Source organism: Salvia miltiorrhiza, chromosome 4 (assembly GCF_028751815.1).
Source record: "Salvia miltiorrhiza cultivar Shanhuang (shh) chromosome 4, IMPLAD_Smil_shh, whole genome shotgun sequence".
Classification (NCBI taxonomy): Eukaryota; Viridiplantae; Streptophyta; class Magnoliopsida; order Lamiales; family Lamiaceae; genus Salvia; species Salvia miltiorrhiza.
Window position 1 is genome coordinate 43,365,563 of NC_080390.1, and position 142,777 is coordinate 43,508,339.

The 142,777-nt window shown below is 37.7% G+C and overlaps 8 protein-coding genes, 1 long non-coding RNA gene and 1 other non-coding gene across 12 annotated transcripts; 4 read left to right on the forward strand and 6 right to left on the reverse strand.

Annotated features, from left to right (window-relative positions):
* Positions 1-2,910: 2,910 nt before the first annotated feature.
* On the reverse strand, positions 2,911-4,264 carry LOC131021859 (uncharacterized). Its single transcript, XR_009101082.1, has 2 exons — positions 4,147-4,264; positions 2,911-3,291 (listed from the first exon to the last, which is right to left on the reverse strand). It is a non-coding gene; the product is annotated as an uncharacterized LOC131021859 (long non-coding RNA).
* Positions 4,265-28,962: 24,698 nt separating this feature from the next.
* LOC131021860 (uncharacterized) lies at positions 28,963-31,680 on the forward strand. Its single transcript, XM_057951181.1, has 2 exons — positions 28,963-30,629; positions 31,314-31,680. Exons 1-2 carry the CDS (start codon positions 30,143-30,145, stop codon positions 31,361-31,363), a joined length of 537 nt encoding a protein of 178 aa, XP_057807164.1. The 5' UTR covers positions 28,963-30,142; the 3' UTR covers positions 31,364-31,680.
* Positions 31,681-37,855: 6,175 nt separating this feature from the next.
* On the forward strand, positions 37,856-41,260 carry LOC131021861 (kinase-interacting protein 1-like). The gene is made up of 2 exons (XM_057951182.1): positions 37,856-38,156; positions 38,227-41,260. The coding sequence occupies exons 1-2, from the start codon at positions 38,063-38,065 to the stop codon at positions 41,079-41,081; spliced, it is 2,949 nt and encodes a 982-aa protein (XP_057807165.1). The 5' UTR covers positions 37,856-38,062; the 3' UTR covers positions 41,082-41,260.
* Positions 41,261-45,969: 4,709 nt separating this feature from the next.
* Positions 45,970-46,108, reverse strand: LOC131024002 (small nucleolar RNA Z247). The gene has a single exon (XR_009101599.1). It is a non-coding gene; the product is annotated as a small nucleolar RNA Z247 (small nucleolar RNA).
* Positions 46,109-60,426: 14,318 nt separating this feature from the next.
* Positions 60,427-62,329, reverse strand: LOC131021862 (nicotinamidase 1). Its single transcript, XM_057951183.1, has 4 exons — positions 61,790-62,329; positions 61,276-61,459; positions 60,886-61,205; positions 60,427-60,624 (listed from the first exon to the last, which is right to left on the reverse strand). The coding sequence occupies exons 1-4, from the start codon at positions 61,937-61,939 to the stop codon at positions 60,544-60,546; spliced, it is 735 nt and encodes a 244-aa protein (XP_057807166.1). The 5' UTR covers positions 61,940-62,329; the 3' UTR covers positions 60,427-60,543.
* A 739-nt stretch (positions 62,330-63,068) lies between these two features.
* On the reverse strand, positions 63,069-68,289 carry LOC131021863 (protein ecdysoneless homolog). The gene is made up of 5 exons (XM_057951184.1): positions 66,969-68,289; positions 66,194-66,532; positions 64,620-64,753; positions 63,871-64,034; positions 63,069-63,594 (listed from the first exon to the last, which is right to left on the reverse strand). Exons 1-5 carry the CDS (start codon positions 68,081-68,083, stop codon positions 63,418-63,420), a joined length of 1,929 nt encoding a protein of 642 aa, XP_057807167.1. The 5' UTR covers positions 68,084-68,289; the 3' UTR covers positions 63,069-63,417.
* Positions 68,290-75,591: 7,302 nt separating this feature from the next.
* On the forward strand, positions 75,592-81,378 carry LOC131021864 (nucleobase-ascorbate transporter 11). The gene is made up of 10 exons (XM_057951186.1): positions 75,592-76,629; positions 77,686-77,783; positions 77,862-78,032; positions 78,587-78,687; positions 79,046-79,181; positions 79,324-79,374; positions 79,501-79,788; positions 80,127-80,361; positions 80,608-80,888; positions 80,970-81,378. The coding sequence occupies exons 1-10, from the start codon at positions 75,978-75,980 to the stop codon at positions 81,192-81,194; spliced, it is 2,238 nt and encodes a 745-aa protein (XP_057807169.1). The 5' UTR covers positions 75,592-75,977; the 3' UTR covers positions 81,195-81,378.
* A 42,160-nt stretch (positions 81,379-123,538) lies between these two features.
* On the forward strand, positions 123,539-128,815 carry LOC131021866 (AP2-like ethylene-responsive transcription factor AIL6). Of its 3 annotated transcripts, XM_057951188.1 has the most exons (10): positions 123,539-123,869; positions 123,968-124,170; positions 124,565-125,003; positions 125,075-125,157; positions 126,132-126,140; positions 126,234-126,322; positions 126,593-126,666; positions 126,744-126,794; positions 126,885-126,961; positions 127,037-128,815. In XM_057951188.1, exons 2-10 carry the CDS (start codon positions 124,035-124,037, stop codon positions 127,432-127,434), a joined length of 1,356 nt encoding a protein of 451 aa, XP_057807171.1. In that variant the 5' UTR covers positions 123,539-123,869; positions 123,968-124,034; the 3' UTR covers positions 127,435-128,815. The 3 variants fall into 3 exon arrangements, with proteins under 3 accessions (XP_057807171.1, XP_057807172.1, XP_057807173.1); XM_057951189.1 differs by lacking the exon at positions 126,132-126,140; XM_057951190.1 differs by lacking the exon at positions 126,132-126,140 and having other exon boundaries at positions 124,021-124,170.
* On the reverse strand, positions 127,957-133,001 carry LOC131021865 (receptor-like cytosolic serine/threonine-protein kinase RBK1). Its single transcript, XM_057951187.1, has 8 exons — positions 132,674-133,001; positions 132,141-132,596; positions 130,845-131,105; positions 130,604-130,758; positions 130,455-130,534; positions 130,232-130,370; positions 129,996-130,145; positions 127,957-129,919 (listed from the first exon to the last, which is right to left on the reverse strand). Exons 1-8 carry the CDS (start codon positions 132,678-132,680, stop codon positions 129,761-129,763), a joined length of 1,407 nt encoding a protein of 468 aa, XP_057807170.1. The 5' UTR covers positions 132,681-133,001; the 3' UTR covers positions 127,957-129,760.
* LOC131023478 (uncharacterized) lies at positions 128,060-128,695 on the reverse strand. Its single transcript, XM_057953021.1, has one exon. It carries the CDS (start codon positions 128,693-128,695, stop codon positions 128,060-128,062), a length of 636 nt encoding a protein of 211 aa, XP_057809004.1.
* Positions 133,002-142,777: the final 9,776 nt, after the last annotated feature.

The following is a 142,777-nucleotide window of genomic DNA, read 5'->3' on the forward strand; positions in this document are numbered from 1 at the left end:
ATCCGTTGGAGGAGGTCTATCTTTAGTTTTATGCCGTTGTGACCCAGATTCAAATCTGAGCTTAGATCCTCAATCTTCATCCTCTCTAAACTAAAAGTAGGTAGCATCCTTTCTTCAGTAGGTGGGGGTGCGGTAGTAAACCAGCACGAAAAAGGAAACTCCGCACTCTGAAGGACGAATCTGCAGATCATCGTATTAAATGCAGTTGTACTTAGAGTCAGCTGCTTACTTTCCATATGGTTTCTTTTGAAACGTATGAAACATCCTTAAACTGAGAATCAGTTTGGGACAGAGAATATGTTCGAGGTTTCAACTGATATTTTACTTCAGTATCAGTCAAATAAGTGTGGTACACTGAATCTCATTCCTTCTTGAATGTGATAGATATCATTTAATCCAAAAAAGTAACTCTTTTTTTGCTTCTCCCACCAACCCCCCAAAAATTAATGACATACCTACAACATTTTTTGGGACGTTGGAAATGTTCCCTGAACGGAGGAAAACAATTCACGATTGTTAGAAAAAGTTTCTATATTTTATTATAGAAGATTGAAATGATTATAAAATTTACTAGATAATCATTTTATTATAAAGTACCGAGCACAAATTAACAAGAACATGATAAAATATCATATACAACACAACGACTTAACATGAACATAATAATAATTGCATTTCGATCAATGATTCAACAATAATAACATTTCTCTTCATTGCACCCATTTTTGAAGGTCAATATAATTTAGGGCTAATTATCAATTTCCCCCCAACGTTGACACCTCTATCGCCTTTAACACCCTAACGTCAGGGTTGGTGCTGTTTACTACCTCAACATGTCAAAACTGAAATAAATCGCCCCCCCGCGTTTTAATGACCGTCCAAAGCACAGCTCTAACGGGATTAAGCACCGTTAAAACGCAGGGGGCGATTAGCTTCAGTTTTGACATGTTGAGGTAGTAAACAGTATCAACCCTGACGTTATGGTGTTCAAGGCGATAGAGGTGTCAACGTTGGAGGGAAAGTGGTACTTAACCCTGTAATTTATTCACACTAAAAGTGGATATGAGATAAATGTTTTTATTAAAGTAGGTATTTTATGATATACATGTATTAAAAAAAGTGGATAGAACATTGACATATAGAAAACTTTATAGAATTATGTTTCAGAAAAAAAATCCTATATGTATACATATTGACTATAAATACCTACATAAATTAAAATATATACCTATTTAGGACATTTAGACCTCTAATGAAAATATAATTAAAATTAATTAAAAAAGAAAAAAAAAGATTTAAGCATATTTGCAGATTCATCTCTCTTTTTTCTTTTTCTCTCTTTCCCCTAAATCCGCCGTCTCCCCTTCCTCCTCTCCGTCGTGCCATCACCTTGTCGCAGTAGTGCCGTCACGCCTCGCCGCCACTCTGCCTCTCTTAGAAGAGCGTCGGCGACCCCTTACCCTAGACACACACACACACACACACACACACATATATATATATATATATGGTCGCATTTTATGGAGACCACAAACTGTTGCACGTTCATCAAATTATATTGAATTTGTTAGAAATTTCGTTGAACGTTCAACAAATTATATTGAATATTTGGGGGTTCTGGGGTTCGACCATGTATACGTTCAACATAAAAAATCGTTGAACATTGCGTGAACAAATGTTGACCGTTAAATTAGATAAGATCAATGGCTGAGATTTTGTCTCTGTTCTTTGAATATTTAGTTGTCTCCATTGAACTTCTCCCAATATATATATATATATATATATATATATATATATATAGGGGAGGGCTATTCAAAAAACTCCTCTTAGACTTTAAAATAGAAACTAATCCTAAGCATCTATATAATATCTTGGATGGCTCAGATTTAATGATTAGGGGCGATTACATTTTAATCAGTTATGCATATAATTCATTTAACTTTATCGCATAAGGGCATATTTGGTGTTTGATTTTTTATCTCTCTCTTCTGTGATATGGATATCCCGCAATCATAGCAAATCTCTTAGGAAAATGAATCAAGATTATTTACTTGGAAAATGAGAAAATAATTCTTGAGAAAATCCTTTCAGATTATTGGGAAATGAATCATGCGTTGACTGGACGAGTAACTGGGATTTATCATGAATTATTTAGGGTGGATAAATTTTATAAGTTATTCATACGATTTATTGATACATCACATGTGTACAAACTATATAGGTGTAATGTATGTGTTTGTATGATTTATTAAGTTGGTGTAATGAAGAATTGAGATGTATGAATTATTAAGTTTATATGAATATGTCGTAAGCATGCAATGGAATACTTTAGTTCATACTTAATATACTAATAATTCACTCTCACCATACAATGGAATACTCTAGTTCATACTTAATAATCATATATATGTGGCTGATAATTCGTACATATATTTTGAGATTAATTTTTATATGTTAGAATGAATCTGGCCGAATTATATATGTAATAGTGGTGTTCTAATCTTTGTTTTAGTATCCAACTTTATTGCTTCAATTTTTATGTTCTTGGGCTAAAGCTTGCTTATGTCTATTAGTGCATCGAATTTAAGGTATTATGGTATACCATAAATATGAAATGTTAATGTGCCTTTACATTTACTTTATTTAAGGTATTTTTAATGTTTAATAAAAATTGTTATTGAATATATGCATAAACTGTTATTATTTATATTATCTTGAATAGAAACAAACTTTATTATTGTGGGGTTATTGTAAAAATTGTTCTATGTGATTCAATGAAAAAAAAAATTGTTATTATTTCTCTCTTTATAGTATCCAAATTTGGTATTCACTATGCTTTATGGTTTTGTGAATTATATTTTTTAGTATTAAATATATATTGTTGAAAGCGTTATTTTTTGGGTCTAATGCTTGTTTATGACATGTTTAATGTGTCTTTACATTTAATTTGTTTATTGCACTCATGTACAGGTGTTTCCCGTAAGAGAAAAGTCAATGAATCGACCAAGCAGAATGTTGGTGTGGTGACTGGTGGAGGTGAAGACGTTCCGGCAGCTGCTCCAAAAAAAACAAGGCATGAAAAGAGAAAGGAAGCCCTTGTCAACTACAAGCAGCTTGTGGTGAAGCCTGCGGAAGCCTACGCATCGTTGTTCACAAGAACAACATCTTGTGCTCTTTTTAAGGCTATAGGTCACAAATTGAATACTTGACCTACGTATGGCTTGACAGTATCATCACAAATTGGAATATGTAACTGGTGAATGTCATTCCCTGCTCCATTTTGAATACCGTCTGTCGTGGACAAATTAACGGAGTGAACGAAAGCACAATTTGAAGCACAATTTATGATGAATAAGAAGAAGTGAATTTCACTTATAAAATATAAGATATACAAGCAGTAGCTTCTAAATGGCCAGATATGATTCGTCTGCATATTCAATATGTGGTTTACTTAACATCATTTAACATGAATTATTGCTGTACATATATGGCAAATAATGTATCTTTTAATTAGCCACATAGTTCATATTATGTGAATCCACTGAATTTTTACTGATTCATGCTAGTTCATGAATGATTCATTCGATTCGAAAATGATGAATTATAAATGAATGCATGATGAATTATACGTATTAGATGCATGTGTCTTCATAATTCGTACGAAATCAACATTCTAACAATATATTACTTCATGAAATACACACTGCAATTAAATTCTATTATACATTTCGAAAGAGTGAAACATTCCGACATATAATAGTTCATACTATTTCGACAAACTAATATTGATATGGCTTAATTTATACTGGTTCATGCTAGTTCAGGGATGAGACATATCAGTAATTGTTCTTCCCCATAATTCGTACCAATTCACCATGATACCAATACATTATCTCATGAAATACACATTGCAATTCAATTCTATTATACATTTCGAAAAACTCAATCATAAACACATCAAAATAACAAAAGAAGAACAATTTTCATAGACATGAAATTTATGAGGGAAAAATTTAATCGACAATAATCGTTAATAAACGTTTTCAATGGGATTGGAAAAACACGTGGAATAGATAATAGATTAGAGAGAATTGTATATAGATTAAGAATAAAATCTGACATATGAAGAAAAAAATCATCACATACCGTTGTCTTCCATAATATTTCTGGGATATTGAGAAGGTTTGACGTGAAGAAAATCAGTTTCTTTTGTTTTACGGGTGATTTAGGTTTAGAAAGAGAAAATAGATGTTTAGAGAGAATAAGATACACTTAATTGTAATCCCACTAATTAAGGGAAAGATATTTATAAAAAGAGTAAAATTACTTCTCTACCTAATAATTCATTTATGCGAAAATTACCTGCATAAATTGTGGAGAAGATCCATCCGTTAATCTATTGAAATCTAATGGCATATAATAGATCCTATTTTAAAGTCTAATCATGGTTTTTATTTTAGCCATATATATATATATATATATAGGGTCAAGTTAAATAGAGAATTATTATATATTTCATTTTGAACAAATCTATACATTTTACGAACAGATCAATATAACTAACGAACAGACGTATTTGGTAAAAAAAAGAGAAAAACTCACCACCAGCAGGATTCGAACCTGGGGCAAATTGTTGTTCATGCGGTACATTGATTTGTTCATCAAATTTATACATCTGTTCGATTTTGTTTCGCGAATTCTCAATTCTCTAAATATTTAGCATTATCTGTTTAAAATTTCTCTCTCTCTCTCTCTCTCTCTCTCTCTCTCTCTCTCACTCTCTGTTCATCAAAAATATTTAGTCGGTAGCAACTGCGCCTCACTTTGCGCAGAGGGAAATGATACATGCGGCATTGGTTATTGCCCAGATAATGGAGTTTGGCGGTGCTTGGTAATGGTTGTTGTCGGGCGCCCATTACTGGAGGTAATTAATTTTCAACTTCTCTTCATGTATCCAAATGTGCTTTCAGAAATTATAAACATAAAAAGTATTACTCCCTCCGTCCCTCCCATGAATCTTGATGCATATTCCTTTTTGGACCGTCCCTCAAATCTTGATGCATTTCTAAATATAGTAATAATTAGCTAAAAATATAAGGGTTCTTAATTATCTATTTTATCACTTTATTATCTACACATTTTTCTACTTTATCACTTTTCTACTTTATTACCTACACACTTCTACTTTATTACTTACACACTTAAAACATTAATCTATAACTCCTTAATTCTCGTGCCGAAAACAAATGTATTTAGATTCGTGGGACGAATGGAGTATTAAAGTACACATGCGGGACAATCCTACAAAAAAATTCACAAACAAATGTATCAAGATTGGTGGTGGTGATGATGGTGGTGGTGGATCGCTGGTGGTGACCTGGTGGTTGTCGACCAACAGTGGCATATAGCGGCGGCGCCGCTTGCTGCCTGTCGGTGGGCTGTGAATGTCAATCGACGATGGACGTCGGCAGCCAGCAAGTGGTGGTAGAACTTCTATTTTTTATTTTCATATTTTAATAATTTTTATAATTTTAAAAAAATAAATGACACATAAAGATAAAAATATCTTAAAATATATAATCTATACGTTTTAAATATGAGTATTTTTAATTTTTATCTTTTAGAAATAATATATACACTCTCCACCCCACGAATCTTGAGTCATTTCCTTATATGACAAATAAATTTTTCTTTATTCACCTTTTCACCTACCACAATTAACATACTAAATAGTACTCCCTCCATTTTTTTTAAGTGTCCCATGAAAAAAAAGTACATATATCAAGGAAGTTGGAGTATTACTTTGTGCTCATATTTATTATTTTCAAAGTGTAATAAATTTATTCTCAAATTTTGAAATAGGACACTAAAAAAGGGGTAAAGTAGGAACTTTGTCATTTTTTATTTTCAAATTTTGAAATAGAACACTTAAAAAGGAACAATAAATTTATCTTAATAAGACACTTAAAAAAACGGAGGGAGTATTTTCTTAATTTTCGTGTCGAAAAAAATTGCCTCAAAATTCGCGGGGCGGAGGGAGTAATAATTTTCCCAGAATAAAATCAGCCCACGCCAATTTATAGCAGTAAAGTCGATCGATAAGATCAAAAGACATTAAGTTCGATCTAGTTTTAGTTCCACCTAAAATCGTTAATAAACTTAAGGGTCAAAATTTAAAATACCCACCTTCATAACTTATCTATCAAAAATACCCACTTTCACAAAACACATATCAACCATATCCAACTCATAATTAATGACAAAACTACCCTTCAACAAATCCTCTACATATTCATCCAAAACAATTCCATATTCAAATTAGAAATAGTCTAAAAAGACCTTATCAGGCCCAACATGCTTCAGTAACACTTCGAAATAAATCTTAAATTTAAACCAACATTATACCTTTGTCGACTGGTCTTCTTCAGGAGTCAGTCTTGTTGCGTTTTACGGCTCGTCTGCCTCCCCGGCACGCACCAACCACACTCTCGCAAGAGATGGTTGCAACCCTTCTCCTTCACTAAGTGCCGACTCAATACTTTGTTGGAAAAAATAAAGAAAATATTTTTACTCAACCGGAATAGTTGGACAAAAACTAAGCGTTTATAGAGGAATTATATAAAAATTAATTTATTTCATAAAATACTCCCCAAGGGAGGAGACTAACTTGTTTTAGCTACTCATAGTAGCTAATACTTGTGTACATAAAAATTAAAAGGAACTAAAACTAAAACGAAAAACTTTGAAAACTAAAAAAAATTACAAAGATAATTTTTTCTAGAGAGAGGAAGTGGTGTGTGAAAATGTGTTCTGATTTTTCGATGCCTTCTTCTCTCCAGAGCTTGGGTTTATATAGAGGTTTGGACCCCTCTATTATTGCTCGGTAGTTGGCCTTGGATTCCTTCCTCGTGGCCAGCTTGCTTGGATGGTGATAACCACCTTCTTTTGTCGGCCATTATTGCCGACACTAGTTAGTGCCTTCACATGGATGGAGTTGAACCTTCCTTTATCTTTTTGTGATAATGGTTGGTGAGGTCCAGCAACTTTTCCACCATCCTTTGTCTTCTTCTGATGAGTGGAGTTCCTGTAGAATTACCCACTTTGGTTAGTGGGTAGTTGGCCTGCATTATTATCCGCCCACTTTCGTCGTTTTTCTTTTAGTGGGTGGTCCTCCTGTCTTGAGTCACATGACTCCCTTTTCTTTGTCGGGCCCCTTACTTTTTTGGCACCCGTGGTGCTCGTCCACGTGGAGTCTTGTGCTCCTCGTACTCGTCTGACCGGAATTTCTTCTTGTTAGGCTTTGGGAAGAAGCCTTTGCCGAACTCCGGTTCTTTCTGCGTTGGAGATGTGATCTGTCCAATGGCCTAAATGAGCCATGTTACAGAATTTGTGATGGGTTTCTTTGCTTCCCGCCACCTTGTTTCGCCAGAGTGTCTGCCTCTTTTCTTCAAAGGCCTTCTCTGCGAAGCTTGTAGTTTTTCCTGTCATAAAATTTAACAGGAAAGATCCAAGTCCTGCATTATGAGAGAACTTGAACTGGTACTTTACTTTGTCCATCTCTGTGAGACAGACCTATAGTCCCCATGCACGTCTCGTGGAGATTTGATCCTCCGTGAATGTTGTGACAATGGAAACTTCATGATTGGGTGCCTTAATTCGGTTTAAGGCCTCCGTGTCGGGTCTCCGAAGCTTAATAAAATGAAAAGCTTCATGATTCCCGTTTCCTGCTGGTTCTGGAGCTGCGCTGAGGAAGTATAGCTCCAGGACATCTCCCCGGTTAAGGGACTGGTTGTTCGCCCAAGCATCATAGACTGTCTCTTGGATCCACCTGGGTAGACCCTTGATTTCGCTAAATGTTGGCGAAGTAGTATAAACTGAGGCTAATGCCCCGAATTCATACCACTCTTTGACCTCCTGAGGATTGGCTCCGGTGGTCATCCATATGCGAGGATATTTTCCCGCAACATCAACCCGGCAATAACTCGGATTGAGTCCTTTTCTGGTATTGAGTTTTTCCCATCTGGACTGGTACATCTGCCAAACAGGAGAAATATCAATAACATTAGTATCAATCTTAGATTTGCCCGTCAGTGGCCTAAGACTGATCTCTCCCTCTTTTACCCTAGAGGTTGAGGGTTGACATGTTGGTTCGGGCGGTGAAGCCTTAGCAACATCTTTTTCTCGAGGATCCGGTTTTAACACCTTAGCCTCAGAACTTGTGCTAGGGGTATTGGAATCCCCTACTACAGGTAATCCGGCCTGTACGGTAATGCCTGCTTCGATCATGGGTGCCATGATCCCGCGCAGGAGCGGCTTGTGGGTTGCATCATTAAGATTTAACATCTTTTTGATACATTCTCGTATGCGGTTGGTTACTTTGGATTCATCATCCGTTTGTATCCTTCCCGCTTGTTTGGCATGGAGTAAACACTCTTGTCATTCTTGTTGTAGCATCTCCAGGTTGTCCAGGAGCTGCCTCTGGTACTCCATGATAGAGTCAACCTCAGTTGGCTCCATCTCTTGTTAGGAAATCTGCAAGAACATTTTGATCAGATTTCAAGATGACAATATCATAATCATAATATTGGCATTCTGCTTGCCATCTAAGCAATATAGCCTTTTCAAGTTTAGATTCTATCTTTTTTGTTAAGAAAGCTTTAACATTCGTGTTATCTACTTTCAAAACGAATTTCTTAGCAAGTAAGAAGAGCGGCCATTTTTTGAACGCCTTTCTGACTGCATAAAATTCTTTCTCGTTTATGTGCCATCGCACAGCCTCGTTGTCGGAGAAGAGTCCGCTGCAGTATCTACAAGGTTCTTCTCCAAATGGGGTGATCTTTGTGAGCACAGCTGCCCACCAGGAATCACTCGCGTCGGTGTAGAGGACCAAGTCATCCTCGTCTTGTGGTATTGAAAGTTTCGGGAGATTTTTACAAATCTCTTTCAACTTCTTCATACCCTCCCGATGTTCCTCATTCCATATGAATGGAACATCTTTCTTCAGTAGTGGACTGAAAACCTTTCTGTGTTCTGCAAGGTTTTTGATAAACATCCCTGCAAAATTGACCACTCCGAGAAAGCTTTGGAGCTGTTTTTTCTCCTTGAGATCCTCCGGAAATCCTTGGACTTTTTCCACAATATGATCTTGTAGAATTATCCCAGATTCATCGATCTCAATCCCCAGAAACTCCATTTTCTGGGTGGCTATGACTGCCTTCTTTTCAGACAGCACTAGTCCTTCTTGTTGACAAACATCCGCAAAGATCTCCAGATGTCTGACATGTTCATGAATGTTCTTTGATGCAATAAGAATGTCATCAATATAAACAAACATAAACGAAGAATAATCTTTGAAGAGATTATCCATCTTCCTTTGGAATATCTGAGGCGCGTTGGCTAACCCCATTGGCATGACATTCCAGACATAATGTCCTTGTGGAGTTGAGAAGGCTGTGAACTTCTTACTCCCTTCATTCATGCGAATCTGGTAGAAACCTGATTTGCAGTCGAACTTTGAGAATACCCTTGCACTTCTGATGCAGTTGATAAGGTGTTCTCTACTCGGGATGAAATATCCGTCAAACTCAAGAATATCATTAATCCCTTTGTAATTAATGACCAATCTTGGTTTTCCTCGCTTGATCTCCCCATGATTTCTTACCAGAAATCCAGGACTGCTGTAAGGCGACTTCCCTGGTTCGATCAGCTTCAAATCAAGGTGTTCCTTGATTATACTCCTCATATCCTGTTGATCTTGAGTGTTCATCAGGATAGGTCTGAACCTAACAAACTCATGCTCCTTTCCAGTTTTAACTTTCAAGGTAGCTTTGAGCTGGTTCTTGTCCCACCATGCCAAAGGATTCTCGTGGTAACATTTCTGAATCCTCATTTTGACGTCGGCAATGGACACCTGTTCTTCTTCCTTGATATCTTGGTGTGATATCAGGGAGACTTTGAGGATTTGAATTTCTTCCTCGGAGAGATCTGGGAATCCCTCAGTTCTGCATTTGAGCAAAACTTCTTCGAATCTCCGTTGATCCTTCATTTGTGGTCGTCGGAGTCTGCCATCATCACCACGCTTGCTGCGGAATTTGATTGGCATTGAGCGATGAAAAGCTCCATTGAGCCTTTGCACAATGATCTTGTGATCACAATTGGTTGTGAACACTAGCCTCCTGGCTTCATTGTCTTGTATATACCGCTTGAAGCTTTGCAGAAAATTATTTCCGAATAATATATCTGCTCCGGTATCATGGAAATAAATTGGTGGAGTCTTGACCTTGTACCAAGGTGTCTGTCCTGCTCTGCCGATCAATATTTCCGTTTGTTTTACTCCTTTTGATAGAAGTAAAATCTTTTTGGAGAAATCTCTTCCTGCAATTCGAGGTAGATCTTCTTCCACTTCTGCTGGAAAGACTCCTCGTTTTGCTGTACAGATTCCTGCTCCCGAATCCACGTAAGCAGCAAAATATTCTGCTTTGTATTTCTCGTATAACATCCCTACAGAGATGTATATCGAGAATGGACTTGTCATTGGATCATCACTCTTTGGCGTCCAATTGTAATCTTCATTCCTCCTGATTTCCATGACCATGGTTTATACTTATCAAGGAAATCTCGTCCTAAGATCAGGACGTCTGCTTCTTGTCCGGCTTGGCCTTCTGTCTGAATTTCAAAACCTCCAACCTCCAGAGTTCCGATGTATCGGTTGTCTCCTGGATTTGCCAAATAATACAACGAACTACAAGGAAACTTGTTCTCCCTGTTTGTTGTATCGAATCTTGTGGAAACTTGTCTCCATCCTTCGGGACATTTGAGCTTGATTCTCATGTCCGAAACTGGTGTTTCCTGGGTCGCCCTTCTCTCATACGAATGAGAGAAACTTCTTGATATAGGCCCTGAAGTTAGCCTATTCCCTTGGAATGATAGCCTTGGTGCTCCCAATCTAAGACTCTGGGTATGGCTAAGCACCTGCTTGTCTCCAATGTCGATGTCGATTTCTCCGATTTGAGGAATCTCCACTCGGTTTGGATTGACTGCCTTGGCTACCTCCTTGAATATTTCTGGAATTTCAATAAATTCTTTTCCCAGAAATAACTCCGTATGATGGGAATTTGATAAGGCATACGAGACTTGATAAGTCAGTGAGTATGGCCTATTTCCTCCCGTCATAAGTTCCTTCTTCTTGTAGTCCTGATAGAGAGTCAGGGCTCGACTGAAGGATGAATCCTGCAGATTATAAGCGATCTGTGGGTAGAATTCGGTTATAATCCTCTTGGCATAGAGATTGCCCGAGAATGCTCCAAGACCTGATGCTCTAGCATCTCTGATCCTTTTGTCGCAAAGTGCGACGTCAATTGGTTGGTCTGTCCCTGGGGAGAGGGACGATTTGATTACCAACTGAATTGCTCCAATATGAATCCATTTCATCGTGTTTGCGACTTCTGGCTTCATTTTCTTAAGATCCTGCATAATATCTTCGCCTGGAACTAGCTGGATCTCTACCTGATTACTTGTAATCTCAATTGGAAGCGTCATTTCTCGGTTTGTGACACCAAAATAGACATGATGCTTCCTCTTGGATGGAATCAAGCTATTTAAAACTCGATTCAATCTTCCATTGGAAAACCCTTGGTATGTCTGTACCTCTCCAGTTTCCCTATTGAGTTTCTTCACGAGCTTCTTCACCACTTCTTCCTGTGGAATCAGAAAATGGCTAGTGAATCCATTCTGATCCTCCTTCTGGATGTGGTGGACCTCGTGTTCTTCTTTAGTCTGACTCGTCTCCGGTTGATCCATCGGTCATCTCCGAATCCTTAGAACTAAAGACTTCTTCCTGCTCATATATGCTCTCATCAGAGGATATATCTTCAAACTGATACACGGGTATCAGATTCTGGTAAAAGATAGCATCTTCGATATCCTGCGTGGATTCGAATCTTTTTATCCCTTTCTTCTCGTTGTCGGGGCAATTAGTAGATATATGCCCCTTTGCACCGCACGACCAGCAGTTGCAATCCTTGAAACTTTCATTTGCTTTGGCCTGAGTACGCCTGAAAGTTTTTCTCGCCGGGATTCTCTTTTGATTTGAGAATCAGTTTCTTGATGGTCCGCTCCGTTGGCCTGATTTGTAGGAGCGCGCCTTTTGTCTGGTCCACATAGTTCTTGGTTTCCAAGAACTTCTTCTGGACTTTCTTTCATAGGGTTGGTACCTATGTTTCTTTCGGCTCTTCCTTTGATATAGCAGTTCAGCACCAATCTCTGTTGGAAGATCAATGTTGTCGCACATCAATGGAGATTTCTTATTGAGTCTCCTCAATCTCTTGAGATTCCTCTGGTCCGCTGCCTTCTGGCACCATTCGGACAGTTTCTTGTGGACATAAGACATCCTCCTTGAAGCGCTGTCAAGTGGATATCCCCCTGGTGAAACATACTCATTGATGAGCATTTCCCTCCATGGACTTGGAAACTTCGGAAAAAAGAGATCCATGGCCTTCTGATCATCAACAACCCCCATATGTACATATAGGGTGTACAGGCGCAGAAATTCATCGAGAGCTTTTGGCTCTAGCACCATCAATCTTAGATTGTAAAGTGCCTGTTGATATTTCTTGCGCTTCTCCTCTGCGGATCCTTCGAAAAAACCCATTCCCAAGAAATGAATTTTAATCTGTTTAGTAGTCTCCTTAATGATTTCATAAATTGACGTGCTACTAAACATCTCTTCCCTTGCTGAGACTTCGATTTTATCCCAGTATTGTTTTGCCATGCCCGCCAAGCTTGCTTCGAAGATTCTGGAAAATTCTTTTTTGTCGTAATCTATTGTGGCAATCACGACATTCAATGATGAAGCCCATTCGTCGATGAGACCCTCCCATTATTTGAAACTGGCTTCGTCGAGGTTAAGAATCAATCCATATGGATGGATTGGTTCTAGTGTGACATTTCCTACAGGAGTATCCTGCATCCGAGGCCTCCGTCTTTTGGTCCGTTGGAACTGGCTAGTATCTTCTTGAGCCGGTCCCTTCTTTGACGGTTCTCCTTCTTGAGGCTCGGTTTTGGGCACCTCATCTCCTTGGTTCATCTTTAGATCAACCATTTTGAGGTTAGCAAAAGATTCTGCTAACTCCTGTAGATCTTCTAATCCGATTCTGTCAAGGCTATTCATGATATTTGCCTTTCATGATTCGGATTATGTCCTTCGGCTGCAACTCCTTGGGTGCTACATCGAATAGAGGTAGATACGTTGGGTCTTTGGACCATTGATTCCGAATTTTGCCGGAACATGGTTTTCGCCTTTCGATCTCCTCCACTCTTTTCTGGATATCACGCAAGAGGGTTAGTATTTCCTCTTGTTTGAGTGATATTTTGCTCATCTCCATCGGTAGCTCATACAGCTTGTTGCCGTAATACTCCACCGTCTTTTGAATCTCCCGTAGGTTGACATTCTCGGAAGAGTCTGGCTCGATCTTGTGGTAGCTTGGATAAGCTACTCCCGCCTTGTTTTTTGGTTCCATCAATCGTGTGACTGATGGGCCTCGTCTCTGTGTCGTTCTATCGCCGTTCTGGTTGCGGCGAATCTCATGAGGTTCTCATGATAGAATTGAATACTCGCGATAATCTCGCGAATAAGCTCGATATCTCCTCCTCGTCGTAGGTTGGTAACGAGGGCTCGATTGTTCCATGTTAGATCGCCTAATAGGCGACTGGTTTCTTCCTCCAAATGTTGGAGAGAATTCCTGTATCGTACACATCTCGGACACTCGTCCGGATCCATAAATTTTCAGTGGAGTCTCCTCCCACATAGGTTAATTATAAAATAAATTAAAAATTACATAATTCCTCTATAAAAACCCGCTCTGATACCATTTTGAGAAGCGCGGGATCAATTTGAACAAGGATCAATTAAACTGGTTTTTGCTTAAAAGTACGTGGCATTGTCTCACAGTCCAGACCCAGATTACAGAGTAACCTATCGGGCACGAGGAAAGTTTCCAGCCGATATACCATTTAAGCCCAATTTTAATTTAAGAGAGGTTTAAGTATAAGGGTAGGAATGGTATTTCACTATGAAGTGAGTATTTTTCATAGATGTTTTATATAGGTGGGTAGATTTGATAGATGTATTATAAAAGTGGGTATTAAAAACCATTTGCCCTAAACTTAATATCAATCAACTAAGTAAACGAAGAGATGTAAATAATTTGGTTGAATAAGTATCAGTTTTCTCCATCTGCATCACATCAATCCAATTAACTTTTAATAACTGCTCATGATTGTTCGATAATTAAATTAATGGCCACCTAGATATTTCCGATCCAATGCCCATTCAGCCACTCTTATCGTGCCACATATATATACCCAATTATTAATATGAGTAGTCCCATCCCCTCCAACTATGGAACACAAAAAATTAAATAAAAGTAGCACTTATCATTACAAGCCACCTGTATTTTTTTAAGCCATGTGAAATAAACGACTATATATTGATTTAATTAGGCATGTCCTTTCAATGACATTGCAGACACGCGTTTGTATATACTAGCATAAAAAAAATACTGTAACTATAGGGGCGTCTAAATGGAGCGGATCGGGTACCTTACCCGAACCCGACCCTGATTTTCCAAGATTTCCTCTACCCGACATTCAACCTGACAGCTATGTTGAATACCCTAATACCCGACGTGGGTATTAGCTAGGGTACTCGCATACCTGCATTATAGTGTAATTTTTAATTTTTTTTTCTTTTCGTTTAATTCTGTACCCAACCCATTTGGTTGAGTGTGTCCAACTTGATCATGTTCCATCCAATCCCAATTGTTATATGACAAGTTAAAATCTATTAAGTTGATTAACATAATAGATTTAAAATGATGATGTCAATAAAAGAATAATATATAGACTTAAATTAATCGACCTGCCTATTATTTTCACTAGTTGGTTTCGAAAATTTTGCTACCACTAATTAAATTGTCTAGTATTAACATAATTTGATATTTGATAGAACTATCATAAAATTTGTTTCATTTTTTGATGTGACAATATAATTACACATGCGCACACACATATCGGTATATATTTATTAAGGGTAAATGTCACTTTATGTCCCATCGTTTGGTCGAATTATCGATTATGTCCCAACTTTTCAATAATATCTAATCGCTACCCAACCTAACAACATTTTTTTAATTGTGTCCCCTAAAAAATTTTCGGCGCCCTGAAGTTGACGTGGCACGCCGGAAACTGTGACGTGGAAATATTAAAACAGTTGGATTTGCCAGCTATAATTATGTGGCACTAAAACAATACTAATGAGTGTGAAGAAAAAAACCCAAATCAACACTAAAAAGTTCTAAAGTTTGGGAAAAGTGAAGAACTCTTCGTTGGGCAAGGGCACCTATGCTGGCCGCCGCTCCAAGCTCGTCGCCATTCACCCGCGATCTTCGCCGCCACAAAATACACATTCGACGCAGTGGCCTCTCCTCTCAGGTATTCCTCCGCCGCCACGAAATACCTTTCCTCTGTTCCAATCGTGCGATGATTTCGAACCCTAACGTCAATTTGATGTTCTCAGAGGACAGGGAGATCGACGGCGGCGGCGGAGAGAGGCGGCGAGAGGGAAGAAAGCATGGGGCAGGGGAAGCGGCGAGAGGCAGCACCGCAGGAGTGGAGGTCAGCGACGAGGCGGAGGAAGGGGATGAGGTGACCCATTCTGGCGCAGGGGAAGAGGGCTACATGGTAGCAGAAGACGTCATGGAGATTGGGGACGGAGAAGGGAGTTAGGGATGTCGCAAAATCGTATACCCACCAAAATTCTATCAAGATTTTCTCTTGCTCCATTCTCTATTCATGATTTACTTCAACTATTACACAATAGATAATTTTTGAAACAGAAATCGAAGAATGAAGAGAAATCGAAATATAAGGATTTATAAACAAAATTCTTTGTGTTGATAAGTATTGGGGAGAAGGTGGCCGACTGTTCTCGTCGTCGGAAACACTACGATGGCGGGGAATGCGGAATTCCGCTGGAGATGGTAGACGACCTGTGGTGTTTCGTGGAGAGTGAGGAAATAAGGTGAGGAGAAGAAAGGAGTCGACAGTAGGCTTGAGATGGTAGACGGCCTTTGGTGTTTCTGCGGCGTTGACGGTAGGCTTGACGGTGATGGTGGTGGTGGCGGCAGCGTCGCAGGAGTGGAGGTCGGCGGCGAGGCGGAGAAGGAGATGATGTGATTCTTTTGGCGCAAGGAAAGAGGATGAGGTGATATGGATTATATTAAGTTTTTTTATTAAAATATAATGAATTTGACAATTCCAAGTGGATTAATAAGTCCACGTAATCAAACTCCGGCATTCCACGTCAACTTCCGTGCGTCGAAAATTTTTTACGGGACACAATTAAAAAAATATTGATAGGTTGGGTATCAATTAGATATTATCGAAAAATTGGGACATAATCGATAATTCGGCCAAACGATGGGACATAAAGTGATATTTACCCATTTATTAATAAAAAATAAAAGTAAATTTTGTTACTTACAAAAATTAATATACACTCAAATGTTACCAAACTTAATTAAAAAAATTGAAATATCTTTTATACTTGTATCAATAATCCACCTATGAAAATAATTAAAATATCCAAATTTAATCTAAGAACCAAAGACAACCAACCATGAACCATCAAACATTCAAACCATAAAAATAGAAAGCAAGCTCAAGTGATTAACCATCGAGTCTTGAAGTTTAACAATGCTCAAACATAAAACATGAAAACAAGCTCATGTGCATCAATGTTCAATTCATGATAATAAGTAAAATAGAAATCTCAAATAGTGATGATCAACTCGCAATCGCTCCACTCTCACTTTGAGTCGTCTGTGTTGTCCTTGTCTTTTCCTCTCGCTTGCTAATTAACACTATGGACAAATAAAAAAAGAAAAAAAAAATAAGTTACTTTAACAAACAATAGTGATTTAGTTAATAACAAAATGTATCACAATGTGTACTTACCCATTTGAAATTCCCTTTCCAGCGCTTTGATAGACACACCTTCCTCATCTTTTTTGTTAATTGAACTAGTCTTCAACCAATCCTCAGCACAAATTAACGCTTCAACCATATTGGATGCTAATGAGCTCCTACACGGGGAGAGAACGCGACCTCCTGTGCTAAATGTTGACTCGAAAGAAACACTAGACGTGGGTATAGCCAATATATCCCTAGTCATCTCAGACAGAATGGGATACCGTGGACTATTCTTCGACCACCACTTCAAAATATCAAACTTATCACAAACATCATTTGACAATTTCAATTGCTTCTGAGTGAGATAGAGTGTAAGCTTGTTTGCATCAGATTCCTCAGGCTCTTCATCACTATCCTTGGCTAAACAAGTAAGAGCACCTCGAAAATCCCTATGCCCTTGAGATGGAGTAACAGCGGAGGTAGTAGGTGCTCGAGGTGGAGGCAAATTCACCTTATACAATCCCATATAGAACTCAAACATCTCATGCATTGAGGCAGTAACCTCACTAGTCAAAGTGGTCCCTCGTTCAACTCTATAAACTGATTTGAAGCATTTCTCCACATGCTTCATCTTTTGTCTTGGATCCAATGCGGCAGCGATGTAAAGAATTTGGTTCATTATTGGGTTCAGAGCTTCTTCCTCAAGTCAATACTTGTCAATCTTAAGCCTCATTCTAACTGCCATGGAACTTACCTCGTACTTTCTTGGAGGATCACCTTCTTCGACCCACTCAACAGTAAATCCTTTCCAGTGCGTAGATTTTGGTTGACCTTCCATTTTCTCTGGCTCCTGCACTGTTTCTTTTTATTTTGTTTTCCTCTTCTTCTTCCTGCTGTGAGTTCTTATTTGTTCCACTTGTGTTTCTGTCTGTAGAGCTTCATCTTGAATTTGAACCTCTTCTAACATGTCCACGTCAATATCTTCATTTTCTTCTTCCCCGTCTATCACAACTCTATTACTAGCTTGTTGTGTTTCTTGCGAAAAAGCCATCTACAAATAGTCAAATATTAAAGTTACTCCAATGCTTTGAAGACCAAGCTGACAAATTAGTCAATCAATTTATTTTCATCATAAGTACTTTGTAAATTGTAGTGTCAAAAACTGTATATATTTGTCCAGCCAAAACCATCAAATTTCAAAGAACCACACAAATACACAATCTGCTAAGAAATTTTCTTTTAAGATATTCTTTTCAAAGAAATTTGCAATATCATCGCAGCCAAAAAAAGAAGAAAAGTGAACTAAAAGCTTAAACAATGATAAACTCAAATATTCAAAGTATGCTTTTCAAATAACCACACAACAAATACACAACTACACAATCTGCCAAGTACTCGAATCATCCAATTCACAGCAACAAGTAGGGATGTCAATCGAACCGACCCACTCGGTTTCGGTTTATTTTCGGTTCGGGCTAGTCGATTTTTTTATTTTTCGGGTTAAAATTTTTCGACCGTAACCCTAACCCACTCGATTTCAGGCTAGCCCGTTCGAGTCCGCAAATTTTCGATTTTTTTATATGTTTAATTTTTTTATAGATAATCATATTCTTGTAATAAAAATATGTCGTATTTTTTAAATCAAGACATTTCGCGTTGTTTTAGATTAAAAAAAAATTAGTGTTATTTTAACGTAAGTTTACTTAATATCTAACTTTAACTTCGTTTTCGATAAAAAATATACTAGATTTAACATAAATAACTATTTTTCTTTGACTTTTATATCATAGATGTTTGTTATTAAGTGTTGGAAAAATCAAAACATATTCTACAAGTATCAAAATGTTATTATCGAATTAAAAAATAAAATATTAAAGTTTAAAAATCAATTATTAAGAAATTGTTCGGTTAATCGGGCTAACACACTCGATTTTCGAGCCAATCTTATCAGGCTCGGGTATTTTCGGTTCGGGCCATTCGAGCTAAATTTTTTTCAGGCTAAAAATTTTCAGCCCTAACCCTCATTTTTTATCGATCTATTCAGATCGACCCGTCGATTTCGGGCTCTTTTAACATCCCTAGCAACAACAGATATCATCCCAATAACTCAAAGTCTCAATCTCAAATACATTGCACTATTCGCATAAGTCAAAACTGTAGAGCAATATATAAAAGAATCATCTCAATAATAACAAATAAAAGATTCCCTGAAAGAAAAAAAACAATAAAAAAGTCTGGAAAAATAAAAAATTTACCTCGATAAAGATTAAATTATCTTTAATACTTACTACTTTTTCCCACAACTCCATATTTCTAATAACAGACTTTAAATAATATTTTTTACTCATTGAAATTTTGAGTGAATAAATATACTAATATCATTTACTCAAAAAGTAGATCGATCATGTTTCATTTAATTCTATAAATTAAACATTTTCATTTGTAAAAAATTGGTCAAAATTGATCAAACTCATAACCAATTTTAAAAAAAGTGGCCGATTTCTTGCAATGGCGAGATCGCCCATGACGAGCTCCAGTGCGACTCAGTCGACCGATGTAACACCCCAATTTTCATAAACTTTTCAATATAAAATCTTTGAAAACTAATAGATAAAAATAAAATTTCTTGAATTATAAAAGTTTAAACCAATTTAAAATCAACTTGTCAAAACTAAAGTAGTAACATGAAATAAAATGATAAACTAAAAAGTAACATGTTTCAACTTAAATTTCTATAGAAATACTAAATCTCTAGTCATTCTCGACTTCCATGGCCACCTCAACTCCAGAACTGCAAAACTGAGAAGATACGGGGTGAGCATATTGAAAATATACTCAGTGAGAAACCATGCAAATATTCACATAAGTTTAAACATGCAAAATAATTCACATTGTCATACACATATACTGATAATTTGATGGGCGAACTGAAAGCCCCTGAACATGTATTTCAACATGGCTAAATTTCTGAACATGTATTTCTACATGGCTGAACATGTATTTCAACATGGCTGATTTTCTGAACATGTATTTCTACATGGCTGAACATGTATAATCAAACATGAAATAAGAACATATAAAAACATACATGAATATAACCACAAGCATATAATCCCTCACCTTAAAGTCAAGACTAAAAATCAAATCCGGAACGAGGTTTCTAGTTGCACCGCACCTAATTAAAATCGCAGCTGAACAGACCAGTCAGCTTCAAGCCTTCGTTTGAAGCCTCAAACGTCCTCAAATCGTATTTTGCCCAGAAATACGACTTCTTCGTCTTCGAGAGAGCTTTCCGTGGCCGACTGTTTCGCTTGAATCGGAGTTCTGTGGAGGAAGTTATGGCCGTTCTCCCGAAACTGCCAGAACTTGATTTCCTGCGAAAATCTGACTCCAGCTCAGATCTTCTGCCTACACGTTTCTGGCCCTCCCTGCTCTCTCTCAAACCCTAATTAATTAGTGTGTCCGTCTCTTTTAGGGTTTGAAAATAGATCCCATATTTATACTAGTCTTTAAAGAGTTCTAGTTCTAATAGGAAACAAAATAATAATAATAATAATAATAATAATAATAATAATAATAATAATAATAATAATAATAATAATAATAATAATAATAATAATCTTAATAAAATTAATGGTGCATATCTATATGTATCATGTAATTATTTTAAAAAATAAGCTATACAAGAAAATACTATTAATTAAACTTATAAAATAAATCTAAATTATCGGGGTGTTACAACCGAAGCAGAAATGCTCCGAATTATGTGAAAACTAACCCCGGCCACTTTTCTTTTTCTTTCGTGTGTTGTGTATTTCTTGAAAATATGATGTAGAATAGATGAGAGATATAGGATATTTACAATTAGTTGGAGATGGATATGAGAGACTCGAGTTTGATTTCGGCGGGGAGGCCGCAGACTTGGCTAAGTTGGATAGAGAGGAAGAAGGAGGTTGTGGGGTGGGGTGGATTTTGTATTTATTTTTTATTTCTTTTTCAATTTTGTATTAATTATAAATTTATTGTTTTTAGTTTCACATCAATTCTAATGTTGCCACGTAAGCTTTCAATCAGGGCAATTTTAATTTTGTGAAAAAATAAGACAATTTATAAGTTTATGTATTTGATTTAAAAATATTAATTCTTGTGCAAAATCAAAAATTATCAAAAAATCATGTTTTATAAGTAATTGTTATTATTAATAAAAGAAAATAGAACTAACTAAGCGTCATTTTACTATAACTAGCATTTGCACTTGTGCAATGCACGAAAAATATTTTTATATTTTATTATATAGTATAAAATTGATTATCATTTGATTATTATATAAAAATTCTAAATATAATTAAAAATACTATAATTTAAGATAAATATATTTTAGTTTAATATAAAAATAATAAAGAATAATTCATATTAATAAAAAATGATATTGTGAAAAAAGAAAACAATATAAGTTAAAAGATAATTGAACAAAATAGATTTATTCAAGAAAAAGAGGAGAGAGGAGAGAGAATTTTCTTAAGTTTTAATCTTTAAATAAATATAATTTTTATATTTTAAATCCAATATTTACATAACATATATCAAATTAAAGCTCTTGATCTTTAATTTTATATGCATATAAAATATTTTATAATAAGTCGAATTTCACAATTTTAAAAAAGAAATAAAAATAGAAAAATAAGAAGTTAAAGAAAAAAAAGTGTATAGCTTATAAATAAACCTTCAATTTCATTTGGGTTGGAATTAAATCTACCCACATTCATAAAACATCTTACAAAACTACCCACTTTGAAAGTCAAAGACCGAAAAGTACACTTGATGGTGATGGCTTGCTTGGTTTTTTGTAAAAGTTCGTACACTTTTCTTACACAAGTACAATTGTGTAAGAAAATGTGTAAGATAGGTAGTTAAAAATGCACAAAATCAGATAAATGTGCAATTATTGTAAGATGATTGACGTATAATGCCCTAAGTTTGAAAATAATGAAGGTAAGTTTGTGTATAATAAAACAGTAATACGAGGATGTAAAAAATTGTACTTTAAGTATATTTGGAAACAAAAAAAAATTCTGAACCTAATGCATACATTACCCGCCAGTAAAAAATAGCCGCTCGCAAAAAATTCTGAACCTAATGCATACATTACCCGCCAGTAATAGAGGTGTCCCTGATCTGAGCGTACAACTTTTGCCTCAGCCCCTTGCTTCATATTCCAGAAGCCAACAGCAAGGACCAATTCTTCTTTACTGTTGTAAAAAGAGTTCTTCCCCAAATCAGCAACTCTGGACAGGTCACTCTCGCGAGCAACGAGCGAAGTCGTGGCGTCCACTGGAATCAACGGAACTATCCAATTAGATAGATCACCGGTCGAGTCCGTCGGATTTCCGTGACGGGTTCTACTTTGTCGGATCCAACCTGCTCGCTCGGTCGCCGTGAACTCTATCAGATCATCGTCTAATAAATCCTCAGAGGCGGCAGAATCTGTGCCCGACTCGTTTGTTGGATCGTATTCTTCGTCTTCTTCATCAGAATCGTCATCAGGTTCTTCGGCTTCGTCTTCAGGTTGTACGGCTCCATCCGTCCGCACCTGGTTGAATCTCCCGCATATTTCATTCAGATTCCATGCGGATTCGTCCAACGGTTGCCCATCCCATGAAAAGTATTGTGTTGGAGGCGCGCTCTCGCGACCATGATACGACGTCTTATACTGACTAGATTGTGCTTCATCATCTCCGTATCCCGAAGCCTGGGCAAAATCAAAAGTAGGGATGTACGCTTCTTCGGCCGGGTCGTTGTTGTGCTCAACGTACACCATGGGATATTCGGCAATTTCCAACAAGCGTTGCACATCATCGTCGTCAGTCAAGCCACATTTCGTCTCCCTTCCAAATCGATTGGTCGCCAAATAATACAATTGATAGTTCGGGCTCAACGAATGCGTTGTCATTACATTGTTGATGCTGTATATCAGGCTCGCAACTGTTTCATTTAAGAGGGGAAGGACCTCCGTAGCCCCGCCAACATAGTATATACCATCGACGACTCCGTTGTATCTCACATATATGTATCTCACGAATTCCATCTATAAAACCACATAAAATATAGTATTAAAATATGCTTAAAAAGTTCAAAATATCACAATAAGCACGAAAAATGAAGTAGCCGCCATAATATTGTTAGCCGTCACCAGTAGCCGCTGACCTTGTGGGGTCGGCGGCTATTGGCGTCGTCTAATGAAATTCTGGCGGATACTTCATTTTTTTTGTTCAAAACATTCAATTATATTAGAAACAGGTTTAATATTTCCCTAACATGCTTTTAAATTTCAGATAATAAAGAAATTCATTAAAATAACGTAAAACATGCTCTCAACGTTAAAACCAACATACGATTAAACATGCAAACTATAATTTATACAAACAATACAGGAGAATCACCTTTTCGGGCTGAAATTCAACACAAATTGCCTGCTCTCGCACAAAACCACTCAAATCTTTAGGGTATATATTCTTAAATTTCTTTTCTGAAATTCAGGGTGAGTATTTCAATTTGTGTTTTGGTCATTCACAAATGCAGCCTTATAAGGACTAAACTTGATTCCTTAGAAAAAGTTCACGTGAAGTGTAGTGTTCATTCAATACGGCTTCAATCTATTATTGCATGTCGCATCACGCATGCATAAAATTAGCATAAATGCCCCACTACAACTAAAATTTTTGCAGAGTCACATTCTCAGTGTGTACTTTTAATTTTTTACTAAAAAATTAACAAAAAAAAACAACAAATACAAAAGAGGAATGCGTATGTTATATTGAAACATTCATAACAAGCCGAAAAATTAAAAATTATACATATTTTGACACAAAATAATATTTTCTGCCTAACAGACCCAGTATCCGCCAGAAAATCGTACAACGGAGCCAGTAGCCGCCCTATCTTTTTTGTTAGCGGCTACTGATGGCGAAAATAATTTTATGGTGGATACTTTACTTTTTGGCTATAGAATATTATTTCATTTCCGAATATATGAATTTCCAAATAATTGGTATATAATTTCTTATTATTTTATGTGCAAGTCTATTATTTTATGTGCAATCAAATCATGCATAAAGTGAGTGTTATTACCCCCACTATAATCCAAATTTTGGCAGATTCACTATCTCTCATATTTCTCATCCATGTGTACTTCTTGTACTGTAAATATTTCACTATCTCTCATATTTCCCCTTGTAAAATTAAATAAAAATCTAAAAATAACGGTACATATGTAACAATAAAAATTCACGAAGGATAAAAATTCACAATCATGTTAATTATGAACAATTTTTTTTTTGAAGCGAATAACACAAGTACCCGCCAGTAATTCGTATCCGCTGAATAGTAGCCGCCGGTCACAAACGTGAGCGGCTACTGCGGCCGGCTACGAATTACTGGCGGGTACATGGTTCATTGGTTTCAAAAAAAAAATTTGCTTAATAATTGACATAATCGTGATTTTTTTGGCCTTCGTATTAATGTTTGTAACACACAAACGTCCCCTAATTTATTCAAAATTTTCAAATCTATTTAATCTTATAATGCATGAAAGTGACGTGAGTTCACATTTTCTCACATTTTGTACCAATTTTAACTGTTTTCTTACACAACTCTTACACAATTTCCATCATCATCAACTTTTACACAAAAAACCAAGCAAGCCATCACCATCAAGTACACTTTTCGGTCTTTGACTTTCAATGTGGGTAGTTTTGTAAGATGTTTTATCAATGTGGGTAGATTCCCCTATTAACACATTTTATTATAACTACAAAATTGCCACTCAATTTTGAAATTGATTTGAAATCAATTTGAAATTGAAAACTCCATTTTTAATATAATAATAATAATAATAATAATAATAATAATAATAATGAATTAACACTGCTACCATACCATATCAATTAATCTTGATAGCTCAATTATTTTTCTCATTACGTCCCGATAAGTTCATTATCACACATTCATTTAAAATATTTGGTTTTTTCTTTCTTTTTTCTATAATAATAAAAAGAGAGGTTAAAATCCTATGCTAAATTGAGACAGATGAGTATGAGAGGATTTAAAAATTCCCGATATTTCTCCAAATATACATGTTTAAGAATTTTGGGAAAAGACATAAAATCAAATAATTACATATAAAACATCATGTCACAATTTAAAGTACATGAACCAAGCTAGGTGGGTAGCTGGTTTTGACAAGTTATCTTAATATAAATAATGCATTAGCAAATCATAAATAATTAATTAATCTAACAACTATTCTCTGTTATTCTAAAAAACAACTAGTCTCTGTTAGTACTTTCCTCATCAGCCGTTGCATTGGAAACTTTTAATTTGTGTTGGATAATAAACGTGCAAATGTTCAATGAATCAAAGTGGAGGTAGAAAAGTTGAAAAAGATAATCAATTACTCAAACTGCAAGTTGAAAGGTGTAACATAATCGTCAAAGTCTGTGGTCCCATGCAAGTAATTCCCGCTTTACTTTTCCATTTTTTCTTTTCGCTTCCATTTTGGAATGTGTTAGATTTGCAAAATCAACCTTTCAGTTTTTGCCTCGCGCAACATGACTATGGTTATTACAACATGACTATAAGAATTGTTTACAAAAATTTGTTACATTAAATTGTTAAATTTGTGTTATTTTTGTCTCATTTCCCTTTCTTAGATAATTTTTATTGAATTTGAGTCAATCATCGAGTTAAAGTAAAATGAGAAAGTATTAATAATGAAATTAGTTTATTTTTTTTAAAGATGAAACAAAACGCATAGAAGTAGGTTTTTTATATGCTTTTAATGTACTTTGAATTATTAGAATTGCGAACAACTATTTATTATATTAAGTGATTGATTCTAATTCTAAGCCCATTAAAATTCTACTTTGATATCAAAATGAACTATACGAAATGCTAAAAAAATTGACTTGGGGCTCCCGCCCCGAACCCCCGTGTAGATATTTTCAGACGTTGTACTTCAATAAATTATGTACCCTTCTAATGACAAATCTTGAATCCGCCAATGCGCATAATAGATTGAAAATTCGAGCCACCTAAAGAACTAGAGTATGAATCCAAATATATTGAATTGCTTAATTACCATCGTTTATTCGATGGTATGGAATATTACATAAAAGGGTTAGAGAATTGAGATCCAATGAGAATAGTCATTTTTGTGAAAAATGAGAATAATGAACAAATCAATATAAATCTACAAATAATTAGTTGTTTGTAAATGTGTTAAAATTTTCGCTCCTTAATATTCGAACTTATGTGAAATTTTCTTTCATCTAGGCACATATCAGCTATAAAATTTGAATATCTAACGTTTCAGATTCATTTCCTTTCTCACCATATTTGGTCATTTTTACTATATCATTTCTCTGACATAATACATATGATTGAGATGTCTAATTGTACATTATAAAACATAGATATTAAATTGGTTAGATGTGTTATACTATCTATAATCCACGATATATATATATATATATACACACACACACGCACACACATATATATATTTATTTATTAATAAATTAATATAAAGTAGAATTATGTTGTGTACTATGTCTCCCATCTTGGAGATGCATGATATATATTAAAATCCTACAAATTTATATAATATGTATTGAATTATGAGTTTTATATATATTTTAAAGTATTAGGATATCATAAATATACTATACACAGTCTTATCATCCGGATCAAATAAGAACAAATAAGCCTTTAATGTTAAATGCACAACTAATATGTTTTAATATGAATTAGTTTCAAAAAATATGTTTTAATATGAATTGGTGTGAGATTTCTTATGTTATATCGATCTAAACTTTACAATAATGTGTATCAATATAATTGAACACAATATTCAATTAATCTTTAGTAGATGTATATTTTTGGACCATACATACACTTTTGTCGTGTCATGTGAGGATATTTCCTATGCAATTGGGTCATTTTTTGTATTCAAATTTGACCAACAAACTGAGTTTATTCCATTAAAGTACAAGTTAAAAGCAACTTGCAAATATCTACTTGTCCTATATACTGCACAAGTCAACAATAGTAGATGATAACTGCAATTTGCATTGTACTTGTGTGGGTTTCTTTTTTCTACTTAATTTCCTTGATATATATTTGTGTTTTGCAACTCTTGGTGAGGACTAAATTGTCATATATTGCAGTTTGCAACACTTTTTGTCTTTTATTACTTCATTATAGTTTGTCGGAAAGGCTATAAATTCATATTAATTTTTTTGACACCTCGGGGAAGGGGGAGCAGTAGGCTTTGAACCCTAAATCTCACTATTCATAGACAGGAATTCACATTTATTGATGTCCCATTGAGGACATAAATCTATATTAATTAGGAATTACGAATTGCAAAAATATGATACTTGACATGATGAATTCACCTTAAAAGGTGATGAATTAAAAAAAATGCCCCCTATGAGTTTTAAACTCAATACAATGAATATATATAACAAAGTAATAAAATTATTGTAAATCTTCATGATTTAAGAGTTAAGAATGGTTTATAATTTATATTTTAAATTGAGCTTTCATTTATACAATCCCTATATATGTGTGTATTTATGTATATACATGCGTATGCATAAATTGAATTAATTGATACCAATAAGAAGTTTTTAACTTAAAAGATTAGATATTTGCTTAATTTGTAAGTTTACTGCAAAGTAACTTCAAACATTTTTGACAATTTTTATCCAAACCTTTCTAGACTTGATTGTCAGTAGCTTCCGATAGAAGCGCTTAATTGATGAAATATATTGCGTGTGAGAAAGTTTATATTCCAATTGCCAGCATTTATGCATAATAGTAGTTTTAGTGTTAACTTGGCAATGAGGTCGAGCTCAAGTGGTAAAATTGAGGACACTCAAAGACTCTACTTTGTGAGAGGTCTTGGGTTCAATCTGTCCGTTGCTTATTTGATTATATTTTGATATCTCATATAATTCTAAAAATAAAAAGTTTTAGTGTTAACCACTGGTTTGATAAATATATTTTTCTATAACATATCAATATCATATTTGACTCCGTCCGCCAAAAGTGGACCATTTTAGCTGGACACAGGATTTAATAAAATTGATGATAATTTTTGATGTAGTGGAGAAAAGGTCCCACCACTTTATGAGATGTGTGATTGAGATTGAATTTGCGGTGGTTTTTTTTGTAAATAAAGAGTGTTTGTAAGGATAAAAGATTAAAGTGGATGGTGGACCCATTTCTATAAAAGGAAAGTGGTATACTCTTTGCGAACGCCCGATATAGTAAAAGTGGTCCACTTTTGGCGGACGGAGTGAGTATTAAAATATTATTTAATATATAATTCATTATTTGGTAGAATGTATTAAAATTATATATAAGCTGTTATTATTATGTTTGTATTACGTATATCACATGGGAGGAAGTATAAAAAATCATACAATATTTTCAAATTTTTATTTATAAATGATTATATATTTTGTACCAAACAAGATATTAGAATACAATGAATATATTTTACACCCTAATCACACATCTATACCAAAAGTGCCCATAAAAATACACAAATTGTTTATTTAGAAATTTAAAAACTCGTTAAAAATAATTAATTGAAGTTGGACAAAGTTTCATGAAATTATTTAACTTCGTCGCATGTCACTGAAGAAAATGGCAAGCCCGTATCTTCACTTGGATAAATTAATTTACTTTTTACTGTATTTCAACTTATGTATTATGTTATTTATTCTACACATATACATTTGTATATATATTTATGATATATTTTACTGTCCGATAAATATAAAATACTTATATTACATATAAAAAAAAGACTCGATCTATAGATCCTCTCTTATCCATAGATATGTCAAATGTGATTTGTTGCTTTTGTACGATCCATACTTGTTTTCATTTTCTTGCTTTTGGAATTTAAACACCCAAATGAAAGTCATTTTTCGTGTTGTTTGGGTTATAGCTTGTCAATATACGCAATTTCTGTACTATATTCTTGTATTGCAACACCTGCATGCCTATTCATCACTAAGAATATATGCTCCTCTTTTAACTTTCTTTTTTCTTTTTTTCTTCTTTTGTGGATAAAAAGTTCAAATGAAAAGGAGAGGTACTTGATTAATTGAGTATCGGAACCAAGAGCAACTACTTTAAATTTCTGAATGCTAATCGAAAATCGAAGAAAGCAAACCAACTGATTGAATTTGTATGAAGTTGAAATATTTGGGGCTTAATTGTAATTTAGTGCAAATAGTAGGACAAACACACTCACACGTTTGCATCGGCGGGCACAACACCTAATCTACAATAACATTACATAAATTCACATTTCTAAAGCTATGTGTTGATGCGTGTAAGATTATATCATAGACAGAGGGAGTCTAACGAAAATGGAATTCTTTGAGAGATAGTTAAATCTTCGAACCCTTGGGGATTTCCAGCTTTGTCTTCATCTTCTACAATCATTATCCCTGTTATTAAGCTCGCTTTTGTGTTTTGTTTTGTTTTTTTTTTTTCGTGGGATTTCTCGTTTGTTTCTTCAATCCCGGCTACAATTTGGGCTTTTCAGCTTTGTCACCGTTCGATTTTCTTCTGATATTTCAAAAAGCTGCAGTCTTTACGGGTTGGTAATGAGGCGGACAAAAGGGCCTTTTTGAATACGGTTGCCTTTGATCATTTTCTTGGATTTCACGAACAAAAATTATACATTTTTCAAAATTTGAGCATTCTTGTGTAGGACTCGCTGAACTGTTGAAATTGAAGTCTTGGTGATGTATATATACGTGTCTGCGTATTTGAATCTAAGCTGGAAGTCGCATATTGGCATGTTTTGAGCTCAGATTGTATTTAAACATTCTTTAAAACTCTTCAAAAATTGTGTAATGTCTTTGAGCAGACATTATTAATCAAATCATTTGATGCTGCTTTAGCATTTAATATCCGAAGTTTTGATTTTCCTTCTGGGTCGTAGATTGGATTGATTGGAACAAAGTTCTACATCGAATATCTATTATTTGTCTGAAACTGCTATTTTTATTGAGCCTGAATTCTTTCTATTTCAAATTCATTGATTCTGTCCATCTCCAAGTACATTACCTCTGGACCTTACATTGTCGAAATGGCCATTTCTTTCACTAGATTTCCATGGTTGTGGTTGGGTGGGAAAGATAAAGAGCAAGTCTCAAATGGTTCATTGATTAATTCAATAAATTCTTTGGGGGAATGGGGCTTAGGGCTGAGAGGAGAGGCTGAAAACTTGAAGTTCTACTCGATGAAGAAGGGTGATGGAGGGATGAGGAATAGAAAATTGAAGAGGAAATGGAAGAGTAGGGAAGAGAGGAGCAGAAGGATTGATAAAGAGTATGATATGGTGCTGGTGCCATCAGATGGGGTTGGTTTATCAGGATCCGAATCTGATGACTCCGATTGGTCCATCGGGTGGATGGAGCCCCACGCCCCCGATTTCATCCAGAGTGATGACGAGGGAGACGGCAGCTTTGCTGTGCTGGTCCCTTGCTATAGGCATGATTGCCAGAGATTGGAGGAGAAGGAGCCTGATCTCAGTATTCAGTTCTTGGGCGCCGTTAAGGATGGTTACTCTGCTGGTATTACTTCTTAATGCGTAGTTCAATTTCCTAGCAATTGTTGTTTCAAATGTCACAGTTTTTAATTTGTATGACTTGAAGTCACAGTGTTTGGCTTGTGAATTCACATTCAACAAGAGCTTATTTGGTTGTATGTTTGGTGCATTTGGAATGATCATGTGCTCTGTTCTGCTCTAGGCATCCATTATTACTTTGATCATATTTTTAGGCTTTTATGCTGTTTGATTATATGGAAATTATGACAGCTGAAATTATGTTCTGTATCGACTGTCTTCAGCCTTATTCACAAGAAAAACCAATGAATCTCATGCTTAGGAATACCCATAAATGGCTCTAAAAAAAGAGCTCTGGAAAAAGGAATACCCCAAAATGGACATTACTATATGTTATGGGGAAAACAAGTCTTTCCATCTTTGAAATGCATGAATTAAAAGCATAGAATGATATCAAACTCCAATTTATTTTGCTTTCTTTCTTGAAATGCAGTTCCAATTATGTGCACCTCTAGAATTTATCTAATATTTTGCCTTTTTCATATATCACCATACCTTGACATGGCATGGTCATATTCATATTCTTAAACTCGATCATACAAAATCTGATCGAGAAATTTCACATCTTCTCTTTGATGAAATGTGCTGAACCGTCTCTACTATTGTTAATTCGTCTTCCTTTTTATGGCAGGCGGTAGGGAGTACATGGAACAGTGGCTTTCCTCTCTCCAAAATTCTTGAGCTGCCCATTTGCTCAGTTGTGCTAATCACTTCCAAATTTTGCCATCGTTGAATAGAATCATCGATTTCTACATTCTGGAAATCTGAGGAGATGTTGGTGCAGAAACCTAGCTGAACACCGCTTCGTGTTATTCTCTTCAGGTTAACTGCAGCATGGCTGATTGATATATTGACATATAATATTGCTGATTTGTAATGTAAATATCACCATTGTAAATATGCTAAAAGATGTTCAGACTTACTTTCTACCCTCTTCTTCTGTAAATAAATTCTGTACATATTTGTTTGGTTGTCTGAAATTGCTCTGTTTGATATCATCATGATTTCCCGGAATTCTTGTAAGCTTTTTCTCCTTTACTTATTTATCAATCAGAAAAAGATACTCCCTCCGTCCACAATTTAATGCCCTGTTTGGCTTTAAAAAATTGTCCACAAATTAATGCCCTGTTTTGCTTTTTATACCCTTTTACTCTCCTACTTTTTCTATATTTACTACCCTTTGCCACTAATGGACCCACCTTCAAACACCTTTTTCACTTTTATATTCTATATTTACTACACTTTATCACTTTAGTCAACTACCTTTATCACTTTAGTCAACTACCCTTATATTTCACCACAACATCTTTTTCAGCTTTCTTAGTCTCCGTGTCCACACCCAAATAGGGCATTAAATTGTGGACGGAGGGAGTATATTGAAACAGAGTGTTAGCTAACTGCATGCTCTGTTTGAAGAACTGCAGTTTTGGACAAGAGGTTCCCCACTTGAATGATTGGTGGATTCTTATTTTTTTATTTTTTTATTGTCAGCCTTAAATTGAGATGCAGATCATGTGACCTTTGCAATTTCTGGATAGGAATTCCCAAGTGATTAAGAAAAGTGATTTCTGGTGATGTTAGGAGTTAGGGCATGGATGTTCAACTAGTAGTCCTAAAGAAAAAGACCCCACTGCCTGATTTTTTGTTTGGCATCCAAAGGCTCAAAATGCATTTCTATTTGTGGCTGTTGCTCTTTATCCTCATTGCTTTCCTCTAACCACATCATTATTATAATGATTAATTTTCAAATAAAGCATAAACTCTCACCTATTTTGTTTAGCACGATTTCGTAACGTTGCAATTAATATGTTGCAAAATTACCTTGAAGATTTTTCTGTAAAAAAAAAAATTACCTTCAAGATAATGAGGTGGGATATATTTTATGCTAGACTTGGTGAATTGTAGTGACACGAGCGTAGTATATATAAGTGTATGAGGTGGGGCCAACGAAGCCTAATTCAAGTGATAAAATTAAGGCACCTAAAGATTCTTCTTTGTGAGAGGTCTTGGGTTCAATTCCATCTGCGTGCGATGTAGTTTTCTCACATTTATGTGGTGTAGTGGTTCCGTCTTTTGTAATTCTAATTCAAAAGAAAAAATAGTGTATTAGGCGGGTGCATTCCATCGGACTCTAGCATTTTATGTGTACTTTCAGTGCATGCCCTTATAAAAGAGTATGAATGGTTGAATCATGCGTTTAAAATGTTTGATTTGCAGATACCTTTATATCGTGTATGCATGTTTACTAACAAATGGAAGATGATAGATGCTTGTTACGTATATGATATATCCATAAGAGATAAGACCATAACTTATGATAATGTGTAAGAAATCACTTATTTATCACATTAATTGGCTGAAACTAAGTGTATGGCGCAGGTGTGGGCGGGTCACATGCCAAATAATTCAAAGTAATTATTATTATGATGAAAAGTAATACTCCCTCCGTTTCAGTAGAATAGTCTTATTTTTTTCAGCACGAAATTTAACAAATTTATTTTCTGAATATAAAAATGTGTAAAGATATGTGAGTCACATTGTTTGTAGTGTAAAACTATTATTAAAAATAAAAATATGACTATTCTAGTGGGACGTCACGAAAACAAAAATAGGACTATTATAGCGAGACGGAGGAAGTAATCGATATGAAGAAAGATAATATTTTTATATTATATTTTTTGAGTACACATATGCACTCTACGGCTGAGCCCTGGCTACGGTCGCGGCTTCGCCAAAGTTGTCCCCCTCTCCTGGAGAATCGATTTCATTCATAAGATCGATACTACAGTAGACCAATTCCAAAGCATTTGGTCGGTGGGTAATGGTCGTAGCTAGTTTCCTCCTAAAAGAAGAAACTATACTTTACTATTGGAGAATGACTTCTTTAATGAATAATAAATGTAGATTCTTCTTGCTCTACAAAAATTGTATGGCCATTTCCTATCAAAGATCCTGCAATAAGCACAAAAAGAATAGAGATATGTCCGTGTTAATGTCCTTGTCATACCACTAATGATGATGAATTGGTGATAATCAATACTAATTCATTTCAAACATTGAATCAGTTGTCCCCTTTGCCCTGCTCTCTTTGAGTCTACTGACCATATTCTGATCTCGTGCGCTTACTCGAACCAGGTTTGGAAGGCCATCTATAAATGGCTGAATTTCAGCTATATTCCCCAGTCATCTATCTTGGATCACTTCTGTCAATTTGTTGAGAAAGGAGGGAATAAGGTTGGAAAAGCAATTTGCACCATGATTTGGCAATGTGCTTATTGGAAGATTTGGAAATTCAGAAATGCCAAAGTGTTCAAAGATGAAAGCCCTAATAGTTCTAGAACGGTGGATGAAATCATTTTCTGCACGTGGAGATGGTTAAAAGCCAAGAATCCAAATCATTTTTATTACTCTTCCTTTGAGTGGATGATGGATCCTGTTAGCTGCTTTCCGACAAAAATTGCTTGAGTCTTGTTCGTTTGTTGGGTGAAGTTTTCGGGTTGGTGATTCATTTCAAACTAATTCATTTCAAACATTGAATCAGTTGTCCCCTTTGCCCTGCTCTCTTTGAGTCTACTGACCATATTCTGATCTCGTGCGCTTACTCGAACCAGGTTTGGAAGGCCATCTATAAATGGCTGAATTTCAGCTATATTCCCCAGTCATCTATCTTGGATCACTTCTGTCAATTTGTTGAGAAAGGAGGGAATAAGGTTGGAAAAGCAATTTGCACCATGATTTGGCAATGTGCTTATTGGAAGATTTGGAAATTCAGAAATGCCAAAGTGTTCAAAGATGAAAGCCCTAATAGTTCTAGAACGGTGGATGAAATCATTTTCTGCACGTGGAGATGGTTAAAAGCCAAGAATCCAAATCATTTTTATTACTCTTCCTTTGAGTGGATGATGGATCCTGTTAGCTGCTTTCCGACAAAAATTGCTTGAGTCTTGTTCGTTTGTTGGGTGAAGTTTTCGGGTTGGTGATTCTTTGTTTTTATTTTTATTTTTATTTTTTTTTCTTGCGTTTTGAGATTGGTGTGTTGTTTAGTGACTGTATCTGTACTCTACTTTTTGGGGATGAGTACCGCTGGTACTCTTCCACATTTGTGTTTATTAATGAATTTATTTACTTTTCAAAAAAAAAAACATTGAATCTGTAGGTGGACCCTATTTTCCACTATCATAATTATATAATACGATTAGTATTCAAAGTTTTCCGTGGATTCTCTCTTAATGTGAAATTTTGTGAGATTTTATTTTTTATTTTTTCTAAAGCTCTCTATTTAATCACTTTAACATTAATTTATTATTTATTTTTAAAAATAATTCTCTCTCTCAACATAGAAATCTCGAATTTAAACGTAGAAATTTTCCATAATTTTTAAATTTCTTTTTCTCTTTTATTTTTTATTCTTATTTTTATCTTTCTTTTTTCCTAAACACATGCACTTTGATTCATGATAAAATATTCAACATACATATAAAATTAAAGATTGTGACAAGAGCTTTAATTTAATACTATATAATATGTAATTAACAAATTTAAAATAAAAAAGATATACTACAAGTTAGAAGTTTCATAATATTTTTTTTTCTCACCTCTCTCTTATTTTACACAATATAGTGCATTTGAAAATATTCATATATACATGTAATTATTTGATTTATGTATTTATATTATCTTAGGACTTGGTGAACGCAAAAATCAGAATAAATATCCAAATAATATATGGTTTGATATTATAGTTTAAAAAGCGAATACCCGCTGCGAGTATTCGGATACCCGCAGCATGTAGGCGGGACGGGTGAGGATGGGGGTTTCGGATGATTTCGTCCCACGAGTACCCGCATTTTGCGGATAGGGTATCCGCGAGTACCCGAATTTACACCCCTATTGACGACAAAATGTTATCAACATTCAACACACTAGAGTCAAACACAATATTACTAGAGTCAATATTGACTCTGCACACCATCAAATTATAACATCAAATTATAATGCTTGAGAAATGTTATTAATAATAAATTATGTATTTTTTTAGGAATATGGTATAATTCATTATGTAATCTTGTAATTAAAAAAAAAAAAAACCAACAAAATGATGGCGTAATATGCGTACATACATATAACGTGACTGACCAAATTAAGCATCATAAAAAAAAAAAAAGTTTATATGTGTGGGCTCTTAACTTTTAATGAATTTTGACCCTAAAAATACGACGCCGCGGGAATATGAAGATAAAAATACGAGGCCGCGGGAATCCATTTTAGTTTAAAAGTAGAGTTTTCATAATACACACATCCCCCCCTCCCCGCGATCATACACTGATGATGACAATTTCAATTAATGATCACCAATAATTTCATTAGTTATTACTCCCTCCGTCCACGAAATGAGTACCCATATTTCCTTTTTCGTCCGTCCACGAAATGAGTACCCATTTCCCTTTTTGGCAAGTGTACCCCACACATCTCTTTAATTAATACACTCAAAAAGTAGGACCCTCAAACTATTCACACTACACTCCATACATTTCTTAAAACCCGTGCCGTCCACAAATGGGTACTCATTTCGTGGACGGAGGGAGTAGTTAACATCATCATCATCATCATCATCATCATCATCATTATTATTATTAAAAGTGCCTTATGCACAACATGTTGATTGTCTATTTTACCCTTATTATATACTCTCTTCGTCCACCAATTCATGTCCTACTCATTTTTAGTAATTATTTATATGTTTTTTAATTGGTGGGTCCCAATAAACATTACACGTTTTCTCTACTCAACTAATAAACAATACATTTTAAAGGTCTCTTTTTCCACTCAACTAATAAGCCGTGTTTCCTCCCCTAGGTCATGAATTAGTGGACGGAGGAGTATTTGTTTTAATATTATTTTAGATATTATATATTATATATTTCATAAGAATATATTAATTCATTAGATATTACACTAAATCTATGTGATATATATCTATAGATATGATAAGACTTATAAATAAATATATACATCCAATAAATTATATTTAGTAGAAGTGTGTAAATTATAGTAGTGTTATATATTTAGAAAAATATATTAATTTCTTAGATATTAAAATACTACAAAAATATATTAATTAATTATATTTCCTTATCCAAAATCTATTTGATATATAAAAGTCTTTAAAATCTTGAAAAAGATAAATATCCTATAAAATCTATTTACTTAGCTAGATAAATTAAAATAACAATAACTCAATATTATATAAATAAATAGGGTACGGATCACATATTCATTAAATTGTATATAAATGTTATCATACATTGAAATGCATGTGTTTGAAAATTATAAATTAATAACTTTGGGATCTGTGAATTTTATGCAAAAATTAACGATATGTTAATATATTGATAGATTAATGTTTATTAATTCATCAATAAATTAATAACTTTTTAATTTATTAATTTATAATGTGTAAAGACAAATGAGATATAATATTTAAATTAAATAAATTCATGTATTTATTAATTCATTATGGCTGATATTAATTACTAGAGATCCTAATGATGATTAAGCTGAAGATGATTCAATAATAAGTTCATATTTTAACAAGTTACCATAGTATTTTAAATTTTAATATTTTAAAATAGATTTACTTATTTTAAAAGGGTTTACTATAGTTGTAGAATTAAATTAATAGACCAAATTATTAATTGAAAATTTAAATATAATATATATTACTCCCTCTGTCCCACGAATCTTGAGTATTTCTTTTTTGATCGTCCCACGAATCTTGAATCATTTTTATGTATAGTAAAAATTAAGCAAAAAATAAGGAATGCTTAATTAAAATTAAGTTAATTAATTAATTCGCCTTAATTTATATATTTTTCTTTTATAAAATAAAATAACATTGATTATGCGTACAACTTTCTGCTAGTACTATGAAAAGAATGTTATGCGACGACAGTGTATGTTTTGAATCGATTCAAAGGTCTTATATGTAAGACCATCCATATATATGGATAATTAATTAGGGGTTTCTGTAGCTTATTATGTGACAATAAAATAAAATATAATTATTGAGAAACACATTAAAAAGAAGAAAATGTAATAGGAGATGATAAAACTTGATTATTAATTGTTTGACGTATAATAGTTTGTTGGAGGGCAGGACGGTGATTTTGGAGCGAGAAGACCTCGTAAACCAAGAATAGCGCATCGTTGTGTGTTTGTTGCAAGAGAAAATATAGAATCTGAGTTGTTGTTCAAACTCTCACACTCCTATCATCTATTACAATCTCAAGTGTGTAAGAGAGAGAGAGAGAGAGAGTGAAGCACCACAAGAATAACAGTATGAGTATGCAAAAGATTTAGAAGAAGAAGAAGAGGAGGAGGATGTTGCAGAGAGCGGCGAGCAACGCCTGTTCGTGGTGGTGGGCCAGCCACATCCGCACCAAGCAATCTAAATGGCTGGAACAGAGCATGCAGGGTACACTCATTCATTCAATATGCTACTATAATTCATTTAAAATGACATGACATGATGATAACGTTAACAGACATGGAGGAGAAGGTGCACAGCATGCTGAAGCTGATCGAGGAGGAGGGCGATTCCTTCGCGAAGCGGGCGGAGATGTACTACAAGCGGCGGCCGGAGCTGATCGAGGCGGTGGAGGACTCGTACCGAGCATTCAAGGCGCTGGCCGACCGATACGACATGCTGTCGAAAGAGCTCCAGAACGCCAACAACACCATCGCAACGGTGTTCCCGGAGCAGGTCCAGCTGGCCATGGAGGCGGAGGACGAGTGCCCCACTCCCACTCCCAAACCCCTCAAAAACGTCCCCGCCAAATCCACCAACGTCCCCAAAGTCCCCAAGGCCTCCATGGACACCCTCAAGGGCTTCCTCAACAACGCCTCCAAACAGTTCCAACCCAAGAAGACTTTCTCCAAGACATCCTCCAAGTCCAAGCAGCCTCGCCCCAAGCCCCTCCCCAGATCCGGCATGTCCAAGGAGGAAGCTCTCCTCGAGATCGACAAGGTCAACAAGGAGATCCTCGCCCTCCAGACCGTCAAGGAGTTCTGCAAGAGCTCCTACGAGAACGGCCTCGCCAAATTCTACGAGATCGACAACCAGATCATGGAGATGCAGGACAAGGTCTCCAAACTGCAGGACGAGTACGAGGTGGAGGCCGTCATCGAGGATGGCGAAGCCCGCACTCTCATGGCCGAGGCCGCCTTGAAGTCATGCAAGGACACACTCGCCACGCTGCAGGAGAAGCAGGACAACTCCACCAAGGACGCCCAAGACGAGTTCAAGAAGATCGAGGAGGCGCGCCACCACCTCCACTCCCTCAAGCAAGACTGTGGGGTCCAACACCTTGCTCATGAGGAAGATGAGCCTTCCAAACCCAAAGACGAAGAAGACATCACCTCCGGTTTCATACAAGAGCTCAACGACATGGAGACCTTGACCTCCGACAAGACCATGGACCTCAACTCCTCGGTGGCGCTCACAGTCACGCAGCTGGCCGAGAAGATCGACGTGCTGGTCAACAAGGTGGTGAACCTGGAGACGGCCGTGTCGTCGCAGACTGTCCTCATCAACACCATGAGGACAGAGTCGGACGAGCTCCGCGCGCAGATCAAGAAGCTGGAGGGCGACAAGGAGAAGCTCATGGGGGACACGCGCAGCCTCAGCATGAGGATCAAAGAATTGGAGGACAAACTCAGCAGGCTCGAGGAGCTCAACAACAACGTCGAAGCTCACAACAACAAGCTTGAGGCCAACTTCGCGCACTGCCGCTGCAGCCTCGATCATCTCTCCGAGAAACTCACCACCGTGAGGCCCGACGACGAAGCTGAGGAATCCGACTCCTCGCACAGCATGCACGCCAAGTCCAAGAAGAAGAAGGAGAAGAAGGAGAAGAAAGAAAAGAAGGACAAGGAGAAGAAGGAGAAGAAGGAAAAGAAGGATAAGACGACAGATGAAAAAGAGGTTCCCCCGATTTCAGGTGAGGAGGAGGCCGGAGAGCAGGAAGAGGTCAAGGATCAAAAAGAAGAGCTGCCAAGTCCACGCGACATTAAGGTGGTCGCAGAAGATAAAAAACAGGAGGACGCCGGTGGTGAGGATGGTGGCAAGGAGAATCTGGAGGTGGAGCAGCAGGCATCTGTGGCGAAGCAGTACGAAGTGTACAAGCCAGTGCGGAGATCAGTGACATTTGCAGGTGAGTTAACAAAGGCACGTGCCGACGAGGATGCCAAGGCTCAAGAAGCTAAAGAGAGCGAGCTCAGCTGGCAGCAGATGCTGTTGAACGGGGCGGAGGATCGAGACAAGATCCTGCTCAGAGAATACACCACCATTCTCAGGAACTACAAGGATGTCAAGAGGAAGCTCAGTGATACGGAGAAGAAGGACAGAGACATCCAATTCGACATCACCATGCAGATGAGGGAACTCAAACAAGCCATCATGAAGAGGGATCAAGAGATTCAACATCTCCGTCAGGAGCTCAGCCTTCTGCAAGGAAATAAGGATGGCGCCAAGAAAGAAGCGCCGTCAAACTCTAGTTCAGCAGAGCCCGAATCTGCAGACGAGGAGGCTGCAGGTAAAGTTGAATCAGCAGAGCAGAGTGGGAAACCGGAATCGGGAACTGAAGACTCGGAGGTGGAAGAGAAGGAAGACGACATCAAGTTGATGTTCAAGGTGAAAGCATCGGCAGTCTCAGCGGTGGAGGAGAGGCTGCGCATGGAGATAGACGCGATACTAGACGAGAACTTGGATTTCTGGTTGAGATTCAGCACGGCGTTCCACCAAGTGCAGAAATTCAAGAGCGAAGCACAGGACCTGCTGGAGGAGATAGCGAAGCTGAGGGAGAAGAAGAAGCAGGAAGGGTGCATGACAGCGCAGCTGAAATCAGAGGTGAGGCCGATATACAAGCACCTGAGGGAGATCCAGACGGAGCTGACGATGTGGCTGGAGCAGCGCGTGTGCCTGAAAGACGAGCTAAAGGGGAGGTTCACGTCGCTGTGCAGCATACAGGAGGAGATCACGACGGCACTCAAGGAAGGGGTGGAGGAGGAGGAGATCAGATTCAGCAGCCATCAAGCAGCAAAGCTGCAAGGTGAGATTCTCAGCATGAAGCAGGAAAACAACAAGGTCAGAGAAGAGCTGCAGACGTGCCTGGATCATGTCAGCGTGCTGCAGCTGGATATAGAGAAGACCCTAAGACAGTTGAATCAAGAGTTCAGCATCTGTACGGATCAGCCGCAGCTGCAGCACGCCATAAGCAGGTCCAAGATTCCTCTGCGCTCCTTCATCTTTGGAACCAAAGTCAAGAAGCAGAAGTCACTCTTCAACTTCATGCATGCTAATAGAAAAATGCATGGTGTCAGAGCTTTACCACCCCTCTGATCACTACCACTCCATCTTCTTTCTCTTCACCTTTTATTTTTATTTTCATTAGTTGCTATTTAGATATAGATCATTTTTTCTTTTCTTTTCTCTTGGTTTCTTAATTACAGTTGTAGACTATCACATTTTCATAACTTATTAGTTACTACTCTTTTTCCATATTGTGCTGATTTCAGCTGGTTTATTCATCTTTTAGTTCCAAGCATTCCGATACCTTGCAAAAGATTTACATTTCATATATTATCTCTGTTCGTGAATGTAAACTGAAACAGCCTAATTCAGGATCCTTCTGAAAGAAAATAGGCTAGAGCAAGAAAAGAGACAAGACATTGCAGCTGCAAACATTTTGTATTATCTGAAAACTTGAGAAAACACAAAACAAGAATCAGTTGCTTTTATAGCAACCTATCGAGAGTTCTAGACTAACTAGTCAAACCCTAAACAGCTAGCCTAGATGTACATACTGAGAAATATAAATGTAAACTAAAGTACTCTCAAATACAACCAAAATACCATAACAGATGTGTACTCTCACGAGTGAACCATAACTGGTATATTAAGAGCAGATATTCTTTGCTTCAAGTTGCTATCAGTCCTTCTTGGCATACACCTTGGCATACACGTAGGATTGCAGTATTGAGGTGGAATATCTTTGAGTAAGGCGACATGAGCTTCATGAGTGAAGCCATGTTTATTCTCTCTAACATCCGCCCTCAATTCGAGCGAGCTTAAGGAACTAACCCCCAACAAGTTCTTCAAGCGAGAGAAGGATTGCAAACTGAGAGGCTTAGTTAAAATGTCCGCGCGTTGATCTTGAGAAGGGACGTGCCTCAAATCAATTTCACCAGCAGCTACTTTATCTCTCACGAAATGAATGCCAATCTCTATATGCTTTGTTCTTGCATGCATAACTGGATTGGAAGCTAGAGAAATAGTACTCATATTATCTATCCAAATGACAGGAGGTTTGATAGTAACAGACAACTCACGGAGAAGAGATGTTAACCAAGATATCTCTGCTGTAACATGAGCAAGGCTTCTGTATTCTGCTTCAGTGCTCGATCTTGAAATGACAGACTGCTTCTTTGAACTCCAAGAAATGAGACTCTTGCCCAAGTAAACACAATAACCAGTAATAGACTTGCGATCATCAATATCAGCTGCGCAATCTGAATCACAGAAACCAACAATGTCACAAGAAGATCTCTGCAAATGAAGGCCATGATCTTTAGTACCAGCCAAATATCTAAGAATTCTCTTGACAGCTTTCCAATGATTATCAAGAGGAGATGCCATATATTGGCTAACTTTATTCACACTGAAGGCAATTTCTGGCCTTGTGATTGTAGCATATTGTAAAGCACCAACAGTGCTTCTATACAATTTACCATCCACATTGCTGATTCCATCCCCCTTGGAAAGTTGGCAAGAGGAAATCATGGGAGTAGGACAACCTTTGGCCTCTTGCATCTGTACCTTTTTAAGAAGATCAGTAATATACCCAGCTTGACTAAGATGTAGACCCTGAGCAGTTCTAGTAATCTCAATACCAAGAAAGTGATGAACATCACCAAGATCTTTAAGTGAGAAATGAGTATTTAGCTGAGAGATGACCTGTTGAATAGCAGTAGGATTGGAACCAGTTATAAGCATATCATCCACATAGATGAGCAGATAAATAATGGAATTTCCTTGAGTTCTGTAGAACAAAGATGTGTCTGCCCGAGATTGAGAGAAGCCAAGATTTAGAAGAACAGATCTAATGGTAAGAAACCAAGATCGAGAAGCCTGCTTTAAGCCATAAATGGCCTTCTGTAACTTGCAAACAACAGGAACAGAACCATTGGAAGGGGGCTCAAAACCAGGAGGTGGTTTCATGTAAATTTCTTCTTGAAGATCACCATTAAGAAAGGCATTGTCAACATCCATATGCTTAATAGGCCAACTGAAATTAGCAGCCAAGGAAAGAATGAGTCTGATCGTAGCTGGTTTGACAACTGGACTGAAGGTTTCAGTGAAGTCAAAACCAGGCTCTTGTGAGAAACCCTGAGCAACAAGTCGTGCTTTATAGCTGGAAATTGATCTATCTGCATTTCTTTTAATCTTGAAGACCCACTTACAACCAATAGCATGCTTACCAGGTGGTAGAGGGCAAAAAATCCAGGTGCCTTTCTTAATCAAGGCAAAAATTTCCAAATTCATAGCCTGCATCCAAGTGTGGACTTTCATTGCTTCAGCATGGGTTTTCGGTTCAACATATAAGTAATCACATGTGGTGTCAGTGAGAAAAGCTCGAGATTTGGGTTTAAAAACTCCAGCTTTAGCTCGAGTAACCATTGAATGGGTGGGAACAGGGGGAGTAGGAGGTGGAGAGTTAGAAGAAGAAGAAGAAGAATTAGTGTTTGAATGGGAAGCAGCAGGGCTATGTGGATCAGGAATAGGAGAAGAATTGTGTGGTGTGGGGGCAGAATTATTGGAGATAGAATCAGAAGAGGAAGAATTAGTGAATGAGTGGGATGGTGAGCTATCAGATGATGAAGTGGATGAGGTAGGATCATTAGGAAGTGGGAAAACAGGATAAGGTGGAAGAGTGGGAAAAAATGAAGGTGCAGTAGAAGGAACAGAAGTGGAAGAAGGAGTATGTTGATGTGGAAAAAAAGGATTCATTAAACAAGACATCCCTACTAATGACCACCTTACCAGATGAGAGAAGAACCTTATAACCTTTATGCTTACTGCTGTAACCCAAAAAAGTACCAGGAGAAGATCTATATTGTAACTTGTGGGTATTAGAGGGTCTTAAATATGGGTAGCAGAGACAGCCAAACACCTTAAGAATGGAATAGTCAGGTTTAGAGTTGAACATCTTTTCATATGGAGTAAGGTAGTTCAGAATTTTTGCAAGGGTCCTGTTAATGAGAAAAACAGCAGATGTGAAAGCATCATCCCAAAATTTGGGAGGTAGAGAAGCTTGAGCTAAGAGGGAAAGCCCCATTTCAACAATATGTCTATGCTTTCTCTCAGCAAGACCATTTTGTTGAGGGGTGTAAGGGCAGGAGACACGATGTAAAATTCCAGAATTTTGGAGAAAAGGAGTTAAAGCCTGGTATTCACCCCCCAGTCAGTTTGCAACAGCTTAATTTTATGAGAGAATTGATTTTCAACCATGGTCTTAAAGGATTGGAAAACTTGATTTACATCTGATTTATGTTTTAACAAGTAAATCCATGTAAATCGACTGTAATGATCAATGAAAGACACATAGTATTGAAAACCATTAGAGGATGGGATAGGTGAGGGCCCCCAGAGATCACTATGAATTAGTGATAATGGAGTTTAATGAACAGTTTGTGAATGAGAATAAGGTAATCTATGTATTTTAGAAATAGAACAAGAGTGACAAAAACTTGGATTTGGCATTGATTGAAAAGAGATGTTACAACTGGATAAAGCCTTTTTGACTATGTCAAAGGCACAGTGGCCTAATCTCCTATGCCAAACATCAAGAGAAACATCTAAAGAGCTAAAGCTAGTAACTGAAGAAGAGTAAACAGCAGGAACTCGGCTGCTATTCTGAGTGAATCCAGGATGAGCAGCTTTGCCTTTGACAAAAGAGGGTGCACAGGGAGACTTATGAAGATGAAACTGGTATAATCCATCTTTAAGAGTGCCCTTGAGTAGAGTTGCTTGTGTTTCCTGATCCTTAACAAGACAAAAAAGAGGATGAAATTCAAAAAACACTTTATTATCTAAGGTAAACTGAGACCACTTTTATCAATGACCGGTTGCTGAGGGTCATCACTACAAGACAAAATAAGTAAATTAAAAAAAATGTTAAAATTTAAATCGGTCAACAACCGATTGTATATTTAATTGCAGACCAACTTGGAATAACCTCTACTCTTGAGCTGCCATGTGGCACAAATATCATGATTTAACTAATGATTGTTTTCTTAATTTTCTAAACCATTTTATATTAGTATAATATTAGTAAATATATTTTAAATTGTATATGTGGAAGAGAGAGAAATGAATTTTTTATTAAAAAGTTGGGTTGGTATAGGTTGAAAGAGGTCATTGATAAAAGATAAAGGTTGTTGAATTATAGATTGTGTATGTGGAAGAGAGAGAAATGATTTTTTTATTAAAAAGTTGGGTTGGTGTAGGTTGTTAATAAAGATAGTCTGAGAAACGCTTAGGAGGTTTTTCTTTATTTGAGGTACATGTAGAAGGTTCTTTAGGAAGAAGTGTTTTGGATGTAAGGAAGAAGAAAGCACAGAATCACCAACTTGTGAAATACTAACAAGAGAACCATTACCCATTTGCAATTTCTTACCTCCTTGATAGTCAGAAACAGAGTGGAAAGCATTATAATCATGTGAAACATGATTTGTTGCGCCTGAATCTGGATACCAAGCCGAAGAGCTGGCGTTGTCATACCACTAATCAGAGGTAGTGGATGAAGGAGGTAGATGCGCTATGTTTAAGCCAGGCTGATGGGAAGGAAAACCATGTTGCTGTGGAAAGCTAGACTGAAAGTTGCCTTGTCCAGTAGAAGTAGGAGGTCGTGTGGTGTTGTTTCTTGGTGCACCAGGAACAAAATTGGACTCATACCTGTGCCAGCACCTATCAGCAGTGTGTCCTGGTATACCACACACTTGGCAGATGGGTTTGTTGTTGTTGAATCTGCCACCTCCTCGTCCACCTCGACCATTTCCTCTGCCTCTCCCACCAAAACCTCCTCTTGAAGGTACATTTCCTTGATAGCTTTTACCTCTTCCAGTTTGATGAGTGGTGGAGTTGCTTTGATGTTGTCCTTGCACAAAGTTAGCAGAAGGCTGTGATCCTTCGGCATTTAAAGTTTGAGTCTTAGCAGACTCAATTCGGCTTTCAAAGCTCAGCAACAGTGAACTCACATCTCCAAGAGTCCATGCTTCTGGTTTAGAGGTGATTGTAACCATAACTGAGTCATACTCAGAGCCAAGACCAGCAAGAGTATGCATGATTTGATCATCTTCTGTGACCCTATAGCCTGCTGATCCAAGCAAGTCGCAGCAAGTCTTGACTTTATTGAGGTAATCTCTCATGTTGAGAGCATCCTTCTTGAGAGTCTGCAGCTGGAGCTTGTATTGCATGACCTTTGCTTTAGATTGGTTGGAGTAGTTTTGTAGAAGAGCTTCCCAAATTTCTTTACTGGTGTTGAGCCCAACCACCAATATCATGGTGCTTTCTGTAAGAGAAGACTGGATCCATGCAGAGAGAAGTTGATCTTGGGGGATCCAGTTGATGTATTCTGGATTGGGGCGCTCTCTATCTTCTCTGATCACAGTTGATGATGGTGGATCTTGGATGAAGTATTTCTCCAGTCCAAGTCCCCTAACATTTGCCATAATTTGCTGCTTCCAAATGAGAAAATTATTCTCATTGAGTTTGATGGATATTTGATTACTTTGAGGAATAATGGGAGTCAAGACTGCAACTTGATCTGCCATGATAGAGAAGTAACGAAGAAAAGAGAAAACAAAAAAAGACCTAGTATAGAGACAGGTCCTAGTGAACCTGCTCTGATACCATGAAAGAAAATAGGCTAGAGCAAGAAAAGAGACAAGACATTGCAGCTGCAAACATTTTGTATTATCTGAAAACTTGAGAAAACACAAAACAAGAATCAGTTGCTTTTATAGCAACCTATCGAGAGTTCTAGACTAACTAGTCAAACCCTAAACAGCTAGCCTAGATGTACATACTGAGAAATATAAATGTAAACTAAAGTACTCTCAAATACAACCAAAATACCATAACAGATGTGTACTCTCACGAGTGAACCATAACTGGTATATTAAGAGCAGATATTCTTTGCTTCAAGTTGCTATCAGTCCTTCTTGGCATACACCTTGGCATACACGTAGGATTGCAGTATTGAGGTGGAATATCTTTGAGTAAGGCGACATGAGCTTCATGAGTGAAGCCATGTTTATTCTCTCTAACACCTTCCGGGACATATTATATAAATATTATATATTTATAAGAATATATTAATAAATTAGATGTTACACTAAATTTATTTTGAATGATTTATTATATTACTTTTTAATTCCTACGACTTTAAAGCTATAAATTGTAAGTTTTTCAGCATGTGTAAGGATTTTGTGTTTGTTGTTGAGTAGAATTTCTTTTGAATGCAGAGTTTATTTTACTCACCTTGATTCTTCAATTTTTTTATTTTTTTTTTCCTTTTTCTTTTTGGTAGGGATATTACTTCTCTACCTAGCTATAGTGGATTTAGTCGTGCACGCACAGTTTCGTTGTTTCTTTATCATAATTTAAGTAAAATTTGCTTTCTATTTATATATTTTCATTCAATTCAGTCTTCACAACCAAATTCTAAGCACAATATTGTAGATTTTGTGTGGATTTCTTGAGTTTTTGTCTTTAGTATTAAGTACAAATAATTCAAATTAAGTTTAAATACTTATTTGCATATACTTTTATTGGGTGGGGTTAATGTAGAAACCCCCTTTAAGATGAAAACTAGGAACCTAATCTAAACCATTGATTTTAAAAAAATAGATGGCTGAGATTAAACTACAGATGCATAATTTAATTACTAATTTAAATGTAATTGAAATTCAAAGGTTAAAAATGTAATACAATAATTAAATCACTCTCACGATCTCTCATTCCCAATTCATTCTCACATTTGAACTTTTATCTAGGGTTTAAACTTGAGGAGTCGCCTATGCACCTAAAATCCACCGACTTGGGAGAATTGGACGCCGATCGAAGTTTCCCGTGGCAGAATCGAGTTTGGTGAAAAAGCCGACTAGGGAAAATTGGACGCCGATCGAATTTTCTGGTGTTAGAATCGAACTGTGCAAGACGAAGGCGGTTGAAGGAAAATTGGGCGCCGATCTGTGCACGTTGGCGGCGGAGGCGATTGACGTCGAACTGTGCAAGACGAAGGCGTTTCCAGCGATGGAGAGATACTTAGGCGTCGGTCTGTTGAAGGCGGCGACGGAGGCGGAGCGATTTACTTAAGGGGTTGTTCCCCGGCGATTCTAACAAGGCGGAGCGATTTGCTTAAGGGGTCTGTTGAAGGTAGCGGCAGAGGCAGAGTGATTTGTACAAGGCGACGGAGATATTTACTGAAGTCGATTTTAATTTCGACGATTCAAAACAGGTAATTACTTAATCTGCATAGATGTTGGTTTTGGTTGCACAGATGCATTATTATTCGGTGTTGTCCTTGGGTGGAATTGATTTAGTTATTGATTTTGGTTTTGGTTGCACAGATGCATGATGCATCTATAATTTGGAAATTCGATGAATAATCAGTGTTGTTCTTGGGTGGAATTGATTTAGTTATTGATTTTGATTCTAACTTGCATAGATGTTGGTTTTGGTTGCACAGATGCATGATGCATCTATAATTTGGAAATTCGATGAATTATTCGGTGTTGTCCTTGTGTGGAATTGAACTAGGTTTAACGTTTTGGACTGTTATACAAACCCGTTGGGTAGGAAAAGCAAGCTCGGTAATAATGGAAGCATTGCCAACGACAAGCTTGGATCTTCAGTGATAGTTAAATTGTGTAAAAATGTCAAGGACTTGGATGAGTTATTTTCATTGGTTCTTCACATATGCATAGATGCATACATGCATACATGCTCAAAATGTTGAGAATTTGTATCACAAATCTTGAAATGTTGGGAATATGAAGTGTTTCGTATGCCAAGTGTTTGATGAAAGTCCTGTGATTATATTTTATGTATAAGATTGTAATTTAATCTATCCAAACTTATTCCTATATAAAATATAAATTTTCGCCCTTTTTAAAGATCTTAAACTCTACCTCTAAGTGGATAAGGTTTTGATGGAACTAGTAATCCTCATACTGCACGAACACCATCTATTTTAATAATTAAAAATAAAATCAATATATTAAGTGATACAAAGTTTGGAATATTGCATAGATGCACACTTGCATAAATTTGATTTATTGGTTACTATTTGCACAGATTCAATGTTTTGTATAATTGCATAGATGATTTTTTTAATTGCATTCATAATTGTCTTATGTTGCATTGTTTCACATTTAAATGCATAGTTATGATTCCCTAATTTTTTTAGCATACAAAGTTGATAATGTTTTTGTTGTTGCACAGTTAAATATGCCTCGTGTGAAGAAAACATCTGTTAAAATCCAGAAAGGCATTTGATTAGGCTTCGTACAAGATACTGTGCAACTATGATAGAATGGAGTAACTACGTCAAGAATGATGTAATGAGGGGTGCATCTGAATATTATCAAAATTTCTTATCCGTACCAGATGAGAAGATGGAAAAGATATTTGGATGACTTTTGGTTTGAATAGTACACTGTGTGGGAACAAATTTTATTTTCTAATATGATTACGTATGACGAGTTATTCTTAAACTGTTTTATTATCATTTACATCAATTTTGGCATTATTTTATAAAGGACAACTGATCTTACGTCTTTTTTTTCTAATATGTGGTACATTGTTGGTTTCAATTGCATAAAATACATATTTCTTCAGTGCACAATAAAATGTTATAGTTGCACAACAGAACATGTTGGTGTGCATATGAATTATAATTATTATTGTTGCATAGATGCGCAGTAAATATACTTATTTCTTATTTGTTGTGTCAATGAATATACAATAGTAGAATATGTGCATTATTTTTTTAGCTAGTACACCATTTAAATATAAAAATTTACAAAAGGTATTTCGTACGAATAATGATCAAATTCTATTATCTAATCTGTGCATTATCATCATATATCCGTGCTATATACATTAATTCATGTGCATTATCATATGTGCATTATCATCTTTTTCAACAAAAATAAACAATCCTCTTTCATTAAAAAGAATAATCTTTTTCAATTATGACTCTTTTATTAAAAAAAAAGCAAAGATTAAAAATGAAACAATGAAACACACGACTGACTAAACATTTAGGATTAATTAAGTAAATAGTAAAAGACAAATATAACCTTTGACTAATTAAAAACTAAAAAAAAACGGCTATCTACAACTATTGGAACCATTTTATGCTCATATTTTTCCAAATTAATTCTAACCACTAGATCTTCAATTTTAAAGGCTAAGATGTGGTTCTTAATTCTCATTTTAAAAGAGGTTTTTATTAGAACATCTTCCTACTTTTATTTATTTAGATATAAATTATGAACAAGAGCGATGTATTGCACAAATTAAGTTCATCCCGCCCGCGTGCAAACAATTTTTCCACCTTTGTATGGTGTAGAGGTCCTACTTGCGTGCGAGTTGCTTTTTTTATTATTATTATAGTATAATAGATATATTTTGTAATTAAGAGAAAATTAATATTTTTTTAAAAAAAGCATGAATGCACGAGCTTCCACGTCTTTCATAGGCAGGGAGAGCGCGCTTTTTGTAGGGTTTACATAGCCCTAGATAAAGTAAGATAAATAAATAATCATATCTTATTTAAGCGTTTGATAGCAATATTGATTAACAAGAAGGCCCGCATTAAGCGAGAGGCCCGCTCTTATATCACTGTTCCACTGAGAAATTTAATATGTCCTCCCCCTGGTATTATTTATCTAAGTTTAATTTATCACTCTTTATCTCAATTTATATATCAAACACACCCTAGTTGCTCGTTTGATTTAGCCATTTAGATGTGTATATAGTTTGTGTAAATTGAAAACCTAGATTAGGATGCCCATGTCTTATATAAATATTGTATGTTATAGGACACGACATATTATCAGAATATAAAAATATTTTTATTAATATGCTTATGTTTATATATTACAACTAATCAAATATGCACACAAAGAAGAAATCTATAAAAACGAAAGAAACATAAATGTAATGTAAGTGATTTGAATTGTAAGCAGTACATTCTTTTAAGATACAAATATATTTAATACATTGTAGTGACAGAATAGGATTAAAGAGCATAATCAAACAGAAAACGTAAAAAGACACAGATTTACGTGGTTCACTAATTTGGCTACATCCACGAGCAGAGAGGAGAACAGATTTTATTATGCGGCTAGTGTTACAGATTACAGATCTCAACTATATATAGTTCTGAGATAAAACACTCAAATTGGGCATAAAGCCCAGAACTGCATACTGTTCGCTATTATTTTCACCACGCCGCAAGTATACGGTGTAGTTGCAACATAGGGAAGCAAGGTCGTATTCCACAAGGATTAGTAGTCAAATTCTAGTGATTACCTTAAGTCATTATGCTAGAGCTATTTAGACTAAACAAGGAGGTGAGTGGTTTGATTAACTAACAAATTCAAAGACAAAATAAGAACAATCAAATAAAGTGGATTAATTAAGTGATGAAGGTGGTTTAGGGATTAGGCAACGATGGATTAGCAATGGACTTCAATTAGCTCAATATTAGTCTTGATATTCCTATTTATCTAGAGTGATCTCCCCACTAGTTCTAGCCCCCTCCCGGACGACTAAAACTGTAGATTACGGGTCATAGTTGCCGTCCCCGGTCAACTTCTAACCTATAACTCCCAAGAGCACAAATGATCGGTAAACTCTCACCCAACTCTCAACCTCCCGGTTTATTGAGTCAATATGTTTCAAGCTCCTAATCTATTATGATTATCCTCTCCCGATTCAAATCACAAATTAGAAATGCATAGAAAGTGGCCAACAATCCATACAAGAATTAAAGCTAGGGCTTGAAAAGATAATAACAAGGAAATAATCAATACATATATTAAGCATAATAATCAATCCATCACGTCATCCATGAGCCTAATCCCCAAACCAATGGGGGATTTTATCCAAACATGTTCACAAACAACAAACCAAAATCAAAGAAATACATAAATGAAAGAGAGAGTAAGAAGTGACAAATCCTATTAATGAGCTTTCTTCAATCTTCTCTCCTCTTCAATGCCTTCAATCTTGGTAAAAGATGTGGTAATGGAGGCTAGGGTTTGGTGTGAATGAATTGGGGAAGATGGAAATGGGTGAGTATGAGGTTGGGGATGATGAATAATGTGAGGAAAAGGGGGAGAAAGGGGTTTAAGGGGTGAAAAACCCGACTGGGGCCCACTTGGGGAGGCTCCGCCCTTTTCCCGCGGTCCTGGCCCGCGCCCGCGGCCGGCAAACGTGGGGGAGAGTCAGGGGACCCGCGGTCCCACCCCGCGGCCGCGGGTGGTGACCGCGGGTGTCTCCTGAGTCGGGGGCAGCTGAACCGCGGTCCCACCCCGCGGCCGCGGGTGGTGACCGCGGGCTACTGGGCGTATTGCGCAGGCCGCTCGTTTTGCTCCGTTCTCCCTCGTCCGGACTCGGATTTGGTCGCCGTTTGCGCTCACGGATTCCTCTCGAGACGTACTTCAATATCATATCTTCAAAATCCTCCAATTAATCCTTTATTTTTCCTGAAATTACTCCAAAACTACACAAAGATATCAAATCTTCATAAAACTAAATATTCAGGCACAAACAAGCATTCACAAGCAAAACATGAAGGGAAATGACAACAAAACATGTGGAATTGAGGTACGAAAACCATGTTTGTCAACCCCCCAAACTTAAAGTGTTGTTTGTCCCCAAACGACGAAGAGAAGAGAAATAAAAGTAAACAAACATGTAAGCATGAATTGGTGTCATTTCAAGGGCTTCAACAATTTTAAAAATCTTTCAAAAGTGTATCACAAGCAGAAATGCATTCCAAGAAGTCACAAGTGATAGTGAGTTCAATATTATAGCATCGAAGCTTGAATCCTCACAAGGTGGATGTTTCAATGACGCACTCAACTCTCAAGTGTTTAGAATGGACGTGTTTGCACTCAAATTGAAACAAGTATGCAATCTACCATAAGCTTGCCATTTATCCTAACTCTCTATACTTCAATGTGTTATAAATAAAGATCAACAAGGGCTTTTCTTTAGGTTGCAATGAGAGCTCTTTGGTGAGGTGAGGTGTTTATAGGCAAAGTGACTCATATCCCATACAATTTCCAAATTGAATAAGTCATATTCACCATTGTTCTTTTCTAATCAATCAACCAATATCCCCACATTTCTTCTTTTTCACCCTATGAATACTTATCAAGACCATGATTCAAAAGGCAAATCAATCCCCTTTATACTTCTTTTATTCAACATTTCTTTTTGCTTTTCTTTTTCTTTTCTTTTCTTTTGGAGCTCATAGGGGACTAGTGATTTTCACTCAATCAAAGTTAGACAAGTAATTTCAATCATTTCTCATACATTTTCATCAAAGTAACCACTAACAATCTAAGTTCTACCCATCATTGGTTAATTCAAAGAAAGGCTATAAGGCACAAAGATGGTAAACTAGGATCGCATGAGAATTTGGACACAATTTAAGTCAAGTGGCTAACAAGGATGGCCTTAAATCACTTCAATATTAACAACACATCTACTTTTATTTTCAAGAGAGGACTCATGGCAAGTTCTAGAGATCAACACACATGCTCAAATGATTTACACTCAAGAACAAAATGAGATTGTAAATGTATGACAATCAAAGGCTCAATTCTCACAAGCTCATTTTGTTTTTCAAGTTCTTGGAGGTACAACATTTAGCTCACTTGTCACAAGTTCAAACTTTTCATGCATAATCCACAAGTGATACACACAATTTTTCCAAAAACAAAATTCATATCATAAGCCCAACACACATTTCATCCAACTCATGTTTTTCAACAATCAAGCTCAAACTCAAGAGACATGGAAAAGCTCAAGAAAATAGACAAAATCTCATTATTCAAAAACTAAACTAACTAAATAAATAAACAACGGAATAAATGAGATAAGTAACCCATCTTCACCCTCCCCCCAAACTTATTTCACACAAAGGAGAAATAAGTCTGGATGAAGGAGAAAATGGTCACTTGTCTCGTACTCACAAGCGAGGTGGAGGCTTAGGCGGTGGCCATTTCTCATCAAATTTGCAAGCTCCATCCGCCGCGATCCAAAAATATGGTGGCTTTGCAATTCTTGAGACATCCCGGGCGTCATGGTAATCTCGTTCACCATCTAGAGTATCACCACACTCAAACAATTCCTTATTAGGCAAATCAAAATAAAAATCAAAAGATGAACATAAATAAAAGTGAAAGAAGCAAGCCTTCGTAGAATCGCCCGTGTCGAGGTAAGGATCGACAAAATTTATGACTTTGCATTCTTTGAAGCTTGTGCAGTCTTCATCTTTTTGGAATTGTAGAGGTTGCATTGGAAAAGTTGGGCTCTCGACTTCAAGGGATTTGGAGAATTGATCCTCATCTTCTTCAACTTCTTGAGGCTCTTCACTTAGCATTGGCATTGGTTCCTCATACAAGGTTCCATTTTGTAGGCTAATGGCCATGCACACATCATCAATTCGCTTTTGATTTTCCATAGTGGTAGCCAAAGACTTTCTTTGCTCTTCTAGCATAACATCCGAGTTTGCTATACTTTTTTCTATCCAAGCTTGTGTAGCTATGAAGCATTGTAGAAGATCGTCTCTAACATTCGGTTTCTCCTCTTGATAGTACCGATTTCCCCCTTGAAAGCTTTCTTTAGTGAAATAAGAATTTTCATAATTCCAACTATTGAAATGGTCCTCATACTCCAATGGTGATTGCCACTCCATGGCATTGCACCCCATGTCATAATACTCGCCATAAGAAGGTGTGGGTTGGAAGGCTTCTTGAATAAATGGTTGCCTACAATTTCTTTTTGCTTCTAAAACTCGCAACTTAAGTTGCATCATCGCCAATTGTAGTTCGAGTTGCTCAACCAACTCATTCCTTCCATCATCCATTTAATATTTTTGGTGTTGTGTAACAATTTTCTTTTTCATCACCCTACCAACCAACAAAACAACGAGTCAAAACAAACATCTTAAGATAGAAAACAAAAATAAATCAAGTAAAATGTCTAAAGTAGTTAAGCACAATGATTCAAAATATCACAAACAATCAAACTAAACTAATCCCCGGCAACGGCGCCAAAAACTTGTTCGCTATTATTTTCACCACGCCGCAAGTATACGGTGTAGTTGCAACATAGGGAAGCAAGGTCGTATTCCACAAGGATTAGTAGTCAAATTCTAGTGATTACCTTAAGTCATTATGCTAGAGCTATTTAGACTAAACAAGGAGGTGAGTGGTTTGATTAACTAACAAATTCAAAGACAAAATAAGAACAATCAAATAAAGTGGATTAATTAAGTGATGAAGGTGGTTTAGGGATTAGGCAACGATGGATTAGCAATGGACTTCAATTAGCTCAATATTAGTCTTGATATTCCTATTTATCTAGAGTGATCTCCCCACTAGTTCTAGCCCCCTCCCGGACGACTAAAACTGTAGATTACGGGTCATAGTTGCCGTCCCCGGTCAACTTCTAACCTATAACTCCCAAGAGCACAAATGATCGGTAAACTCTCACCCAACTCTCAACCTCCCGGTTTATTGAGTCAATATGTTTCAAGCTCCTAATCTATTATGATTATCCTCTCCCGATTCAAATCACAAATTAGAAATGCATAGAAAGTGGCCAACAATCCATACAAGAATTAAAGCTAGGGCTTGAAAAGATAATAACAAGGAAATAATCAATACATATATTAAGCATAATAATCAATCCATCACGTCATCCATGAGCCTAATCCCCAAACCAATGGGGGATTTTATCCAAACATGTTCACAAACAACAAACCAAAATCAAAGAAATACATAAATGAAAGAGAGAGTAAGAAGTGACAAATCCTATTAATGAGCTTTCTTCAATCTTCTCTCCTCTTCAATGCCTTCAATCTTGGTAAAAGATGTGGTAATGGAGGCTAGGGTTTGGTGTGAATGAATTGGGGAAGATGGAAATGGGTGAGTATGAGGTTGGGGATGATGAATAATGTGAGGAAAAGGGGGAGAAAGGGGTTTAAGGGGTGAAAAAACCCGACTGGGGCCCACTTGGGGAGGCTCCGCCCTTTTCCCGCGGTCCTGGCCCGCGCCCGCGGCCGGCAAACGTGGGGGAGAGTCAGGGGACCCGCGGTCCCACCCCGCGGCCGCGGGTGGTGACCGCGGGTGTCTCCTGAGTCGGGGGCAGCTGACCCGCGGTCCCACCCCGCGGCCGCGGGTGGTGACCGCGGGCTACTGGGCGTATTGCGCAAGCCGCTCGTTTTGCTCCGTTCTCCCTCGTCCGGACTCGGATTTGATCGCCGTTTGCGTTCACGGATTCCTCTCGAGACGTACTTCAATATCATATCTTCAAAATCCTCCAATTAATCCTTTATTTTTCCTGAAATTACTCCAAAACTACACAAAGATATCAAATCTTCATAAAACTAAATATTCAGGCACAAACAAGCATTCACAAGCAAAACATGAAGGGAAATGACAACAAAACATGTGGAATTGAGGTACGAAAACCATGTTTGTCACATACCGTTGGGAGATTCAAGACATAACAACATACATTATGATAAAAGGCTAATTGCCGCTAAATCCATGTACTTTTTCAAAATTCGGCTTTTTCCCATGACAAAAAAAATCTGAACTAGAATCCATGAATTGAAAAATCGATTGGAAATTTTCCCCGCGTCCGATTTTTCCCCCAAATTTAATCCGAGCTGGCAGTCGGAGATCCAGCGTGTCTCCGCCGTCCGTTAAATGAAACGACGTCGTTTGACATTTAATTAAAACGGCGTCATTTTCATTGTGGTTGTTGACAAATTAACCCAAAATCAAGGGTTCTCTGCATTTCATGTCTTTGAAGAGGATTTAGGGTTCTTCGAATTACATGGACGAAAACTTCAGAACAAGCTCAAATTCAGGAGCAAATCAATGGAATGTACAGTGTGGCCATGGGGACGAAGGAGAGGGGTGAGTCAGTGACGGCCCTGCTGTTGTCGGCTGGAACTGGGAAAGAATGAGGGATCGGTGATGGTGGTCTTCACCACTGCTCGCTGAAAGTTGCAGGAGGGAAGGATTGGGTTGGAGATTTAGGGTTCGGGCGGCAGCGGTTGGATTAGAGAGGAGAGAGAGGCGGCAGAGTTTTCGTTTGTGAGGAGTAATTTTTCTAAGAGAGAGGTGGCTAGAGCTCAAAGCGGCGGCGGCCATGGCTGCTGTTGCAATCGCCGGGGATCAAGAGAAAGCGGTGCATGGGTGTCGTCTATTTGTGATGAGCGAAAGAGAGGAGAAAGGTCGAGAGCGGTGCACGGGTGTCGCCCTTCGCCAAGAAGGAGGGTCACAACAGCGAATTCTAAGGCCAAAAGCCGAGAGAAAGAAATTGATTTTGTGGGTGTGTTGAGCGAATTTTGTGGGTAACCGAGAGAGAAATGCTTAGGTGGAAAAAAAAACTTATCTTATGTGACGCCCTGTCACTCTTTAAACTTAACACTTGGATTGAATTGCGCCACATAGGATCTGACTCATTTCGCCGATGGCCGGAAATCGGACGCGGGGGAAATTTCCAATCGATTTTCCAATTCATGGATTCTAGTTCAGATTTTTTTTATCATGGGAAAAAGCCAAATTTTGAAAAAGTATATGGATTTAGCGGCAATTAACCCTATGATAAATTATGATTTTTTATTTTTTTATATATATATATTTAGATTTATTGCTACGTGAATAAAAAAAATGTCTAATTACATTCATTGTGGTGCTAGAAGATTTGAATATAAACATATTTTACTTTTTGTTCGTTTGTTTTGATAATGAAAAAATTAAATTTATATGTTCTGAAGTGTCTCGTGAGTTGTATGAATTGTTTATCATCTCAATCAAAAGAAGCTATTAATTTTCGAAGGAATATTCGTACATACAATAACATATTCTCATTTACTTTTTTGATGTGAAATTGGATAAAGAACTCTCATCTGCAAGATAAAGAATCTATTCTACAAATGCAAGAGCATCTTCGAGTGTGATGATGGTGGAGGTGATGGGATAACTGTTGGAATATAAGTATATATAATGGAGAATTTATTTAATTGGTAGGAGGAAATTTGGAGAAATTAGTTGTGGACGTGTGTGTGCTTCGGAATTTGAGTGGGAGGATTGTAGTTTACTAACACAATCTTTCTTCAATTCACTTCCTTTCTAACTTTCTTTCTTTTTCTCTCTCATTACATTCCAATCATGGTTACATATTTATAGTGGTGAGTAGATGATTCCTACATTCTCTAGAATATTCTCAACTATTATTTTTCTAATACTTCTCTAGAATTCTCTATACATACTAGAATTCTCTAGTTCTAGCTAGTTCTCTCCATCCTAACTTTTTCTCAACTATTCTAGATTATTCCTCTTTCTCTAATACATTCTCAACCATTCTATATTTTTCTTCATTCTCAACTATTCTAGATATTTCTACAAATTTCTTCTAATTTCTTTTTTCCTTTCTTTTCTTCTAATTCTAGAATATTCTTTACAAATATCTATTCAAATCAAGTTTATATTCCAACAATAACAACAAGTTTAGAGGTTGGACTAGTATCGATTACCACCTACACATACTCTATGCACGCAGTGAGGGTGATGACGGAACCAGAGGAGGAGCAAAAGTTTATTTCCATTAATGATATAAGGGAGATTTTGGAGGTAGCTAGGGAGGATGTCTTGGTGGGGTGTTTCACATGTATCACACGGCTAATAAAGCTGCTCATAGTTTAGCGCAGTTTGCTCGTAATATCGAGTCACCTATTCGGTAGTTTCATGACTTCTGGTTTGGCTGAAGGAGATTGTAAGACATGATATTCAATAATTAATACTCCCTCCGTCTCGGTTTTTGGTATCCAGTTGAGAACGGCACGGGTTTTAATAAAGTGATTGATGTGTTGTGAGTGGAATAAGGGTCCCACATTTTATGTAAGAGTTAAAATAATTAAAGTAGAGTAAGGGCTCCACCTACTTTTACCAAAAATAGAAATGGATATCAAAATGTGGGACGGCCAAAAAAGGAAAGTTGGATACTAAAAGCTGGGACGGAGTTGGGACGGAGGGAGTACAAGTTGATGCCTTCCCTTTCAAAAATAAAAATAAAAATATCCCTATTCCTCTATCATGTGGATAAATATATCACTCACTTTTCCAACCATAACGACCAAAACATGGTTAGCTCCGAATATCTATACTAATAATAATAAAAAAAAAGAGTTTAAGGCATCTTAAGGTACAACTTGTGGATATTATATATTTTATTTTAAAATTATTTTACATATTATATATTTATAAGAATATATTAATTCATTAGATATTACACTAAATCTATGTGATATATTTCTATAGCTATTGATAAGGCTTATAAATAAATATATCCATCTAATAAAAGTAATGAATTAATAGATTTTTAAAAATAATAAATTATCAAATAAAATAATATTAAGTACTATAAAAAGAGAAAACACAAGATCATAAATTGAACAAAGAGAAGCAAGCGAAGGACTTCAGAAGCCTAGAAGGATTTCGAATTGCTTCATTATATATATACTAGCAAAAAGAACGTACGTTGTACGTGTAATTAAAATTATTTTAATTGATAATCTATTATTTTAAAAAAACTATTACTTCATTACTTTTATTAGATAATTAACCGGATGGATATATTTATTTATAAGCCTTATCAAACAATAGCTATATATATAAAATATTCTTTATAGATTTGGGTAACAAATAAATGTATATCAAAATAGATTTATATTTTATAAATACAATAATAAATATATAACAGGAGTAAAATAGGCAATCCACAAGTTGTGCCTTAGACTGTTTTAGGCTTTTTTCTATTAGTATAGATATATAGGAGAGAGATGGAACTTTCCTTTTTCCGGGACCTCAAAAAACCGCCAAATAGATCATTTTGCTAGCCTTCTTCGGCCTGTTTCTGATGAGTTTGAAGCAAACGAGTGAGCTCTAACTAGATAACATATACATGTGTGTGTGCGTATATGTTGATTGCTAGAGAGAGATAGAGCTATGTGTTATGATCACCTTTTTCTGTATTTAAAGCAAATTGTGAGTCCTACCTGGATACTTAACTCTCTCTCTCTCTCTGGTGTTTGAATTAAGTTGAGCATAATGAATTCAAGATTAGGAATGGCTAACACTATGGGTTGGGGAATGAATGAATATTCATAATTAGTAGGAATGGTGATTCATACGATAAAATTATACTTAAGCAAATGAATGGAATGAAGGTAGAAATGACCATTTCACCATAGCATTGTTGTTTGACACAGAAACTGCATTACCCGTAGAAGTAGAGCTGTGAGCAGCCTTTTGTCTTGGTTTACTCATTATTCATTAATTACTTTGAAAACTAGAAGTGGTTTGAGAAAGGATAATCACAACTTGATTGGTTTAATACCATGAGAAACAAGGGTAAGTTTAATAGTTTGAGAAGATAAGCTGCAAAATACAGTTGAGAAGCAATATCAACTATGTGGCTATACACCAAACACAACTTCCGAAATCACCTTGGCTCCTCTGCCTTTGGCCATGTAAAGCCCAACATGATGCATTAGCTCCTGTTAACACATACCATAACCAAAATTTAAAAGCTTCACCAAAGTCCATCCCCTCCCACAAACATTATTGAAACTCATTTTCCCATCTCAATTTCTTTATCTTTGTGAGCCCAACACCAATCAGTATTTCACTCCCAAAGAATGTCTTGAAATACAAGTTTAAGACTGGGTTCAATAATCTGGAGGTCTAAGCATGTCCTCATTGTGTTCAACTACTTTTATGCATCAATGACAAAATAATCAATGGATAGAAAGCCTAACCTGTGGATGAGGTAGAGCACCTTTGATATTTCTGGCAACGTTCACTGGAAGATCGAAAGTAGCACAACCACGAGAATACACAACTACGTCCTCCAAAGGAGAAAGCAGTCCGCGGTTTCTAGCAGACAGGGCCGAGCACACAAAATCAAGGACACATACGTCTGTGCAAATCCCCACAACCAATATAACTTTGATCCCATGTGATTTCACCCAATCCACAAACACATTCGACCCATCCTTTTCCAATGAACCAATGAATCCATCAATACAGTCCTTGCATCGAATTGTCACATTTGGTTCATTTTCCAGCCACTGTAACGCTGCACAAGAAATGAAGCATGAGAGAGTGGCATTGAAATTGCAGGAGATAAATGAATAGTTATATATTACAAGGAACCAGTTTGGACTCATCCGTTCCAGAAATGCAGTGAGGGGGATAAGGAGGCTCTGGGACATCGGGATGATGAGAATCAAGAAACGCGTAAATAGGCCACTTCTTCTCACAGAACTCTCTAGCAAGCTTCACCGCTTCATCAACCATTCCACCAATCTGTGTATCAGGCGCTCGAGGTGCCTATTTCCAAATTCATCTTCTCATGAATCTTGATATCATCTACAACTCATATGAATCTAAACTAGCTCCTAACATGAGCCATGAATCCTTAGATTAGACCCCACTTGCACTTACTCATCAAAACCAATACTTTTCTGCTATAGGGCCAATACTAGATCAACATATAACCAATAGAGATTGCAACTTTGAAATTCAAATAACTCAAACAACTGCAGAGCTCAAAGGAGAAAGTGGAGAATAATTAAAATTTTAACGGATAAACTAGAAATCATCCTACATATCATCAAAGACATATGAACGTGATAGTTAAGAAGAAGGGTTATGACTCACGAGATTTCCGGAACCAACAGTGCAGAAGCCATTAACGATGTCGACAAGCACCAATCCGGTCTTGGCATCACCGGAGAGAAGAAGATTTTCCTGCTCAAGCGGTAGCTCATTTTTCAAGATTTGTATTGCCTGAGGAGAAACCATGGCCATTCACTTCTTGATTTTGCTTCGTCAAGATGGGAACGATTTACAGATCAGCGGAAATCGGTCAAGAAATGCAACAGAAAGATCCCATTAAAAGTCTTGAATTTGTATTGGTAGTGCTGATTTTTTTTATTTTTTTCCCCAAGTAAGGTCGTTAGTGCTGATTAGTTTACTATAACACGCTTAACTTAAAAAAGAAACATTTATCAGCCTCTCGCCCTATACTACAAGTCCGGGACTTGACAAATTTTGTCGATTATAATTTTATTTTCTTTTGTGTGCATTCACATATAACTCCCGACATCCTCCAGTCTTGTTTTTACAACAGTTTGGAGAGTTTTCCACATATATAATACTGCAGCTAGATTCCAAGAACCCTTTTGGATATCGTTTCTAATTGGGGGTACTTGGAAGATACTCTCAAAACTTTTGAAGATTGTGGCCCCATGTGATGTGTTATTTTCTTGTGCTAGATTCTCATTTTTTTTCCTTTCTTTGTCATGTCATGTAAACATAAATTAATCGGTTAGTGGGATTTAGTGGCTAATCAAATTATGCCTCTGACTTCATGGTAAACCCAATCAATAATATAAAAATCACAACTTGTGTAGTAGGGTTTGGCGTTGGCTGGATTATATTTTGGAAAAAAATAATCTTGGAATCTTGACCACAACATCACATTCATGTATAACATGACATGAAGACAAAATCAAATTCTCAATTTTTTAGCTTTATTTAGCTCACAAGATGTTTTACAATTTTTGAGTAGATCTCTTAGTTTTTTGATGTTGTTCGGCCCCTCATCTCCAACTTTGTTTAAGAAGACATTTTTTGTTTTGTATAACTAAGCCCTCACCTTTTTGGGGCTTTAGAAGCCAAAAGCACTTTGTGTGTACAAGTATAAAGGGCTTCAACGTCCAGGAACTTGGAGAAATCTTTTATTTAAACGAACAACACAAATAGATCCTTAATAAGTTTCCACCGTATCATGTCATCCATATGATAAATGTGCGACGTGCTAATAAAAATGAAACAACATTTTACAATTAAAAAGAAACTGCACATACTCAAAACTTTTGGGTCGTACTCGCTCTGCTTTGAACTAATAAAGGCCAGAATTAATAGCAGCAAGAAATGGAAAATCTACTCGATCGATTCCTGATCAGAAATGCTAGTCCTGCTATGTTTCTCAACATATCATAGTAGTCTTAATGCAAGAAATATGAACAAGATCGACAAGTTCATCCGTGATTTTTTTGGCGCCTTAACACCACTAGATAACAGTGGCACTTGCATAAAAATGTACTCCTTATAAGATGTGGAACAGTTTATGCCTATGGCAGACTCTCTGTCTGTCAACAACGATCTGAAAGTAGCTGTCATGAAATAAATTGGCTGGACATGAACGCATACATATAAGCTGATAAGCAACTAACAGCATCCATCAGTAGATCTTGATGCAACTGAAGTAAGGCAGCAGAAAATCATTTGCCTTTGCTAACATCATCAGGCAACTTTAAACCCATAAGTCCTAGAAGATTGGAGGCAGGCCCCGACAGTCCTTCCTGAGAAGAATAGGAGTCGAGGAAATTCTTTACCAGATTGAAATCTACATCCACCGGAGTAAACTCTTCCATCTCATCATCCACATTGGACGTTCCCTACGTAGGTACATTTACGTCAGGGAAAAAATATAATGAAATAAGAATAAAGAAATCTAAAGTATTGAAACGAGATTATAAAAATTGGTTTGTGCTTCATTATGTACACTATTGAATTCTTCCACAAATTCAAACAAGTTTGGTCGTAAGTGCAACTTTGGATATATCCAACAAAAAAAACAAGTTCTGGTGACTAGCAAAAGTGGCAAGAGTTGCAAAGAACAAAGTATCCAAGTTAACTGTCAAATCAATCTGATCAAGTAAAATATTGCAAACCTCATATTTCTTCTTAGTGGACTCTTCCCCTGCATGAACAAAGGTTTTATCAAGTGTAGTAGCCTTCAATTCCTTGTTTAGGGCATCTGAATAGGAGTGTATGAACTCATCATCTCCATCTTGATCAATATCATCTGCATGCTCACTCCCATCTTCATAGTCATCTGTAAGATCATGTGATGCACATCATATTCAGACGCACAGGCACATATAAAAAATGAATAAAGCCCAACTCTTTAGCTACGTGTTCTTATTTAGAGGAGACAAGCAATACAACTCCCTCCCAGGCAACTCGAAGCTATGACCAAATGTCAAAGATGCAAGTTGCTCTCATCACAGTAGCATGATTATAAAATGCTAAGAAACAATACTCAGATAGACGCATTTCTCTTAACCATTTTCAAAGATTTGTTCCTCACTCAGGGGCAACTTTCAAATAGAATCATAGGATAACATAGTTCAGCAGCAGAATAAACATAGGTGGAAATAAATGACCCCGTCTCCTCCAAGGGAAACAGTCTACTATGCATTTCTCTTAATCATTTTCAAAGTTTTGTCCTCACTCAGGGGCAACTTTCAAATAGAATCATAGGATAACTTAGTTCAGCAACAGAATAAACATAGGAGGAATAAATGACCCCGTCTCCTCCAAGGGGAACAGTCTATAGCAGATAATTTCCAGAACCAACACAGCTTACAACTGCGACAACCATTAAAAAATAAAATAGAATCAAATACTTGGAAGATACCAAAATCAAGATCTGATGATGATCCTTCTTCGAGATCAATATCACTGTCATTTTTGTCAGAACCCCGGTGTCCCATTACTGATTCCATGTCTTTCATAAACTGATCCACATCAAAATCCACATCTTTCAAGTTCCTGAAAAAAGAAAGTAGAAATCTGTATATAATTCGAGGGATAAATTGTTACTTAAGCTAATAATACTGAACCCAGAAGATAGCTAATGAGCCAGAATACTTAAATACTGTCATATGATACGAGTCATATTGGAATTTATATACTTCAAACTAATTAACTATCCACATTAAATCAGACAACATTAAGGGTAATATTTCTGGTGCTCATAAGGACACTTACGAAAGAAGAAAAGGTTATAATTAAAAAATAGCCTGACTTTAACCCCATGTTCACTTTTTAGCCTGAATTTACAAATATTACAAAAATAGCATGTACTTATCTTCGTTGTTTTGTTTATAATTATAGCCCTAGTCAAAATTTCAACCAAGGCTGACGTGTCTCGCCGGAAGCTGATTTGGCAGTTAAAAAGAATACATTAGAGTGTGGGCGCCGCCAGAGGCGAGAAGGACTCATGTGGCGGCGTCTACTCCGACTTTCCCTGCGGCAAAGACTGCGCGCATGGAAAACACCTGCGAGTACACCCACAGCGACTTTGAGCCATGGCTCCACCTCACTCCTTCTCGCCCGCAGTCTGATATTTTTTTTTTTTTTCCAAATCAGCTTCTGACAAGACACGTCAGGCTATATTTGTAGTGTTTGTAACTTGAGGTTAAAAAGTGAACATGGGGTCAAAGTTCGGACTATTTTTTAAAAATAACCCAAGAAGATATATTAATATTGAAGAAAGGGATAAGCAAGTATTTCTTGTGGCAACAATTAGTAATTACCTTTACTGTATGAACTTATAAAAAAAATCGTTATATAATCTTAGGAATCTTCTAATAACATCACTAGAGATTGTTTGTTAGTCCTACAAGAATATGGACCATACAAACTTATTTCTAGTAGTATTAGCTGAAGCCACTAGCCAATAGTTTGTTCCCATTCAACACAACAATTAGCCAAAATGAGAAATCGAAGATTGCAGTAGCTTCTGTTCCAGCATAGTTGGTTCACCTCCACTTAAATGCACAGAAGACCAGCCATTCGTGCTCCAATATTTGGAGTTCAGTTTGCTGGAACTCATGGGCAAATCATGGAGGGCCACCGAGAAAATTATGCACACTCAAAAAATCAACAGTTGCGTGATTATAAGCTAATACCGAGTCAATAATTATGCCAAATAACATAACTGGAGAATCAGGCAAAAGATGAAGACTGAACTATTAACATATGATGAAAACCTAATATTTTCTTGCATGTATCAGTCAGTCCATCAGTTCATCTATGTTAATTTATATTTTTTTGTTTTGATCCCTAAAGACCAAAAGGCACCCATTATCACACTGTTTCAACATACTAACAAAGTGAACATGTTCTCTAGTGTTCAAGTAAGATGAGAAATACAAAATTACATTCACAAATTACAAATATGAATTGCAAGAGGAGGAGAGGAAGCACCTGTCTTCCGGAAGCTCAGCTCCCTTGTAGCTTGACATCTTCTCAATAAATGACTGCATGGATTTAGCGATTCCCCCAAGATCATACTCATCAACAGCTTTGCCAGATGCTGACCCTTGCTCTTCCTGCTCTTTTGACTTATGTTTCTTTTTTTGTTTTGAATTGAAAAGGTCCATCTCCTTTTGCCTTTCCTGAAGAGCTGCATTCAGTTCATCTTCCCCTCCATAAAGCCATGAATCATCATCAGATGGAGGAAGATCCAGACTCTTGAAATCATCAGCTGAATGTGGAAGTGCAAGAATTTCATCTATGCGTTTCACAGGTGCACTCAATACCTCACTGCATCAACAGCAGCGTATCAGCAGAAGGACCACCTTTTCACTTCTAATATTTAAAGGAGAAAACAAATATAGTAACTAATAAGCAGGGAAAAAAGAGACCGGGACGGCGCATGTGTTCAACACAGGAAAACCAATTCCAAAATGTAATCTACAGAATGGACATTGACAAAATATCAAGCACCAGAAAGGCACCACATACTTTAAAATAACAGCATGCTCATTATCAATAAAACAAGACATATACAAACCTATATAATATGTACAGGTTCCAGAATTTCAAATGAATTACAAATGGATATACGTGCCAAAACTATATAAGAGGCAGTCTTTTGCAACATTAACCACGTCTAGCACATCAAATCATAAATTCAACTATAATTAACAACCAGAATCCAGAACCAATCAATCTAAAAGTTACAAAAAAAACCATATACCTGGCTCTAGAATGCAAAGAACTATTCCGATAGTACTCCTCAGCCTTCTCCATCAACCTCTTGTATTCCTTTGACCCCGGCAACAACCCCTCAAAATAACCGCTCCTCTCCAAACTCTCCTTAAAGGCTTCCCATGTGCTCCCCTTGCCTTCAGCCCCCTCCTTCTTTCTAATTTGATACATCATCTCAAACCCGCAAGCGATCTTCATCCCGAGCTCCGCCTCCAAATACTTGGCGACATTACTCCTCTCCGGCATTGGATAGCAAGCGGGAGCCTGAAACTTCTGCTGCACCAATTGAGCATACATGGCTCTAGACATCCTCACAACCACCTCCACCATCTCCTCCTGCTTCCCCCTCGGCAGAAGCCTCTCCATTCTGGCGGCACACTTCATACTATCAATGTCCCTATCGTAAAACCCCTCAACCGATAAAGATATCAAGCAGGGCTCGTGCCTCAGCAGCCACGCCACGGAAACCGGCACTATGACCCTCACTTTGTGGACGTTTCTATAAGCACGCTCCGGATACTCGCCGATTTTATTGTTCAAATGCAACTGAACAGCATCCGGCGCATTCGTCGCAGAATCGTTGGCGTCTTCGCGCGCCAACAATCGCAAAGCGTCCTCCAAGTTAGGAGTCTCCCGGAAGGTCGACGGCGGGAGTATACGGAGGCGGCCGCTGCGGAGGAAAACGCGGTTGATCGAGGTCTCTGGATTAAGCCATTTGGGGAGGTGGAATGCGCATTCGATCAAGAGAAACTCGCCGTCCGAGTCCCAGACGCGGATGGATAAATTGGGGAAGTTTTTGGAGATTTCGAAGAGGATGTGAACGACGAACCACTCGTCTTCGAGATTGTCGCCGAAACGGAGGCGGCCGGAGAGGTGAGGAAGGGGTGCGGGGGATATGGAGAGAGAAAAGGGCTGGTGCTGCCAGATGTATGGGGCGGTTAATGGTTGGGCGTGGTTGAGGATTTGGAGATGGAGAGATTGCAGGTCTTCGGCGGCGGAGGAGGAGAGGCATGAGTCGGGGTAGATGGAGTAGAAGACGGTGTCGTCGGGCGGGCGCGAGTTGTTGAGAGAGAAAATTGATGAAGAATCAGCTGCTGCTGTCATGGCTGTGTGTGTGCGTGGGGTTTCAGGAAGCCTTCACTGCGACGTCGTATATTTGAGTGATGTGGTCTGTTGAAAAATGTAGAAGATTTTAGACTCGGCGCCCACAACTTCGACCGCCACATACACAATTAGCAATTAAAAAAGAACAAGAAAATTTTTTGCTTAATTTTTGGAACAGACCGACCGTGAAGATGAGACCTTGTGATCTCTCCACTTTTTTGTACGAAGAAGCACATGTAACCATTTTATTGGTCATAAATTTAATTTAAATATTATGATATTTATACTTGACGCTAATGTGCGCTTGGTGTAACGCTAGCTCGAATCCAATTATTGGCACTAATCAAAATAGTGGTACTTTGTGAAAACAAATTTCAAAAAGAAAAAGAAGAAGCTTGAGCCGACCACTCTCGGTAAATGTGCAAAAAAAGAAGCATTGAGTCGCTGAGAAATTGTTACAAGTGACTGAATACAAGCGTAACCAAGTGGGTGACTGTCTACAAGGAAGCATATGATCGAAAAAGTAGTAACATGTCTGATGCAAATGTTGAGAAGGAAGCTCAAAAACATTATGGGAAAACTAAGTTTACACACCTAGAGATTTTTGAAAAAGTCATGCGTCATCATCCAAAGTGGGAACTGAAATTGGGCGTTGTACGTCATCGTACTCGTGCAGTTGAGTACTTATGATGATGATGTTGGTGTTGAATATTTTGGGAGCTTGAATTACTAGAATTAGAATTTTGGGAGCTTGAATCCGTCATTTTACTTGTGAAAATGAACTGAATAAGAAAATAAGAAAATTGAAGTATTAGAGAGTTGTATGAAAATACAAAAATGAAATGAAAAAATATATAGAAATTTTTAAAAATTAGCCATCATGTATAAAAATTTATCCGTTAAAATTTGTCAGAAATAGCCGTTCATATTGAAAATTGAAATAGTCGTTCATATGTATCTATATCTGAAATGCTAATTGCAAAAGCTATAAATTAAACTATCCCAAATCAATATTTCTTTCGGTTAAAACATGAAATGGAAATAGGAAAAAAAGAAATTGAATAAAAAATAGTGGAAAGAAAAAAAAGGTAAAAGAAAGGAATTGGCAAAGAAAAGTCGGTTGTACAAAAAAATGAATTGAACAAATGGGGCCCTCATTCTTGCAGTAATCAATATAAAATGGGCCCCAATGTGTCACCCGAAAACTAGTTTCTAGCTAGTTCCCAATTAGTTTCTCAAATTTTCTTTTAAAACCATTTTCTCTTTTCTCCAATGCTAGTTTCAAAATTTGGAAGTTGGGTTTTTAACCCGTTTTAGGTACCCTTAGGTCATAATCTTGCGTGACTTTATATTTAGTTTAGATTTAATTTTATTTTTCTATTTTCTTAACTCTACTAAAGTTTAAAATAGTGACCCCCATCTCATGTAAAACTTTCCTGATAAGCTCTAGACGTCATATTATTTTAACCTTTTTTTACACGAATTAATTTACAATTTCTTTGTTTTAAACTTATCATTTATTATTTTTTGAATTTAAATTGTGGGTTCCACCATATTTATTTGAATTGTAATAGGTTTGGGTGAAAAGAGTTGTCATTTTTTGGTGGGAATGTAAGAGGCAGCAAATTTCTTTAGCGATTCTTCCTGGATTGTTTCTTCAGCGATTCTTCCCGGAGTCATCTTGATGGATGTATAAAATTTCTTCAGCCCTACTAGCCATCTTCAGCCCTAGGATCCATCTTCTCAAATTTCTTAAACACATTGTAAGCTTTAGATCTTCATATTTTTTGTCGATTGTTTTTGGTTTAAAAATTATACTGTATTATAGATGTCATATATAAATATGAAAATATGTAAATGCATGTATAAAAATCTGGAAATCTGTAATGGTTGTGGTGTGTAATGGAAATCTGTAAATGCATGTATAAAAATGTTTGTTGTCTATTGCTTTTGGTGTTATGTTTTTCTTAATGGAAAGTTTAGTACTTACAACGAATTTCACACAATATTACATCTTTAATATGGTTTTGCATCAGAGATACGTTTTTTGTGGATATGGGATGATGAATGCAAAATTTTTGTGTATTTATATATGATTATTACAATTGGAATTTGATTATATAGTTGCAATTAAATGGCCATCCTACTACTAAAAGGTTAATCCACTCGAAGAACTTTGCAAAATGTAAGTAAACTCAAATCTTTTGTTATAAAAAATTGTGTTAGTTCTTATGGTGCTTATGGCGGAGCTCCACGCCATGATGATCGGTATTGGACGTTGTCTTCAAAATGATGTTGGTTCAATCGTTCTCTACTCGGACTCTATAATGGCAATCCATGTTCTACACGATACTCATTAGGGCTCTGAGTCTCTTAGTGACGATTTGTGGGAGGTGTTTCAACATGCTAGAAAACATATTATGTTAGATTTTTGTCATATGCGTCGTGAAGCTAATACGGCTGAACACGAGTTAGCTAGAAGAGCTACGAACTTTTCAGATGTAATGATTTAGAAGCATGACTTTTCGTCATGGCTTCTAGACATTGCTTGTTCTGATATTAATATATAGATTGGTTCCGTCTAAAAAAAAATTGTGTTAGTTATTTGTCAGTGTACCTGGTAATAAAAGAATTTTGGTTGAAAACAGTGGCCCATTCTTTTCAACCATATAATAATTTTGTTGATGTAATCAAACTATTCTTGTAGAATATTTTTGTTGTCCAATTAAAGCATAAGCTAAATAATGGTTTTTTTGTTGTGTAGTCTACATGGCGTTCGATTTGAATGTGTCCGCTGGAGTTGATGACTTGGAGTTTTATAATAATATTTTGAATGATGAAAATTTGGAGTGGGGCATGAATACTATAGTGAATGAGGAAATTTCAGTTGACCGTTCTCGTACACAAGAACATGTTGATTCTGATTTTGCTGATGGTGAGGATGATGTGGAAAATGAATTTGATAATTCAATTGAAATTGCTTTAGAGTGGAAATTGACACATGGTTCTTCACTTGATGGGGTCGATCAAGCCTTTTTGTTGTATTGTGCATATGCTCGACACAAGGGTTTTAGTGTTAGAAAATGGAATCATGATCATTTTCACAATACAAATGTGCTACATATGAAAGAATTTGTATGCTCTGTCGTGAGTTGAGAGGTAGTCGGCATATTGAAGGAAGATTGACTGCATGCAAGAAACATGACACTAGGTGCAAATGTCAAGCACCCTTAAGGGTTGCTCGTGATAAAGTAGGGGCTTGGTCGGTAACGACATTCCATAAAGAGCACAATCACGAGTTAGTGCCGAATGATCAAATGTATTTGCTTCAGTTATCTCGTTAGCTTTCTCATGCTAAGAAATCTATGTTGGAGGTTATGAATTCAGTCGGCATACCGATAAGCCGTGCATGTCTATTCATGGAGAATGAACCAGGTGGGCCACAAAATACAGGATTCACCAGTTTAGATGTTTATCGCCATATGGATAACATTAGAAGAAAGTCAAAGTTAGATGATGGAAATTCAACTGCTCTAGTGCAATACTTTATAGACAAATCGAATAAAGAGCTCTTTTTCTATTGGAATATGCAAAAGGATGACGATGGGCGACTAATGAATTTTTTCTATCGTAATTGACGTAGCGCACTTGATTATGAGTACTTCGACGATGTGCTTTGTTTGTAGGTACAAATCACCACTTGAATAACAAATATGATTTAATTTGTGCTTTGTTTGTAGGTATAAATCATCACTTAAAGAATTGTATGTTTGGTTTGACATTCCTTTCAGATGAGACAATGTTCACATTCGAATGGATGTTTTCTATATTTCTAAAGTCTATGAATGCAAAGGAACCAAAAGTGGTATTCTCAGATCAATGTCAAGCACTAATGAATGCTATTGATTCAAAATTCAAATGATTTAGCCATCGTCTATGCCAGTGGCATATCAATCAAAATGCGCCGTCTCACTTTGGTGTGTTGAATGGTAATATTGAGCTCAAGAGAGCATGACATCATTGCATGAATGTGTGTGAGAGTGAAAAAGAATTTGAAACTGCATGGACGAAAATGATTTATGGACAATAGATTCATAGGTGGTTTGCAACCATGTATAAATTGCGAAAGAGATGGGCTGTCGTTTATACAAGTGCACGATTTTTTGTCAGGCTTCATGCAACGTCGCGAAGCGAAGTAACCAATAAGGTGTTGAAGGACCTGTGTGGAAGTAGTGGTTCTTTATTTGATTTTGTTCTTAAATATGAACAAATTCAAACGGATTGGTGTGTCAAAGAAAGGGCGCATGATGCTTTATGTATTGGAATGTAGGGTCAGTTTGTAGAACGCAATCCATTGGTGATGGACGAGAAAAAATATTTCACGTGCATTGTCTTTGTTTCATATGCGTACGAGGCTAATCATTCCCTTAATGTGAGTATAATCCAGAATCCTACGGAAGACCAAGTTGAAGAGTTGATATTTATTGTCAAAACTATAACATCTCCCATACATAGAAGGTGCGTTATATTTCATTGGATTTATCACAAAGCTTCATGCACCTGCTGACTATGGAAAATTTCTGGGATTTTGTGTCGGCATATATTTAGGATATGTTACCATATGAACGTTCAAGCTATACCGAAAAAATATGTGTTGCGTCGATTGTCAAGGGATGTGAAAACACGCAATAGGTAAGAATCTGTATCTAATACAGGGCGCATTGCTCCAGCTAATTTTTTAACAAATTCTGCTTTCAATAGCCATAATGCACGGGATGTACGAGCTCTTGTATGATGGTAATTTGGATTCCGAGTGTCATCAAGTAATTGTACATAGGTTCGAGACGCTCCAAAAAGAAATTCGATCTAGGTTAAGCGATTTTTGGCAACCTGAAATCCCCCATGTAGAGTCCTCGGTTCACATTTCCACGACATGTGCACGTACGACAGTCCATGACGCGCCCATTCTTGTGCGGCAAAGGTTTACCAACACCCGCCTTAGTCGACACTGGGAGAGGTCCAAAATTAGAGGGAAAAAACCTTCCACTTTTTTTTGACAAAGGAAAAACTTTCCATTTTTTTTACGAAGAAAAACCTTCCACTTATAAAGGTATTTATAACTTCTTCTTCGGCATTTTGGTTGTTGCTAATTATATAATTGGAGGACGAGATCTTTGTACTACCATTTAGAATTGTCAATGTTAATAGGATTGCATTGATGAATTTTTAACTTTGTCTTATACCATTTTGGCTTTAAAGATATTCGCACTTTGAGTTACCCATATATGTTAAGGAATGTAAACATGTAAATTATTGTTATTCAAAAATTGTCAACCCAAATTTCATAAGACATTGTTCATTACTACTCACCATGGTCTCGTGCAATTGAACATATCATTTTACTTTCACTGGATCGTGCATAAGTAGTTGGTACTTGGGAATCGGGTGATCACGTTGAAAATGCGCCAGTGATCGATAGTATATACAAACATTTTACCGAGTATCATTTATTGTTGAAAATTTCAAAGCAAATCTATCATGAAAATGTTATGGAATGGTGATTTCAATATTACTGGTTCAAGTCATTGTTGAAGGATGACCGAACAAGCTTTTGTGAAGAGAGTAATCGTGCAATTGCTATTGAATCGACGTGGGTTTCAATTGAAAATGTGAGTTGGATTTCTTTTATGTTACGTATAACATTTTTCTATAAATGGCTAATATTAGTACTCCCTCCGTCCACCATTTCTTGACCCATTTGCTAATGGCACAAGTTTTAAGAAATTTGTGTAGTATGTTAAGAGTGGAGTGATGGTCTCACTTTATTGTGGGTGAAAAAATTAATAAAAATAAAACGAGTTAAGAATTGGTGGACGGATGAAGTATTTTTTATGCTAGGAAAAATCACATTTATTATATTACATGAAAGAGAAAGATGTTCATTAGGACCTTCTTAAGCGACTATTTGAATAGCCTAATCCTTTTGAGGGTTTAGAAGAAAATGATTGAACCATTGAATCATTGCGACATTGTTGATATGTCTTGAATTTTCCGTTTCGCACTTCGGGGCAGTTTTGGGCTTTTAGCTCAATTCATGTGTTTTATCTCAGTACTATATATACTTGAGATCTGTAATCTGTAACCCTAGCCGTATAATAAAATTTGTTCTCTTCTCTATCCGTGGATGTAGTCAAATTGGTGAACCACGTAAATCTGTGTCTTCTTTACGTTTTTTGTTTGATTATGCTCTTTAATCATATTCTGTCACAACAGACATTATGCAGCGATTTACTAGTTAAGTTCACAGGTTCATCTACATTAAATGCTACTCCCTCCGTCCCAGCTTTTAGTATCCAACTTTTCTTTTTTGGTCGTCCCACATTTTAGTATCGATTTCTATTTTTGGTAAAAGTAAGTGGGGCCCTTACTCCACTTTAATTATTTTAACTCTCACATAAAATGTGGGACCCTTATTCCACTCACAACACATCAATCACTTTATTAAAACCCGTGCCGTTCTCAACTAGATACCAAAAGCCGGGACATATGGAGTATATTTTAATTGTGTTTTGAAGTATGACGTGTACAATCCTAATTACTACTACCTTCTATTGTAATAGTATGTTGTTTTAGTGATTTGCATTAATTTTGATATTATAAGTCATTTTGGTATAATATAGCACAATTATACTTTTTTTTGCTTTGATGTATAAAAAAATTCAGGCAGGTTGTATAATTTTTCGAGCAGCCCCTTATTGCTTGGAAAATGGATAATTTTGTACTTAAGATATGATGGTATAATTTTATACCACCTTATATTATCCTTCAAACCAAATAAAATATTAAAATATAGTAATAAATATGATCCCCACTTTAAGTGATAAATTTATACCTCATTATATTATCCCTCTATTTAGAGGGATAAAAAGCAAACACACCCTTAGAGCATCTCCACTCGCATTGGCGAGTGGAGGATCGATCCGAGGCTTAGGGAGTGAGGCTGCATTGGAGACCCACCCTGGTGCGAGGCGGTGTTTTAGCCAAAACACGGGCCGAAGGCGAGAAATGTGTGGCGCGTCCAGAGGACGCGCCCAATTAAAAAAAAAATCAAAATTCATTATTTAAAATTTCGAAATTCATTATTTAATTATGTTTTTAATTTTATTTTAATTATTGTAATGTTTAATTTTATTTTTAATGAAATTGGGAATTTAAAAATAAAGTGTACAAATATGAATTTTATGAAAACGAGGATTTAAGCACCCACCTAAGACACAATGCATTAGAGAAAGGTATGTCTTAAATGGGGCTCACTCCTAAGACACCCCTCTAAGACACCACCAGAGGTGCTCTTAACCCCATTTATTAACGGAGTACTACGAACCATATTGAGCAATGGCAAAAGCGAGTCATACTGAGTCGACTCAGTAGTCCCTTTCACTGACTGTATTTGCAATGATGAGAGAGATAAACCATTATCACCAGTCTTCAAAACTAAGAAAACTTCATTGCAGTCGGGGGCATAATCGCCAATCCACACGCTTCTAGATCATCAAATATCAGTATTTCACTGTTCCAACGGCCACCCGCAGGGGCAATCTTGTAACTTCAAAGTGGAGCTGATGGCAACTTTTGAGCGGCAGCGCAGAAACAGAAAGAAGCTGCTTCTCTCAGCTAACTCAGTTGAGTTCCACTCCTCACCCCAAACGACGCATCACTTTCTCACTCTAAAACCTCTGCCGCACTTCACTTTGCGAGTGGAGGCGGTTTTCTCTGTCTTCTTCTTTTCTTGAAATATGGTTGTAGAATGAGTGAGTGAGTGGCAGAGAGATAAAGGTTCGTTCTTTGGCTAGTTGTGTTGAAAAAGCTGAGTCCCATTAGAGAGGGAGTTGAGATGGAAGGTGGGTCGAGGCCAGAGAGAGAAAATAAGGATGTTCGGAAAAGGAGTGAAAAACTGGGATCCGTTTTGGAGCCCAACATTGAGCCATTTGTACCGAGAAAAGGGTACGACCCGAATGAGCTGAGATCTTGGGCTAAGAAGACTGGTTTCGTCTCAACTTTTTCCGGTGAGACTCAGAGAAGTGCGAGTGGGCGGAGGGACTTGAACGAGGGGAGGCACAATGGCGATGATGGGTATGGTGATTTGGAGAGGGGGGGTGTTTTCGCGAAGAACGAGTCCATTTCTCCCAAGATTGAAATCGATCCTATTTTGGGAAGGACTAGGAGAAGAGGGCCTGAGATTGAGCCAGTTAGAGGAGGTGCCAATGCAAGGGAGAGAGATGGGGTTTTGGGGTTTAAAGATGCAGTGGAGAGAGGTGATAATGAGGTGAGGAGGAATGGAGCGGCGGAGCTGAGTTTGGGCACGAATAATGCGTTGAGGACAGATGGAAATGAGGGTGGCGCCGCCATTGGGGCGAATGCTCCGCCTACGGAGCCTAAGAGTAGTGATGATGTTATTATGTATCAGGATGGAGAGGATTTGGGTGATGGGGGATGGCAACCCTCGCCAAAATTGATTTTTGGACTCAAGGATAATCCTGGTTATGGTAAGTTTCTTACGTAACTTTGCTGATAATTTATCATTATTATTAATGATTCCTAGTACTGCATTTGGCTTGGACGTTTGGTTCTTGAAGTTGCTTTGCTTTGTTGCAGTAATGATTCTGTTAATGCTTAGTTTGTTTTTTAACTTTCAAGTCAACTGTTAGATTGCATATTAGATGAAACTAGATTTAAGATTGCAAACAGAGATAGACTATCCTTAATTTAAGAAATGTTAAAATCTCCAACATGCCACTAGGTCTTTTTTGCAGGCTGTTGAGAGTCGTGATGTCGTAACAAAAATGGACATTCTAGTCACATAAAGCCTATTTTTCATTGCATGATGCTGGTAATATGTTATAGAGAGCTTCAGTAGCCATTTTCATTTGCATTAGGCCTACTGGCTACTGCATAGGAAATATTCTGTTGATAGGCAGATGTGAAAATCAGCTGCTTACTAGTCGCCTGTTTGTTTTGGCCGGATGTTCCTTTAAAAAGGATAAATGCTGCACATACAATTTTGAGTTCTTTGACGTGGGTTCGGTAGTTCATTCTCATCCTTCATTTTACTATGTTAGATAAGAATTACAAAGATGTTGATTGCCTATTCTTCCCATTTGAAGTTATATGCTGAACCAAGAGTTTCTTTATTGGCATAAAAGGTTCCTATACATAATACCATATTGTTTCTTTGCTTTTGCTTCTTTGTCAATATCTGAATGCTGAACAATCAACGTATATCCTCAATATTTTCTAGACCTAGATGAAAATTCATGGCAGGAACTTTTTTTGATGTGCACTTCGCAACTCAGTTCATTCCTGCTGTAGGAGGATAGTTTTTTCACAAGCGTGCGTGCTTATACAATTTCAGCTTCACCTAGGGCCTAACGACTCACGCTTCCCCCTCCTGCCCCAGTTGGTTTTCTGTATCAATTTTCTGCATCAACATTATAATTTATAAATGATAACAATGTGCTAAATATGAGCTGATTTACTACACATTATGTTTCTTTTGGAACTTCAAAAGCCTGTTATTCACTTCCAATCTCTTTTTACTGCAGTGCCTATAATATTCTACGGTTTGCAACACTATCTGTCCTTGGCTGGTTCTCTTATTTTCATTCCTTTGATCATTATACCTGCAATGGGCGGAACGGACGTAAGCATATGCTTCCAGAATTTGGGAACTGACCAAATCTAATCATCTGTTTCTCATATTATGCTGTAATGTTGACAGAAGGATACCGCTACAGTAATTTCCACTATGTTGCTGCTTTCTGGTATCACAACAATACTGCACTCATACTTTGGTACTCGCCTTCCCTTGGTTCAAGGCAGTTCATTTGTTTATCTGGCTCCTGCATTAGCTATCATGAATTCAAGAGAGTTCCGGAATCTGACTGAAAATGTAAGCGCTGCCGATGACAGCATACTATACTTTATATATTGAGAACTTATCTTCTACATCCATAGATCAATTTGTTTTTGAAGTTGTAACAAGACCAAGGGACCTCGGTTGAGGAAGAGGAAAGGTTTAGTTGCTATGTTGATCCCCTAAAATTGCTGCAAGAATATTTTACTCTCCATGCTCTTAGGTGCGGACTCCAGAAACTGAAAATATAAATACACCCACAATTTTCAAAACTACTAGCTTTTTCTCTAGTTAGGTTCTCTCAAAGACATCTTCAATCTAATCTAATTAGCAGTGTATAGCAGTTCCTGTTTCTACGGAGCCTCAATGCATCACTATGTATTTTGCTAAATTTAACGAATGAAAATATTATTATCTCAAAGAAAAAGAAAGATTATGAAGAAAATATTGTATCTACGTTAGAAAGTTAAAAGTTGAACATAGACATGAATCTTCTACTAAAAGATAATTTAGTAAAAAAAAAATGTATCTCGTTTCTATACTTGAGAATTTGATATTATGAGATGTACTGCATCTTCTGTTGTATACAGAGATTCAGGCACACAATGAGGGAATTACAAGGGGCTATAATTGTTGGTTCAATTTTCCAGTGCCTGATGGGTTTCAGTGGCTTGATGTCTCTATTCTTAAGGTAAATCTTGAAGAGGCTGCTTCTGTTTGTTTGATCTTAAGTTTCCTTATTCTTATTCTAGTGTGCGGGGTAGGGAGGATTTCGTTTGTTTTCCTATCTCTGTATGGTGTTAATCACCGTAGATAGTGTAGATAGTGTGCATGGTCATTTGTGAATCGTTATGTAGGTGTCATACAAGCAGTCGATCGCCATTCAGAATCCGTAGGAACCTTACATCAGTATTTTCCTATTCTTCTCCAGCTGGATGTTTGGTTTGTAAACTATCAATCCAAGGGATGAAGGAGAGAGCTCCATTTTAAATTTTAAGAATGGTAGGAAGAAAGGAAAATCTAAGTTTGTTTATCTTAACATGCTACAGGTTCATAAACCCTGTTGTGGTTGCCCCAACAGTTACAGCATTGGGTTTAGCCTTTTTCAGCTTTGGCTTCCCTCAAGCCGGTGCTTGTGTGGAAATTAGCATTCCAGAGATCTCATTGGTTCTTGTGTTTACCTTGGTGAGCATTTTATCCGAATGCACGAGTACAATCTGGTTAGGACTAGGATATACTATTTCCACAGAAGGTTCAGATTCTTGCTACATGAACCGGCTTATGCTACTTTTAATTGACAAGTAAATATTCTCCTTATTGTTTGCAGTACCTGAGAGGAGTATCTGTCTTTGGCAACAGAGTTTTCCGAATCTATGCGGTGAGTAATTGCAATTTTGCAAATACCCATGTGACGTTTACATATCTTATCTGTAATTATGAAATCATTGTTCTTCCGAATCATCTTGTCTTTTTGTTATGACTTTCCAGAAATCGATCATTGCAGGTCCCCCTAAGTGTCATGATTATATGGGCATATGCATTTTTTCTGACAGCTGGCGGGGCTTATAACTACAAAGGCTGCAGTGCGGACATACCTAGTTCGAATATTCTTATTGATGCTTGTAGGAAGCATGCATATACAATGAAGCATTGCAGGACTGACGTTTCTGATGCAATGAGAACTGCTGCATGGGTTAGGATCCCATACCCTTTACAGTGGGGAATTCCAATCTTCCGGTTGCGAACTTCACTCATAATGATTTTTGTATCACTTGTTGCATCAGTTGACTCGGTTAGTAGCCTTCTATCTAGTTTTATTGTATACCGAGTTCCAAAACTTATCCAAAGATGCTATGAAGTTATATTCGATAAAAATGCTCTTTCATCGTATATAAATAGGCTGGTATAGCATTATACCTAGTATGAGTATATGTAAAAGTGTGATTCCTACAACTGTTTTAGACATTCTTATTAGTCTTGCTTGACAAGGAAAAAATGAAGCTTTATTAGCAGTCTGTTGTTGAGGAAACAATTGAGTGGAATAATACAATTAATGCTCAAGTCTTCTAGACTATATAAAAGAGTGTAACTGTTTAAAACTTGAATTGATGCAAAGGAAGAACTCTGCAGGTTGGGACATATCACACCGCATCCATGAGAATCAACACAAAGGCTCCAACCCCTGGCATTGTTAGTCGAGGAATTGGGTTAGAAGGCTTTTGCAGTGTACTGGCTGGACTTTGGGGCTCAGGAACCGGGTCAACTACATTGACTGAGAACGTGCATACCCTTGATATAACTAAGGTTGCAAGCCGAAAAGTTGTGGAAGTTGGAGCAATTTTCTTGATTGTCTTCTCATTTATAGGTACCATGCTAGTCAAAACTTTTACAATGGAATTCCACTGTTGTTTTAGACACTTTGGTTGGAAAATACCTGCTCGCTGTGGGCTTAGCTTGTAGAATTCTTCTGCATTTGATCACAACTGCTGTATATGTTTAGCACTAGAAATACACAAACGAGAGCTATATTCCTCGAGACTTTTCTTAAATGCCCGAGTTTGTTTGTGATCTCTATAAGCATTGATCTTAATTACTCGTTTGTTTTTGCTAGGGAAAGTTGGCGCTATTCTCGCATCAATACCACAAGCTTTAGCAGCAGCTGTCCTTTGCTTCATGTGGGCTCTGGTTGTGGCATTAGGTCTCTCGACACTGCAATACACTCAAACAGCTAGTTTCAGAAACATAACAATAGTTGGTGTCTCGTTGTTCCTTGGTTTATCCATCCCTGCGTATATTCAGCAGTATCTACCGGAATCCAGTCTGATCCTACCTAGTTATCTCATACCCTACTCGGCGGCTTCTGATGGACCAGTCCACACCGGAAGTAAAGAAGTAAGAGATCAATCTCGTTTTTATATCTAATAGATAGATACAAGCAGCAGAAGGAAACTAATGATCCTCTACTTGTTTCAGGTGGATTTTGCAATCAACGGTCTTCTGTCACTGAACATGGTGGTGACGCTCTTGATAGCATTCGTGCTGGACAACACTGTTCCTGGAAGCAGGCAAGAACGAGGAGTTTACATATGGTCGGATGCTGAAGATTTAGCCACAGATCCATCTGCACTTTCAGATTACAACCTGCCAGGTAAAGTTTGTCGATGTTTTCGGTGGGCCAAATGTTTGGGTGTTCGATAACCAAATGTTAGGACATCATCGTCATCTAGGTTATACTATTAATTACTCACATATATCAACAAAACAGTAAATATGCCACACATTGTTTCTTCACAATGCTTCTCTGCCTTGTAAAACGAACCAACAAATTAACTCCAGTTTTCATAATTATGATTTATTCTAGAGTTGCACATTTTATATTTTCTATTTCGTTTTCAGTTTTTATTTTTATATTTTGACTTCGGCTAATGTTCTTCTTTCTTCATATTTTTTTTCAGATTTTATAAATTTTTATGCATTTTCTAATATTTTTGTGTGACTTTTATACATTAGCAGTGAGCTCTTAAGATTTTCATAATTTTGATGAAAATTTATGAAATTTCTTATATTAGTTTCAAAATTCGTTACATTTTTTTTATTATAATAAAGTTGGATTATATGTATTGGGAGTTTATTTTGTTTTGGTGTGGTTTTGATACTTCTGGACCGTCTTCTGTGGATAGAGCCATTTTACTCACTATGGTCTCTATTTAATTAATTAACAAAAGTGTTAATAAATACTCTCTCCGTTTCATTTATAATAATATAAATTTTTTGGACATAAAAATTAAGAAAAATGTGTTTAAAGTTTAAAGTAAATGGGGATCACTTGTTTAGGATTAGGATGTAAAGTAAGTTGGGCATAAGACTTGAAAGAGAGTTAGTAATTCTGATTATTTATATTTTTAAAAAATATCATTATAAATGAGATAATTTGTTTAAAAAAAATTGTGCTATTATAAGTGGAACGGGAGAGTATACTATTTATTTTCTAATGTTCCCAATGAAAAATCTTATTGAATCTCAAATGAATACTTCATAGGTAACACCGTAGAAGCTTTTTATTATCTGAGCTCAAATGTGACTTGGGTAGCTGCTAAATGGCAGTTTGGGCCAACTCCTCACCACTTAACAATATCATTTACTTGTATGGATAGTGATCCCGTCTGCTTGCGATTATTTTTTCACTTTTGTGTGGTGTATAGGTTCCTACGTGCGGTTAGTTTCCCTACCTTTGTGTAGGTAGTGATTCAGCCTGCGTGCAGTTGTTTTCCACTTTTGCGTAGTGTAGAGATCCCTGCGTGCGATTAGTTTTCTCATCTTTATGTGGATAATGGTCCCATCTGCGTGCGATTATTGCGGATGACTTATTTAACCGTATAATAAATAAATCTTGTAATTCTAAAAAAAAAACTAATAATATAATTTTTACAAAAATATGGAGATTATACAAATAATGAGAGATAACAAGAAACTAAAATCAAGTGGGCTTTGATTATGAAGATCCAGGAAATACTTGATATATAAAACTTTCGGAAGCCCCAATGTAGCTAAAATGAATAAGAGAAGAAAGTGATACAGCAAAAACTCCCATAGGAATATTCTATAAAATAATTTTTATTTAGTAATAGTATCACATTCGGTCATTTGAAATCATTATGTTTAACTGTTTAAGAATAAACTCTATTGCACGTTCTAGTGGCAAAATTGAGGCATTTAAAGACTCTTTTTTATGAGAGGTCTTGGGTTTAATCTTGCTAGCATGCAGTAATGTTTTCTCATTATAGATTGTGTTGTATTCCCGCCTGCGTGCGGTGTTGTATTGTTTGGTGTTGAAGTCCCACATGCAAGCATTTTTCGCCAGCGCGCGGTGGTGTTTTCCCACCGTTGGGGTGATTGTGAGGTTCCGCCTGCATGCATGTTGCATAATTGATTATATTCAGATACCTCTTGTAATTTTTAAAAAAATAAATAATAAACTCTATATTATAATTTGTCATACTCCCTCCGCCCCCTATAAATATGCATGGTTGACGATGACATAAGATTTAATAAAAAAGTTAAGTACCAAATTCTCCCTCAACGTTGATCCCTTTATTGCCTTTAACGCCCTAAACTCAGGGTAGGTGTTGTTTATTGATCACTAATTTCTTAACAACAAAAACTGCAACTAACACAGTGTAATTGTAGCAAATAAACAGCAATTGAGTATTGTATCCACACGGACTTATAAGCGAAACTACTTTAAGTAATCCTAATAAATCCTATAGCAATGTTTAGGCAAACATAAATAAGATGGAAGAATGAAAACTAAACGAATGACAAAGCATATAAAAATAGGAGAATAAACTAAATAATAAAAGACTATAATAAAATAAATAAATAAAAATAAATAACTCGGATAAATAAAATACTGATCCTAGGGATGTAAATTCATTGATCAAATTCACATCATCGACCTATTAATCTAGTAAATGACAGTAGATTAATAAATTCTCTATCTCCGCTGGTCTCAAGAAAATCTACTAACTATCAAAAGCTCACAAAAATAACTCCCTATGATCCAACTATCTTTGATAGGTCTCAAGGTTAAAATCATATCATACATTCATGAATCCGCTAAACATTTATCTCTGCTAGGCCTCAAACTAAAAAGCTACACATACAAATTATTGGTCAGATAATACATAAGAAATCTAGCAACAAGAATTATGAATCATAAACTGGACGGCAAAAAGTATCAATAAATCAATCACATAAATCTAATCAACTATTTACAAATCCTAAAATCAGAAAAGAAAACTAGACAGACATCATAAATAAATTAAAAGCATAATAAAGAAGAAAGCAACAAAAATAAATGAAATTGATGAAACTCGGAAGAGATTCTGAAGTAATAGCTTGAATCTTGAAATCTTATAGGAAAATAAATCTAATATATGGAAGCAATAAAATTATAAGTCTAAAACAAAGAAAAAATGAAAATAGATGAAGAAAGATGTCTAATAGGTTAGGAAAATGATCTAATATAGTCACATAGATAAATACACTACATAGCTCAAAAATACTAATAAAAGCCCAAAAATGCGGACAAAATAGCATGTTCGGCGACGGGAACGGCGATCGCCGTCCGGATCGCCGAAATTCTTCATGATCCAAGTGCAAAATCTATGCTCGTCGTTTTTGTGACTATTGTGCGCGACTTTTTTGTTTTGGTCATATCTTCCTCATCCGAACTTCAATTTGCAATCCATTTACGCTCACAAACTCATATCGAGATGATCTTCATCTTCTATTTCAGACCATTCTTCCAATTTCGGACTCAATATTTCTGTAAATTCCATCAAATTTCGAGCAAGTATCATATTTCATAAGATAAAACAATAGAAGCACAAAACAATCATTCGACACTCAATTTCCTATAAAATTGACACCATATGAATATTAAAAATCATGGAAACATGAATGTTATCATTTACTACCTTAATGTGTCAAAAGTGCACCAAATAGCCCCTCACGTTTTAGCCGTGCTTAACACTGTTAGAATTTTTTTTAAATGTCACACACACATACACCAATGTCGGCGTCTCCCTCGTCGGTGCGTCGCCGCACTCACACACACAAATTCTAATGGTGCAGTTATTCTTGAATTCTAATCATAGATTGAATTTGGACTTATTCTTGAATTCTTGTTTTGGATTGAATCTGATTTAGAAAAAGTTGGAGAACTTTTTTTTAATCGAGTAATTAGGGTACCCAAATATTTGGTTCAACCGAATCGGGTATCCGACTAACCCGAATTTTGGCAGCCTCGGAGTGAAATTCAATTTTGTCGAGTAATTTAGGGTACCCGAATACCCGACTCGGGTACCCTATTTCGTAATCGATATCGGTATCGAGCACCATTTTCAGCCAATTTTAGGGTCCGAATACCCGATTTTTTCGGATAGGATACCCAAACCCGACCCGATTCCTACCCCTAGTTCAACCTACTTGGCTGGGCTAACTTGTTGAGCCTAGTAATTTAGCCAATTGGACTTATACTAAATTCATCTATTACACATTTAGTGACGTATGTACGATTATTATTCAAATTAATATAAAAATCTAAATAAAATTAATAGTCACCGGCGTGTTTACGATGATTCATTTAAGGGTTAAGATACAAATGCCCCCTTAAACAAGACACCCCTAGAGCGTATCCCTCCTCATTCTCGATGTTGGCCCAAATAAACTCTCAGAGTTAATAAAAAGGGTACATTTAAACCCAGACACTTAACGGCCGTCTAACACCGTTAACTTAAATTTTTATTTTTATTTTATTTTCTCGTGGGGCCTACCTTTTAAGCAGCAGTCGCCGCCTTCTTTCGATTCTCGTCGCCGCCACATTCGATGCCATGCCGAAGAAAGATTGTCCCGCTTCCTTGCCGGTCATTTCTCGTTCACGGACACTCCATCTCCCAACATCGGTGTGGTGGGACGAGAAAAACAAAGGAGGACCATTTTCCTCGCCAGTGCTCACAGCGGTGTCGTCGCAGCCACATAGAGGTCCGTCCACGCGAGATCTCCGCTGGTAGTTGCTCCCGCTCCGGCGTCAAAGCCCACCGCCCGAAACAAGCGAATCATCTGCCCTCTCACGCCGGATTCCAAGCCCGAGTCGGTGGGAATGTCACCGAGAGACAGAGGCATCTTTGATCCGAGGCGCTACGCAGACGACGGAAAGCAGTTGGGCACGGCACGCCGGCGAGCCATCTGTCGCTGCCTCGTCCGTCACTCACATCCTCTGCATCGGCTTGGGTCAATGGCAATCGCAGTAATCGACGAGTTGCAAGAGAGTTGAGATTATCCAAATCCAAGGGAAGTCCACCGGCATAAGTGAGGTCATCGCAGAGAAGAGAAGGGCGTGGCGGTGCCGGAGGGTTTTGCGGAGAGGGTGAAGGGGTATACCCCCCATTCTCGATATTGACCTAAATAAACCCCTAGAGTCTATAAAAAAGGTACATTTAAACCCAGTAAGTTAACAGCGTTAGACGGCCGTTTAGAGCCTGAGTTTAAATGTACCATTTTTATTGACTCTAGGGGTTTATTTGGGCCAACATCGAGAATGGGGAGGGATACGATCTAGGGGTGTCTTGTTTAGGGGCGCATTTGTACCTTAACCCTTCATTTAATTAATAAAAAATATATTTTTTATTAATGACGCACCAACAACAAATTTAAAAATATTAAAAAATAATAATAAGTAAAACGACAGTAGTATCGATAATCCGTCATTAAGCTCAAAAACTTCACAACGAATTTTTCAGACATTGTTAAATTTCGTAGCAAAATACTTCTTTTCTTGTAGTGACCATTTATTTATTAATCTTCATATTTTAATTTACGTGAAATAATTATGTTTATACGCAGAAAAGTCCATAATTTTAATCAAGTAAACAACTTGAACTGTACATATTTAACGTAGCATCAAAGATTTAATGTGAATTTGCATGTTATTATTCATGTATATAATGATCAAAGTTGCTCAAAAGATCAATTTGAATCAAAACATTGCTTAAGGTATTAACTTTGTCATTGCCTAACCTAGTAAAACACGGCTTAGAGTGCATTCTCTTTTGTTATAAATTTATTATGAAAAATGAGGGATAAATAAAATTTTACCATTTAAATTTTTTATTTTTCTTTTTTCATTCCCTACAAAATAGAATTTGACCCTTACTCATTCCTCCTTTTCATTATAAATAAGCGATACTATTATCACACCAAAAATATAAAGGGATAATATTATCTCTATTTTGTAGTGAAACGAGGAATAGGTAAATGTCAAATTCTATTTTGTAGGAAATTAGGGAAAAGAAAGGAAGAATTTGAAGGACGAAATTTTGTTTATCCATAATTTTCTCATGATAAATTTACAACCAGAGAACGCACCCTAAAAAGAATTAATTAACGTACTGCTGAAAAGAGATAAAAACTTTATACTATTAAAAAAGGTGGGTTATCGAGCTATACAGTAACTTCGCAGATAAAATTTCAATTATATTTGCAAAAAAGAGTAATAATATACTCCATCCATCCCAAAAGAGTATATTACTTTCTTTTTTTTTATCCGTTCCATAAGGATGAATTTATCTATCATAAGAGTGTATTTTTTTTATAAAATAAAATTTCACCATTTCTCATTCCTTCTTTTCAGTGCAAGAAGGGATAATATTATCACTGTGATAATATTCCTCATTTAAGTGAAAATGAAGAATGGGAAATGGTGAAATTCTCTTTGATAGAAAATGAGGGAAAAGATCAAAGAGGGGATTTAAATGGATAATATTCTATTATTATTTATATTGTCTTATGATAAATTTATCAATCAAAGAAAACACACTCTAAGAATATACACAACCTATTTTTGAATATGACTACTAATATGACCCACTATCATTTCTCCATTTCATCCATAAAAATTGACTATTTTCTTTACTCACAATATATTAACCTAACATTATTAAAATATGTGTTGAATTAGCATACTCTTCATAGACGAAAGGAGACATTCATTATATGTGAATTTAGTCAACAATTTACTCTTCTGGATATATATATATATATACTAATTATATTATTACTAAATTTACACATGCGCGAGTACAGACACATTAAGCCGTCACTTGGATCATTGAGCTCATGCCTAAGGAGTTGAAAGTTGAAACATAGAAATAAAGTTGTTGGAAGAGACCAGGAGAGGATTAACAATCGACTCTAATAAGATTTTTTTTTTTGAATAATATATAAGAGGTCTTTCATATGGATGTCTCACACGATTTGAATCACTTATATTTTAATAAAATATTTATAAATATTATATTAAACTATGTGAATAATTAGTATCGTACAAATATCCATTATGCTATATTCGAAATATTATGTCCACTTAAAAGTGATTGTTGTTCTTTAACATCCTGGCATAACAATATCACGATTCTGAGGTAGACTTTGGTTGATAGAATTAGAATTAGAATTAGAATTAGAATTAGAATTAGAATTAGAAATAATTATAATTAAAGATGGGAGTGAGTACTAAAAGGAGTGCGAAATGTAGGGGTATTTAATATAATTATTCCTTCATTATTATCAGTATTGAAATAAGGTTAAATTTAAAAATAAGCATGGCACGTGTGGTCTCACATGGCGACAATGATGCTAGTCAAAAGGATGAATTGGGAAAAGCGTGAATTAGATTAAAAAATAAAAAATTTGGGGTAAATAAATGGGTTGGAATCCAAATGTGCGTAAAAAGTGGAAGTTGGTCCAACAGGGTCGGTCCTTATACCAAACCCGAGGAGAGGTCCAAATTCGCATCCCTTCACTTCACCTCCAATTTAGTTTTCACCTTTATTAACTTATCTGCCTTTTCATTGCCCTTTCACTTGGTCGGCACTGACATTCTGAGGGTCCTAGACAAAAAAAAAGGCCCCTAAAAGAAGAAACTTCGAGAAGTTATAGCAAATTTGAGATAGTTGTAGTCATGTAACATTAATCATAAAATGTACTTCCTCCATCCCATAATAAGTGGCCACATTTTCTTTTTCGTCTGTCCCACTATAAGTGGCTGCTTTCTAAAAATGACAAAAGTTTACTTTAATTAAGTCAACAATTACTCACTAATTTGGTCAACAATTGTAGGTCACTTTCTAAAAATGCCAAAATTACTTTAATTAAGTCAACAATTACTCACTAATTTGGTCAATAATTGTAGGCCACACTCTATTAAAACATATAATACTCAATTTCTTAATCTCCGTGCCGAAAAGAATGTGGCCACTTATTATGGGATGGAGGGAGTAATAAATTAGAAAACAATGATAAAATAATTATAAAAATAACTTAGATCTTCTGGCATTTTGAGAAGCAAAATTATCAATAATTTCTTCAAGATCAAAATTTTCTAATACCTCATGTTCAATGCATAAAACCGCTAATCCATTCAACCTTTCTTGAGACATAGTAAAACGCAAATATGATTTTATCAATTTTAATTTTGAAAATTTTCTTTCTGTTGAAGCTACAGTAACTAGTATAGTCAACAATATTCTATATGCAATAGAAACATTAGGAAAGCAATCTAAAACTTTACAAACTCAAGAACCTCACCAACAGACATTGTTTCAGATGATAAACACATTTGTAGCACTTGCAATTCAGAATACAAATCTTCAGCATCAATGTCAAATTTATCATTATGTTTCAAGGCATCTTGAAGCTTAACACAACATTTATGCAATTTATCACCTTCCCATAAAGATAACATCTTATGAAGAAACAAAAAGCCAAAAATATCTTTAAAAATTGTCAATTGTTCAAATCTAGTCTTTAAAGATAAAATAGCAATATCCACTATAACAATAAAATAATTGATCCTAAAAGACTCCTCATCAGATAATGGAATCTCTTCTTGACAACTTTCATCAAATTGTTTCTTCCTACGAATCATACGTTTTGGTGGAAAAATATGATCAATTTTCATCTTAGATGCAAGCTCCTTAGCTAATGTCAAGGTCGATTGAAAACCTTCCTCTCTATATTTTTCAAAATAAGAAATCAAACATTTCAAGATAACTATTGCAACATCAATGTTTATATCTTTAGATTGTAATTTTTTGCTAATCAAATTTATTTTGTTCAATATAGTATGCCATATAGTCATACCCAACTAGGGGTGAGCATTAGGATTTCGGATCGAATTTTTGCCTGATCCGAACCGAAAATCCGAAATTTTCCTAAAATTCAATCCGATCCGAACCGTATTATCCGAATCCGAAAATCCGAAAAATTTCGGATAAAATCCGATCCGAAAAACCCGAAATGTGAAAAAAAATTCGAAATGTAAAAAAAAATCCGAAAACCGAAAAAATCCGAAAAATCCGAAATAGATGTCAACCTAACATATTAGATAATTACAATCAAATTAAGGTCATAATTAACAAGCCATTAATTATAATCAACCAAAATGGGAGTATAGGGTTAGAATTTAGAAATATTTAACTATTTAAAAACTAATAATTATATATATTTATTTATAATATTATAATATTAATTATATTATAAATATAATTCGGATTTTTAAGGTGCCAATCCGATCCGATCCGAAAATCCGAAATTTGCTTAAAATTCAATCCGATCCGATCCGAAAATTCGAAAAATCCGAACCAAATTTTAAATTTCGGTTTGGTTCGGATCGGATATTCGGATTTCGGATATTTTGCTCACCCCTATTAACCCAACAAACAACTATATATATATATATACTATCGCCCACTCAAATAAATAAAGACACCTACATGTTGTCAATGTATCAAACAACTACTCACATTAATTATTAACTCTTGTACATGATAATTCTAGTGTCATGTAATTAATATATATCATAGATGTTTAATGAGACTCCTAGAAGTTAAAAGGGGAGTCTCTCAATAGCAAATTGTTCGATTAATCAAGATTCTTTTTGAAAAAAAAAATTATACTTAAAAGGGGAGGGCTAAGATGAAAATCATCCTTAGACTACAAAATAGGAACAAATTTATACCATTTAATTTTTGGAAAATCGTGTATAAATGTCTCAATTTTATATAGAACACGTATGAATTCGTTATATAAATGTATGAATTTCAAAAATTAATTTTTTGCTATTTACGAGATTCAAACTCAAGATCATGAATTCATCCAATAAGCAAGGTGATGAATTAACTGTAAATATCCTATTTTATATTTTAAGATGTGTTTATATTGTAGCTTCCCCTATATCTATAAATTACCAACATATTTTCGGATACGAGATTAAGTCATCAACAAATTAAAATAATATCATTTGACCCATGTGAATACAGATACTGCTGCCACAAAGTTTTTAATTATGAAACTAAAACTATAAATTACGTTGTAGATGCATCTCCCTTGAGGTTTAATTCCTTAAAAAAGGTGCACTTTAAATTAATGACAAAACCATCAAATCATGAGCGTATGCAAACTAAATTGTCTTTTCGTCAGTTTCTCAGTTTCATCCATTTGAACCTTAGCTTGCAATTTAAGGATTAATAGAATTAATATCACAAAATTTTATAGGTTTTTTGAAACATTGCAATTATGTCCCAAGGGTACACTAAGCGGTGCGACTTCATGTGTGTGAATAGTGAGGTCCCGGGTTCAAACTCCACTGCTCCCCCTCCCCAACTCCCCCAAGTAAAAAAAAAGAAAAGAAAAAAGAAACATTGCAATTATAAAATTAACTTTTAAATTATTACAATTACAATATTTCTAATTTTTTTTAATAAAAAACTATATGACATTAATATGTTGCTTCAGGGTACATATTAAATAAACTTTGATAAAATAAAAATAAAAATGAAGAATGTTTTAATCGCAAATATTGTATAGGGAGTTCGAGGGTTTTTTAAGACAGTAACTTAGATTGATTGGAAATTAGGACAATAACTTTCGGACTTGTAAAAATAGGACACTAATTTTTTTTAAGAATAAAATAGGACACTAATTAATAAGTGTTGCATCCGCAGGACATTTTTCGGTCAATTATCGGCCGAGAAATGTCCTATTTTTACGACGCTTATTAATTAGTGTCCTATTTTACTCTATAAAAAAATTGGTGTCCTATTTTTACAAGTCCGAAAGTTTTTGTCCTAATTTCCAAATCAACATAAGTTATTGTCCTAAAAAATCCCCCGACTCATTGTATAGGTATGAAAAATTTTAAAAATTACGATGGGATCTTCAACGTTAATTGCACCAGGGGGAATGAAATATAGAAGATCGATGAGCATCATCTTCAATTTCGTAATTGAATACTCACAAACTCAATGACGATACCGCATCACTAATTTGCAAAGTGACGCACTCAACTTTTTCAAAGAATGTTTTTGCTTCCTTAACAACCTTTTCCAAGGACACTTTTACCTCCTCACACTAACAAAAAAAAAATTATATATCCAATTTCAATTAATTTACTATTTCCATTTGCATCTGACGTGAAAATTTCACCCCTAAAAAGAAATCCATATACATAAGATATTTAACGTCCGATACGCACATGCATGTGTGACAAAGTTGATCAAACGAATTGTCCCCATGCAAACACGATATCAGACTCAATAACTGAGAGTACTAACTAATAATCAATGAATTATATAATTAAATATGGTTAGAGGATAGTGAGATTAATTAGGCTTAATAATAAGATCGATCATGCGTATTGGTTAATCCACCAAATGCATGTATAAAGATAAGGAAGAAAAAAAAATAGGGAGAGAAATAGGAAACGAACGGATTGCACCGCCATTGCTTCAAATGAATTGAGTTGATGTGTCTGTGTAATAATAGTAATATTTGATGCAAAAATAAACATGCAGCATAGTCCATACTCGTGGGATTGGATTCTTTGCACGAATCCAAAAGTTCCATTCTCTAATGGAATCCCAGAACTGTCCCCCCACAATTTTCTTAGTTCCACTTTATTGTTTGGTTTTATTTTAAGTTATCTATTTCTTATATAGGATATGATCATATGCATTTATATTCAGGTTTCATAGAACATGCAACAGTTACTTGGGCCCATTTTTTTATATTTTAAACTCCATTTGAAATGTCTCATTTTATATTTTAGATTGTCCCATTTAAAATGGTCCAACCCATAAATAGAAAGAAATTTGCCCTTAATTTTTAACTGTCTCATTTAAAATATCTCATTTTACACTTTAATAATACAATTCTTAATCTTTGTGCCCATTTTTTTTGAGACATTTCAAATAGGACGGAGGGAGTACTAATTAAGTCCAATTGCATTATGTTCGTGGAATGATATGTGTGCTTTATTAATTTAAAGTATGTATTTGATCTCTTGTATATATGGAAAAATGTCAAGTTACATACTTTCTCCATTACGAAACATCTTCTTAAGAAGAGTAGACACGGATTTTAAGAAAAATAAATTGTGTATTTGGTGAGTGGAGAAGTGGTTAATTCCACAAAAAAAAAAAGTGATGATAGTTAATTAATGGATTATTTACAAAAATAGTAGGTCCATTAATGATAGTGTGTAAATATGTGAAAATTGTAAGGCTGATAGTTAGTAGAGTGGAAATTTAAAATGCCAAAATTCTTTTAATGTAAGTGAAAAATGCCCTATGTTGATTGTACTTTATTGCAACTCTTACACACTTCACACTTTTTTTTTTATAATTTTTCAAAAAAAAGATTGATGTTGACTCTTAAACATGCCCTATGTCAATTGTACTTTATTGCAATTCTTACACACTTTACACTTTTTTTTGTTAATTTTTCAAAGAAAAGATTGATGTTGACTCTTAAACGTAAGACTATATTTATTCACGACCAAAACCACCGGTCATCAGAAAAGACAAAAAAACTTTAAACAAGAAAAATATATATAAAAAAAAATTATGACATGTGGAATAAAATTAAAAACAAAAAAACAAAATCCCCCAACCCCACGTCTTCATCCCCCCTTCCTCCTTTTCCCCCACCCGCTGCCGCCACCACACGTCGACGCGCGCCGCCCCTTGCCACCCCCCCCCCCCCCCGCGTCGGCCCTCCCCCATTACTGCAACAACAACACCTTCCATGGGCGGTTTGTCGCATCTACTGCTGTTGCTTCTGCATCGCTTACCGAGAGGAGATGAGAGTTGCTCGGCCGCGACGGCGGCTGTGGGAGGGAAACAGAGTTGTGGGTTTCCATGGGAGATGAGGACCTTCTAGAGGTAAGGCATCGTGGAGGTCAAGATAAGAAGCCCTAATTGCCCTTTCTCCCACCCGCCACCGCCGCCGCTTCCCTGCCACTGTGCCGCCCATCGGATCTCTCAACGAACTCAAGAATTCAGAAATCAGGAACCCTCCTCATCCGCCCTCTGATCCGACCGTGGCGGTCTTTGCTGTTGTTCGCCGAAAATTGGAAGGTCAGGCGGTGGCCGGTGGCGGTGCGATTTTTATGTTCGTATGTGTGCGTTTGTATGCGTGTTCATTGTGTGTGCGCTTGTGTGTGTCCGGTGAAGAGAGTTCGAGGGATGTCAGGCGGTGGCTGGCGGCGGCGCGATTTGGTGAGGGAGGGTCGTGGAGGCGTGATTTGGTGAGGGAGAAGGGGTGCTTGTGTGCAACTGGTTTTAGGGGGTGCTTCTGAGAGGTGGGGAGGGGAAGGAGAGCGGTGGGCGCCGTCGCCGGTGGCAGAGGGTGGTGGCGACGGGTGGGGGAGGAGGAAGGGGAAAGAGGACGATGGGGTTGGGGGTTTTGTTTTTTGCTTTTTTTTTTATTTTTTCCCACATGTCAATTATATGCTTAGTTGTCAAATTCCGGCTGCCAATGCATCAATTCTGGTTGCCACCGTGTCATTTCCGGCGCCAGCGTAAGAAAAAACCGGTCACCGGATAAAAACGAGACAAAAAATAAAGGTTATGTATTTAAAAGCAGATTTTTAAAATTGGGAGCAAAAACCAATTCCGTAAAAACGTTATGGATTTACATGCAATTAATCCTTTTTTTAATTATATTACTTTATTTTAGGATTAAGTTTGAATTATACGTGCTTGTTAAGAAATACTTTTTGTGTTATAAAAGTTTGGATTAGGTTATGAAATTATGATATCCTATTCTGTGTAAGTGTGAATTTAGTCATTTTAGGATTAAGTTATTCTTATATTGCTTGCATTGATGCAACTATTAATTTATTTTACAAATTAAATATCATGCATGTGTAGCATGGAACTTTTGAATTTTGCATTGTCATATAGAAATAGTTGATGTTTAGTTTGTGTTATTGATGTTTAGTTTAAGTATCATAAATAGGGTGAATTATATATTTTTAACTTTAAATATATGTATAAATCTGGAGCCGTCTTGAGGAAAAAGTGGGAAATAAAATCAAAGGATGGAAGAGGAATCCTACATCCCTGGCTGGCCGAATCACCCTGGTCAAATCAGTTTTGCAAGCTATTCCGCTGTATCAACTCTCCTTTACGACTATTCCTAAAAGTGTTCTGCGTAACCTTGGTTCGATGTGTGGAAAGTTTTTGTGGAGGGGTGGAGAGGGGGGTGGGGGAATACCATGGATTAAATGGAGTGTGATGTGCTTAAAAAAATGTGATGGAGGTCTTGGTTTGAAAAATCTTGAGTGGTTTAATAGAGCATTAGTGTTCAAGTGGTTCTGGAGATATTTGGATGACGGGGAGGCGCTGTGGGTTAAGATCATCAGATCGATTCATGGTGAGCTGGTTCGAGGGGAAGAGGGGGGCTGGTCGGTTGAAATGGGGGGAGGGGGACCAGGCTCGTGGGTGAACATTGTGGAAAATGGTGGGGGAAGGGGAGGAGCGAGAGAGAGATGTCTTACGGATAATATTGCTAGAGTTGTTGGGGACGGGTTGAACACTAGTTTTTGGGACGAGGTTTGGGTGGGAAGTGTACCACTGAAATTCAGGTTTCCAAGGCTTTTTCAGATGAGTGAAGACAAGAAAGGAAGGGTGGGGGAATTCGGAAAATGGGAGGGTGGAGTGTGGGCGTGGGAGTTGAGATGGCGTAGGGGGCTGAGAGGGAGGGAAGTGAGCTGTTTTAACCAACTTTTGGAGATTATTTCTGTTATTGTTCCTTGTCCAGGAGAGAAGGACGGCTGGAGATGGAAGACAACAAAAGATGGCAAGTTCACTACTTCTTCGGCGTATGAGACAATTTCCAAGGAAAAGAGAGAGGAGGTGCCGTGCTCGGCGGCGGAAGCGGCGAAAGTTTGGAATGCACCTACAACTCATAAGGCAAGGGTGACGGCATGGCGTAGCCTGAGGAATCGACTCGCCACATGTGATAATCTTTTCAAAAGGAAGATCCAAATTGCAGATGAGGAGAGATGGTGCAATGCATGTGTGACGGCGGAAGAGACGGTGGAACACGTGCTACTTCACTGCCCAAAAACTGAACAAGTGTGGAACAATATTCAACAATGGATCAACATCAAGACAGCGACACCAAAAGGTTTATCTCAACACTTTCTATCTTTTATTCATGCAAGCAAAGATAAGAGATGGCGGAGATTCTTGAAAGGATTGTGGATTGGTACGGTCTGGATTCTGTGGAGATGTCGGAATGAGAGCAGGTTCCAAGGAAAGGTGTGGGATGTTCAAAAAGTTACACAGGAGATTAAAGGCAAGATGTGGAGTTGGAACTCTATTTTTCACATTGTGGACATTAACACTCCTTTCTCTTTGTGGTGCTCTAAGGGGCTTGTCCTGGACTCTTTGTAATTTGGTACCACTGGTACCTTGTTTTCGTTTCTTCTAATAAATTCTCTTTTATCGACCAAAAAAAAAATTTATCATATTATGCTTGTATATATTATGGCCTATGGCAAAAGTGGTCTAGAAGATATGGCTGACTGGACTATATTGTATAGCCGACCACATCATTTTCACCATTTGTGCGGCATCCCAGAAAGTATATAAACATAAAATGATGCTTTAATTAAAATGCATCTTTATTTTATGATTTTATATACTCCCTCCGTCCCATTATTAAAGACACACTTTCCTTATTGAGTTGTTCCAATAATATAGACACATTTTTATATTTAGTTAAAATTAAGGTATTATTAAATTTAATTAATCCCAACCTAATTACACTATAAACGGCGAAACCCTAAACTATTCTCCCAAATTCGCCGCCCATCTCGATACCATTTATAGAACACTCCCAAACCTTCCGCCCATCTCCTCCCCCTTCTTGGCGAAGTCGCCGCCGAACACCGCTCGCCCCTCCGTCCACTTCCTCACAACAAGAACACTCCCTCACACTAACGAGGGCAGAGAACTCCGCCGCCTGACTTTCTCTCCTTCAAACCCCTTCTCTCATTTCTCTCAGAGAACTCCGGCGTGTAGAAACATGGTATCGACATTGTTAATGAGAAAAAAACAGAGAAATCTTTGAAGGCTGTAAAGCTTTGTATTGTAAAGATTGTATTGTATCCGCCACCCGCTATCCGTCGAATACCCGCTACCCACAATGCGTTGGATACCTACTGGTATTTCACGAAACCAACACCTAAACTATAGAACTGAAATCGTAAACTATACCTAGTCGAGATGATCGGAAAGAGCAAAATAAGCGATCAGAGAACTTAGTGCGAAAGAGAAAATAGCTGTTGTATTCAAAAACAAGAGATAGCGTAGTTACAATGCACGAGTGCGGGGCCTATTTATAGACTACATAGAAGGGCAAAATGGTAAATTCGCTTGCGATGCATGCGCCCTGCGTGATCGAAGGATAGAATAGTAATTTCGTCTTCACGCGGGGGCTCTCCCGCGTTTTCTGGTGATTCCACTGACGAAGGTAGCTCCTCTGATGAGGGTGACTTCTCTGGCGAGGGTGATTTCTCTGGCGAGGATGACTTCTCTGACGAGGGTGACTTCTCTGATGAGGGTGACTTCTCAGACGAGGGTGACTTCTCTGATGAGGGTGACTCTTCTGACCAACATGACTCTTCTGGTGAAGATGATTCTTCTGACGAGTGTATTTCTTCTGCCATACTCGTCCCGCTGGTGAGGTCGATTCCTCTGGTTCGTATCCTTTCCCTACTCTGCACATATTACTCCTCATCAACCACTCCCCCCTCTAGTCTGGTTGAACCGGGTATTCTTCGTGTTCAACCAGCGAAGTATTGTTAAAGCTCGCACTGTGCTGTTTTCCCTGGTCCCCGCAAATCATGAAGACACGAGAATTCTATTTTTGTAAGAAGATAAAGGTAAGCCCTGTTAATTGTTTTTTGGCATTTTTGTTACTCCCACCCCCTAATCTGGCTAGTTCACTCTGAAATAGTGCAACTAGTCAGAGGATTCGCCCGCGTGGGTGACGTCACCTGCATTAAATGCCTGCCCGATCTACAGTGCTTTTTCCGTACCCCGAGGTTACTTTTTAACCTTTACGTCTTTTCGCCTCTCCGTAGGGATTTTCAACCGTTGATTCATTTCCGTATGCCACGTGTCATTCATCCCGCATGTTGGTAGTTGCCCGCGTACATTTTTACTTAGTCGATTCAAACTTTCATTTTTCACTATTCTTCTTCTCCAATTTTTCCGAACTCCTTCATCTGCAATTTCCGGTGATCCTCCCTCCTGTTCCGGCGTATTTTCCCGCGACCCTTCCGCTCCAGTTTTCATTGTCAGTCTTCCCTTGACCTAGGTAACTTGCGTATCCTATTCTCCCGATATTTGTGATTAGTTGTAGAGTAGTTTTGAAATTTGTTGGTGCTCTGATTGAGCGTGTTAGAAACCCTAGGATAAAAATTCCTGATAATGGCTTCCACTTCCGCTCCCCAGCCCTCGCGTTCGCCTTCTCCTTCTCCCCATGCTTCTTCATCTTCTTCCTCCCAGCCTCAAGGTCTCGAAAACCTTCCTTCCCCCTCTGCCTCTCACGATTCCCAAGCTACTCCGAGTCCCTCCCAACCTAAAAAGAAAACCAGAAAGACACCCCAACCTCCCAAGTCTATTCCTGAGTCCTGCCTTGGTGTTGCGGAGGTGGAAAAGATGCAGCGCAAGTGTCGTTGTCCTGAAGGTTTAAAATTTATTGCCTTCTCCAAGGACTCGACACCCCCAGAAAAACTCCACAATCATAAAACCGTGGCCATCTGGCAAGCCCAAATAGATGCTGGCCTAAGGCTTCCTCCTCCTACCCTCCTAGTTGACGTCTGCAACCATTTTCGCATCCCCTTCTATCAAGTCACCCCTTCTGCCATCCGGAGGTTATACGCCTTCCACATTCTATGCCGAGGCCACGGTGTTGGGGACACCGCCAAACTGTTCTGTCAGACCCAATCTCTCCGTATGCAGGGCAGTCCCCTGTATAGCTTTGCTGGTCTTCCAAAATGTCCTACTACCTTTCTTTCTTCTCTAAATTCTTTTGATAAGGGCTTTTTGAGCTACTATTGTTATGTGCGCACCCTTGTCGGCTCCTGGCGTGATTATAATGTTCGGGAACTAGAATGGCATAATCCACGGACTACTTATAGGCCAACCTCCCTAGAAGCTCCCTCGGCCTTTGACTTGGGGATCATAGCCCGTCTGAACGCTATGAACAAAGCCCAGCCCTTAGACTGTAGATATCTCGCTGAGAACAATTCAGCTCTGGCATACAATGACCTATTTCCCCTATATCCAAAGAAATCGATAGGTAAAAGAAAATATGAGTTAGAAAATATATTGATTTTTGTTACCCTGATTTTAACGGTTGTAGAATTTTTATTCACAGACATGTCTTGGAGGAAACAATGCGGAACTAATTTGGCTGCCGTTACTTCTCCCACCCGCAGCGGGGAACATGGCTCTGGGGGCTCTGCTATCCGCACGGACCTTCCCGTTCAACCTACTGGGACCGAGATGGTCATCACTCTCCCTGTGACAGAAGTCGTAGAGAGAACTGTGGAAACCTCACGCACATTTGATGCAGAGGAGGTCGATGCAGGCGGCCTTGTTCACGGGCGCAGACGCCCCAATTCTGGTGATGCATCTGGTACTGGTGGAAAAGGTGTCCAAATTGTGGACATTACTGATGAGGTACCTTCTCCCAACTCTGATCTCCGTGGGTGAGAAGGAGAAGCAGGAAAGCCTGAAGAAGGCTGGCAAGTCCGCAACTCCAGTCAAGAAGTCTGCTGGTGGTTCGAAAGTCCCTCCTTCTGCTGGGGGAAAGGGCAAGGGCAAGGCTGTGGTCCCTGCTGAAGATGAGTCGGAGGATATTGTTCCTGGCCCGATTTCAAGCTTGTCGGGGCAGGGGTTTATCGATGCCTTGTCCTCTCGTGTTCATTCGAAAGACAAGGAGAAAATGGAGAACTTGACACGAGGGGCTTTGGCAAGTCTGCTTGCCCAGACGGCTCTTCAGGTATTTTGCAGCTGGTATCCTTATCTAAAAATTTAAGTTATTAACCTTTTGACTGTTCTGGTGGAGCCCCTTTCTCTGAAGAAAATCATTCCTTTGGTGAAGATGGTTTCTTTGTTATGACCTAATCCATTCTATTTCCCTGCAGGTGGAATCTCGGCTCTTGGGAGCTATCCAACGCATCCACGATTATGATGTGTTGGAGAAGGAGAGAGAGAAAGAACAGGCAGACATCGCCAAGCGTGATGACGACGTCGCCGGGGTGGTGGAGCGTCTGAGTGGAGCTGAGGAAGAGATTGCTGAATTGAAGGCCAAGCTGGCCCAAGTAGAGGTGGAAAAATCGTCCCTGGCTTCTGAACTGACAAGGGTGACAAGGGAGAGCCACGAGAGCCTTATGAGGTTCAAGGCGGGGTACGAAAAAGACTATAGAGAAGCCAGGCGTAATTGGAGGAAGACACTTGTGGAGGCTCAAAACCGTGCTTACGTCCTGGGAGCACGAGATCAGCCCTTGGAGTATTTCTTGTCTCATCAGGGTCAGCACTTCCTGGCGGTGATGCTGGAGGGTACCTTGGAGGCCTTCAAACGGACTCCAGAGTACCTGGAGGACTTCGGGCCCCTCTTTGCTTATGTGATAAAGCAATCCGCCTCCAAGGCGTTAGAGATGGCGGGGGCGACTCCAGAGAAACTTGCTACCCTGGATCTGCGAGCCTTGATGGATAACCTCCATGATGAGGAGATAAACAAGTTGATGAAGATCCCTGAGAATTCCCCGGAGAAGCCGGTGTGGTGGTATCCAGTGCTAGAGAAGGCTATTCCTTACTTTGCTTTTGGAGTAAGGTCTGACACATTGCCCTTTGCTCCCATGTATATGCCTGCCTTCTCTGCTTCCCTGGTGGGCTTCGTGAACAAGCTACGGGATCCCACTGGCAACAGTACTCGGAAATTTTCCCAATACAACATGAGGCCTCCTCTGCCCTCTGATCTGGGAGGATCCGCTTCCTCTCCTGCCGCGGTGGACCAGCTTTTCGACCTGTACAGGGACGAAAAAACATATGTGCAAGAAGCTGTGAAACTGCTGGATATAGAGTCTCGTCTTCCGAAGATGAAAGAGACTGGCATGCTGCCGGTATTTACAGAAGGAGCCTCTGCTAGTCAAGTCCCTGCAAGTGGTGCCCTTCCTCTGATTTCCTCTGCCTCTGCTCCCGATTCCTCTGCTGTTGCTCAAGACTCTACTGTTCTTCCCACTTGATGGCCCTGATCTCCCTCCTGACTTATCAACAGATTTTTATAACTCCTTAATTTGTAAAACCTCAATACTTACTTTTGGTTTTTGATATGCAACTCTGCCTTCTTGGCATGTTTATATGAAATTTCTTCCCTGCTTGTGCTGCTTTTTTCCCTTCGTTCTTTGTGTTGTTTTTGTTGCTCGTTTATGTTGAATTTATATTCTCGCATCTCCTCTGCTGGTTTGGTTTGGCTCGTCATGCTTGTTGTTGATGTGTCTCTGATCCTCTCCTTTGAGGTTTCTTTGATTTCTGCTTTGAGGGTTCCGTTGATTCCTCTGGCGAGGACTTTGGCTGACTCCTCTGGGGAGGATTTCGGTATTTTTTCTGGCAGGGATTTTGATAATTCCTCTGCCGAGGATTTTGGTGACTCCTCTAGCGAGGATTTTGATGATTCATCTGGCGAGGATTTTGATGACTCCTCTGGCGAGGATTTTGATGACTCCTCTGACGAGGATTTTGATGACTCATCTGGCGAGGATTTTGATGACTCCCCTGGCGAGGATTCTGATGACTCCTCTGGCGAGGATTCTGATGACTCTCATCCAAGCATTCCTTTGCTGCTCCCCATCCAAGCATTCCTTTGCTGCTTTCCATCCAAGCTTGAACACTCTGCGCGGAGCATGGAGGACCCGGGGGGTGTAACCAACTTCCGCGGCTTACGATTAAATAGTAACCCTCTGCGCGGAGCATGGAGGACCCGGGGGGCGTAACCAACTTTTGCGGCTTACGATTAAATAGTAACCCTCTGCGCGGAGCATGGAGGACCCGGGGGGGCGTAACCAACTTTCGCGGCTTACGATTAAATAGTAACCCTCTGCGCGGAGCATGGAAGGCCCGGATGGCACAACCAACTTTCGCGGCTTACGATTAAATAGTAACCCTCTGCGCGGAGCATGGAGGACCCGGGGGGGGGGGGCGTAACCAACTTTCGCGGCTTACGATTAAATAGTAACCCTCTGCGCGGAGCATGGAGGACCCGGGGGGCGTAACCAACTTTCACGGCTTACGATTAAATAGTAACCCTCTGCGCGGAGCATGGAAGGCCCGAATGGCACAACCAACTTTCGCGGCTTACGATTAAATAGTAACCCTCTGCGCGGAGCATGGAAGGCCCGGATGGCACAACCAACTTTCGCGGCTTACGATTAAATAGTAACCCCCTGCACGGAGCATGGAAGACCTGAAAGGTGCGACCAACTTTCGTGGCTTATGGTTAAATGCAACCTCTGCACGGAGCATGGAGGACCCGGGGGGTGCAACCAACTTTCGTGGCTTACGATTATGTGCAGTCTCTGCGCGGAGCATGGAGGGCCCAGATGGCACAACCAACTTTCGCGGCTTACGATAGCTTCCCTCCCTCTGCGCGGAGCATGGAAGGCCCGGGTGGCACAACCAACTTTCGCGGCTTACGAGCGCTTCCCTCCCTCTGATTGGCAGCGTGATTCCTCTGCTTTTCCCCTTGACTTGCTGAGGAGCAATTTTTGAATTTAAAAATTGGGGACTACGGGTATACACCCTACTCCCCCCTCTGGTGACATGTGCAATACTCTGTTATGAACATGTTGGCCCAATTACTTCTTGTTCCATCTCCGGCCCATAAACTCGCGTGAGCCCGTTACCCCTTAACCCTTTTCTTAAGCCCAATACCCTCTCTATATATACCCCTCCATCCTTCATGACCTAGCTTAGAATCCCTTATTTCCTTTCCGCCGCCCCAAACTGCTCTCCTCTCAAACCCTAGATCTCCTGTCCTTTTGGCTCAAGATGCCTCCTTATCTTGGTTGTAACGCCCTCAGTCGGGGGAGTGAGTCCTGTTAAGAAAGTACTCAGTGTTGGAGGCTGAAAAGACAGGACTCTCCCCCGCCTGAGGGTTTTATCTCCAGGATTCCTGAAGAACGTTTCCTCGTTGCCCCTTTCTGATCTCCTCTCAAACCCTAGATCTGCCGACCCTTTGTCTCTCGTACCCCGTATCTTTCCCCATCTTGGTTGTAAAGCTCTCAATCGGGGGAGTGAGTCCTGTTAAGAAGGTGTACTATGTTGGAGACTGAAAAGACAGGACTCCCCCCCGCTTGAGAGTTTTATCTCCAGGGTTCCTGAAGAAAACTTCCTCACTGAATCGTCCCTAGCTTGGTTATAAGGCACTCAAGTATGGGAAGTTCCCCTTAGAACACTCACATCCCTGAAGGCTCCGCTTTTCCCTCTGTGCTCCCAGTGCAGATCTCTAGCTTTGTGGTTGTAAGGAGCGGACTTCCCGTATTTGAGAGCATTATTACCGGCTTCCCGAGATCTGGATGTTGGTTGGTCTATTCCTCCGTATTCTTTCCTTTTGGCATTTTGACTTGTTTGTTTTGTCTTGGTGTTCTGCAGGCGTGAGGTAGATCTGGAGTAGATCTGAGAAATGGGCATGTCTCCGCGAAGAAGAAGAGCTTGACGTGTTGGCGTATGGAAGAGAAGTCGTCAATCCCTGATGTTTGCTTTCCCTTTGACCTGTTAAGAAGCAGTTTTTGTATTTGTTTCTCCCTTGTCCTACTAAGAAGCAGTTTGTATTTGTTTCTCTCTTGTCCTGCTAAGAAGCAGTTTTGTATTTTGAATTTGAAAATTGGGGATTACGGGTATACACCCTACTCCCCCCTCTGGTGACATGTGCAATGCTCTGCATGAACATGTTAAGTAGCATATGTAAAGTAAGAAAGCGATAATTGAAATAAATGAAACAACACCAGGGAATTCCCTAGAACCACATATCTGTTTTATTGATATCATGGCCCCGGACCTCGTTAAAACCCATGTGGGGAAAAAGAGTATCCGGTCTACAAGTGATCATTCCTGCTGAATAGCAGTTATACATAGAACTTTTTAAGCGTGTTTATATTCCATGGCCTAGGTAGAGCTCTGCTGTCTGAATCCGACAGTATGTACGCTCCCCCCCAAGACCTCTGTGATGATGAACGGTCCTTCCCAGTTAGCTTCAAATTTGCCCACTGCCTTTAATGCGTCGGCTCTCTTTAGGACCAGATCGCCCTTGACCAGCTTCCGCGCTCTGACCCTTTTGTCGTACCCTGCTTTGATGACACTTTTATACTTCGCTGCTCTGATTTGAGCTTCTTCTTGCTGTGCTTCCACAAGGTCGAGTTCTGTTCTTCGGAGATCGGCGTTATGTTCTGTATCGTAGGTGATGATGCGGTATGATTCCAGTCTGGCCTCCGCTGGTATCACTGCGTTGGATCCATATACCAGCGTGAAAGGTGCCTCGCCTGTTGCCGTCTTTGGGCTAGTTCGGTAGGCCCAGAGAACGGTGTCCAACTCCTCCACCCATTTCCCTCTACTCTGGTTCAGCCTCTTTTTAATCCCTTCACAAATTGTTCTATTAGCTAACTCCACTTGGCCATTTGCTTGTGGATGAGCCACTGAGACGAAACGCTGAGTGATGTCCATTCGGTCACAGAAATCCGCGATCCTCTGTCCTGTAAACTGAGTCCCATTATCAGACACAATGATTCTCGGTACTCCGAATCTGCAACAGATGTTCCTCCAAACGAAGCGTTCCACTGTAACTTCATCGATCTTGCCCACAGCCTCAGCCTCGACCCATTTAGAAAAATAGTCTACTGCCACGATGAGAAAGCATTTCCCCCAGGTGCTGTAGGCAACTTCCCGACTATATCGATGCCCCATTTGTCAAACGGACATGCAGCGTACATGACACCCATAGGCTCCCCTGGTATGTTGATTCTCCCAGCATGTCTCTGGCAAGCTTCGCACCTGCGGACGAATTCTCTGGCTTCCTTGTTGATGTGAGGCCAATAGAACCCTGCCCGGATGATTTTACGTACAAGATCTCGAAATCCCGTGTGCCCACCACAGCAACCTGCATGAATTTCTTTCAAAGCAAAATTAGCCTCCTCTGGAGATAAACATTTTAGCAAGGGTTGAGTGAAAGATCGTTTGAAGAGTTGATCGTTGATTAAGCAGTAATTTTCATAGCGAGCCCTCTGATTAGACTCTTTGTTCAACCGCTCCCCCGTCTTGAGGAAATGAATAATAGGAGCCCGCCAGTCATCTCTGATATCTATGGAGAAGACCTGTGAAGTCCCCATCTCTCTGGTATCACAGAGTAAAATAATCTCATCACTCCAAGTTTGTTCTACTGCGCTAGCCATGCGTGCCAGTAAGTCTGCTTTCGTGTTCTCTTCCCGGGAAATTTGCTCGAGTTTAAATTCCATGAACTTTTCTTTCATTTCGCTGATTTTGGAATGGTACGCTTTCATCCGCTGATCTTTGACATTATAACCTCCCGAGAACTGTTGAGCTACCAGCTGGGAATCTGTCTTGATGATGACACATTCGGCCTTGAGCTCTGACAGAATATGTGCCCTCTGACAACAGCTTCATATTCGGCTTCATTGTTAGACAACCGGCAGGTGAAATTTATGGCAAATTGATATGTCCCATAGCCCGGTGAAGTGATATACACCCCGATTCCGCATCCCTCTTTTGTTACTGACCCATCCACAAAGGCGACCCAGAACTCTGGCACAGGACGACGGGTTGTTTCTTGTATGAAGTCTGCCAGCGCTTGTGCTTTAATCGCCATTCTCGGTTCGTACTCTACATCATACTCCCCTAACTCTACAGCCCATTTAACCATTCTTCCCGACAAATCCAGGCGGCCCAACACTTGTTTGAAAGGTAGAGACGTGCGCACCACCACTCGGTGTGAAAGGAAATAGGGCCTCAACTTTCTTGCCGTGACCATGACCGCCAGAGCAGCGTTCTCAATCTCTGTGTAATTTAGTTCGGCACCTTGAATTATTCTGCTGACAAAATAAATTGGTCTCTGATGACTTCCTTCTTCTCTGATGAGCACCGAGCTAACTGATTCTTCCCCCACGGCTATGTACAAATATAGTGTTTCTCCCGGTACCGGCTTGGTCAGAGTCGGGAGCTTCGCCAAGTATATTTTAAGATCCTCAAATGCCGCCCGGCATTCCGCTGTCCACAAGAATTTGGTTCCTTTCCTTAGGATTTTGAAAAACGGCATGCTACGTTCTGCTGATCGTGATATAAACCTGCTCAGAGCAGTGATGCGCCCGTTCAGAGTCTGCACCTCCTTGATTCCTCTGGGCGGTGTCATTTCCATAATAGCTTTGACATTTTCTGCATTAACCTCAATCCCTGCAGGCGTGACTTTATATCCCAAAAACTTCCCTGTTGTGACCCCAAATGTGCATTTCGCAGGATTCAACATAAGCCGATGATCTCTGACCACCGTGAAGATTTCCTCCAGATCAGAAACATGATCCTCTGCCCTGACACTCCGTACAAGCATGTCGTCCACGTACACTGAGATATTCTTAGTAAGCTGTTCCTTGAATATTTTTTCCATCATCCGCTGATACGTAGCTCCTGCATTTTTTAAGCCAAAAGGCATACTTTTCCATCCATATACCCCACAACAGACGGCGAAAGCCGTTTTGGCGATGTATCCCCTATTCATCTTCACCTGATGATATCCCTGGTATGCATCCATCATGGATAGTAAAGCACACCCCGAAGTAGAATCTACCAGCTAGTCAATCCTCGGCAGAGGATAGTGATCTTTCGGGCAAGCGGCGTTCAGATCTCTGAAATCTACGCACATCCTCCAAGTATTTGTCTTTTTTGGTACCATCACCGCGTTTGAAATCCATTCTGGATATTGTACCTCCACGATGTGCCCTGCTTCCAACAACCCATAGACCTGCTCCCTTATTGCAGCGTCCTTCTCGGCCCCAAAATTCCTTGTTCGTTGCTTTACTGGCTTGATTTTAGGATCCACATTAAGGCAGTGCTCTGCCAGCCCTCTGTCGATTCCCTTCAAATCGGCGGTGCTGAATGCGAACACATCCGCATTTCTGCGCAAGCAAACAATGAGCTCGTCTCTGACTTGATCACTCATGTTAGACCCAATTTTGGTCTGAAACCCTTCTTTTCCTGGGAACAATTCGATCATGTTGCAGACATCGCTGGTGGACATCAACGCAGTTTTTTCTATACAATCTCTGTCTTTCAATAAATCCGCCAACTCTTGACGCTCCTCTGCTGGGGCATGCACCTCGCCCACCTTTCCCTTCTTCCGTACATCTGATCCCTCTGTCACTCTTTCCCTTTTCTGTCCCGATGAGTGCGTAAGCATTTGGACGTGGCATGCTTTTGACGCTTTTTGATCCCCACAAACTTCCCCTACTCTTCCCCCCTCAATGGGGTGAAGGAATATTAAATTGAATTAACGTTCCGTTTGCCCGATGATCGTTTCTTGGATTATTATTAATCTATCATACAACGATTAATCCTAACATGCTCCTATGAATTTAACAACTGCACGTTGGAGTTAGAAAATACCTGAAGAATTCCTAAGAATTCGTCAATCTGTCGCTGAACAGGTCAGCCAACTTCAACGCTCCGTTTGACCCCTCAAACGACCTCCAATCGTATTTTGTGCAGAAATACGACTTCTTCGTCTTCGAAAGAGCTTTCCGTGGCCGCCTGATTCGTCTGAATCGGAGTTCTGTGGAGGAAGTTATGGCCGTTTTACGGAGACTGCCAGAACTTGGTTTCCTGCGAAAATCTGACTCCAGCTCTGATCTTCTCGACTGTATCCCGCTCAATTCCCAACGTTGGATGGACAACGAGCTATGGAAATTCCCAAGACAGAATGACCACTCACGATTTCCTGCGCCCCGTTCTGCTCTCAAAACCCTAATTTTATCAGTGTGTTTTCCTGAGAGCTGACAGCTGTATTTAATATAAAATACGTAGGGGGCGCTACATTAGTGAGGGGGACGATTTCTGTCTCTTCTAGGGCTAGGAGACATTGGGCCAGCCCAGGGACCAGATACAAGGAATAAAGATGGGCCTCAAATAAATTAATTTATCTATGGTCAGCCCAGACCATAATTAATTTATAAATATCAGTTCATTCCACTAGAGAACCGATACTGACTTACCCCTTTATTGCCGGTGATGAGTCGGGGCTTGTATTTAGACTTATTAAATCTCCGTATTTAAAATATCCGACATCCATTAATTAATTAGAGCTCTGACAGCTTAAATTAATTAATCTCTTAATAATTCCTTAAGCAGTACCACTCAAACTTTATTATTACGCCTGAACTTAATCAACCTGCAGGGTTTAGCGTAATAAACCTTATTGAGCTCCTTAAGGGGATGTCATTATCCTATACCGGATACGGGTACTAATACAGATAATCAAATATCATATATTAACCGCTATCACCCAAGATACAGAGTACTCGAGTTAGTATATAACTTTCACCCATAGTAAGTCAAAGTGATATACGAATTAATATATATATCTGAATACTTATTAGTATTAAGATTTATAAGTCACCGAGATCTTGATTCTTCACTTAAGTCAGATAGAAGAATACATCTCAAACTGTGGTCCTATCAATACGTAATGACGTACCAGTATAGACAAGTAGCCAAGACAAACTACTTCCATCTATACTGCAGCCTAAACCAATAACTTGTCCTAGAGTTATTTCGGCTGTGATCATATTATATCTCTTAAGGTTATTCCAATTATATGGTCTTCTGTGATCTACAACACACCATATAATCTACTTATATAGAGATAAAGAACATACATATGCAATCATGAACACAATCAGATAGGAGATTAGATAGTGAACTTAGGAAACATTGTATACAAGCATAAAACGTTCTTGCTTTCAGTATACAAATCCAACAATCTCCCACTTATACTAAAGCAAACTTTTAGTATACAATGCGTCTATTTACCAATCACCTAACACTTCTCCCACTTATACTTAAAGTTTCCTAAGAGGGTGGCATCAATCTGGCATCAATCGCATTCCCATCTTTCAATGACCATTTGCGATAAGCCTTTTGTGAAAGATCAGTAGGTTTCTCCAATATGTGAGAATTTATTCTTTGAGCACAAAAACCTCGATTTACGAATAATCGTATAACTTGGTACTTACTCTCCATGTGTTTAACCCCTTGTGGTTCTTGGATTCCTTAGAGTTCGCAACTGCACTTGAGGTATCACGAAGGTGATGCTCCCACGCAAACTAGGAATTACCCTTAGATCCTGGAGGTAGTGGTCAAACCAAAAGGTTTTACCTCCCAAGAAAAAACACATAGCTCGAGGTAATTGTTCTTTGTTCCGGTCAGCCTGAAAATCCGAAATCATATAATCCAAAAAGGAACTAAACTGTCTAACTGGTAAACTATCCTTATTCTCTAGTCAGGGACTTGAGAATATAATTTACCACAATTCAGTGTCCTTAACTAGGACTATACTGATATCTTACAATCATGCTAACTGCATAGCAAATATAAGATCTCGTACATAGCAATCCATACATGAAGCTATCTACTGCGGAAACGTAGAATACTGCCTTCATTTCCTCAACCTTAATAGGCATCTTAAGACATAGTCTTTAGATAAAGGAACGCCATATCTAAAAGTTAGCAATTCTTTCTTGGCGGTATTCATACTACAACGAGTATTCTCAGTATCAATGTAAGACACTCGAGATAAGCCCAACATCCTTTTCTAGTGATCCCTTATTACTTTGATCACAAAGATGTATACTGTACCTCCTTAGTCTTTCATATGAGACTGTTCGGATAACCATTACTTTATGTCTTAACAATAGCTCCATATTGTCGCCAATTAGGAGGATATTGTTTACATAAAATGCAAGATAAACCACATCACTGATGACACGAGAGCGATTGACACGAGATGTTTCTCTCTCTCCCTCACGTAACCTCGATGGTTTAAGTGAGCTGCTATGGGTAAAATGATCCGAATGTTCTGAGCATGGCACTGGCGAAAATATCATCATAACCTATACCTTCACACTGGGCATAACCTTTCGCCACCAGTCTAGCTTTAAAAGCTACGACCTTGCTCATTCGGACTTATCATTCTCTTGTATACTCACTTGCAACCTATGGCTTTACGGCATTCTGGTAGCAAGATTTTCTTAGTATACAACCATATTCTTAATGGATTGCTCCATTGAGACGTGCCAGAAATCTACATTCTCGTTTTCCACTAATTCCAAGTAGATATCTGGGTCGATTTTCTTATATTCACTACCAGGGACTGAATCCAAAGATTCTCCCAAGAACATAAATCGATCGGGTTGTCCCACAACCCTCCCACTACAATGGATCTGTGGTGGCACATGTGTGTCAACAGTGCGTGCAGTGTCTTGTGGTACAAAACTCTTGCACACTTGGCTTGGGTGATGGAATCGCCTGTCTAATGTCTTCAATTTTTTGAAGTACACTATCTGACTTGGATTAGTGATTACTCCCATAGTCCACTTCTAAGAATCGTGTGTCATTGCTAATAACCACCTTCTGATTCTTTAGGACTAATTGCAAAGATACATAACTCATCATCGAACATATTTTTCCAAGAGTGACCTATTTCTTCTCTCCACCACACCATTTTATATAGGGATTACATGGTGTAGTAAACTGGGTTGGAATCCCAAACACTGACAATGAATCAGAAAAGATCATTCCTAACACATTATTGGCCCTTTATCCCCTTTGTCATGAATGACCTGGTCTCCATCTTTTCCTCTATACAGGATTCGCAGGTTCGAAATAGTACAACCTGGATTGAATCCAATGTACTTATTTAGACACGAGCCTTTGGATCCTATTAAGATAGATGTGACCTATTTCTAGGGTATCAATATATGTGTAAGATCCTCATGAGAGATTAGCCTTAACTTTTCTCTTTCTTTTGTTCGATGATGTAAATGCAATATAAAGGTATTTTGTAGACAAGTTATAGTATGAAGAGAGATGTTCAAAATACCAGAATAGACAACTTTGTCATTTCTTATGATAGAAACACCACTATCAAAAATGACATAAGATCCATCTATTCAAAATTTTGGAACATGATAAGGAACTCTCAAAAACTAAACTATGTCTTTAGAACTTAAAGACAAGGCTTCAATTGCAACAACTGCGACTCTAGTCACGTTGCCTATGAAGACAATCATCTCATCACTTCTCAGCTTCCTTGTCAGCTTAAAAAGCCATGCAAGGTGTAACAATCATTATCAGTTTCTCTCGTTATCCACTACTCACAACTGAGTAGAAAATGAGCTGATATGTCTCAGTTACTATAGCAAGTGAAGTACCTTAACCCTTTGCCTTGAGTATTGAAAGAAAAAATCTTCAATACTCAATCTTATCACACCACTACTCCCACTATTTCCCTTGTCTTTCTTGCCCCTTGGACCCTTCTTCTTCCCGTCATTCGACGAAGAAGATGGCTCTCCTTTGGCAATAACAAGTGCTTGCACATCTCTTTCCCACAACTTCCTTAGCCGTAACTAGAGCATTCAACAACTCAAAAAGAGTATTATCTTTCTTGCTGATAACAGCGTTGAGGCGGAAGTTCTTAATTAAAAGACTTGGGAAGAGAGTTCAGGATAATATCGACTTTTGCCTCACCGTCGATACTTCCACAGAGCAAGTCAAATCCGTCAAAATTTGCATGACATGCTCGTGCACTGAGCTGTGCTCACTCATAAAACTAACGAGATTACTCTCATCAAATTTAAATGAGCAGCTCAGTCCAACTCTCCGAACACTTTCTTGAGATTCAGCATGATGCTAATAGCATCGTCCATGCCCTGATGTTGAAGCTACAAGGTTTGTGTCATTATACTCATAATATAGCATATAGCCACATTATTCGTCTTATGCCACCTTTTATGTAATTCATTTTTCTCATCAGTTGACTCATTGTTCGGACCATAAGAACGTGGAGTAGTAAGCAACACAAAAAAAGTGTTAGTTTGTGATAAAGATAGAAATCCAAAAACTGCGTTTCCATTTTATATATGTGGACCGGTTAAAAGACTTTGTGCAAGAATAAAGAAAACATGAGACATAGACATATCTGAAAGTAACGAACATAAAGCACATAATTCGTAACAATAAAATTGTAACCTTTTGATAAAACAATATTAATGAAACCTCCAACGGCTCAAAGAATTCCATGTGCAAGCCACGTGGGGTGGACAGTTACACACGAGCTCCTCAACCAGACTATTCACCTAGTCATTTAATTTCCATGTCAACTTAACCTTTTGACAAAAGAAATTAATAGTTGGCACCTTGACTAGACCATATCATCATCAAGAAGGGACTCTGTGGGGGAGTTGTACATTGTACTTGATATGATATCTAAGCAATGACCACATTTTAACCTTGAAAATTAAATTCTCGAAATTGACATACTCACTCGGACCATGCCGCTTTCAATTTAATTTTCTTGGTTATCTTATTTAATACCATTCTCCAAAGTACTTGTGAAAATTACACAAGTAAGCCATGTGGGGTGGACCGTTACTGCATAACTCCCACTACTTTAATGGTTTAAATACTTTTATAGAAACCTCTTCTGACAAACTTATGAGAAACAAATACGAAGTAAGCCACGTGGGGTGGACCGTTACTCATATTGCTAAACACTTTGTCTAGAGACCGCATGTGGAGGTCTACATAATTTTAAGAATAAAATTAATTAGAAATAACCACAATTTAACTTTGAAATTAAATTCTCGAATTTTGACATACTCACTCGGACCATGCCGCATTCAATTTAATTTCTTAGTTATCTTATTTAAATCCATCATCTAAAGTACTCGTGAAAAAATATACGAGTAAGCCACGTGGGGTGGACCGTTACTGCATAACTCCCACTACTTTAATGGATTTAAATATTTTTATAGAAACCTCATCTGACAAACTTATGAAAGAACAAACATGAAGTAAGCCACGTGGGGTGGACCGTTACTCATATTGCTAATCACTTTGTCTAGAGACCGCTTGTGGAAATCTAAATAATTTTAATCATCCATAAAATTATTAAGCTTAGTCCTTTTTTCTTTCAAAAGGTTTGTACATGCTCAAGCACATAATCCTAATCATGCTTTTCTAGAACGCAACATGTAAAACATGCTTACAGAATTCTAAAAACATGCTTAAGAAAACGATAAAACTAGCATGCTTGTCTAAGCGCAGTTAATAAACACATACTAACAAGCAGAGACAAAAACAGCATGCATAGAGCATAAAGGATTAACACCACGACATGCAAAGAACAAAATTAAAATAATAAAGTTCTTCGTGACCCATTCGTGGAACCCCATATTTCTAATCTATTACAAAGAACATAAAAGAAAAAGAAATAAAACTCAAAAACGTAAACTCGGCCCGAAACGCTTCAAACAGGCCCGTCTTTGAAAATTAGGGTTTGGGCCCCCTAGGGTTTGACGAAACTCGCGCCACCTAGGGTTTGGAATCCCCTAGGCGCCGCTGCCGCCCGCACCTCGACAGCAGCCGAACGGGCGCAGCAGCAGTAGTCCCGGCGCCGCAGCCCTCGGCGCGACAGCAACAGCCCGACGCGGCTTCCCTCGGCACTGCAGCAGCCTCCTCGGCGTCCAGCAACAGCCCGCAGCGTCCAGCAACAGCAGCACAGCAGCAGCAGCGGCACGGCAACCTCGGCTCCTGGTCGCGGCAACCTTGGCAGATCCGGCGCGAGGACAGCAGCAACGGCAGCAGCGGCCGCGGCGCTCCTGCTGGGCGCGCAGCGCGCAAAACGCACACGCGCAGCCCTCGGCGCGCACAGCCCCTGCTCGCCGCCTATCCTCCCTAGCCCTACCTTACCTGACCAGCCTTGGTAGCCCACGGCGTGCAGCAGACAAAGGGCAGCAGCGATGGCACGGCAACGCTCGACCGGGCGCATAGCGATCAGCGCGCAAGAGCGTGCGCGCGCGCAGCCCTCGGCGTGCGCAGCCACCACCACTCCTTAGTCCAACCGCAGCCATCCAGCCCGGGAGTTTGTGCACGCGTCGTGGCGCACGGGGCTCGTGGAGTGCGCAGCCCTCTGTGCCCTCGGCGCCCGCCACCTCCCGGCTCTCCAACCTCCGTTCATTCGATGTTGATTCGTCGTCATCTTCGTCTCGATTTTCAATTTTACAGATTCCAACGGAAAAACAAAAACAAAAGAAATCCTAATCTAACCACAGATTTTCTCGTGGTGAAAAACGATTACAACGTCAAACGACGTATTCCACGAATCAACAGACCACGAAGAACAACAGCAGTAAAAACAACGCACATTATTAATCGTACATAAATTAATAATAGAGCCAAGAAATTAATCCTAGGCTCTGATACCAATTGAAGGAATATTAAATTGAATTAACGTTCCGTTTGCCCGATGATCGTTTCTTGGATTATTATTAATCTATCATACAACGATTAATCCTAACATGCTCCTATGAATTTAACAACTGCACGTTGGAGTTAGAAAATACCTGAAGAATTCCTAAGAATTCGTCAATCTGTCGCTGAACAGGTCAGCCAACTTCAACGCTCCGTTTGACCCCTCAAACGACCTCCAATCGTATTTTGTGCAGAAATACGACTTCTTCGTCTTCGAAAGAGCTTTCCGTGGCCGCCTGATTCGTCTGAATCGGAGTTCTGTGGAGGAAGTTATGGCCGTTTTACGGAGACTGCCAGAACTTGGTTTCCTGCGAAAATCTGACTCCAGCTCTGATCTTCTCGACTGTATCCCGCTCAATTCCCAACGTTGGATGGACAACGAGCTATGGAAATTCCCAAGACAGAATGACCACTCACGATTTCCTGCGCCCCGTTCTGCTCTCAAAACCCTAATTTTATCAGTGTGTTTTCCTGAGAGCTGACAGCTGTATTTAATATAAAATACGTAGGGGGCGCTACATTAGTGAGGGGGACGATTTCTGTCTCTTCTAGGGCTAGGAGACATTGGGCCAGCCCAGGGACCAGATACAAGGAATAAAGATGGGCCTCAAATAAATTAATTTATCTATGGTCAGCCCAGACCATAATTAATTTATAAATATCAGTTCATTCCACTAGAGAACCGATACTGACTTACCCCTTTATTGCCGGTGATGAGTCGGGGCTTGTATTTAGACTTATTAAATCTCCGTATTTAAAATATCCGACATCCATTAATTAATTAGAGCTCTGACAGCTTAAATTAATTAATCTCTTAATAATTCCTTAAGCAGTACCACTCAAACTTTATTATTACGCCTGAACTTAATCAACCTGCAGGGTTTAGCGTAATAAACCTTATTGAGCTCCTTAAGGGGATGTCATTATCCTATACCGGATACGGGTACTAATACAGATAATCAAATATCATATATTAACCGCTATCACCCAAGATACAGAGTACTCGAGTTAGTATATAACTTTCACCCATAGTAAGTCAAAGTGATATACGAATTAATATATATATCTGAATACTTATTAGTATTAAGATTTATAAGTCACCGAGATCTTGATTCTTCACTTAAGTCAGATAGAAGAATACATCTCAAACTGTGGTCCTATCAATACGTAATGACGTACCAGTATAGACAAGTAGCCAAGACAAACTACTTCTATCTATACTGCAGCCTAAACCAATAACTTGTCCTAGAGTTATTTCGGCTGTGATCATATTATATCTCTTAAGGTTATTCCAATTATATGGTCTTCTGTGATCTACAACACACCATATAATCTACTTATATAGAGATAAAGAACATACATATGCAATCATGAACACAATCAGATAGGAGATTAGATAGTGAACTTAGGAAACATTGTATACAAGCATAAAACGTTCTTGCTTTCAGTATACAAATCCAACAATCTCCCACTTATACTAAAGCAAACTTTTAGTGTCCGCCATGATAACCAGCGCATCATCATGCGGGTACATTAGTGTTCGTATATCCTTTGCTCCAAAAGTGATCGCCGGCTCTTCTGCCGCGCTCGTAATTTCCATGACCCTTTTAGGATAATACCCTGTTTTTACTGCTCTGACGACTTGTTTTTTAGCCCGATTTGATGTGGGCATCCCGTTCTCTCCGCTAATCATATGAACCTCCCTTCTGTACGGTGGAGGAGGTGCTTGCCTCTCTGCTCCTTCTCTGCGATTATCCCGGTTGTCATCAGGCCTACGATCTCTGTTGTTCCCCTGCTCTTGTCGCTGATCACGGTTATTTCTCTGATCCCTCTGATCTCGCTGATCCCTCTGATCCCGTTGATCCCTCTGATCATTTCGCCTTTGGCCCTCGTTTCCTCTGTCAATGAACTGGTCGAGACTTCCCTGGCGTACCAGTAGCTCCAATTGGTGCTTAAGATGTCCACAATATTTTGTGTAATGTCCAAAAGAGTTGTGATACTCACATAGCTTGTTATTAGGCCCCTCCTGTGGCGGCCCATTCCGATAGGTTCCCGGTGCCCGAAAGAACGGTTGGTCTTTTACCAAATGGAAGATTTCATCTTGTGGTTTATTCAAGGGCGTGTACTCAGTAAACCGCGTAACCTCATTCACAGTGCGTTGTTGATGAGACGACATTCCTCCCTGGGGTGGGAGTATCCTCGGAGGCAACCCTCTGAATGGGGCCCTATCTTGGTGTCTCTGTCTCTCGGGTGCTTCCTCGGCCTTTTTGACCCTATGTTTATCATTTTCCACCTTTCTCGCCATCTTGGCGTCCTCCAACTGTAAGTAACCCGGCAACCTTGCCATAATATCATCGAAATCCCTTGCTGGTCGGATTTGCAATTCGTCAAAGAAGATCCCCGGCCTGAGTCCTCGAACATATGCGCAATTTTTGATTTGTGATTCTGCCTCTGGCACTTCCAGAGCGGCAAGGTTAAACCTCGCTGTGTACTCCCGCAATGTCTCACCCTGATCCTGCTTGATGTCCATCAGCGAGAGAGCTGACTTCCCTACCCTCCGCGAGCTCGCAAACTGTCGTAGGAAGCGAGTCTGTAAATCTTCAAAAGAGTAAATAGAATTCGGGGGAAGCGTCCCAAACCATAACTGAGCTGGTCCGGTAAGAGTAGTTGAGAAGATACGGCACTTGATGCCCTCAGTGTACATATGCAGTGTGACCAATCCTTCAAACCGATTGAGGTGCACCTCCGGATCGGTAGTGCCATCATAATCCAGCGAGATGGGCTTGTAGCTTCTAGGTAAAGTGTCTGCCAGAATATCGTCAGAGAAAGGACTACGGTTGCTGATAGGATGAAACCTTGAAGTCTTAGCCCTCTTGTCCTCCTTATACCTTCCCTGTTCCATTTTGTCCCTTGGCACGTCACGGTCATAACGTTTGTGAGCCCGGTGCCCTGGCATGCCAGAGGAAAACTCCAGCTCCCTTTCTCCTGCTCTTTCGGTGTACCGTGATTTCTCTGGGCGGTGAGACTTCTCTGCTCTGTAGGACCGCTCAGATCTCTGTTCCTTGTCGTCCCTCCGGGATTTCTCCCTCAACGATTCTTCCAGATTCTCAAGTTGATGTTTCAGCTGCGGCACTTGCTTTTTCAACCGTGCCTTCTCCCTCGGTCTCTCTTCCTCAAACACAAGGGAGACGGATTGACTGTCAGACTCGTCAACCCGCTCTTTCCTGACAACACTGTTAAGCCTAACACGGCTCCCTTCTGGTCTAGCTAGTTCTCTGTCAGCAGCGTCCCCTTGCATTTCCCCAGGCATCACAGCCTGTTTGTTGATTGCCAACATGTTTGCCTCCTGAGCAGCGGGAGGTGGGGCCTCAGTGCCCTGCGGGTTGGCTGCTCCAACCGGGGTAGCCACAGTAGGGATGACAGACATCATCGGAGTTCCCAGTGCCTGACGCATGTTGGCATAGCTGAGCAAGGCCATCATTTGCTCTGCCAGCCCGAAGTTAATCGATCCCCCTCCAGACGCGGGGGCCAGACTTGGCAGATCAGAGCCCGGTGTTACCAAAGCAAACCTCTGGGCGTTGACATTCAACCCTGTTGTCGGAGTGTCTAAGATAGCCTGAAAACCCGGTGGCACAGTGAAAGTGGGGTTACCCTGAAGGCCAGTGAACAGTGAGGTAGGCACCTCGGTAGTGACAGCAGCAGAATCAAACTCCTTCTCCAAGTTCCGGTGAGCATCAGAGGATCCCATGGTACCTGCATATAAACAGAGTGAGAGAAAATCCTAGCGACGAAAGAATAAATCCTCCGTTACTGATTGAAATCCCGATATAAGAGATCCAATAAGAAATCCCGGATACCGGTACAGAGATCGTTAAAAAATTCCCCTCGAGGTAACGCTATGCACTGGGAAATAAACCCAGGGCATAGATTGAAAAAACAGAACCCGCATAACGGAGTTTTCCCCGGTGAACCCGCATTAAGATCCGGCGGAAAAAATAGAGCATCAAGAGAACCAAAGTAGGAGACCCAAAGATAAACACAAACAAAGCAACCATCAGAAGGCTTGTTAGCGCAATACGTTAGAAATGATAGATAAATAAGAGATATGTAAGGAAACGAACATCATAACCCAAGATTAACACAATCATGCGCTATAATAACCACAAAACCTACAAACAATAGAATTATCATGGCAATCAGCCAGATTAGCAGCATAATGCGTTAATCAGAGCACAAAACGAAGATTAGTCGAACAAACATGGAAAACACCAATAACTATTCCTCTTGGGCGAAAATCACCCGCAAATCAACAGCACAAGCCTAATTGTAACAGGAACATAGTATTAGTCGGCATATTATCTGTGCGAAACCCGTAAATCCACGACACCGAACCAGGATAATCGGCAACAAGGTAACGATCAACATATTATTGGTGCAAAACCCATAGATCCGCCACAAAAACCCAACATAACAGGAACAGAGCATCATTCCACAATCTACCGACAAAAACGGCGATTAACCATAGAAAACATGGAAAACACTGATAAGTATCACCCATAAACGAAAAATACCCACAGATCAACAACACAGGCTCAATCACTACCAAAATAGTGTTAACCAACATTCTACCGAAGCAAAACCCACAAATCACCAGCAAAAGCCCAATATAAGCAAAAACAGAGCAATATTCCACTATCCCCTGATACAAACGTCAGATCTATAAATAAAACCCCCATTCTATGAAAAAACCTCACATTTGTTAACAATTGAACCGATCGAACGGTAAATAAACACAGATTCCCCCCGATTCACTGTTCATGACTCTCACCACCTTTTCCCATGCATCGAACACATAAATAGACATGTATCGTAACATATTAACAGCATATTAGCCCGACAAACGTAACAAACTGATTAAAATCGTCTGGGTGCTCGAATTATCGGCGCAAAAAGTACCGACGCACGCAAACCCGATTGGAATTTTAGATCTGCGTACGCCGGCGACCATAACCTCACATCCTAACTCAGTAGCCTTCCCACAGACGGCGCCAGTTGGTATTTCACGAAACCAACACCTAAACTATAGAACTGAAATCGTAAACTATACCTAGTCGAGATGATCGGAAAGAGCAAAATAAGCGATCGGAGAACTTAGTGCGAGAGAGAAAATAACTGTTGTATTCAAAAACAAGAGATAGCGTAGTTACAATGCACGAGTGCGGGGCCTATTTATAGACTACATAGAAGGGCAAAATGGTAAATTCACCTGCGATGCATGCGCCCTGCGTGATCGAAGGATAGAATAGTAATTTCGTCTTCACGCGGGGGCTCTCTCGCGTTTTCTGGTGATTCCACTGACGAAGGTAGCTCCTCTGATGAGGGTGACTTCTTTGGCGAGGGTGACTTCTCTGGCGAGGATGACTTCTCTGGCGAGGATGACTTCTCTGACGAGGGTGACTTCTCTGATGAGGGTGACTTCTCTGACGAGGGTGACTTCTCTGATGAGGGTGACTCTTCTGACCAACATGACTCTTCTGGTGAAGATGATTCTTCTGACGAGTGTATTTCTTCTGCCATACTCGTCCCGCTGGTGAGGTCGATTCCTCTGGTTCGTATCATTTCCCTACTCTGCACATATTACTCCTCATCACCTACCTCCCACTATCCGTTGGATACCCGCCACCCACTATCCATTGGATACCCGCGAATTAAAATAAAATTTAATTATAAATTTATAACAAATTTAACGGGGTAATTGATGGGTATTTCACGGGTAATTGGCGGGTATTTTCGCAGGTAAACGGGTTTCGCAGGTATGGATAGTAAGTATTCAAATCCATACCCACAAACTAAATGGATAGTGAATTGCAACCACGAAACTATCCGAAGATATCAAATGCCTCTCAAACCCACCCTAATAGGTTCTAATTTTTGCGGGTATCCATTACCCGCGGGTAAATTGCCATCCCTAATAATGTTGTGTTTTACTATTATTATGTCTATAAAATACTCTCTTTATCCCATAAGATTGTGCATGATTGTTGGTGGCACGAATTTTAATAAATGTTAGGTGAATGTGTTATTATTGAAAGAAGAGGTCCAAAAAAGGAAAGTGCACACTCTTGTGAAATGTACTGAAATGACAAAAAATGCGCACTCTTATGAGATAGAGGGAATATGGTAGAAAGTCCATAAAATGTCCTTTTATGGGGGGTACACAATGTGTCCGGCGGGAAACATGGTCGGGAAGATGTGGTCGGCCAAAAATTGTCTAGGCTACTGGCCAATCCTCCCGACCACTTTTTCGGCCGGCCACATTGTATACCCCCATAAAAGGAGCATGTCATTAGCACATAGTATACGGAGAAGGAATTCCGAAAATTATGGCCACATTGAAGAGCATCTGTGGTGAACAGTTGATGGGACAATTTAGAGATTCTTGTTTTGAGCATTTCACTTATTGGAGACTTGAGGATGAAGAATAATATGGCTTTGCACCACGCCGTATCCAGACAGATCGAGTCAAAAGATGAAGAGATGTGGTTATTCCTGTGCAAAGCACAAGTCTTTTCGATCAAAGACTACGAATTGGTGACTGATCTCAATTGTGGTGGATCGTTGTTCGATCACACATTCGAGCACGACTATCGACACGCGGAGGCTTACCGTCATTTTTTTGGTGGGCAGCATATGATTGTACATAAGCTAATTGAATGCATCTGTGATACGAAGCAGCGAGTACGTGACAAGGACGATAGCCTATACGGTCCCTCGTGGGCTAAATTTATTTAGGCACTATAGTCGGTCTAAGGCTTGAGGAGAATGGTAACATCTAGTGGTGATCAGACATCGCACCCTAGATTTATGAGACGAGCTTTAGGGAATAAGCCCAAGATTGACGTTTTACCCCATTTGTTTGACACATAGGTAATTGATGATTTTAATTTAGTTTTTTATATTTACTTTTTTACTAATATTCTAAAAATTTATTTATGTTGATTTTACGACGTTGTGTGCGATTTCGAAGCTGATGCAGATGAGATAACAAGTGATAATTGGATCTCGGTGCTATTACCAGGAGCACTCGACATGAGCTATAGACCGCCTGAGAATGCATTATCTTAGGGGCAACAATTTCCACAACTCCCCTTTGTTGACATTGTTTGATAATTATTGAAATCTTAAATTCATCTAATTTTGCTAAAGAGTTTGATTCCTGCCCAATTTAATGCTGAAATGTCTATTTGAAAATCCGAGGTGGCCAAATAGACTCATGAATAAAACAACACCATTTTCACTTACCAAAACGTCGTATGTTTGACTAAAACTGCACATAATTAACTAGAATTAATTTGAATACGAGGGCAAAATATCACATGACAATTCAAAAAATTCTTTGTTTTTTGATTCTCCATCTGACCACTAATCAAGTGATACATTCTCACAAAGCCCCAAAATTTAATTTTCACTTGAACATGGATGTGAGAAAGCAAAATTAATTTAAATTGGAGAGGGAAAAATAATTACTTCATTCGTCCACAAAAATTATATAATGGAATAGAGGGCACAAATTTTAATAAAAATGGTTAAGACATGTGTTTTTTTTTAGTGTAAAATGGATCACAGAAAGGTAGTTATTCTTGTGTGCGTTTGTTGGCTAAACGGTAAGGGGTTAATGCCTAACACCAAAGATCTTGGGTTCGAGTTCCTTTTGGTGTGACATTTTTTTTTTCAAAGGTAGTTATTCTTGTCCTTTAGTGGTGTTGGCCCATCAAAATGAAAAAGTAATGGGTGAATTTTTTGTAAATATTAAGTGTGAACTAAGTTTAAAATATAAGATATAGTTTTCCCAAAAAAAAACAATATAATTTTCGTGGACAAATGAAAGTATTAATAAAACTACAATTTTCAGGGATGGAGGGAGTAGAATAATGAAAACTATCAACGACAATAAAGTTGAATGTCATGTCCGTATCATACATTTGTAACTAAATCACGTTAGCGACATGTCATTTTTCGATTTGGTCAAAATCTTGCTTCGTATGTAAAATTAAATTAAATTAAATTAAAAGTTAATAGTAATTATCAAACATATTTTTAAGTAAGTGTATGAAATTAAATTTAGTTAAAACTTTAATAAGTTATAGATTGTTATTTACAATTTAATACCACATATATGTGACATACTTATAATTATGCCACATCAATAATATATTATTCCTCCCATTCTTATAAAAAGTATGCGTATATTGATCTAACAGTAGGAAATTAATGCTCAGGGCTTGAGGTCTTGGGTTCTAGTCCTTCGTCGCTTGTCGCACGGTCTTTAAATTTTATTTATTTATTTAGTTATGTAAATTATCAAAAAATATATACTCCGTATCAATTTCTAAATGACACGATTTTTAATAAAATAACTGAATGTGTTGGAGTGGGAGTATCTGTCTCATTTTCCTTGTGAGTGAAAATTTTACCATAAATAGATTGAATATATTTTATGAAGATTGACGAAGTATTTTCTTAATTCAACCAAAATTTGTATTCATTAATAAAATTAAATTAATAATAGAATACGTATTATGACCTCATTTACCAATGGAATAAAAACAAAGAAACAAAAATAGCAGAATTTAGTAGGTCTACGGTTGGGGCAGGGCTGCAGTGCCAAAACCAAAATAGCAGAAAAAAGGAATAAATAAATAGTGAGTCGTTGTATGTGAATTTCATTTCATCCTATCCTATAATATTAATATAATAGTAAAAGTAAGAGCGCACCCCGGATCTGAAGCGACTTTGCTCCAGACAAAATTTCGTCTGCGCCTCCCTCTCTTATTTTTATTTTTACTGTTCCTTAATTTTTTCTTAATTTATTAGTCTTACCATCCTAGTCCTCCACGAAACTAAATTAAACACAAAAAAGGTCCTGATTTTCCCCTCTGGTTTTACGCCGAATGGCAGACTGAACCGCTTCTTTCTCCCATTATATTCCTCCACCTGCCTCCCTTTCTCTCTCCTCTTTACACAGCTTTTGTTCGCTATTTACCTATACTTGCTTCTCTCCTTTTCTTACTTTTACTTTTATTTGTTTATATAATATGGACACAAACCGTCTTCCCTCTTCTATTTGCTTGTCAGTAATATCTCTTCCTCTTCTTCTTCTCCAACTTTGCATGTGCCCTTCTTCTACTCTTCAAGCCTTTCAACACGCATTCTAATCACTACCTTTTTGGGTTTTGTGTTGCTCTTCCATTTACACCCAAAAAAAATAAAAAAGGAAACAAGCTTTGATTTTCGACTCTTTTTTTTTTTTTTGTGGGTAAATTTTTTGAGGGTTTCCATTACTAGCAATGGTTAGTTAATCGATGAGGTAAATTAAATACATCACAGATTCTATTTCGTGATTAAGATTTTGAGTTCATGTATGGTATGGTATTAAAGAGTAATTGGTCTTGTTAATTATTTTAGGGGTGAAGTCTGATTGAAGATTATTTTGTTGAAATTTGAACGTGGTTTTGAAGATTTGAAGGGAAAAATGGCTCCAGATAACAACTGGCTTTCATTTTCACTATCTTCAGTAGAAATGGAGCTCAACCCTTCTTCTCAGCTGCAGTCCACCTCATCTCATTCTCACCATTTCTACCCTTTCACGGATAACTTCTATTCCAATGGTAAACACACACACACACTTGTATCGCTAGCTGCATTTAGACATGTACACATGTCCTTGTATATATAGAGATATGTATGTGTGTAGCTACATATATTTATTGGAATGATTTTTAAATAACTTGTAAACATTGCACGAACTCACCTCCATGTTTCCGTTTGTTTTGCTGAGCGAAACAAGTTTGAAAAAAGTGAGAAAAGACAAGAAAATGCATCCGTGTATTCTCCCATTTCTGTTACTCTACATACGTATGTATGTGTGTATATATAGCCATTTTCAACCCATATATATTTGCAGTCGTTCTTGGCAATTTCCCATTCATTCATTCAAGTGAGGCATTTGGTTGACAAGTGGGATCAGATTCATTTGATTTGTTTTGGTTTTGGTTTAATTAGGGTGGCCTAATCAGAAAGCTGAGGCCATGTACCCCCAAGGCGAACTCAAGGAACACGGCGGCGTCTTCACCACCTACATGCAGCCGCCCAAGCTGGAGGACTTCTTCGCCGACGGTGACTCCACCGAGACTCAGGACTCGTCCCTCACTCACATCTACGACCACCACCACACCACCACCTACCAAGATCTCAATGCTATTTCCGGCTTTCAAGCCTTCTCGGCCAACTCGGGCTCGGAGGTGGACGACCCGGCCTTGACTCAGTCCCCGGTTGAGTCGGCCAGCGAGTTGGTCGCCTATTCTCAGCCCCCCATTGCTACTACCAATGCCCTCTCTCTCCGAGTTAACGATCACAAGAACTCGGTCGCTGACTCAGGTACCTGCAAGAAAATCGCCGATACCTTCGGCCAGAGAACTTCCATTTACAGAGGAGTCACAAGGTATAATTTTTATTACTATTACTTTTTATTATTTTTGAAGAAAAGTGAATTTATTTTTGTTGAATATGCAGGCATAGATGGACGGGTAGATACGAAGCGCATTTATGGGATAACAGCTGCAGAAGAGAAGGGCAAGCGAGAAAAGGGCGTCAAGGTACACCTCCCATTTTTCTCCATTCAATCAAACCCTTGTTTAAAAGTTGCTACTTTTATGGAATCGAGAAAAGCTAGCATTTAAGATTCTCATTACTCATGTCAAAAGTAACAGTGATGAAGCTTCATCGCTATTGTTAGTAGGGTAGAGTAGGGGAATAGAAGAAAATGAAATGTGATTGGGTGGCATGCATTCCAATACATTAATGGTGCAGCAGAGGTTTTGGTTCAGGTGGAGAAGCTTTTCTTCATCTTGTTTCAATCAAACTTTAATGATGATTGATGGACTGTAAAGCAAAATATATGCAACAACTCAACACTCTCGTAGCTGGGCCGCCATTTTTTGTTGGTTGAATTATTCTTTGGATTCTTCATCTCCAGGTTGATAGATGGGGATTTTGTCCTTGAGATATTGAATTTTGGTTTCCTTACCAACCACTGTTGTGGAAACTAGTGCCTGAAATTCTGAATTTTATCAGGAGATTGCTTTCAACTTTAGTTTGCTTTTTCCTCTCTTCAACCCTCAATGGTTTGACCACCCCACCCATGCTATATAACCTTTTTTATCTGGACTCACCTTTTCTATTCATTTCTATCTCTACTGTTTTCCATTTCCTTTTTTATTTCATCATACATTAATTCTACATCTGGAACATAGTCATGGAATGAGAGATTCGAAAATGTGTTTCCTTGCTTGGAATTATACAACCCTTTCTGGATTTTCTTAAAATTGAAATTTTAAATCTAATAATTATTATATAAATAAAATGTGCTATCAGACTACTAACTCTGAAAGAGATTGCATAAGTCTATAAGATTTGCAATTAATTAAGTTGTTTGGATTTCTTTTTCAACTCTTTTGATTTTGTTATTGAATTAATTTTAATTTGGACGGCGTTCTAATCGTTCCTACTGTTCTTGCATGTATTGGGATTATGTTCCTGGTTGTTGCTCCATGTCTACTATCTTGTGCAGTGTATTTAGGTAAACAAACATTCTTCTTTGCCTGCTTTCTTTGCTTTAATTGCATTAAAATGGTGATTTTATGATGCTTACACCGTGAAATTGTATTCTCAGGTGGATATGACAAGGAAGACAAGGCGGCAAGGTCGTATGATTTGGCTGCGCTCAAGTACTGGGGTCCGACTGCAACCACCAACTTCCCGGTAAAGATTCTAACTGTAAAAATCAATTAGAGTCTTGTCCATGTGTGGTTGAGCTTTTTTGGAACTTGGAAAGGGATTCAATTAATTGAATCCATTGCATGTGGTTAACTCATTATCCAATCAACATGTAATGGATTCAATTAATTGAATCCCTTTTCAAACACCAAAAAAGTAACGAAACATGGGCTTAATGCTTTTGGATTTGCACGAGTTGTTTTGGCCAATTGATGAACTGAGTAGTGGTCTAACCGGGATGAACTCTCCATTCAGATTGCAAATTACACCAAAGAATTGGAAGAGATGAAGCATGCAACTAAGCAGGAATTCATAGCCTCACTTAGAAGGTATGCTTTCATCTACTACTAGCTGTACTTGAACATTGCTCGATCAATTCTCATGACTTGTTCTCGACTTTCTTTAGGAAAAGTAGCGGTTTCTCAAGGGGGGCTTCCATCTACAGAGGTGTTACAAGGTTAGGGGACTCTTGGAGAGCTACTATAAACCGTATACCTGCAACTACCATGTATGTTCTCCTTCATGGATCCATTATGATTTATTGCAGGCATCATCAACAAGGTCGGTGGCAGGCGAGAATAGGCCGTGTTGCCGGGAATAAGGACTTATACCTCGGAACATTTGGTACACACACATATGATTGACTAGATTCATACCATGGCCTTGAAAACATTTCTTGATGATTTCTTGACTGTGCAGCAACTGAGGAGGAAGCAGCAGAGGCATACGACATAGCTGCGATCAAGTTCAGAGGTATAAACGCAGTGACCAACTTCGAGATGAACCGGTACGATGTCGACGCCATCGCCAAGAGCCCTCTTCCTATCGGAGGCTCCGCAAAACGCATGAAAGTGTCCCTTGAAGCTGAAGAGAAACTACCATGCAGCAGCAGCAGCAACATCAACTTCTCCGCCATCCAACCGTGTGGAGTCCCGTACGACACAGCAACTCCGTTCTACCACCACAACCTCTTCCACCACCTGGGCTCGGGAAACCTTGGGGCGTCCGATGCAGCGGTGTCGACTATGGTGGTGAGTCCGATGAGTCTGATGCAGTCGCCGCCGGAGTTTTTCATGTGGCCTCACCAATCGTATTAGCTAGCAATGGTAATGAATGAAGTAACTAACCCCAATGCATGATGCATGTATCGTGTTTTTGCTGTGGTCTGACCCGCTAGGCTTTTAGGATGGTAGGCATAAGATATGATTGAGGGAAAAGGTTTAAGGTTTTTTGGTTTAATTTGGTGTAAGTAGCAGCTTCTGCTTTGTTTCAATGTACCATAAACAGGATCGCTATGGATTAATTTTCTACAGGTTTTCCATCGCCATCAAGCTGCCTCTGTAACTCCATTGTTTTTGCTTTAATCAACTTACTATGAGAAAATGATGCAGAGTTTTGTCTCGCTGATTCTGGTTTATGGACACTAGTATTTGCAGATTGGGTCACAATCTTCCTTCACTTGAGTTATTTCTATAAGGAGCAATAGTCGACAACAATAATTCTTATACTAATAATAAAAGCAATAACTCTTTACCGCTCCGCTTTCCCCAAATATAAATATAAGTACATTCTAAAATAAAAACGGAACTATCTTAAGCCAAAACAGATACGAAAGTGCGTATAAAATAGAGAATACTAGATTAGAAAGACATGAGGGGTGTAACATTTATAAAATCGTTGCTTCAAACAAACAAAGTGAAATAAAAAAAATGTGAGATGAAATTAAGAGGCCAATCGTGCCAAGCCATCATGGGCCTCCTTCAAATCGGGCTCCAGTTGTAGCGCCTTCTGGAAAGCAGTCTGGGCCTCCCCTCTCATCTCCTTAATTTGGTAACAATGGCCCAACAAGCAGAAAGCCCGAGAGTTATCCGGGCTGAGGCCGACCGCTTCGACCAAATCCGCAATGGCCGAATCGACCCGACGTTTCCGGTTCAGGCCGATGAGCAGGTCGGCCCGTCTCATGAGGGCGTCGCCCTTCTCCCTCTCCGACAGCATCTTCACCGCCGGCGGCGAGAGCGCCACATCGAGCGACTTGAGCGCGGAAGCCTTGCGGCCCATGAGGGTTTCTGCCATGGCCTTGAGGATGTGCGCCGCCGGATCGCGGGGGTCGAGGGCGAGCGCCTTGTCGGCCTCGTCGACGGCGGATTTGGCGAGGTTGACGGAGGTGGACTTGGTCTTGGTAGATCGGGCTCGGGCGAGGAGCTGGGCCCCTTGGATGAAGTGGCGGTGAGCCTGGTTGTTGGGGCGGGCTCTGGACCGGAGCTTTGAGAAGGCCCGCTTCGGGAGGGTGTGAAGGACGTAGAAGATGGCCACGGTCAAGATCAGGATTCCCAATTGAATTGCCACGTCTCTCTCCATCGCCCTTCGACTCCCTAAGTAGATCGATTTAAGGCTTAGCAGGATTCAAATATGAATAGGAATTTGAGGTCAGTCCGGAACTAATAGCTTCGATCAAATGGATTCAAGAGCTTCCAGTAGCCAGAAACCAAATATTTATACATATTAAAGTTTTTATACAACTTATATAAATAGAGTAAACTTATACATTCCCTCAAAAAAAAAAGAGAGAGTAAATTTATACATATTAAAGTTTTTTAGCCAGAAACCAAATATTTTAAATTTACTATCGAAAATTTATAGATCGAAAAAAAAAATAACTACTATATGAACTTGAATTAAATAGCCGGAATCTGATAATACTAGTTTAAATTTGACAGAGTGGATGATCCAATCGACTTCCCTACTGATTAGTGTTTCACAGTTCATACTATGCAGACTTAAGGCTTTACAAGTATATTTTAGCATACTCTTTGGGGTTGTTCGATTTGATTCATAAGATTAGATAGGATTAGTTTTATAGTATCATGTTTGATTGGGTAAACTTAATATCAAAATAGTGCTATATATAAGACTAGTCATGGTTTTTAAGTTTTGATCATCTCTTGTGACAAAATAAATTTTTGAGCAATTCAATCTGGAACGACCTCTTTTAGGATTCCCATGAAACTCTGTGTCTAAAAATTTGAGGAGTTGTAAGCTATATGTAATTAACATGGTCTCAGAAACTGCTGGTCAATAAACAGCTTGAGAACTAGGAGTCTAGGACAAAAAACACTCCATTGTGTCACAATTGAGAAATTAGTAATCTATCAAAAACATTTCCATCCTTTCGTTCATATTGGGATTCAAGCAATACACATCCCTTGACAATAAGAAAAAAAACACCAGAAATCAAAGAAAAAAAAGAAAGGTATATTTACATCTCCTTTTTTGATATATTCTCCTCTATTATAGTTCCTCTTTCTTCTTCTCATCTAAACTTTCATACAAGCTAGCATAAACACTTCAAGAAAGTAGTGAAAATAAGAAGACAATAATATGAGAATACTTCCTTGACTACATGAAAATGGAAAAAAAGGTGAATCACTCCATGACTAGTTGCATATGGCGGTTCAAGTCCTTTAGGTAGGTCGTGGAAGAGTAGTCCTCCAAGTCGCAAGAATCCCACAGCAACGCTTTCATGCCCATCGACTTCTGTTTTACGTCTACCACTTCATTCTCACCTTTTAGCAGCTTAACAACCTGCTCAAAGATGCATTTTAGGTTAGTTCTTGAATGGTTGTTGTGCATGAAATGTGAAGAAGAAGAAGAAGATTACCCGTGACATGTTTGGCCGCATGTTGGGCAAGTGATGTATGCATATTGAAGCTGTGAACATGGCACGCTTCATTTCTGTAACGTTGTAATTATCTTCTAACTTAGGATCTGCTATTGTTTTGATATTGTTCTTCTCCAGATATGGTTTTGCCTGTAGCAAGACGCCCAAACCCAAATCTTAGAAACCAGAAATTCGGCATCAAGTAATAGCGAGGAAGAGTAGAGACGAGATCATACCCACATCACAAGGCTCTGTCTGCTAGAGGTATCAACAGCTCGACGTCCTGTTATGATCTCAAGTAGTAGAACTCCGAAAGCAAACACATCAGTCTTCTCGTGAACGATTCCGTGCATGAAGTATTCTGGAGCCATGTATCTGATTCGGATACCAACATAGATATGAAACGAAAATAAAATAAAAGATTGAAATGCAAGAAGCAGCAGGTTGATATCTTTTTACCCAAAAGTGCCTTCTATGGGGGAAACAACGTGGTGAAGCCAATTCTCCGGAAGCCATTTTGCAAGTCCAAAATCAGATATCTGCACAACATACAGAAAGCTTCAGAAATGTGCAACGCTACAATACTTGTACAGAGATGAGAAAGACACCTGAGCTTCATAGTCTTCAGAGAGTAATATGTTTGAAGCTGTTATGTCTCTGTGAATTATGCGCCTTTGGCAGTCGCAATGCAGGTAGAGCAACCCCTCGGCAATCCCTTTCGCCACCTTGTACCGTCTATCCCAATCCATAGCCTCTCCTGAATCTGAAAGTAGCATGAAAACTACATTATACATAATTAAAATGGACAAAATTGTAACAAAGAATTGAGTTGGTTGTGTGGTAGGGTACCGCCATGTAGGACAGTGGACAGGCTTCCGTGTGGAGAGTACTGAAGAACAAGGTGCAGACCGCCATCGGCACTGAAGCCGATGAGCTTAGCAGTATTGGGATGATCGATGTGAGCGATGATGCCGAGCTCGGACAAGAAATCACCAACTCTATCCTCATTGTTCTTTTGTTCATTTGTAATCTTCTTCACAGCCACAACTTGACCATCTGCTAACAACCCTTTGTACACTTCAGCATGCCCCCCTTTCCCAATCACATTATCTGTTTCAAATTTTCACTACTCATCAAAAATAATGTCACTCTGCAAAAACCATGTTCAATTGGGTCCCTAGATATTAAATTTCTACACATCAATTATTCAATCCTTATTAGAGCAACCGAATCAACATGCTTATGATCATCCCAACCAACCACTCCTAATAAATTTCCAACTGTCTTCTTATACATTGGATTCACTTCATTATTGCTTTTATAAAAAAAAATTAAAATCACTAAACATGTTCACTCTAGCATCCTTAAAAAGCAACACTAGTGGGAAAAAAAGGGTTCTAGTACTTTTTTCTGACTTGAGGCAGCACAGCCCTTTATGGAGGCAGTCCAATACACACACTGGGACCCACCATTGAGCCTCTTGTTATAATTTCAAGGCCCTTATTACTATATGTCATGCCAGGTGACATATTTAATATACATTTATTATATCAGAATGTGCTTTCGATTGTAATGCAGATGTTATATTCAATGTTATTAATGGTGAAGAACAATAAACCACAGACAATATAATTAACCTTTCGAGAAAGATGCTACTAGTCAAATGAAGACGCCTCCACTTGCAACACTTGTGGACTTAATCAAACAATATTGAGAGTAATTGTGAGTTAAAAATAATTCAAAGTTTAGCTATCATCTTTATATTCACACTGTCGTATGTTTAAAGTTTTGTAAAATATCCAAACTGAGTCTGAACCTAGTCAAAAAGTTATGATGTGGAAACGCAGATAGGATTGCTTGCCTAACTTTTTGGGTATATTTATTTGTAAACTAACGATAATAGAAATTGATTGTAATTAAAAGTAGATAGACAAAGGATCCGGTATGCTAACAAAGAAAAGTAACTAACTTAGAACTTAGAAGTCAAGTAGTGCAGTTGATAAGGTTGAAATTGCCGACAGCAACACTTTATTGAAGTTTGCACAAAACAGAGCATGCAATATTAGAGACAAGATGCTCAAAAACCGAACACCTTTAATGGCGATGAAGAAGAAGAAGAAGAAGAAGGAAGTGATGTTGATGTACCTGGGCTAAAATTATTAGTGGCTAGTTTGAGGTGTTCGAATGTAAAATTCCTCCAAGAAGGCTTGGGCATGACGATATCCTGACATGAAATAGCTTCGCCTGCACTGTGATTCCTGCCCAGCCTCTTCTTGAAGGCCTTCTTGGACAAGTCGTAGCCGTAGCCGCCCAGCAAAGGGATAGTCGAGAATTTCATGGGAGATTTCTTCTTTATCTGCCCAAACAGCTTCTTCCAATGCAGAGTTCCATAACTGAGCTCCCATGCAAGCCCTCTTTCCGCCGCACCCGATTTCTCCCCCTCGAAACTGCTGTCCGAATACGCACCGGATACCGGTATCTCCAGCACGCCCCTCGGAGATGACCCCTCTTCTTCTCCCGCTTCCTCTTTTTTCTTTTTTATTTCTGTTGCTGTTGCAGCATCATCTGCTGCCTCTATCCTCACCTTCGTTTCATCACCTCCTACAACATCAAATTCTCATAAATTTACATCATTATATTTCTGTAATATGGCAAAACGATTTTTACAAATCTTGTACCTTCCATGATCAACGATTAAGGGATTTATGGAGTGTTCTAATTCAACTCCCAACACAAAATCTTGATTAATCAGCTTGGGGATTTCGCGTTCGAGCAAACCCATGTCATTCCCTCTGCCCTTCAAGAACAGAGAGAGAAAACAGAAGAAGAGAAAGTACAAGAATTGGTATATCTTTCTCTCTCTCTCTATCTCAAGGTCGATATTCTTTGGAGAGTGCAGAGGGAAAACCTGAGCTTAATATGCGGTGAAGGGAATAAATGCTATATTTATACTTACCACAATACTATAATTTAATTAGACTGGATTAATATTGATCCATTTTACTACTCCCTCCGTCCCAGCTTTTTGTATCCACTTTTAGTTGTATTTATAACTAAAAGTGGATACAAAAAGCTGGGACGAGGGAGTACTTTGTATGTAATGTAACAGGTTACGTGCAATGACATTTAATGAAAAATTAGGCGATCCATGATTAGGTACATGATTCCTGGCGTAACTAACGCTTTGTACGATGGAACACAAGAGGGATAACGAACCTCGAGGGGTATTTTAGTCATTTGACTGTTTTTCTCAAATTCGATGTTGTGGGAGGGAGATAATTTGTTTTTTCCTAAAAAAAATTATGGCATAATTTAAATTGCACAATTTATGCCCAAGTCAGTCAAGCTGACTATGAACACAAGTGATTGTAATGTCTATGTCTAGCCGTTGATTTTAACCATGTGTCTTCTGTTGGACTGTCCCATTTAGTATTTATGAGGCATGAGATTTAAATAATTATATAAATATAACAATAACATTAAAAAGAATTACTCACCCTAAGAAAGCATTAAAAATAATTACTTGAAGTATATATTATAAATTTTGATTCATAAAATATCTTTATAAACTCTTCATCGTCATGCTGTTAGAAGACAACGATATATAAAGCGTAACAATAACTCAAAATATTACAACTACTTTATAAAGGATTGAAGTCCATACATTAGAGAAAATGGTCTACAATCTACATGGCCTTTTTATGGTCAGAGTTGTCTAGTAAACAATTTGAGGAAACAAACTTTTCTTTTTTACTTTTATGAATCTACTGAAAAAAAGACCGCCAAAGCAAAGAATCAATCTGAATAGAGGGAGATCTTTTAATCTTTTTTGAGCCGCAAATTCAAAGCATGTCTCCTGCGGTATGCAATAGAATAAAGAATTGATAAACAAAAAACAAAGTAAAGAGGATGTCCAGATTTTGGGCGTGGAGATATTTCCCACAATTCCCTTAATTAAAGTGGAATACCTCAAACACAATTTGATTATATGTTACTCCCTCCTTCCCATCGATGATGACTCACTTTTCATTTTCGTCTGTCTCATTAATAATAATATATTCTAAAAAAATCACTTTTTCTCATAAAAAAATATGAGTTATATCACTTTTTTATTATTATTTTTAGTCTTTAATCGGGCTTTTTTTTATATAATAATTATGTTCAATGGTAATGAGCCATTATTAATGGGACAAAGGAAGTACTCTCTTCGTTCCATTGATCTTGTCCTATTTTTCTTTTTGAGTTGTCTCATTGATCTTGTCATGTTTCTATATTTAGTAATGATTTACACCACAAATAATATGGTCTCACACTTTTATATATTTTTACTATACTAATTATACTTTTTTTAATAATCGTGTCTAAAAGAAATGAGATAAGCCTAACTAATATTTACGAAATGTGGAGTAGTATTGCCCTGTGTCGGTAGCATGCGTGATTTTGGAATTTAGTTGATTAGTTCCACATTTAAATGTATTTGTCACACCCCTCTCTCTCTCTCTGGTTTTATAAACGTAGGTCCATACACCATTCCTCGGTTCCTCCTACTATATAACCAACATTGAGGGTTTATTATTTTTAACAATTCTAGCTATAACGATCAGTTAATTAATTTTGATTTACATCAATTGGTATGTGGATTTTAATACGTCGTACAAATACTATGGATAGAGAAAAATCTCTAATAAACATATACCAAATCAAATTAGTCAAGCAACCCCCTTTGTATCTACTCAATGATCTTGAAAGTTGAACAAATTCATCTCAACAAAGTATGGAATAGGAATAACGAATAGTGACCCTACTATTAAATCAGAGGTTACAAAAGATAATTTAATTCACGCATGCCATAAAAACAATATATGTTTCATATTCTCTAGCTTTCAAAACGAAAAATAGAAACCAAAATTTTACTTCTCTTGTATTCTAAATATTCTCTTGGGAATTTGATTTATATTTAAAATTCGGTCCTTATAGTGGAGGGATTTTGAACAAAGAAGCACGGATGAATATAGCGTATCCAAAAGACAATAACTTATTTCTTACAAGTTAAAGTACCAAGACTTAGTTTTATATACAACAATACAATACATTAATTTAAACAAAATATAATAATAGAGATCGAATTTACTATTCCCTCTGTCTCACTTATAAAGTGTGTAAAGACATTTTATTTGATGTGTGTAGAATAAGTAAGGATCACATACTATTTTCATAAAATGTCAATATATATAAATGAGACAAACTAAAAAAGAAACTGTGATATTGTAAGTGGAACGAACGGAGTATTAAACCAGTTGCACGCACATGGATCGATGCTTACAAATGGAAGAAGTAAAAATAATTAAGAAAAAAACTGAAAATACTCAATTGTACAATTACTTTTTTTTTTCATACTAGTATTTTATATGCACTTAATATTGTCAACAATTGTACAAATGACAATAAAAAAGCACATATAGCGTAGATTAAATTCAATACCAGTAAAATATAAAGATTAATCATATAATCTGGACTGAAAATGAAAGCTATATGCAAATGCAAGAGTAAACAGGTGACATAAGGATCCTAGTTTAGTAGGTGAACTAAATCCTCAACTAGTTCTTGTTATATAAATATTGCCAAATGCATGGGTCCTAATGTCCCAATTTCTATTATTCTACTCTAATTTGAGTAGTCACGTTCCATAATCTTTTCAATAACTAATCTCTTCCGCACCTCTTCTTATATGGAGTACATTACTTTCTGAAAAAATTAATATTCAAAGCAAATTATTCTCGTACGTGTTTTTTTAATACACACACAAATAGTTGAGTGATGATCGCCACATATAACTGCAGGAGTATCATGTGAAAACAGAAGAGACCATTGGGTTGAACGAAGGGATACAAATCAATTAAGTTTATTACAAAATAGTGAAGAAGTGTCGATGAGGCCTTGCTCTAGTGGCAAAGCTGAGGCATCCAAAGACTCTTCTTTGTGAGAGGTCTTGGGTTCGATGAATGCCAAATATTTTAAGGGTCAAAATTTCCCAAATATTTTAAGGGTCAACATTTTTATCTCATAACACGTGTAATTCTCCGTACTATTTTCATCCTAATATTTCATGTTTTTCAGTAGGTTTATTTTCATTCCCTTTTCTTGAGATTGAAAAATACGTATATCCTCTGCCAAAAAAATAAAAATACATATATCCAAACATGACCTTGAACTTAAAAGGTTGAGGGCAATCTCAAACTTAAGAGGGAAAAGGAAGACACATAATTACGTAATTCAATAATATTCTATAAATTAATGAATTCTTTAAATCAATAAACTTCTTCTGCTCCGACTTGAGCTAGATCAAAAAATTGCCAATTTTAATAACATAATAAAAAAATATTTTTTGGATGATCTCTTTATAAATATATAGGTCTCGTCAATATTATAAATTAATAGGAGTACTTCTTAAAATATTACAATTATGAATACTATGGTAATTTCTTAAATATGACATTATTGTATTTTTTTCTCTTGAAATTAAAATATAGGTGGATGTCATCCCTAACTTTTCTAATTACATCTAAAAGTTTCGATGTTCTTCGACTGCAATAATTATTAAGTACAATGTATTAGTTGATACATGAATATATATTTAGTTAGATATATTGAATTTATAGATGCATGGAAATATTTAATTAGATACAATGAATTGGTAGATGCATGAAAATATTAGTTACAATGAATTGATGGATATATGAATTTATTTAATTAAACATGCATGAATCTTTTTTTTTTTTTGGTATAACCAAAAAAAGGAAAAAAACCCACTCACACTCTAGCTCCTAGGGTGACTCAAACCCCCGACCTATTGGTTGGAGGCCGATGAAGCGTCTTACCAACAGACTGCGCTTCATCGTCACATGCATGAATCTATTTAGTTTAAATACATTAGAACATTATCTACATATTTTTTACACTTTATAACGTGATCTAAAATATAATTTTTGAAATTAAGAATACGCTCTATAAATTGATAAATTATTAATTTATTAATATTTTAATATCTCTCTAAATTAATACTAACATTCATCTGCTACAAGTGATAATGGTGTATTATATATATATATATATATATATATATATATATATATATATATATATATATATAGGGGTGGGCTATCGTGAGAGCACATTTTAAAATAAGAAATAAGAGAGTTTTTTAATGTATGAATTTTATGTAGAACACATATGAATTCACTGTATAAAGGTATGAATTGTGAAAAATAAATTTTTGCTACCTTTGAGATTCGAACTCAGGACCATAAATCCATCCAACATGATTATGAATCAACCGTAGATTTTGATGATCTAAGGGCTGAAAATGATTCTTATTTTATATCTTAAGAAATGCTCTTATTTTAGTCTTTCCCTATATATATATATATATATATATATATATATATATATATATATATATATATATATATATATGAACTCTAATATCTTAATTGCTTCAAAATATTTGATCTTTAAACTTTGGTTAAAATTTCAAACTTCAAAAGAGAAAGATGTTTGTGTTGGTCAAGCAGTAAGGGGCTTAAGCTTAAGGCCAAAGGTTTTGGGTTCGAGTCTCCTGTAGCACGACCTTTAAATTTCTTTATTTAATACTGTTAATTTATCAAAAAAAAAAAACGAAGAAAGATGTTTGTGACGATTAAAGGAGTCAAGAGAGATTCTAATATTTTTTAATCAAATCAGATGTGTACGAGGCCCTTCCAGTCCGGGTCCAAAAAAATAACCCCTCTTCGTTCCAATTAACTTACCCTATTTTTTTTTACACAATTATTTAAAAAAGTAAAATTATAGTGTAAAAGTGTATGAATTCATATTTAATATAGTATATAAAGTGATTGCCTAAAAAAAAAACCAAATTAAATGAATCGAAACTATCCAAAAATGAATATAAGCCAAATCAAATGAAACGATGGGGGTAATGCATAAAATGGACTGTTAATTTATTTTCAATATAACAATAAATGTTCTTTTTGGGACCCTTTTCGGCCCTAGGTCCTATGCGATTGCATCTGCTTGGGTCTTCAGTAATATTGCTATTTTTCGTGAGATCGTGAGACTAATGAATAAGACAATATATAGTGTTGAATAAGGCAGTATATAATGTTGAATAACAATATTCAAAAAAATAGTAAAATTTTCGTTCCTTTCAGGATTCGAACCCGGGTAAAATATCTCCCCCTCCAAATAAATATCAACCATAAGATATATTAAATCCACAGTTACAAATCAATCTAAGATTTCACCACATATAGGGGATCTCATTGAAACGTACCCCTATATATATCATACTTTATGCGTCCCTGGAAAATAGTTCATTTTCATTTATAGACATTATCTCACAACATATTATCACATGGTGAGCTCATTTCTGCACTAACAATATAATTAACATTACCCTTTCGGTGAGGTATCCCATTCCTTTTGGACTTTCTTCTTGGTCACACGAACCACCTTAAGCAAGTGACTTGGGAAGACTTTTTGTCGATTTCTCTTTATCTTTTCTCCACTTACAATACACTCTATCACTTTTATTGAAACATGTGTCATTTCCTTTTAGAACTATTTCTTTAGAACGGATAAAGTATTAGTATTAAAATAATTTAATTTATATATGTCACAAATAATTTAATATATCTACCAAATATTTTATACGATACAAAACATATCAAATAAACATATTAAATTGTATCTCATACTATCGAACATACTACTATAACAATAATTTTATTGGAATGCACAGTGATTATACTAAGAAAAACTTTCAGACAATAAATTATGTACTCCCTCCGTCCCGGCTTTTGGTATCCAGTTGAGAACGGCACGGGTTTTAATAAAGTGATTTGTGTTGTGAGTGGAATAAGGGTACCACATTTTATGTGAGAGTTAAAATAATTAAAGTGAAATAAGGGCCCCACCTACTTTTACCAAAAATAGAAATGGATACTAAAATATGGGACAGTCAAAAAAGGAAAGTTGGATACTAAAAGCTGGGACGGAGGGAGTACTATTTTATGGCCACAATTAAAAAACCACTAATACTTGTTAATGTTGGAAAATACATGATTAGTGGACCTCTAAGCAAATAGTAAGAGATCTCTAAAGTGTTGAAATTAAAGTGGGAAATAGGATTTGGTATTCCAATTTCAAAAGTGGGGCACCAAACATAAGTCGAGGATTAGAAAAAAGTGGATGTGATGGAGTTGTGCATAATACTCCCTCCGTCCCGCTTCAAATGTCTCCTTTCTTTTGGGCACGGAGATTAAGAAAGGTGTAAAAAGTAGATAAAGTGGGTATAAAGTAGATAAAGTGGGTTGGTGGAAATTATTTAAATATTAGGTATAGAGAGAGAGTCTTTTGCCAAAAAGGGAATGGGTCATTTGGAGTGGGACAACCCAAAATGGCAAATGGGACATTTAGAGTGGGACGGAGGGAGTACTAAATTAGTATTTTTAGCACGCAGACATAGGTAACTAATTTTGGGTTGGTTAATGAGTTTGCCTAAAAGGGTCAAAGATGGTTCAGTTGTTTGGACTGGTCATCTTCCACTACGTACCTTAGTATAATAACAAAAATAAACTCTATAATTGAAAAAGGAACAAGAAACGTATTTGAGTATTTAAATTATCCTTTTTGTTTTAAATTCGGGCCTTTGAATTTTCACTTAATTTAGCTAAGTCCTCAACATGTATCCTTTATAGAATATAATAACAACCATAAAATTTGATGCATATAAAAAAGAAAAACATATATGTTCGAACTGAAAAAAGAAAACATATACTGTTGTAGTTTTGAAATTATAGTCTCATTCCTCTTTTCATACAAAGAGTATATATTTAATTATCACATTTGAAAGAGTTGAAACAACACATGAAATATCTCTATCTATTATTCGCTTAAAATGAAAGATTAGTAATCTCCAATTTCACTAAAATTACCGCTCGTTCAATGCACGGCGAGCATCGAAACTAAACAACATACTTAAATAAATAAATATTAAAATTAAAAGGAATCAATATTTAAGTAATGTAAAATATATTATAAAAATAAAATAAAATAATTCACATAAATTACTCAGATAAAATAAAATAAAAATTTTAATCTGAAAATGTAAATTTTTGCAACTTCGTATAAAGTGTAATGATAATTATAGTTATTAAACAATTAAAAATTATTTGATAATAAAAATTAGCAATCAATATTATTATAAAGTATTACACGTCATAATTAATTAATAAATAGTAAATATTTTCATACACAAACATAAATAAAAAGTCATATTTGAAATTATATTTTTAATATATTGATGATGATAAAAAAAATGCATCCCTAAAGTATTTGAGGAAAGACAGTCCAAGGCTTATTGAGCCCAAGGCCGACAGCGCTGCCCCATTGAGAGAACAGCTCTGCAGGGCCCAATACATCACTGCGAAGGGTAAATTGAAGCCCAATTATGCCGAAGGCGTGTAAGCCCGTTGATGTGCCGGTCCTTTAAGCTATTTATATTGAAGCCCACATCACTGTCGCCCTAAGATGAGATGAGCCCAATCCTTCTAAGATAAAATCTGTTCTATGAAGAGTCCCATGAAGATTGCCGATAGTATCAAACCCGAAGGAAATCGCGAGAAGATCAAGATGAAGAATGAAAGGATATACATGAAGATTTATAGCCTTAGATAGAATTTTATTCCTAGTATAACTCTCCGTTGTTACTTATAAAAAGGGAAGAAACCCTAATGTAAAGATCATCATTCGCTGCTCTTGATATTCATAGCCTCACGCTTAATACGAAGTTCTACGTTTCATTGTTATTCTTTGTGTTCTTATTTCTTTTCATTGTAACTGTTATTTTTGGGCACAACATATATATAATTAATTAATTATTTACAAAGGAGTATTAAACTTAATAATAAAAAATTATTTTTTTAAAAAAATTATAAAATGAACCAATATATTATATAAGTAAACACAAAACATGAAATTTACTTATTTTCCTTTAAAAAGAATATATATATATATATATATATATATATATATAGAGAGAGAGAGAGAGAGAGAGAGAGAGAGAGAGAGAGAGAGGAAAGAAAAGGTTAATATAGTATTAAAAATATAAACATGTCACTAAGGAGAAAAAAAATATATTAAAGAGATTAGAGACGAAAGAGAAAAACCGATTTTAAATTTTATATTACCATAACTTATTCATTCAAATTCTTTTTGTTATGATTTTTAGAATTAAATAGTTTTAAAATGAAACAATATGATTTATTTATGCTTAATTGCATTAGAAATTATTATAATTAAAAATTAAAAAATGTAAATAAATTCATAAAAATTGATAAAGAAAATAAAATAAAATAATAGGTGGATTGTAGAGTTGCCATAGAAAATAGTGGGAATCAATAATTGTCCCCCAAACATAGTTTTAATAAATTATAACTAAAATTAAGTGTTTTGGACAAAATTACTCTCGATTTTTCTCTATTGTACGTACAAAAAATACCGGCTCTCTCTTCCAATTACTTTTGCTTTCACACTCTCTCTGAAATCCTAGTTTGTTGTCGCCCCTCCGCCGCTGCTATCTCTCACTCTCTCTCTTTCTTGATGCTCTCTCTTACGAGCCGCTTTTATCTCTCCAATGAGTTCCAGCAGTTCAAAGAGTTGCGGATTTACAAGAATTATGAGATGCAAATATAGATGTACGAAAATCTGGAATAAAATGGTACAAATTCATATCATTTGTTCCAAGCTCTGTCGTATCAAGGCATCAATTTGGCTATAAGCACCATCATTGGTGAATGCTCTCACACCATCCCAGGATTTACTTTCGCCGCTGACTGATGTTTTCTTTTTCTCAAATTCGTACCATTTGTAACATGATGGTAAAAAAAATATTTAGAAAATATTCTTCAATGGAGGAAGATTCACCTACACCGCTGAACCAATTCGTACCGTTCATAACATGGATTTAGCTAGATTTTATAGATTTCATGTTATTTTGTGTTAATTTACTCATATAATCTTTAATTGTATTGTTTGGAAAATAAATAAAATGTTGATTCAATTTTTTTTTAGTCAATTATAGTTGGATTTGTTAGAACAAATTGCAAGTATATTGTTTTTTTACTGCACCATTTCTTTGGGACGAATGATATAAAATGACATACTGGAACCATTCAGCCTAATATCTTTCGTGTCAAGTATTTGGTACAAATAGTACAAATATGTTATTTCGCATCATTCATGCCATACATTCGCTATAGTGTTGGCACAAGTAGGCCATTTTGTACTTCGTACAATTCGTTCCAACACTTGGAACAATGGATTTTGGCACGAAAGTTACGAAACAACATATTCGTACAAAACACTTGGTGCGAAATACATTGGGACAAACTATGCGAAATAGCATATTCGTACCATTTATCTCATTCTCTGTAGCGCCAAATGTTAGGCAAGAATGTGAAATAGCATATTCGTACAATTCACCTCAATCTCAAGTACTAATTTTATTATGACAAATGTTGAGACAAATAGTATGAAGTACGAAACTGGAACGAATTGTTTGAATATGCCATCTATTTCGGGTTCACTCGGAGTCATACCATCTATTGCAACACTTGTAAATAAACAACCTTGGGACGAATGGTACAAAATGGAATATTCATACCATTCATCCCATGTGCTTGCGCGAAAAAAAAATGGAATAACACTAATTTGAAAAATAGAAC

Coding starts and splice junctions, on each gene's coding strand:
- LOC131021860 (XM_057951181.1), top strand. CDS start 30,143: ATGGCCATTTCTTTCACTAGATTTCCATGGTTGTGGTTGGGTGGGAAA. Junction 30,630..31,313: donor TAAGGATGGTTACTCTGCTG/GTATTACTTCTT, acceptor TTTTTATGGCAG/GCGGTAGGGAGTACATGGAA.
- LOC131021861 (XM_057951182.1), top strand. CDS start 38,063: ATGTTGCAGAGAGCGGCGAGCAACGCCTGTTCGTGGTGGTGGGCCAGC. Junction 38,157..38,226: donor GCTGGAACAGAGCATGCAGG/GTACACTCATTC, acceptor TAACGTTAACAG/ACATGGAGGAGAAGGTGCAC.
- LOC131021862 (XM_057951183.1), bottom strand. CDS start 61,939: ATGGCCATGGTTTCTCCTCAGGCAATACAAATCTTGAAAAATGAGCTA. Junction 61,206..61,275: donor TGAGTCCAAACTGGTTCCTT/GTAATATATAAC, acceptor TTTCTTGTGCAG/CGTTACAGTGGCTGGAAAAT. Junction 60,625..60,885: donor GTGCTCTACCTCATCCACAG/GTTAGGCTTTCT, acceptor ATGTGTTAACAG/GAGCTAATGCATCATGTTGG.
- LOC131021863 (XM_057951184.1), bottom strand. CDS start 68,083: ATGACAGCAGCAGCTGATTCTTCATCAATTTTCTCTCTCAACAACTCG. Junction 64,754..66,193: donor GCTGAGCTTCCGGAAGACAG/GTGCTTCCTCTC, acceptor TTCTTTTTTCAG/GAACTTGAAAGATGTGGATT. Junction 64,035..64,619: donor ATCATCAGATCTTGATTTTG/GTATCTTCCAAG, acceptor ATGATCTTACAG/ATGACTATGAAGATGGGAGT.
- LOC131021864 (XM_057951186.1), top strand. CDS start 75,978: ATGGAAGGTGGGTCGAGGCCAGAGAGAGAAAATAAGGATGTTCGGAAA. Junction 78,688..79,045: donor TTGATGTCTCTATTCTTAAG/GTAAATCTTGAA, acceptor AACATGCTACAG/GTTCATAAACCCTGTTGTGG. Junction 80,889..80,969: donor TCCACACCGGAAGTAAAGAA/GTAAGAGATCAA, acceptor TACTTGTTTCAG/GTGGATTTTGCAATCAACGG.
- LOC131021866 (XM_057951188.1), top strand. CDS start 124,035: ATGGCTCCAGATAACAACTGGCTTTCATTTTCACTATCTTCAGTAGAA. Junction 125,004..125,074: donor ATTTACAGAGGAGTCACAAG/GTATAATTTTTA, acceptor TTGAATATGCAG/GCATAGATGGACGGGTAGAT. Junction 126,962..127,036: donor CTTATACCTCGGAACATTTG/GTACACACACAT, acceptor TTGACTGTGCAG/CAACTGAGGAGGAAGCAGCA.
- LOC131023478 (XM_057953021.1), bottom strand. CDS start 128,695: ATGGAGAGAGACGTGGCAATTCAATTGGGAATCCTGATCTTGACCGTG.
- LOC131021865 (XM_057951187.1), bottom strand. Junction 130,759..130,844: donor GTCCACTGTCCTACATGGCG/GTACCCTACCAC, acceptor TGCTACTTTCAG/ATTCAGGAGAGGCTATGGAT. Junction 129,920..129,995: donor TGCGGCCAAACATGTCACGG/GTAATCTTCTTC, acceptor ATCTTTGAGCAG/GTTGTTAAGCTGCTAAAAGG.